Below are 143870 nucleotides of genomic sequence, written 5' to 3' on the forward strand. Positions count from 1 at the left end.
GGATCTATCTTGTAACACCGAGAGAGTGGTGAGCCTCAATCAAATAAATAGCAAAACACTTCTTGACGTCATCACAAACCAAGAGAGAGCAAGATATTACAGGGAAAAGGTGAACGTTTCAGCACACGCTTGGCATTTTCGTCTCTGTGAGAAAAAATGCTCTCGTTGTGGCACTTCCTGCCTGCCCTCATAAAAGACGTTCCCCATGGAATTCTACACGTGTGAGGCATGATGCTTAGCTAACAATAACGGCCATGGGTTCAAAGGAGGGCACAACAGGCGTGCCCTCAAAAAGAGCACGTCACATGTTCCAGCAAAACCTCCCAGATGCACTTGTCAATGGATAACTTCCACAAGGAGTGGTGCGTGACTTCCAAATGCCAGTTTTCCATGAGTGTGCATTTTCATGAACTCAGAGCCCAACCTCCCCTGTTTCCTTGCTTAAGATAAACAGCTGAAAGAGGAGTAGAAAAGGGAAGAGAAAAATTCTAATAAATAGAGTATTTAAACAGTAAAATAGTACCTCTTTTTAATCCCTATGGCTATGTCTACACTAGAAGCATCTGTCGACAGTAGCGTCCGTCAGCAGAAACAACAAGAAGCCCTGTGGCAGCTTATAAACTAACAGATATTTTGCATCTGACGAAACAGGTCTTTGCCCACAAAAGCTTATGCTCCAGAATATCCGTTAGTCTATAAGGTGGCCCAGGACTTCTTGTTGTTTTTGAAGATACAGACTAACCCGGCTGCCTCTCTGATATCTGTCAACAGAGTTGTGTTGACAGAAATTCTCTTGATAGACCACATCTACACACAAAAGCAGATCAACAGAGCAATCTGCTCTGTCAACAGAGAGCAGCCAGGCTGCCTGGCCCTCTCTTGACAGAACAGCTGCCTGGAAGCTCTGCAAACAGGGCTGCCCGATGAACTGGGAGCCCTTTCTGTCGACAGAAGTGTCTATGCTGCAATTCTGTCGACGGAAGCATTATTCCTCACGTTTTCGAGGGATAACACTGTTGAGACAAATGCAGAGTTCTGTCGCGACTCTGCCAACAGGAGGCTTTGAGTGTGTAGACGCTCCCTGAGTTATGTTGACAGAAGGCCCCTCCTGTCTACAAAACTCTCTAGTGTAGATGCAGCCTGTGAAAAAACTTAGAGCTGTCAAATATGCAATTAAAATGATACATGGTATACATTATAGAAGAATTTCCCCAAATTAGAATATTCCCAGCACATAACGCACCCAAATTGAATTTTCCTCCAAAGATAATATGGTTTTAAGTTACAGGAGGAGAAAGGGAACTTGAACTAGTTTTCAAGGCCTAAGAATTTAAAAAGCAGTTTGATAAGTTTACAGTTTCCCAAACTTCATGACATTCCCTGCTGTCCAATTCCAGTATTCAGGGTCAGGTGTTTTTTGATCACCTAGCGCAAATCAAGGGAGAGTCAGACACTTCCTTCTATGTTACACTGTCAATAGAGCAGCAGAGCCAATCAGAGCTCAAAGGACACAGAGCCGACCGGAGGCAGAAATCATACCCCAGTGGTCACAGTGCCAGGATTCATGTTTGGTGGGCCCACAAGCCACCGGGGGGGTGGCACTGCCTGTGTTACTGCTGCCCCGGAAGGAATAGTTACTCTCCAAAGTGAAAAGTGCAGAATTTATGTGCGTGGAGCAGGGCCGGGCGGGCGTGGAACCCAGCTACAGAAGATGGATTGCCTGGGGAGGAGGCTGTTAAGTGTGGCGTGCATAATTTGGTTGAGTGGCAAAAGAAGCAGGGCATGGGAATGGTGCACTTCCGAGCTGTGCATATGCCTGCATTCACTTTGGAAGCCTTCTGAATATTGCTATATCCCTGGAGCAACTTTGTCTTATTTGCTTATCTTATCTACACAGCAAATTAGTGCACCGGAGGCCAAGTTGTGAGCTTACAGTACAAGAGCCTAAAGCAGCGAGACAAGCCAGGCTCTGGAGCTTTCGCGGTGTAGTAGTAGTGTTGGCAGGGTGAAACAGCCCATGGTAAGCTGGTGCGCTGTAGATTCACACCCTGGCTTGCTGCACTGGAACTTGCGGTGTATCAAATCTTCGAACAGTGTTTCCCAATTGTATTTGGCCACAGAACCCTTTTAAACTGGAAAGGAATTTGCGGAACCCCATTTCCCAGGCTCTATCACCCTCAGCCCCCAAACCTGCCCCCCCATCTCCAGGTGTTAGCCACCTCAGCCCCAAATCTGCTCACCTATGCCCAAGCTTTGCCCCCGCATCCATCTCCCCATCCACAGGCTTAGTCCTGCTCAGCCAAACCCACCTCTCCATCCCCAGGTTTAACCCATCTCCACCCCAAACCGGCTCCCCAGGACTAACCCATCCGTGGCTCAGGCTGGGGAGCCTACACCCAGTGGCCACGTGCTGCCAGAGGAAGAAAGGCTGGCATGGATGTGTTCTGCTGGTCGGGGGTGAGCTGAGCCACATCCACCAGAAGGGTGTGGCCACTCACGTAGCAGGGTGAGGGGCTCTCTGCAGTTCCCTGCCCTGCTGCCACTGAAATAATGGAACTAAATTCAGCTGGTTCAATGGCTGGCTCCCTCCCGTTGCCCTGCCATTAAACCAATTAAATTTATTTCTACTGTTTCAGCGGCACCCAGGCAGAGGAATTTTCTCGCAGAACCCTTGGGTTCCGCTGAACACCATCTGGGAAACACAGTCTTAGAAAGTAGGGACTTTGGAGGTGAAAAGGTCTGTGGCAGCTGGCAAAGGGGTCATGAATTGTGCTCCTGGAGAGAGTCGGCCCAATGCAGAATTTTGCAGAAATGAACTCTGTGCATGTGTAACTCACACACGTAGGCGTGGGTCACGGTCCCATGTGATGGCATCTGGACCACTTACACAGAGCAAGAGTGAGTCCCCTCTACAGCCTTAGCTGCAAATCAGCTGGATTTTAGCTCAAAACCGTAGAGACTCATGCACTAAGCTCCAGAAGTCCCACGTTCAAGTGTGCTCATGGGCAATTACACATGCAGAATTTCCTCTCCCACACGGAAACGGTGCTGATCACAACTAGGGTTTGCTGGTCCAGGATTGCCGAGCTCACAGGTAGAAACACTGCCAGCGGGAGAGAGCTAGCAGGTTCCACTCCTGGCAGCTGCAATTCCCAGCACTCACTCCCCCAGGAACGCAGATGAGAGCAAGCAGGAAACCCTATGCAAGCCTGGGACCAAGCATCAGGCTGCTTCTCCCTCTGGAGTCTGGGGGTGGGTGTCTGGGCTGGAGGCATCATGGCTGAGCTGTGGAGGAGGTAGGTGTGGAGCTCAGAGAGGAGGGGGAGCAGTGTTCAGGCTGGGCTCCGTGGAGGAGGAGTCGGGGGTGGCTGGCCCCCTAGCGAGGCTATGGAGGGAGGAGGGCACAGAGAAACAAGACCTGGGTTGTCACAGGGGTTTCCTTAACTCTCTGCTCCTGTGGGAATTGGGGGGGGGTGTCTGGATCATTGCAGAAATACTTTTAAATAATTGAAACCGGAGCGATTATATAGTGTGATTTGCTAGCAGCAGCATGTCCTCTTCACAGCCACGTCATGCTCAAGTTCTCCACAATCCTGGGGTATCACAAGCCCCTTGAAGCAAACTGTGGCAGGCAGTCTGCTCCTGACTCCCTGGCCTCTGCCAGCCCCCCAGTGGCTATCAAAGAAACCCCACATTCTCTCTGCATTTCTCCTCTGCCAGGACCCTCAGCCCAGAAGCCCTAGGTCTTTATTCTCCCAGCCGGTGCTGCTCCTTCCCTGGATTACTTTCTACTCCCCCCCCTTAAGGCTTCCTGCTTTTCCCCCTTGAATCGGAGTGCAACTGCAGAGCTCTTTCCCAGCCTGCCAACTTCCTCTCTTGCCCCGCTTCCCCCTCCTGCCCAAGCTGGACTTTGCCTGTAATTAGCCCAGAGCATGTCCTAGGTTTCCTCCAGGGGCGGCCTAAGGTTAACTGGCCCTAATTTACCACTTCAGGCCTTGGGTGGGGCAGACAACCCACTACAAGAGGCTAATAATTAGCCATGCCTTTTCCTTACTGCCTGCAGGGAGGGGATCTGAAAACAATGACTCTAGATAGCACCAGGAGAGTTTGCTTTTACCTTAGCTTTCAGGTCTCAGCCGTCTCCTCCAGCCTGGAGTTCAATGCACTCCAACAAGCACTCTGTGTTTGTCAACCCTAGGTTTAACTGAAGCTTAGAAAAATCTCCAGCTTGTCATTTGAAGAGTAGGTACGAATATTAACCCTTCCTGAGAACTGACCGTTGGCTTTCTAAGCATTTCAGAAGCCAGTACAAAAATCTCTCCTCCAGTCGCCCCATGGACTTCCACCACCCCAACCCCAAAATTGCTTCCTTTCTGCAACCCACTTAACACAAAGACCTTCTCTTGTTGCCTCTCAGTGAAAGGTAGAACATTCTCTGCACCTAATGGCTTCTCTTTTTCGCTCCTGTCCCAAGACTTCACTTCTCTTTGACCTGTAACTCCAAGCTGTCTCCAACACAACAACCAAACCCTGCTCTTTGAGCTTCCGGTCTTCCTGGGCTCATCCCCAACCCGTCAGCCATCATCCCTGAACCTTGGCCTCTGCGCTCTTGAAAACTGCCTTTTATTATCCCCGTCATATCTTCCTGCACCTACCACAGCAGGTATTTGCATAGAGGTGTAACACCAACAGACCTGTGTTGCTGCCCCCAGGCATAAAACCTGTAAGCATAGGATCTAAAGCCCTGCATTCTACCACGTGAGCTAAAGGCCAGCTGGCTCTCAGCTGAGGCTGTAGAGCAGAGACTTCACTCACCCCAGATGAGGTCTCAGTGCCTCTGGATACTACATAGGAATTATAATTAGCTATGTATCATGCAGTGGTCCTCCTGAATGAGGTACACCGAAGACATGGTGTTTTATAAACGCTCTGGATCATCTGCCTGACAGTTCTACTTTGTGTGGTATAGAAACACCTTTCATTCAGAAAATGCTGTACTTCTCTCACAGTTGCGTGCATGCTGCTTATCAGTTGTACTAATTCTGTGATTACTACCTGTATGTGCTCTAATCAGCCTGGCCAGAAGCCTGGCAAGTGTAACTGACTTGAAAAGAAAGAAATATTTACCTGGGAAGTGAGACAGTGACTGTTGGAGACGTAAATGTGTCTATAAGCATCTCAGTCTCCTCCAAGAGCTTCATTTTCTTCCTCTTTGAAACTGTTCCAGGTTGACTCATCAAGCACAGGGCAGCAGAAGCCAGGAGTTAAAAAGAAAGTGTGCCAGCCTGGAGATCTTACTCCAAAATGCTGCTCCTGAGTATTGGGCCTGGAGAATCTGGCTCAGCAGAGGCTGCGAAGGGTTTCTCTAGTAAAGATACTTCTGTGCTTAAGGCACTGGACTGGAACCTACAGAACCAGGGGGCAATTGCTGGCGCCGTGACGGACTTGCTGTGACATGGGCAAGTCACTTTGCCCTGGCTTACTGGGAAGCTTGAGCAGAGGTCGAAGTAAGGAGGCTGGCTCCAGGGTGCTGCTCTGGTAAGTTGCTGGGGCTGTCCTGCAGGCTGCTGCGCTGAGCTGCAGGCAGGTGAAAGGCTGGCTTGGGGCACTGCCCATGTAGGCCCGGGCAGCCGCATTCCCAAGTCCTGCCCAGGCGCCATTCCTGCCGACCCTGCTTGCTGCCTCCCCTCTGCCAGGGTCAGGGAGGGGGAGGAAAGCACACCGCTGGCTGCAGGCCTGTCCCCTCAGCTGGCATGTGGAGGGGCGGGGGAGCGAGTGAGATGTGTTGCACTTTCTTCTCACTCCTTCAGGCTACTATCAGGTGGGTACATAACTGGCTGGATAACCGTACCCAGGGAGTAGTTCTTAATGGTTCTCAATCCTGCTGGAAAAGTGTAACAAGTGGGGTTCTGCAGGGGTCTGTGTTAGGACCGGTTCTGTTCAATGTCTTCATCAATGATTTAGATAGTGGCATGGAAAGTACGCTTCCTATGTTTGCAGATGATACCAAGCTGGGAGGGGTTGCAACTGCTTTCGAGCATAGGGTCATAATTCAAAAGGATCTGGACAAATTGGAGAAATGGTCTGAGGTAAACAGGATGAAGTTTAATCAAGACAAATGCAAAGTGCTCCACTTGGGAAGGAACAATCAGTGTCACACATACAGAATGGGGAGAGACTGTCTAGGAATGAGTACAGCAGAAAGGGATCTAGGGGTTATAGTGGACCACAAGCTAAATATGAGTCAACAGTGTGATGCTTTTGCAAAAAAAGCAAACGTGGTTCTGGGACACATTAACAGGTGTGTTGTGAACAAGACACAAGAAGTCATTCTACCGCTCTACTCTGTGCTGGTTAGGCCTCAGCTGGAGTATTGTGTCCAGTTCTGGGCACCGCAGTTCAAGAAAGATGTGGAGAAATTAGAGAGGGTCCAGAAAAGAGCGACAAGAATGATTAAAGGTCTAGAGAATGTGACCTATGAAGAAAGGCTGAAAGAATTGGGCTTGTTTAGTTTGGAAAAGAGAAGACTGAGGGGAGACATGATAGCGGTTTTCAAGTATCTACAAGGGTTTCATAAGGAGGAGGAAGAAAATTTGTTCTTCTTGGCCTCTGAGGATAGAACAAGAGGCAATGGACTTAAACTGCAGCAAGGGAGGTTTAGGTTGGACATTAGGAAAAAGTTTCTAACTGTCAGGGTGGTCAAACAGTGGAATAAATTGCCTAGGGAGGTTGTGGAATCTCCATCGCTGGAGATATTTAAGAACAAGTTAGATGTCTATCAGGGATGATCTAGACAGTACTTGGTCCTGCCATTGGGGCAGGGGGCTGGACTCGATGGCCTCTCGAGGTCCCTTCCAGTCCTAATGTTCTAAGATTCTGTGATTCAGAGTGGCAAAAGGGGAGCAGCAAGCAACAGCCAGCGACAGTGGGAACACGGGCGGGGGCTTTAGCCCGTCCTCACTGGTGTGTGTCCTTGTCCCCTGGGGCTTCATCCCCATATGCTAGCCCCCTGCCCTGAGCCCTCTGCACCTCCAGCCCCAGTCCCTACACACACAGACACACACACCTCAACGCTCCACCGTGAGCCCTCCACGCCTCCAGCCCGTCCCTATACACACACACACACACACACACACACACACTCCCCAACCCTCCACTCTGAGCCCTCCATGCCTCCAGCCCGTCCCTACACACACACACACACCCTCCATCCTGAGCCCTCTGGGCCTCCAGCCCCAGTCCCTACACACACACACACACACACACACACCCCAACCCTCCACCATGAGCCCTCCACGCCTCCAGCCCCCCCCCACACACCAACCCTCCCCCATGAGCCCTCCACGCCTCCAGCCCGTCCCTACGCATACACACACACACACACCAACCCTCCACCCTGAGCCCTCCGCGCCTCCAGTCCCAGTCCCTACACACAAACACACACACCCCAACCCTCCACCCTGAGCCCTCCGTGCCTCCAGCCCATCCCTACACACACACACACACCCTCCATCCTGAGCCCTCTGCGCCTCCAGCCCCAGTCCCTACACACACACACGCCTCTGTGCCCTGAGCCCCTCCTACACCCCTGCCCTGGCTCCTGCACCCAGCACATCTCCAGGCCTTTACCTGAGCCCCTCACACCCACCCACCCAAACCTCCTGCCCTGAGTCCCACGTCCTCCACTCCACACCTACCCTACCTCCTCCCCAGCTCCTGGCTTCTCCCCCCAGCTCCCCTCCCCGACTCTGGAATATCAGTAGGAAATTTAAGTTACTTTCATATCTGGGCCTGAGTCTCCTCCCTGGCCTGCACAGCCCCAGAACGTGAGACCAGCTATAGCCGTCAGTCTGCTGATGAACTTCAAATGCTGAAAAATGGCCCAGTTGTAACCTGGTGACCCAGCATGCATTCCCATAAACTTCATACACCCCATGGCTTTAGCACACTGAGATGATTCAGCTGGCTGGGAAGAGGTGTGGGAGACCAGGTTTTGACCTTGCTGGCATGGTGATGTGCATGTATTTTGAGTTCTTCTCTTCCCAGCTGACCTACCCCAGAGTTCAGGGCCTGGAGACAGCACCCATAAGAACTACCAGCGTTGGATAAGACGTTCAACCTTGCGAAGGATCCACAGCCACACGACAAACAGTGAAGTAATTTTTTTTTGACTCCTTGGGCTGGAAGGGACCTCAGGAGGTCGTCTAGTCCAGCCTCCTGCTTCAAGCAGGGTCAACCTCATCTAAGTCATCCCAGCCAGGACTTTGTCAAGCCAGGACTTAAAGACCTCGAGAGATGGAGAATCCACCACCTCCCTAGTCAACACATTCCAATGCTTCACCACCCTCCTGGTGAAGTAGTTTTTCCTAATATCCAACCTACTCCTCTCCTTCTTCAACTTCAGACCATTGCTCCTTGTTCTGCCATCTGACACCACTGAGAACAGTTTCTCCCCCTCCTCTTTAGAGCTCCCCTTCAGGAAGTTGAAGGCTGCTATTAAATCACGCCTAAGTCTTCTCTTCTGTAAACTAAACAAGCCCAAATCCCTCCTCTTAGCCTCACAGGTCTTGTGCTCCAGTTTTCCCATTAGCATACTCACTTGCAACAACAAAAACCCTCATATTTAAGAGCAATAAAGATGAAATTTCTAGAAAATACTGAATCTCTGTTCCATAAAAACAAAAAGCAGTCAAGTAGCACTTTAAAGACTAGCAAAATAGTTTATTAGGTGAGCTTTCGTGGGACAGACCCACTTCTTCAGACCAGACTGAAGAAGTGGGTCTGTCCCACGAAAGCTCACCTAATAAACTATTTTGCTAGTCTTTAAAGTGCTACTTGACTGCTTTTTGTTTTGATAGTGTATAGACTAGCCCGGCTTCCTCTCTGTTCCATAAAAGATGCTGAAGATTTCCTTACCTTGGGGTGGCCAACCCATTGATAGCCAACAGCAGCTGAGCTTCAACAGGTAAAGATGCATAGGTGGCAAGTAATACAGGCAAGGAAAGGTGTTGCCTACCCACACATGCATGGTTCTGTCAACACCCCAGGTTAAGGACTCTCCTACCTTCATGCAGCAGGCTGATCTGGGCCCAGTGTTGGGGCTGGCACTTGAAGGGAGGGTGGGAGGGCTGAGGCCACATAGCCATTCAGTGGAGGGGGAAGCTGTGGGGGTGTTTTGCCCAACAACCCAGTGCTCCAGGATGAGGAGTGCCAGGGGCCAGCCAGTGGCCACAATGGGGGCAGGCTGGAGGTCCAGGACAGATTCCAGTGGCTATAAATGGGTCTGGGGGAACTTCAGTAGGCACTGACAGGGTAGAGTCTTGGGCAGAAGGGGCAGGGCTGGGCCTCCAAGCCAGCCATTTTCCCACCGCCCATGTAAATACGTTTGTGAGTACCTCAAACAACCACCACCCACAAACACACAAAGAAAACAAGACAGAGAAAAAAGATGAAAAATATTAACTGAAAAATATGAAAAAGTTATGAGGGTTACTTAGCGATTTCCCCCTTACTAGTTTCTCTTCGACTGACACTATGAAAAAAGGTTCTGCTTAAGAGTGGCTTGTATATTTCAAAGACTGATTAATGGTTTTAAGAATATGGCATTCTGCTGTGGAGGTTCATCAGCGACTTGGACACCCTGCTGGCTGGCTTGGAACGTCTCAGCTTCCCCAGTTGCTTGGGGGCGCTGGATGGGACTCACATCTCCACTCATGCCTCAGACCGCAGCGCCACACGCTACATAAATAAGAAGGGCTACCACTCTGTGCTCATGCAGACGCTGGTGGACCACTGAGGACAACTCCTCAACATCTACATTGAGTGGTCAGGCCTGAGCCACAATGCAAGGTTGTTCTGGAACTCCAGCCTGTTCCAGAAGGAAGCAGGCACCTACTTCCCCTGCCGGGAGCTGGCCATCAGCAATACGCTGATGCCCCTGCACGCAGTAGGCGATGAGGCCTATTTTCTCCTCCTGTGGCTACAGAGCCCCTACACCGGGCACCTGGAACCCACCCAGGACCTCTTTAATCCCCTGCTGACATGGGCATGAAAACCTGTGCAGCTCACCTTTGGGTGCTTAAAGGGAAGGTTATGGTGTCTCTTGAATCAGCTGGACGTGGGGGAGCAGAATGTCTGCCATGTCGTGGGAGCCTGCACCCTCCATAACCTGGTGGAACAGAAGGAGTAGGACTTCCTCCAAGAGTGGGGGCCAGAGGGCGGAGGCCCCTAGGCGCAGCCAGGTGCTGCACCCAGCCACCAAGTGCACGAAGAAGGGGTGCGCATCCAGAAGGCCCTGTAGGAGTACCCTGGCCACAGCTCCCGATAATCCTCCACAGGCCACCCCCAGGGCTTGCCCTGGGCGTGCAGCCCTTCCCACTCCCCCACCATCTGTCCCCTCCCACCACCCTCACCTCACACAGAGACGCACAGGTGGGGTCTTTCAAGAACTTTCTTTACTTTGGAAGTAAAAACATGCAGGTAACAAAACATAACTGTTTAACATCCCAAGATATAACTCAATGTAACAATAAACCTTTGCGTGTGAACTCTATACAAAAGTCCAACGCGCCTAACTTCTTTGGAAGGTGTTGGGGGGGCCTGTGAACTTGAAGTGGGCGTTACTTGAGGGAGGGGCTAGACGCACACGAGCCAGGCTGATCATGGGATCCCCCTCCACCCCGACTGTGGGGTCTCCCATGGGGCTGGGATGGGGCAAGGATCACAGGGAGGTATGGACGGGGGGTGCTGCTGTGAGGTTGGGCTTGGTGAGGGGCATAGGGTGGGTGACGGGGCCTAGAGGGCAGGGGCAAAGGCCATGTCCACTACCCACTGCAGGGCCTCCAGAAGCACCTGGGGCATGAGCTCAGGGGGAGCAGGGGGGACATTGTCGGTGGGTGGACTGGGTGGGGCAGGGGCAGTGGGTGGAGCATCCTGGGCCAGCCAGGCATCCATGAGGTCAAGGGTACGATCCACCCTGGCCAGCCACTGGTCTGAGGCCTGCACCCAGTCCCGGTGCCACTCCTCTTCCTTCTGCAGCTGCTGCAGAGCAAACTCGGTCTGCTCCCGGATGGCAGCTGCCACTGCTCGATTGCCATCCTCGTCCGGGAGGCACTGGATCATCGGGCCATGGGCCTGCGTCGGTGGTGGTGGGGTGCCCTCCCTCTGTGGCGCCGGTCCTGGTTGTGCCGGCTCCAGCTCCTCCCTGGGGCTGTCCGTCTGGGTGGCAATGCTGGCCTGGTCCTTGAAGGGCGCAGCTACAGGGAGGGAAAGGGGGACTGTGAGAGCTTCCTGCAGCACAGCCCAAGGCCCCACTCCCCACCCACTGCAAATGGCAGCCCCAATCCCCAGGATGTGGGATGGGTCCATCCAGGGTGTGTGTGCCCATGCCCCCTGAATGGCAGGCCCTGCCGTGTCATGGGCACCAGCCTGAGTGCAGCCCCCCCATCAGGCCAGCCTGACGGGCTAGTATCCAAGAGGTGGAGACTGACCATGGAGAGGTCGCTGCTCAGGTGATGGGTGAGCTGGGTGTAGCCAGGGCGCTGTCCAAGGGGGTGGGTTCTGCTTGCACCTGCGTGATGCTGGGTAGTGGAGGGCCACACTCCTTGGTGGGGTGTGTGGGCTGGGCCTGTCACCCGTGTGCCTGGCACACTCCCAGGTGTGATAGGAGGAGGCAGACTCCCTAAGCGGGGCCCTAGGGGTCATGCAGCTTGTCATGGGGCAGTGAGCGGGCTGGCAGCCATGGCCAGGGGCTGCCCGCAGGGTCCAGTTGCGTCGACCCAGCAGGGACACGGCGCACATGCCTGGCCCAGGGCGTGGGTTCCTTTCTGGGCCGCCCCATCAGGGCCCGTGGCATGCGGCACCACGCCCCCCGCCAGCTGGTTTTTTCTGATTATGTCACCCAGGTTACAGCTTCAGTGGTGCGTGACTGGGAGCAATGTAATTTTCCACAGGAATATTTTCGAGATAGTTCTTTAGATATTATGTCAGTGCCCAGGAACTGCCAGACTGGATCAGTCCTCAGGTCCATCTAGTCTGATATATTCTTTCTGCCAGTGGCCTGGAGCAGATGTTTCAGAGAGAAAGGTAAGAATGCTACATTAGGGAAGTGGGTACTAATCTGGCCCCAGTTTTGGTTTCATCCTAATAGCTAGAGATTGGCTTAAACCCAGAAGCATGAACTGTGCTAGTCTGTCCAACGTTTGTTAACATTAACTATTACAACTTCAGATATTCTTGTTACCCACATAAAGGTCTGATTTCTATTTGATTTTTATGAAATCCAAGGCCTCAAAATCTTTCACGGCAATGAATTCCACCATTTAATTAGGTGGTGTATGAAAAAGCATTTATCAGTTTTGAAATTCCTACCTTTTCTTTCCACTGAAATTACATTCTTGTATTATGAGACAGGAAGAACCCAATACATCTTCTTTAGGCCATTTTTCAGTTTACAAAGTTTTAATATACTCCCTCTGATTAACTTCTTGGCCAAGCTATACAATCCCATATCTTTTCCATTTTTCGTCTTTGGCAATTTTCCAAGCCACTAATCATTCTCACCACCCTTTTCTGAACCTTCAGAGAATAGGTACCAACTCTTGCCAAAGTTTCCATGTGTCCATTGAACATGGACAACCACATAGCTGGAAACATTGCTGGTGTATTAAGTATTTGTTAAAACAGATACTAGAATCCTACACTTATGTTTAGACTTTACTGAATGCTTGTGAGTTGCTGCATGCATTAATTTGACTTACAACATCAGTATTCCATAATGAAAGGTAATGTTCAATTGGTTGCATTGCAAGAGTCTCTGTCTGTGTAAGTCACCAGACAAGACAGAGACATAAATGAGTCTGAAGTGCAGATCTTCAACAGAAGGTGCTATGTCCTTCACAGCTGGGAAAGTCAATTGACACCAGATAGGAGAGGGATAGAAATATCAGAACAAGTAGGAACTGGATCGCTGAAGAGCTTTGGCTCACGGGTGGAAGAATAAGGTTTTTTAGGCATAAGTAAGAGATCTTCAGCTGCCTAGCCCGAGTTAGTCCTAATGGACAAGTACAACTTGCTTATTATTGAAGCTTCTATTACCTTCTGAAATGTAAGACTGTAACACATTTGTGTGTATATGTTCTCCTGCTTTAACCTTAGAAATAACTTGTGTTCTTTTCCTAGTTAAGAAATCTTTATATATTTTATTATAGGAGTGGCTACAAGCGTTATCTTGGGTGTGAGATCTCAGGTGCTGAGAGCTACTGAACCAAACTATAAACCCTGCATATAATGGAAACCATTTCAAGAGAGGTGGTTCTGCAGCACCCCCTGATCTCCTATGGGAATAACTGGTTCTTTGAGACTGAGGGTAATCAGAATATTCCTCTGAATTCTTGGTGTAAAGGACCATCTATCACAAAGGCGCATTTACCTGGGTGGCAAGATCCTTTTGGGTATATTGAACTGTGAGTATGTTTAGGCTGCTTAGTGCCTAAGGAGCTTGCAATTGATGGTTGGTTGGTGAAATCAGTGCGGGGCTTATGCTCTGATTCTTAACAGTATGTCCTGAGTTGGTACTCAGGCTCTTTAGTCCCTGTAAGCAGCATTACGTCCCCTCCAATTGTACAATATCCTTTTCAGAGATGGGGTGAGTTGTAGTGCACACAGTACTCCCAAAGAGGCCAAGCTATTGATTTCCTATGACGTCAATATACTAGTCTCATCCCCTTGGGTTTGCAATCTAACATCTTATTTGCCCTTTTTTAAAGGCATAGTTGAATACTAAGCAGAGGTCCTCACTGAGCTCTGAACAAGGATGCCTATGTTCCTTTCCTGAGCTGATACGTTCATTTAAAACAGAGGTGTTCGAGTAGTTTAATTTTTTCTTCCAATGTATGTTAATTTGTATTTGTTAGCAATGAACTCTGAACAAATCTAAGCTCCAAATTCCTAATACTTTTTCTTCTTAGAAACAATAGGCAAAAGTTCCTCCACAGTTCCTCCACACAGGGGTATTTCATTGCAGTGTAACTGAGCACAGAATAGGTTCCCCATTAGGTCTTTAGGTTTGTATACTACTCACCTGTATTGTAGGGACCCATGTTCTCAGTTCTGGAAGTCTCCGGTTCAAACCCTGACATCAGCTTCTCCCTGTGTAGAGAAATAGAAGACGAATCTCGTGATATATCATAGTATCTGTTGTAGGTATCTTTGGAAGGCAGAGGTGTACCTCAGTGAAAGATATGGTGTAAGAACCACAAGAGAATAAAATAGTGTGATTTAAGGGGCTCATGGGCCTCAGGCTGATTTCTACATGAGTATATGATCTAGAGCAGCATTTCCCAAATTAATTTGGTCATGGAATACTTTTGGGCTTGGAAGATACTGACAGAACCCATACATGCTGATTGGGGGGGAAGAAGGCATGGACAGTTTCATAAAAAAATTGCAGCACATAATGCTTAAAAATTGATTTAAAAGAGTTAGTGTTTTCGGATATCTTATTTTATAAAGAAAAAAATAACAAGAGAAACTCATATGAACGAACAACTAACATCCTTCTTATAGATGGCTAGTAACCTTATAATTAAATATAAAAATTAAAAATTAAGTACAAACCCAAAACAAAACATCAATATAACATCCAAAAAAGGATGGTTAGTGTGGTTCTTTTGTATAAAAACAGAGAGCAAGAATGTGCACAGCTTAGCGATAATGCATCTCACCTTACCCTAAATAATCCATCACTGCTATTCCTCATATTCCTGACCCCTAGAGAAAGGCAGTCAATTTAAGCGTATGCAAGAGTCCAGTAGTTTTACAAATTCACAGTGTACTGGTTTTCGCTTCCTGCATGTTGACAACTGTGCCTGACAGTGTCAGATAGTGAAAACACAAGTAATCCAGCAAGAAAACTGCAGAAGCAAGATGCAAAAAATATACACATCATGAGAGAAAAAGTAGCCCCCGTGACAGGGGACATTCGCCTCTTGAGCACCCCCTGCTGCTGCATGCAGCACTACAGTCCTTTTCCTGCTCCTAGCACTCCTTTAGGTTGTGAATCACTTGGCAACTCTTCACTGGCTCAGCCCTCAAGACAAACAAAGCCCAAATGAACCCTTCCAAGGTATTATAGAGTTTATTCACTCTTAGCAGGGTTTTCAGGCCTAGCTGTGGGCCCCTTTACATGCAACCCTTTGTTTGGGCTCCCAATTCAATTTTGTCCCCTTCATGGGGTTTACACCACTTTTTGTGGACAGCAGGGAAGCCATGGCCACCCATGACCCTGGGTTACAATCTGGGGCCCCTATTAACAGCAGCTACCTACCACTCACTTCAATTCATTGATGCTTCTTCCCTGGGCCTCTTCCCACCTGCCCCTTTTGGCTTCACCAGTGTGTCGGTGTTAAGGTCTTAGGACCTCTCTCTGTACAAACTCAGCTAAACAAATTGCTTCAGAGGTCCCACATACGACTCAGCCTGTGGCTGGTTACACATAAATCAACAGCACAGAGAAAGGATGCTGAACATATACCGAAGCGTACAAGTTTGCTGGAGAACATTGTTGCATAATGATCATATATAACACCACAATCTAATCCTGTCCTAAAGCCTGTCAAAAAGACAAATACCATTCACACGCCAGTCTGGTCCTCAACACTGTGAAAACAGCAACAATCATCCCTAGACGTTTTTATGACCCCATCTTCACATATGTACCCACTGTACACTCTGGCTATTTCTGCACCACTTTCGTTTTCTAAAATTTGCAATATCTTGATACATGTCAACTCAATAAAGATTCTTATTTCCAACTGCATTCTTGAAACAGTTTATTAAGGTTCAGCTCTTCCTAATAACATCCACTCTAACTAAAAAACAATTATCAAATCACAGAATCACAGAAATGCAGCACGGAAAGGAACCTCAAGAGATCATCTAGGCCAGGGCTAGGCAAAATATGGCCCGTGGGCTGAATCTGTCCCACCAGGCTGTCAGATCTGGCCCATGGGTGCAGCAGGGAGTCATAATGAGGCTCTCTGCATGCCCCGCCCCCACCATGCCACTCAGAAAAATGGCTTCAGGGGTCTGTTGGCCTTTCATCAGCTGAGAGCCAGGGGAAAGAGGGGAAGGCTTCATGCGCTGCCCCAGCCCCAGCACAATCGCATTGGCTGGTTTCTGACCAATGGAAGCTGCCTGTTTGAAGCGCAGGCAGCACATGAAGCATCCCTCCCCTTCCCTTGTGGCTTACTGTTATTCACAGACACACATGGGCCCTGCCATAGATGGGCAGACAGAGAGCCAGTCTGAGAAATCTGCTGGACTGCTGGCCAGGAGTTGCCCAGCTAAGTCTCCTGGGTGGAGCCTGCCTCTGGTAAGCCAACCCCTCCCTCCACCCAACCTTCTGCCCCCTCCCGCTGCAGACCCCTACCTCACATAAGTGAGCTCCTCTCTCCCTCATCCTACACACACTCGCTCCCAGCCTGTGCACCAGTTCACAACCTCCTCTTGCCATATGTCACAACCCAAGCCCTTGCCCCCAGTCTGCACCTGTGCCCTACCCTCTACCCCAAAGGGCACAAGGGCCAGTGAATGGGAGCCTGGCCAGGGCGAGCAGCCCAAGCAAGGCTAGCTAGCCAAAGGGGGCAAGTGCCCGGTGGCACTGCCAGCTGGGGCTGGAAGTGGAACCAGTCCGGAGGGAGTGGGGGCAGGGGCCTAGCAGCCAGAACCAGAGGGGTGGTGTGGCTGGACTACCAGCTGCTGGGGATAGGAGAAGAGAGAGGGTAAGGGGGCTGAAATCGACCTCTCCTGGTCAGGCAAACCCCACCCTTTGGGACTGGTCAGCTCCCAAGGGTGCCAGAGCAGGGAGGTCCAACCTGTACTTAACTAACCTTATTGTTGAAACTTTCTTAATTTATAATGTAAATGTAAAACTCCCATGCTGCAAACTACTCCGTGGAGAGTGGGAACAATTCCTGAGGAAGTGAAAGTCCAAAATCCACATTTCCGTATTTCCGTGCACAAGAGAATTCACGTTCCCTGGATATTTCTTTGTCCCTCTACATTAAAGTTACTTTCCGAATGAAAGAAACAAAAGGGAAGCCACAAGAGCAATCTTGCGTGCCCCGCCTCCCCATCTATCTCCAGCCATGCAGGCACAGCAGAGAGTTAGATTGGTGTTGTTGAGGAGAACTTTATCAGTGATTTCTACTCTGCACGGGGCGGAGCAGCTATTTCTGCCTTGGCTGGGGTGGATGGGATTTGCTCTTCCCCCAGAAAAACAATGCGGTCCGGCCCAACCCTAGAAACCTCCCCTGAATGCATGAGGCTCCGCACACAAGCCCGGCCCCATTGCTCCCCAGCCATTGGGGAGGGAGTCACTGTACAGGGAACTGCTGCTCCCATCCACTCAGTTAGTATGCATCTTGATCTCTGCACAGGCTGACCATGTAGAAAGTGGGAAGAACTGGAATAGGGTGGGGGGATAAGAGGCACCTATATAAACCAAAGTCCCAAATATGGGGACTGTCCCAATAAAATCAGGATATCTGGTCACTCTACTTCTGTGTACCCAGAACCACTCCACATCCAAACCCTGATCCTGCCTCCTGTGGTCAGACCACCCGAATCACACCTGCTTGCACCCAGAGCACCCTCCAGGAACTGCTTGCATTCCAACCCTGACCTTGACAGCTCCACACACCCAGACGGTCACTCTTTACCTGCTCCCCCAGTACCAACCCCTCTGCTAAGCTCACCCAACATGACCCTATCCCCCTCACCCAATATTCCCTCTGAGCCCCAACCATCTTCATCCGGAATCCCGCTGCTCTTCTATGGAACTCCCCAAACAAGCCAGGATACTCAGATCCCCTCCCTGTACTCAAGCCCCCTCCTCATCCACTTGCACACAAGTTGTCCCACACAAAACCCTTTCACACCACACCTAGATTCCTCCCCCTGACCCCCCCCATTTGCATCCCAATGGACTGAGCCTGCCTGGTGCTACCTGGCATGGAGGAGTAGGGCCTGGGACATTTCTGTCTGAGTTGAGTGCGGCCTCACCTCCCTGTCCATGGCAGAGGTTGCAATGTGATCTCCCACCTCTAGGCAGCCAGTGGCCCGTCTTTCCCACGCCCATGCTGGTGCCTTCACGTTTATTGGCAGAAATAAGACTCGCATAATTTTACAATTTCACAATATTACAGGCAGACACATCCTAGGGCAGAGCTTTTGTTTGGCGCAGATCTCCCTTGGGATGTGACCACACTCGCGTCCCCCCCGTCTGCTTTTCTCTCCATTACACACATCCAGTTCTTCCCACCCTTTCTCATAGACCGGGAGCCCAACGTGCGGGGTTGGGGGGCAGCGCATTTGCTCTCTAGGTGGGCTGGCTTGGAATGGGGGGGTGACAGGCACCTACAGAGCGACGGATCGGCCACCCCAGCCCGGCCATTAGCGGATGGGGAGAGACCTCTCCCGCCCCCCAAGGAACACTCACGCCTTTCCCAGCGCCCAGCGGGCCACACTCCGGGAAGGCCACGCGGCTGGGCTCTGCCGCTCTCTGCAGCTGGCCCCACTCCCGAGGGTGCGAGCCGCTCCCTCCGCCCGCCCGCCCGGCCTGCCTCCCCCAGCGGCTTTGCAACGTGGTGGGTCACACGGGAGGCCGGCCCCACGCCCAGGCTGGGCGCAGCCAACGGGCCTGCAGAAGGGACACGGCGGCATTGTACGGCGTGGTGGATGGGCGCCTCTGGGCCCGGCCCGGCCCGGCCCGGCCCCACGGCCAGGGGAGCGGCGCGCGGAGAGCAAAGGCGCCAGCTCACTCACACGCTGCAGTCGGAGGCGAAGGCGAAGCGAAGGCGAAGGCGAAGGCGAAGGCGGAGGCACGTGCCTGCGGCAGGAGGCGGGGCTGGGCGTGTCCCCCGCGGGGCTGCGCGCGCCGACGCCAGCGGCGGTTGGCGCTGCCCCCGCCCAGTGGGGCGGCTGGGAAGCGCGGGCGCAGGCGCTCGCTCCCTCGCGGTTGCCATGGTCCCGCTTGACGTCACGGGCAGTGTGGTGCCCGTGCGTTGCGGCGCACTGATTGGCGGAGACCCCGTGTGCGGCGCTGGGAGAGAGGCTGCAGCTGAGCGAGCAGCAGGGCTAGAGGCACAGTCCGCGCCGGCTACCCGCCCAGAGACACTCGCGCCGCCGCTTCCTCCGGACGCAGGTAACGGGGCCAGGGCGGCGCCAGCCTGGCGGGGCGGCCGCGAGGGGGAAGGAGCTGGCGGGGCAGCGGCGCCCTCCCCCCACCGGCCCTTCCGCAGGCAGCAGGGCGGCTCCCCTCGCCGAGCCGGGCTGCGCGGACGGGCGGGCGGGGCGCTGGGCAGCCGGCCCCAGGTAACCATGTCGCCGCTGCACAGGTGAGGCCGAGCCGGCCCCTCCCTCCCCCGGCTGCTGCCTCGGGGGCAGCAGCGTGTGACCCGGGCAGGAGGCAGTGGGGGCTGTTCCGCTCGCCGGCTCTGGCAGGTGAGGCTGCTGGGCAGCGGGGCCGGGCCGGGCGCGGCGCAGTCCCTCCGCCCCCGGGGCGCCCCTGCCCACCTGGGCGCGCGGGGCCCCGCGGGCGGGAGGAAGGCGGCTCGCTGGCTGGGTGTGGTCTCCCGCCGGCGGCGGCAGCAGCAGCAGCGCCGCCGCCGGCAGCTGGGTGCGCGGGGTTCCGGGGGCGCCTGGCAGCGGCGGGGCTGCCGCTGGGGGAGCTCGGCCGCGGGCGCTTTGCCGGGCTCCGGAGCGGCTGCAGTAGCTCCTGCAGGGCGGTGACCGCGCTGGCGTCGCGGGGCGGGGTCCTCGTCCTCCCTCGCCGGGCTGCGGCTTTCCCCTGCGCCGCGCTGTGCCGAGGCGGGGGCGCGGCGGCCTCCCCCCCCCCCGCTCTGGGCTGAGGTGAGCGGGGTTAGCGCGCCCAGTGGGCTGGGCTCTGGCACGGAGCCGCCATGACAAAGAGCCCGGCGGAGGCGCTGCCTGTCTCGGAGCCGGGCGGATGCGGCGGCCGCAGCGCGGGAGGGGCGGCGGGAGGAGTCTGGCCCGGTTGGCCCCTCCTCGCCCACGCCGTGTCGATTTCGTGGTGTAGCCGCCTCGTTCCCCGCCGCCCGCACGCGCGCCCCTGCGCTGCCGAGAGCTCCGGCAGCCCCATTTTATACGCGATCTGGTGCGCCGAGTAATCCGCTGGCGTCTCCCCCCCGCGCCTGCCGCGCTGCGGGAAAGGAGCCGCTTCTCCGGTAGAGCGCGGCGCTGCTGGCGGGGGTCCTGCAGTGCCAGTCTGCTGGCGTTGGCGTGCCAGTAACCACAGCTTGTTCAACAGCTTTCCAGCTCAGCTTTTACCTATCTCTGCCTTGTCTACTCTACGCTGGGTGGCAACGGAGCTGTAGCTGAAGCCATCCTGTAAAATGGCTTCTTGGGAGAGTTTGCAGTGTGGTCAAAGGCCCTCACCCGCGGTGGTGCTTGAAACGCCTACTGAAATGTCCCCTCACCCTTGTGATCTCTGGACAAATACTCTGAATTTCTTTCCTTGAGTTTAAGTGCAAGACGTTCAGTTCCCACGAGTCTTGTATGAAGTAGCAGTAGTAGGCATCCTTCAGTCTGCATAGACTATAGATCTTGCATGAAGTATTACACTTACATAAGACAAAACCAAAACTTTTGGGGATCAGTGGGTTGGCCAGTAGAATAGGTGATAAGAAAACACAGTTTGTCTGAAGTGAGTTGTCACATTTTAGCCTCAAATCTTAAGATAGCAAGGAATCTTACAGCAAATGCAAGTTGAGGGCTCAAAATAATTACCAGATATCAGGAACTGAAGATTTGTGAAATTAATGTTGGGGCCGTGGATTCTGACATACAAATGTTTTAATCACATGTGATCTGTTGGATTGAAAAGGCTTGTTAAGATGAAGCCCTAATGGAATACCAGACACCTAGCTACACCCTGTCTCAAACAGCTTCACCCCCGCCACTTGCATCTCAGTGAGGGTTTTCACTCAGATTGGGAAATTTCTCTATCAAGCTATAACTAATGAGTTGGAGGAGGAATACCCAGGTGAGACACTCAGTCCCTCTCGTTCTAGGGCATGGGTGTACCTGATAAGGGCCTAAGCTGTGATACCAACCTTTGGGTAGTAGGTATCTGAAAGTTTTAAAAACTCCTGACTGCTGCAGAGTTTTTCTTCAGCCTTAAGCGTGAACTTCTTCAGGTAGTTTCTTGCTGCTACTGTAGTCTGGGCTTTTGTGGTTTGTTTTTTTTTATTTGATTTTTGGTCTGCTGTCTGACTTGCTCAAGGGTCAGCTACTAATGCTTCCACTTTATTCTGATGATTAGAGAACAAGCAATAGGCAAACGATGTTGCTGATGCTGCTAGGAAGCTCTCTGAAGAGAAATCTGAGCAGTGGCAAGAGGCACTTATTTGTCTACACAGTTGCAACATCACAAAAATGTTGCACCTTAACCTTCCAAATTTGGTGATTTTTAGAAACCAATTATTAGAAGTACAAATTAAAGATTTTAATTTGTAGAAATGTCATGGCTTGAACACTTCCAAGTCACTGATTTTACACATGTCCCAGAATTCAGAGCATCTCTGCCTTAATTGCATAGCTGACAAGCTAGACTGTTGCATTTTTTTTAAAAAAAGACTCATGTTCTACATTTGAGGCTAATTCTTTCTTGATGCATATTGTTTTAATAATGTCTTCCTATTTTCCCTCTTTAGAAAAATCAGCATGGATAAAAATGAGCTGGTGCAAAAGGCCAAACTGGCTGAGCAGGCTGAGAGATATGATGACATGGCAGGCTGCATGAAGTCTGTGACTGAGCAAGGAGCTGAGTTGTCCAATGAGGAGAGGAATCTTCTCTCTGTTGCTTACAAAAATGTCGTAGGAGCCCGTAGGTCATCTTGGAGAGTCGTCTCAAGTATTGAACAAAAGACGGAAGGTGCTGAGAAAAAACAGCAGATGGCCCGAGAATACAGAGAGAAAATTGAGACAGAGCTAAGGGACATCTGCAATGATGTGCTGGTGAGAGATGATAAAACTGTATTTCATCCATGTTTGCTTAATACTGCAGGATAAATAGTTTTGACCCTATTAAACTATTTTTGGTCCCTTGCTAAAAACTGAGGCATTTCATGCAAAGTGTCCAAATCTCCCCCAATCAAATGTCTGGAAAAGAAACTGGATACATGGGTGACTTCTTGTCTTTGAATACATAATTCAAAAAGAGTTCTCAGAGGCATCAACTCTAGCATATTTGCAAACTTATTGAAACTCTTTATTGTACATAGACTTTATGGTCCATTGATCTCTTGATTATACAAATTTGTACATAAGCAGAAAATATTGGCATACTTAGCTATGAATGAGCTAAGTCTTTGGGGAAAAAAATAAGATTCAAAGATATGTTTTTTTTCACATAACCCAGATGACTTTTGTATCTGGAATCTTCAGTGTACTGTGCTGCTTATATGAGGTGGTAATTCTCACTGTGGAAATTATGCCCCTCCTTGGGCAAGATGATGTAATGTTAGTTATGACTCAGCCATGCAGAAAGCTATCTGCAAGAGAAGACAGTAGCAAAGCACTGATGGTCCTCTTTGAGTTACGGCTTTCAGTGGTAAAAAGCTACAACAAAGAAAGTGGTCTCTAAGAGTTAGGCTACTTTTATGGTTTGCAGTATAGAGTAAGACTTGTTAACATGAGAGCTGAATGTTTGTTTCTCATTATCATTTAGGTGTGCAAAACACACTTTTTAAAAATCTATTAACCTTATTTTTTTTAACTTTACAGTAACATACGTGGAGTAGTATACAGTGAATTCATTGTTAGTGGGTGTCTTCCTTTTTGCATGTATGCTAAGGTAGAAATTCTATTGCTTGTGATAATAGCTGCAGTAAATCAAGGACTTCACTGAAATTTTGTGATATAAAGATTATTTATACATGCGTTTATAAAATTACTTGAGAAACATGCAGGTATTAATTAAAATGTTGCACTCGCTTTAGCTGTACCCTTATTTCAGACTTCTGTGTAAGGTCTCTGATTCATTTTAAATCTTCCCTTGTGGATAGTTACAAGATGAAATGTGATGTGATCATCCCTTAGAATGAACTGAAATGTGTGGAATACAACTCCTCCAAAGATACAGAAAAGAATATGGCATTTTCAGCATCATCCTGAGTGTCTAGTTGTTTCTAGGTCTTATGTTTCTTGGGGACCAGCACACTAAAAGTACCCATACAGACAAGTTTTAATGTGTCTTAATAGCAGTAATTGTAAAGTGTTTGTGGAACTGGTAGTGCTTAGTTTAGGCAGATGGAACACTATTAAAATAACTTTCTCAGTGTGAAGTGCTTCATTCTGATTAAGCAATGGAAGCCAAGGACTAATACATAAAACTGCTAATTCCAAACTTTATTTCAGTAGTGCTCATGCTGGTGGGAGATGACAACATTTTTGAAAGGACACTGCTATGGCAGTTTTAACATGCAAAGATATGAATTTAGTTTACAAGGTTGTGTTAAAGCCAGCAGCTTAATCAAATACATCTTAATTTCTGATTGCAATCAAACACTGCAGTCCTTTTTTAAAAATACAGATTTTAAAACTACGTGTTCATTGTTCCTGCTTAAAAATAGAGCAGGAAGCTAAAATATTTCAGCAAGGTTTTCCACATAGATACCTTAGAGTAAGACAAGCAAAAAAAAAATACAGTATTCTTCCGGTTTCATAAAGAAATTTAAATTTTTTGCTGTATTTGATCAGAAATATAAATTATCTGTGGAGATCACTACTACTTAGCATACTTAATTGACTTTAGCCAGCTGAAAACTTACTCATTTGGGTGTGGCCAGTCCAGTCATTTTTAATCAAAACTAAACCTGTTTGGGCTAAGCTACCATGAAGATGATAAAACAAGGCCTTAGGCATTGACGTTTGTTTATTTAAAATTGCTCTTCTAATTGCTAGGTTCGTAAGAAAATATTACTATTTCATGTATCCAAGCAACTCATTTTATAAATGCTTTCAAGGGCACAGCCTAATTATTAAGGTTAAAATCGTGGTTGAAGAATTAACATTTGTAGTTAAACTCATTCTTGTGCCTTCATGAAGGTGTCCCACACACACTCATGAAACTATGTATGGAGAAGTTTGTGCCAGACTGTGTGACTAGTGATGAGCAAACAGCATAGAATCCATGTTCATTTTACCCCATGTTACTAGGTAAGAGAATCACATACAATAGCATACTTCTAACTGCATATTTTAAACAGGGATCTGCATGATGTTATTACCTGAGTGAAAATTAAGAGACTTACTTTAATTACAAGTTTTTGTAGTTAGACTCCGTAGACTAGACTGACCTTACAGCAAACTTAGTAACTTCAGAGGGAAATGAGGCTGATTAGAGATCATAGATAGTAACTCTGCTTTTATATAGACAACTGGATCTTGAGTGTGGGTAACAAAGTTTTAGACATACTTCAAGGCCTTTATGAAGTTACATGCAAAAATTATGCAGACTTCATATGCTTCTCTAACGAGATCCATTCAAATGAATGTACCTGCATTTTTCCCCATGCTACTTAGTCATTAAACAAATAGTAGTTTTTAAAAACTGCTGGTTTTCCTCAGTATTTTCAACACCATTCAGATAACACTGCAAGATATACAGTAGTGCACCACAATTAACTTTGGAAGCAAATTATGTCCTTCTGACTAAATGGGAGAGAAACCCTTTGGTCAAATGAGAGATTACCAGAATGTGGTGGTGGTTGGTTCTGCGGGAGCTTTCACATTTGTAATTTGCTCAGAACAAAAGTGTAGTTTAAAAAAAAACAAAACAAAACAACACAGTCTGTCTATTGGGGCACTGGATTGGAATTTGGGATACCTGGGTTCGGTACCCAGCTCTGCTGTTGACCTGCTGTGACCATGACATTAGCAGTGTTCCATTTAAACCGGAATTTTTCTGAAATGGGAATGTGAGAAATTGATTAAAAATACTTGATGAAGGACCTGGCACTTCATAGTAAATATACAGGTACATGCATTTTTTGGGACAGTTAACAGCTTTAGACAAGCATTGATCTATGCCAGTTGCTAAGTGGTCACTTAAACATGAGCAATAGCTGACAACTTACAATAAAACGTCATATGGGCATTGCACAGTTCTTTAGATTCTGTAGGCCTAGGATTGTGTGTACACCACAGGCTCTTTGCATCTGTCCATTGCTCTGTTAAACTCCTTGGCTGGGTCTGCGCTTACCTTGCATATGGACGCCTGCTATGCAATATTTGGTACGCCAGTAGCGTACCAAAATTGATTTTGTAGCCATCTGTATTCATCCCTGTCCTCACTGCAGAATGCTGATGGGAACACTTCTCCCATTGGCATTCCTTAATCCTTGCAGCTTGTGAGGAGTTCTGGGGTCGACGCTGACCCTGGCATGCGCTGTTTTGTGTGCGCCAAAGTGGCGCCCCAGAAGATTGAACCCAAGCATTTGATCTTCCAAGACGAGTGTAGACCTAGCTCTTATGTGCTGCCTTTTCTGCCTTTCTCTTTCAGGAAGCCCTGCAACTATTACATGCTTAGGTCTGTATCATCTCTCCTCTGCCCCCTTACATGTACATCTCTCCCCAATCTCCATTTTCCCTTTCCCAGTTCGTCAGCTGATTGCAGGTCACTGTGTGTCCATATCCCCTACCTCTGGGTCCCTGACTTCCCTCCTCACTACTCCCACTTCTGTCCCCTTGTACGTCCCTTCATTTGTCCACGTGGTTTTCTCCTGCATATCCTCCCCATAAGACATTGTCAGGCCTCTGACAAAAATATCTTCTCCACACAGTAAGTTAAATTGCTGCCACTGATATGTGTAGGCAGTACCAGGAAGCCTGATTGTTTTCTGAATTTGGCGTCTGTGGTTTTCATCTAAATCTACAGTCATCTTTTTGTGCCTAGAACAGTTCCTGAAATCTTGAAAGTGATTAATGTGATGTTCCAAAATTACTGTTACAGATGGAAAAGTGCAGTTGAGTTTAGGGCCTTGTTTTGCTCAGACAAAAAGTTCCTGGGGCAATTATTTTGTCGAGGGACTCCTAGAATGAGGTGACCAGGCCTTTTTCATCAGCTTTTTTCTGTATAACTGCTTACTCATTTCAGGGTAATGGTTTACAGTGGCAGTTCCTAATGGAAGTGCATTTAATCATTGTAAACTGAAGCAGAGTAGTAGTGAAACTGAAGAGGAAGGGCAACATTTATTCATCCACCCATCTTTTTTGATATACAAGTCTCCTGAAGTGCTTATGTTAACAAAACAAACTGATTTTTGTTTTGAACAAAGGCTCAACCGATTGTTCTCAAAAATGTGCTGCAGCAAGATGTCTGTTGCTTTAGTTGTGGGAATTGGTTCTTCTGAAACACTTTGTATTTTATTGATAAATGTGCCATCACCTCTATGTACTCAGATTTACCACATTCCATCTGTACTTCATGTTTCTGTATCAGCCGTTAATGAGGAGTAGTAGGAAAATTAACTTCCCCTTGGCTTTTTGAGAGAATGAGTTGCCATTGAATGCTATTGTAGATGGATGTACTTCACTATATTCACTTTAAAAGTGGTGTCTAATGTGCAATGTTCTACTTCCAGCCTATGGAGCCTACTGATTTTTAGTGAGCACTACCATGATCTCTCTGCCAAGTAATTAGGTGGGCTGTAATGTATGATAACATTGGAGCAGTTGGTTAAGTGGCTTTTTCAACCCTACATTCCTTGACTTCCATAGTATAGTATAATTTGCTATACTGTGAAAGATTTTAATACAGTAAAACCGCTATTTATGTGGTTTTGACTTGTACGTTGTTTGGATTAACACAAGTCGAAATCATGAGTGCCAGCAAGCTGGGAATGAGGTGGCTCCTGGTACCCCTCTGCTTGCAGGAGCTGGGAAAACTGACTGGTGCTCCTGATTCCCCTACCCTTCTGGGAACCAGGAAACTGACTAGAGCAGCAGGGCTGGACAGTTTCCCATCTCCTTCAAGGAGGGGAGCCAGGCTGCCGCCTGGTTCGCAGCTCCCTTGTCTTGTGTGAAATTCAACTTACACATGGTTTCCTGGGAACGCAGCCTACGCCTAAGCTGAGGATTTACTGTAAACTGTTGCCAGAAAAGAGATTCAGTACTTCACTGCATGTAATTCTATGACATTAGCATCTTTTCTAAATGTAGACTTGATATTTACTCTCCATATAAGTTCAGATTTTTGTCTGTACTTAAACTTCATGAATTATTAGACTTTTGGGTTCAGAAGTGACTGGTGGTAATTGGCATAATACATAGATTACTAGTTCAGGTATTTTTTTTTGTTTTTGTTAGTTTAATCAAGATGAGAAAACATTTAGATGCTCAATGGAAAAACAACCTGCAACCAGTCTTTTTGCTAGCATTCAGTGTATAGTTGCCAAAGTATTGAATGGGAGGCAGGTGCAAACTCATTAACAGTAAGAAGGTTAGAAAGTTCAGTTTGAAAAGTTCCTTGTTGTACATAGATCTATATGAACTCTTCCAGAGGTGTAGGAGTTTCCTTTAATTCTCTAACCAAAGGTTTCTAGTCAAACTGTTACTACTGAGCATACTTGAAATTCCATGTCAGTCATTGATAGCTTGATTTTTGAAATGGACTGCTAAATACATATTTGTGATATAATTCAGGTGACTGTATGTGATTGTTAATTCATCTGCAGATATATGAAACTTTGGCTCACTAACATGCTAGCAAAGTTTGTGTTCTAGGAGTCAAGATACATGGCTCACTCCTAACAACAAAGCTGTATGGACAAAGGAAAGGACAACTGTCCATGTTGAATTTTCTGGTCCTGATCTAGCAAGATGTATTTGTACTAATCACCAAAGGGTTGGAAGTGAGAGAGCCCCTTAAATGCAAGAGGGATCATTACAAAAGCACAGTTTTAATGTAACAGTCAGTATTTGGAAGTGAAAACACGTTTTTCAGATAGCAATTTTTCTTGACTATAACGTCTAGCTTGACTAGCAAGAGCTACACCTGGTGCTTGATACTATACAAAGGCATCTAAACAAAGCTCTTCTTTTTTTCGAAAACTTAAAAATGAACTTTCCGGTAACAGATAGAAAACTGAATACTGACACCAGCAAAATAAAAATGACCAAGATTTGGTCAGTTGCCTAGCTAGTACTAACTCTTTGGGCAAAGGGAAAAAGAATATGGGAAGCAGGTGTTTGCTGTTGCTTATAGCTTTCTACAGCTTACTGATGAAATTATTCTAATCGAGTCACTGCCATGGATGCATACAGGAACAACATTGAAGTTGGCAAGATTAGCACACTTTTGCTTATGTTGGAAACTGCATATGACTTGGATAACCTCTGTACCGCACCCAGAAAGGAAACCATATTTCTGTTGTAACTTTCTACTTATTAAGCTTTGGGTTAATGCTGTCACTGCTTGCTGATTTGAGCAGATACTTTGAGAGGTTTCTGCATTGCCTCTCCAGGGCCAAAAGCTCCTGTCCATGCTTTGGATTTGATGGCTGTGATTTCTTTCCATAGTAACTTTTGGTTTGGAGGGCAGTGTGGTAGGATTTACCATCTCTTGGTGTGAATTTGGTATTCCATTTGTCAGGATGAATCATCAGAATAGCTTAATACATTGTGTGAAACTCTGTTCTGGAGAAGCAGTATACTAAAAACAATTGGAAACACCCTTTCTTGCCACAGACTCCGTTTAGAGAATGTCTTGTGATCAATGAAGGGACAAAGAGGCACATTCCTTAGTGTATACACAAAGTGCCTCAGGTGGCATGTTATCATGATTTGTTACTGAATTTGGTCCACTGGTTGGCTCCTTAGCTTCCTCAGTTTGGGCCAGATACTGCACTCCCCGTATGTGATGCTGACTGATTAAAAATGCTTGTGTTTTAACGCTGTGTGTTGAGAGCACTGTAGAAACTAGCTAATTTTCAGAGTAGGTATTACAATGTAAAGTGGGGCTAATCGAGACATTTGACAATTAGGATTACAATAAAGAATTGCCTTACAAACAATCTTTTATTTGTTCCTCCAGGCTGCAATACCTCTGGTAACCGGTTTTGATTAAGCTCATATAAATATTTGTTTGAACAACATATGTTAGATATGTCTCAGAACTAGATCCTTTTGCTTGGCACACATTTATGTATCTGGCTTACTATGGACTGAACCATATTACAGTAAACTCTCTCATATCCAGCATTCTATCATCTAGAACTCTCAAATAACCACCATTCTTTTAGTTGTATCTTCCATAAGTCCGGTATAGTGAAAGCAAATACAAATAAATATACAGCAAATACAGTATGGCTGTGTTTACACTAGCAAGTTCTTTGGAAAGATTTTTTTGAAAGGAGGGGCCTCTTGAAAGATCCCATGGAGCATCTACACACTGTTCTTTCAAAAGCAAATCGAAAGAATGTGGCACTCCTTTTGAAATTGCTCTTCCTTTCCTGTTTCAGGAAGAGTGCCTTGTCTTGAAAGAGAGTATGTGTAGATGCTCTGCAAGGCCCTTCTTTTGAAAGAGCAGGAGCTGTGTGGACACTCTCTTTTTTTGAAAAGCTCTTTCAGAAGAGATCTTCTGGAAGGGCTTCTTTCGAAAGATCTCTGTGGTGAGACATAGCCTGTAAGTTTACAGTATATAATATTACTCTTTGTAAGTAAAGTACTTTGAATACATTTTCGTTTAGTGCTGTGCATTGCTAGGTATACCTCTCTATTATCCAGCATATTTGAGTATCTGGCAATCTCCATCCCAGGGCTGTAGGATCCGACAGCGTTTACTGTAATTCATGTTGGTGTTACTCATTTAATGAGTCTTGATAATGTAGGTATTTTTTCTAACTTGCTAAAATTATTAGTGTGGAAAAGGTGAAAAGTGTTGTTTTTTAATATCCTACTAGTAAAGGATAAATTCTTGACAGAGCTCTTATAGTCAAGAGCACATGGAGAGTCTTTTCTCCTAGAAATTGCCTGCAAGAAGGGAATGCTACGTACACAGGATCCATGTGATGCTCAAACTAGGAAAAAAACTGACATCTTTAAAATCGTTTTTTATTAGCAACAATTTCAACTTTTAAGAGTTTGATTAATAAAATCTCTTAATGCTGCCAATTGTTTGGAATTTCTCAAACTACACCAAGTATGAGAATTGTTTTCTATCTCTGTTGCACAAGGAGAAAGCCAAATGTATAGAAGCAGCCAGAAAACTTCAAAAGATGGCTCTTAAACTTCTCAGAAACAACTGACATTTAATAGTTGCTGGATGGAAAACAGTCATAACTACAAATCCACTACATTTAATAATATGTATTGCAGAAGAAAATACCCAAGTTTGTCATAAAAATCTGATTGGGATGACACGTGTAAAAGTTGGTATACAGTCCTGAAATGGAATATCACTGGGGGAACTGTAGTCCTGTGCTGTTTGCATGCTTATTAGTTATGCTTTAATGTAAAAAATCCGTTTGGAACACTTTCTTCTTGTGCTGTATGCGCACTGAAAACTCAAATTGTCTAACTCACACTCTTACTCTACTTCATTGGTAGGGAGAAAAACATTTTAGAGAGCATTTGAAGCCTCACATTCAGATTGTGATGGAACAAGAAGGAATGCGCATAAATATCCTCAGAGGGTTAGGAGGAGGAGGGAGAAAACTTCTTCTCCTTGGCCTCTGAGGATAGGACAAGGAGAAATGGGCTTAAACTGCAGCAAGGGAGGTTTAGATTAGATGTTAGGAAAAACTTCACAACTGTCAGGGTGGTTAAATACTAGAATAAGTTACCTAGGGAGGTTGTGGAATCTCCATCGCTGGAGATATTTAAGAGCCGTTTAGACACACCTACTGGGGGTGATCCAGATGGCGTTTGGCCCTGCCAAGAGGGCAGGGAACTGGGCTCAATGACTTCTTAAGGTCCCTTCCAGTTCTAGCATTATATGAAATTTTAGTAAGAGAGGTTTAGGTTGGACATTAGGGGAAAAACACTTAACTGACAGGGTAGTTGATCATTGGAATTAAATGCCTAGGGAGTTGTAGAATCTAACTTGCTCTTAACAATCTTTAAACACTTATCAGGGATGGTCTAGATGGTACAGTAAACCCTTGAGATATGCGCAACCAAGTTGCATGTGTCTCGGGTTAATGCAGCTGCCACCCGTGAAAATTGTTTCCTTGTGGCTGCTGTTGATGACAAGAGGTTTCCTGGTCCCCAGAGTGGCGGGGAGTTGGGAACCAGGCAGCAGCCTGGCTTTCTGTTCCCTTCTACTTTCAGAGCTGGGAAATTCTGATTCCTGGCTCCAAGGAGTGGCATGGAGGGGAGCCATGAGCCAGGCTGCCCTGGGCTCCCAGCTCCACTCCACTGGTTGGAGCCAGGAAACTGACTAGCTAAGTGATAAGGAGCTTCAGGAGACAATCTGGTTCCTGTCTCCCTGCCACTTGTGGGACCCAGGAAACTGACCAGCCGTGTGTGGTCAGTTTGCCATTTCCTGCAAGCCCAGGGGAGCTGGGAATGAGGTGTCAGCCTGGTTCCCATCTCCCCTAGACTTGTACAAAAATGTGAAGTATGCAGGGGTTGTAGGAACGCAACCCTCGCATAACTCGAGGGTTTACTGTAGTTAGTCCTATTTGGAGGTAAATTAGAGCTAAATTACACCACAAAACACTGAGAGCTAGGAGTGGTGTCTGTATTTAAAAAAAAAAAAAAAAATGTGGGATCATGGGAAACTTGGCCACACTCATCCAGCTAACTAAAATCATGTCGGACCATTAATGTTACTGGACCAGAGTGCTGGATTGGAGACATTCAACCTGTATATGGTTTGATGGACTGTCACTGGCTTAGAGAGGCAAATGAAGAGGCACTGACCAGCTGGCCACCCTTATTTTTTCTGTCTGGTTTGTTTCTTGCTTTATTTTGTCTATTTCTTATTTCAGTCACTGCTATTCCTTCTTAAACGTTAAACTTCATAATGGATGATATCTTGCATATGAAATTAATTTGGTAAGGGCTTATCAAGTGTGCTAGTTTTACTTGTATCCTTTTTTAGACTGAGCATTTAGGGGCACGCGCTCTTCATGTTACAGTAACTAACACAAAAAAGCCCTGATCCTGATTTGGGCTGAAGTGCTATTGCAGTTTAGATAATACTGAAACAATCTTGGCAATTTCTGTGAAATATGTCAGACGGATAGTTGTTAGTCTGTGTCTCGAAAAACAATGAGAAGTTCTGGGGCACCTGATAGACAGGTATTTTGGAGCATAAGTTTTTGTGGGCAAAGACCAGCTTTGTCAGATGCAATGTCACGAAGCGGGTCTCTGCCCAGGAAGGCTTATGCTCCAAAATATCTGATAATCTATCAGGTGCCGCAGGACTTCATTGTTTCTATGAAATATAGTCAGACTTAAGTGCCAGTGTTTGATATGCAAGACAAAATGTGATTGCCTGTTTGCATGGGGTTTATAATGCAGGATAAAATAAGACTCCCAGAAGATGGTAATAGAGCATTTGTTCAACTGAAAATTTCCTCTATAATATAAAATGTGAAAATGTCTTTAGGCCTAATAGAAATGGGTTTTCCTGAGGAATTTAATTGACAGTGAGACTCGTGAACTGGGGTAGGGAGGTCCATTTCAGAAATGAGTTGCATTAAAAATCTGACCGATAAATTAGGTAAGGCTTAATCATTAAAATGCAATAAATTATCCTCCAGGACTTGATTCTCTAGTAAAACTAATTTTGAATGTAACATTATAAAATAAGCTTAGTATTAATGATAAAAATAGCATTAGTTTTAATAAAGCTATCATGATTTTGAGTTCTTAAACTACTTATTTGTTTTATCAATCCAAGACTTCTATAAATCTAGGCCTTCAAATTTGTGTGCCTTCTAAAGTTTGATGTCTTTTTTCCAATATAAGCGCTGAGTTTTATTGTAATAAAAGCTGTTTAAACTTGCATGCTAGTGGAACAGTGTGCCAGTAAATTGAAAATGATAGTTAACTAAGAAAGAGGGGCTTGGAGTGCACAGGAGGAGGGTGAGGGTGTGGGCAGGAGTAAGATTTGGGTGGGGGGTGAGGGCCACTCAAGTAGGTCCCTGTCCTGAGTGCTCCTGGCAGAGACGCAGACTCCATGAGTAGGTGCTGCTTCCCTGAAGCTCCCTTTTGTCACAGTTCATGGCCAATGAGCTGGGAGCTGTGGAGTCAGCACTCAGGGAGCAGGTACTTAGGTGGAGGCGTGCCTGCATAGTCACCTGGGTGTGTCTCCAGGGGTGGGGAGCTGTTTGTAGGGTGTGTGGGAGATGGATGGTGGAGGAAGTGTTCAATACTCCAAGCTGTCTCCCTGGCCCAAACTCTTCCAAAGCACACCTCAGAGCCACCTCCATGCTCCAGCTCCCTGCTGGCCCCACACCAATCCATGCTGTAAACTAGACTTTCATTGTAGCTGAGATGCTCATTTATTGAGCTTGCCAGTTGCAGTGCTATGGGCTTTTGCTGTAGTACTTGTACGCTTTTCACTCACTGGATATCTTCATAGTAATCAACAGCATTGTTTTAGGAAGGAAACCTTTCATAAAGTAAGGAAAAGCTCTGAGGTATTCTCTCTCTTAGATACATTGCTGTTAATGAGCAGTGGATATCTTTAGGATAAGTGAGTCCACTCCTTGTGACCCGCCCTTGTTTGTCAAGAGGGAAATAGTTTACATAGAACACTGTGCTGGAGAAACCTTCCTCAGGTACAATGTTAATTATTCAGAATCCAAGTGGCAACATTGATGCTTCCTGAAAGCTTCAGCAATAATTTCAACGTACACACTCTGAAATAAAAGCAACTTACCAAATAGGGTATTGGTTTAACATATTAGGTTGAATGAGGGAACAAGTTCCCACTAGATTAGTTTCACCCAAAGATGTGAATGAACATTCTCCACTAGAGAGGTACCTCAGACCCTGGATGCCAGCAAAGGACTACTCTGTGGATTGCAGTCCAATCTTCAGCTGAAGTTCAGACCACAACTTCATAACTCTAGTTTCTTCTTCGAGTGGTCCCCATGGGCGCTCCACAATAGGTGTCGGGCTCGCCTGGTGCCGCAGATCGGAATTCTTCCAGCAGTTTCTCCTGGATCACGCATGCGCCGGCCACATGCGCGATCCGGTCCCCGCCAGTTCCTTCTCAACCACCATCAGCTGCAGATGGAATCCGCTCAGGCTAAGGCCAGAGTCAGATAAGATAGCTGTTTTTCATGTAATTTGTTGTTTTTGTCACCAAAAAAAAAAAAAAGAAAAGAAAACAAGGACAAAGAATATCAGCAAAAAAAAAAGAGAGAGAGGAGCGGACGAGAAGGCCACTTAGGCCACCCGCTGCCCCGCAGGCCGGTGATCGCTATTTGGGGCAAAAAGGCACTGATTACGTGCTAAGTACCCTATTAACAGTAAAGGACTCACCGTGATGGCCTCCTCAGGTTTTAAAAAGTGTGAGTCATGCCATGAAGCTATGCCGGCCTCCGATGGGCATAGTGAATGCATCCGCTGCTTTGGGAATCGCACGTTACCCAGAAGTGTTCTCGCTGTGCTAAGCTCCCAGCCAGGGCCAGGAAAGACAGAGCAATGAGGCTTAAAATGCTCTTGTTTGATAAGGCTCTCCGGCCGGAGTTGCTGGAGAAGCCTCACCCAGAAGGGCCCTCTGGGTTGCATAAGAAGAAGGCAGCCTCTCTGAACCCCTCGGTGCAGAAAAGGAGGAAACTCTCCCCGGCTCAATCCTTGCCGGCGAGTTCAGCGAGCAGGACGAGCGGTGCACAGAGCCCCCAGCCACGAGCTCAGGGAAGCGGCGGCGCGGCAGCGCACATGGCAGAGTCTGAGCCTCCGATTACACAACAGCCGGCACGCAGGGCGCCGAGAGCGCCAGTGAGGCAAGCGCCGGAATCGGCGGCACCAATGGTGCAGGGACACCAGCCGGGAGGAAACTACCCATGCGGCACCGCAGCTGAGTGTGCAGAGTGCGGCGCCGACAGCGGGGCCAAGATCCTCGGCACGGGAGGGGGCGGTGCCGGCCCCGCAGGGGAGGGGCAAGGCTAAAGCAAAAACCTGGCACCGCAGCCCATCTCCGGACAGGGCTGCGCTGCCTTTAGCACCAAGCCCTCCCCCGTGATACACACGCCGCACCAAAGGCCTGTGACTCCACTGGCTTGTCCAGAACCTCCCTCTCTGTTCCTCCAACCAATGTCACCATGGCTTGGGCCACCTTCACCATTTCTGGGAATGGATCCCCTGGAGTACTATCACAAGCCAGTTTCGCCTCTGTCTGTGTCGTCGTGGAGGTCTCGCTCTCCCAGACATCAGGGGTACACTCTCGGTGCGTGGTCCAGGTCTCCATCCCCAGGCCCTTGCCCATGCTGCTATGGTCGTCCTCATGCTGAACACAGATACCGCAGGCCTACATTCAGGGGCAGGTCGCCCCCCTCCCCCCCCCCGCTGCTCAATACCCCCGTGTACACTCTCGATCTGGGACGGAAACACAGTTGTCTCAAGGGGAGTTAGTTTTAGAACCCCGGGACTTTCCTTCACAATCCTCCAGGGAGCAAGTGTATCATCGACCACAGGAGCCTGAGAGTTTGAGGGAGATTTACCCCAGTGGTTCCTCCTCATCCTCCCCAGATGGGGCCATGGTCCCCAGGGATGTCTCCCCCCTGGATGGCCTTAAACAATTTCAAGAACTATTCAGAAGAGTGGCTTTCACGCAAGATATTCAAACGGCAGAGGTGCAGGAGAAACATCGCAAACTCCTGAAAAATTTGAGACCCCCGGCTTCATCCAAAATTGCTATTCCTCTGGACGAAGCCATTATGGAGTCAGCCACTACCACATGGCAGACTCTGGCCTCTATCCCGCCTACGAACAAGAGAACGGATAAGAAGTATTTCGTCCCGGCAAAGAGCACGGAGTTCCTTTTTAGTCACCCACACCCGAATTCTTTGGTGGTCGAATCGTCCCAGCAGAGGTCGAAGGCCTCTCAGTACAAATCGGGGGGATCGGACAAAGATGCTAAGAAGCTAGAGCTGTTTGGTAGGAAGGTATATTTCTCTTCTACCCTGCTATTGAGAGTGGCAAATTACGCGGCACACCTAGCAAACCACAACTTTGATGATTACTCCAGGCTTACTCCCCTCATGGATTCACTCCCGGAAGACAAGAAGCCAGTGTTGAAGGCAATTGTTCAAGAGGTCTACGCAGCATCGCGGACAGGAATAAAGATTGCCCAGGACGTGGCGGACACGGCAGCACATTCAGCAGCTACAGTAGTGGTCATGCGTAGAGGATCCTGGCTCCAGACGTCTGGTATCCCCAGAGACCTATAGGCGAAGATCATCGATCTTCCCTTTGATACACAAAAGCTGTTTGCAGATTCCACCGACTCGGTCCTCCATTCCAGTAAGGACTCGAGAGCCACACTTAGAACCTTGGGCATTTATACTCCCCCATACAGGAAGAAAAAATTTTACTCTCAGCAAAGACGCTACGCTTATCAACCACAGCATGCTCAATATCAACGAGGCTACGACCAGGGGCGCCATCAACAGCAGCAGCAGTACAGAACTCCCAGGCGACGTTCTCAACAAAGCCGTACGCCTTCGGGGCAGGCCCAAAGGCAACAAGTTTGATGGGTATGTTAGGGGCTGCACTATCAATACCATCGCTCAATGCCACTCTCATCTCATGTTCCATCATCGCCTCAGACCGTTCCACTCCCAAGGGCAAAAGATCACCACAGACAAATGGGTGCTGGAGATCATAGCCACGGGTTACACGATCCCCTTCCAGTCACTCCCACCGACGAAGCCTCCTGCCAGGCCTCACCTCAGAGACACTGCCCACGAGGCAAGGCTCAAGCAGGAGGTGGATCACTTTGTTCATGGGGCGGTGGAAAGAGTGCCAGAAAAATTCCAGGGGAAAGGTTTTTATTCACGCTACTTCCTAACAGAGAAGAAAACAGGAGGCTGGAGGCCCATCTTAGATCTTCGGTGCCTCGACCGTTACTTGTGCAAGCAACGTTTTCGGATGATCACAGTTGCCTCTATACTCATGGCACTGGACGATGGAGACTGGTTTGCAGCCCTTGACTTACAAGATGCTTACTTTCATATAACAATCTGCCCGGCACACAGACACTTCCTCCGCTTCGTGGTTGGCAAGGAGCACTTCCAGTACAGGGTTCTTCCGTTCGGCCTTTCTTCGGCTCCCAGAGTCTTTACCAAAACCCTGGCAGTGGTGTCAGCCTACCTGCACAGACAGCGGGTGTTTATTTTCCCATATCTGGACAACTGCCTGCTGGAAGGGGGCCTCGAAGGCAGAGGTCTTATGCATGATACGTGTCACAGCAGACACGTTTTCTTTGCTGGGTCTAGTTAGCAACCTCGCGAAGTCAAAGACCGACCCCACACAACATATAGAGTTCATAGGGGCACGCATAAACTCTTTCACAGCAAGAGTATACCTGCCCGACGCCCGCTTCCATGCCGTCAGTGCGCTGGTGCAGGTCATCACGTACAGCCCCACGGTGCCAGTCTTAACGTGCCTCCAGCTGTTGGGCCACATGGCGGCAGCCACGTCTGTGGTACAGAATGCCAGGTTGCACATGTGAAGCCTGCAGCATTGGCTGGCGAGCGTTTACAAACCGGCATCCCATACTGTCCACAGGGTGGTGTTGCCCACGACAGAGGTGCGCAGATCCCTGGCGTGGTGGGAAAACCCCGAGAATCTGCTAGTGGGGATGCCCTTTCACCAACCACAAATTTCTATTTTTCTTACTACCGACGCCTCCCGGATAGGATGGGGAGCGCACATCGGCGACAAGGTGACGCAAGGGCTATGGTCACCTGCGGAACAGACGCTGCACATAAACATACTGGAGCTCAGAGCAGTGTTCAATGCCTGCAAGCATTTTCGAGATTACCTGCACGGCAAAGTAGTCGGGATCAATACCGACAATACCGCCACTATGTTTTACATCAATCGACAAGGAGGAGCACGATCCCGTGCTCTATGTGCGGAAGCAGTCCGATTGTGGAACTGGTGCATCACCAACAACATGATGTTGAAAGCCTCGTACTTGCCGGGCGCTCACAACGCGAAAGTAGATCAGCTGAGCAGGCGCTTCGCACTCACGCATGAATGGCAAATCCGCTCCAATCTGCTACGGTGCATTTTTCGTACATGGGGGTTTCCCCAGATCGATCTGTTTGCCACCCAGTACATCAAGAAGTGTCCCCAGTACTGCTCCAGGGCAGAAGTGAGACAGGGGTCCCTGGGGGACACATTCATGATTTCATGGAGGGGCCCTCTACTTTACGCGTTTCCACCCACAGTGCTTATCCACAAGGTTCTGCAGAAAGCCAGAAGGTACAGAGCTCGTATGATACTCATAGTCCCAACTTGGGATCGGCAGCAATGGTTTCCCTTGCTTCTGCGCATGTCGGACCGCCCACCGCTTCCTGTACCGGTGGCGCTGGACTTACTTACGCAGGCTCAGGGGTCCATAGTGCACCCGCAGGTTCAGCGTCTGCGTCTGCAAGCATGGTTAATCCATGGCTCAGCTCCTTAGAGAGCATGTGTAGAGCATGTGTACGGAGGGAGTACAACAAGTCCTGGAATGTAGCTGAAGGACCTCCACCAGGAGGACTTACAAGCAGAAATGGACTCGATTTACAGCCTGGTGTTCCACCAAGCAGTTAGCTCCCCTTGATGTGCCTATACCTGTAATACTAGAATATTTATTGGACCTCAAAAGAGGCGGGCTTTCTCTATCCTCGCTAAAGGTCCACCTCGCCGCTATATCAGCCTTTTGGCATACAGAGGAAGGGCCCACGGTGTTCGCCCATCCGATCGTCGCAAGGTTCTTGAAGGAGCTGGTAAACCTGTACCCCCCTCGGAAGCCACTTCCCCCATCGTGGAGTCTGGACTTGGTGCTCAGCACGCTATCGGGTCCACCTTTCGAACCATTAGCCACAGTTCCCCTCCGTCTCCTTACGATGAAAACAACCTTCCTCCTTGCAATTATGTCAGCCTGCAGGGTGAGCGAGCTCGCAGCAGTGATGGCAGCGCCGGCAGCGCCGCCCTGCACAGTATTCTCAAAGGAGGCGGTAACCTTAAGGTTGCACCCAGCCTTTGTTCCAAAAGTTTCTTCAGAGTTCCATCTTAACGAACCAATAGTTTTACCCTCGTTTTACCCGAAGCCTCACAGCTCCGGCAAGGAGGCACGCCTGCATCTCCTGGATGTGAGGAGGGCGTTGGCCTTCTACATAGACAGAACTAAGTCCTTCCGGAAAACGGACAGGCTTCTAGTCTCTCTCGCTCCCAGGTCAAAAGGAGAAGGTCTCTCTTCACAGAGAATCTCAAAGCACATTGTGTCCTGTATAAAAATGTGCTACGAGCTTCGAAAGACTCCTTTGCTGGCCCCGCCCAGGGCTCACTCCACCAGAGCGGTGGCGGCGTCAACAGCCTTCTTCAAGGGCATCGCGTTGAGACATCTGTAGAGCGGCGACCTGGTCATCCTACGACACCTTCGCCAAGCATTATGCCCTACGTCGGGTATTCGAAGAGGATACCCATCTGTCGACAGCAGTCCTCTCGGGGGCAAGCTGCACATGAACCGATTAGCCACCTCCTTACTTGAGTTACTGCTGGGTAGTCGCCTATTGTGGAGCACCCACGGGGACCACTCGAAGAAGAGAGAGAAGTTACCCACCTGTAGTAACGATGGTTCTTCGAGATGTGTCCCCGTGGGTGCTCCACAATAGGTGAAGAACCATGGTTACTACAGGTGAGTAACTTCTCTTTGTACACTGTGCTTACATGAAGGACAAACATACTGCATAATGTACTTATTAAAGAAAACTAACAGTAAGCATCTTTAGGATAAACTTCATTTAGCTGGACCACAGGAACAAACACGTTGAATGACTGTAGTCCCTCAGGGGAAGGTGTCTGCTACATACAAAACTAAAGCATCTGTACATGCTGAGTAATGCATTGTCCGATTTGCTAATTATATGGTGATTTCTTAATAATCATGGAAGACTAAGTTTCTTGCTTTGGTCACTTCTTAGAGTGGAACAGTGATGATCTTGGTTAACTAATATCACTAGTTCCAATGTAGCCTAAATTTATAAGCAAAAAAAAAAAATGCAGTGTCAGTATGTCACTGCAGATTACTGGATGTTTTTATTAGCCATAACAAGTGATTTTGGCTGTTGCATCATAGGCTTAAAAGGAGATCAGTGCTGAGATTCCTTTGCAGAATAGTGAAGTTTGTGCTGAAGATGTCTGGAAGATATCTTTAATCTCGAAGATTTTTTTTATAGTACTGAAATGTCCTATGATTGTGGTAGAAATGTGCCAGATTTCCTCTAAGTGCCAGTCTCTGTGTGTATTTTGCATGTGAGGTATCCACATGCACTACCTGCCTAAGTCAGAAGGTTTTTAGCAAGTGGTGTCCATTGGCCCACACAACCATGGTAGATCTCTTTGTGCTTCTAAGTATCTTAAGAGTCAGCCTGGGTTGATATCTTCTGAGTTTCTTCTTACCATTGGATGGCGTCACTGAAAATCCAATGTCCTCTCCTGCTCCAGTCTTTTCAGGAAACTCAGTAAATTAGATTATATAGTTATTCTTCTAGTGTAGCTTGCGTAATTTGCTTTCCCACAGTTAGGGACTATTCCTGATGTGGGAAGCAATGTCCAGAGCCCCAGGCTTCAAAAACTCTCATTTCTGATGTCCTCCTCCATCAGTGACAAATATGTCTCATGCATATTTTCACAAAATGTGGTGGTACTTGTTTCCACTGTGAACTCAGACGCCATGAGTTACATCCTAGAATACTTAATGGAGAAAACCATGAGGTGCGTCTCTGACTTGGACCAGAGAGACACTTTCCTGTACCCAAACAAATGAGCAACATCTCTCTGAGCACATGCTTAAGAGTGGAGCCCTCAAATTCGGAATTATGAAGATTCTTTCTCTGGGGATTCCCATGAGAGCGAGGGATATGCTTATGGAAGCAAGGACACCCTGTTGAAGACAAATCCATGAGAGGTGCTCCTTCCTGAGCCCACCAAGGTTGGGCAACTGCTTACTCACAGATGCTGAGGAATAGATTCCAAATATTTAAAAAACAAAACAAAAAAAAAAACCCCCTTGAGACTGGAGGATGAAGCAGGTACCAAAGCAAAATAACCAGCCTCTCCTGGTCCTGTCCATGAGTACAGCTCCATAATCTGCAATACCAACTCATCCATCCCAAAAATACACAACATGTAAAGATGCTCTTGTACCGTTGTTGCTGACCATTGAGATACCACCCCTGCCCTTCCACCCACCCACTAGAGTACACAGCTCTATGCAGCAGTGGGGGATATCTTACTCTCCCATCTGCAGTCTCCCCTTTTCTCTGTCCCAGCCTTCCTGAGGGACATTACTAAACCTGAAGATGCTACTTTAGTATCCAGGAACTGTGTCTCAACTGTCAGGCAGGACTACCCTGAAACTGACTGCTCTGCCATGCCAGCAGAATCCGATTTTGGTGAATCTGAAGTTGATTTCCCCCACAGGAAAACACAGACAGGTGATCCAGAATGACAGTCTCTATGGTTATGCGCACAACCTCCCTGGAGACCAGTGGTTTCCAATTCCGTGGGGTCCCTCTCAACCAGTTAGTCCTACTTTTTGGCCTGTGCGATCTTTGTACTAGATGTCCAGATGCTGAACTGGAACTGCTGGTACTGACAATATCTGATGGGAATCTCCTCTTCACCTCCAGATGAAGCAGTCTGACCTTTTACTTGTCCCCAGAAGACGGTCATAAGCTATAAGCTGTGCACTTGTGAAGCCACTCAGATTCCAGTGCCACGTAGCTGATAGCTTTTTGATTTCTACTAGTGGTGCACATGTTGCCTCAGTGCACATATTCCACACATGGATGGAAAAGATTAGGGGGATCATTGGCTAACAGTCTGGAGATCGCTCTAGAAGAAGTCCAAGACAAACATCACTAACTGTTTGACTGTTCTGTAGCGTCAAGCTGCAAGTGAAGCAGCCCTTCCAGTTAATAAGATGTTGGGCATACCTCAGTGTCCTGTGCTCCCATACCTAAGAGGCACTATTTCATCTCCACAAGGGGTTGCTAGATTTCCCAACTCCCTGTTGGTATAGGCTACAACAGACTGAAATAAATCAGAGTACACAAGGACCACCCCATTGGACAAGGAGCCCTAGAGAGAACCTTCTGCAGATAAAGCTCTTCACTGAGGACTTCCAATTCTGCATTGCTGATTACTGGCCCTGCTAGTCAGGTGTGACCTAATAACTATATTGGAAGCCTTTCTGAACAATCTTTTCTGTTAAGAGCCCAGTTTCACTCTTAGAGGAAGGCAGGCTGGTGGCGAAAACAGCCGTTCAGGATGCAGTTGATGTGGAGATACAGCATTCAGAAGTTTCACTACCAGTACTATGAAGAGAGTTTTTTGACTAGAATTCTCGGGCTTCCCCAAGGAGGTGCAAAATACCATCCAAGACCTTCCGTTTAGTGAGGCTAAAGCATGGGTGTCCAACCTTTTGGCTTGTTTGGGCCGCATTGAGTGAAGAGGAATTGTCTTGGGCCGCATATAAAATATATAATGTATATAAATAACACAATAATGTTAAAAGTTTACGATCTTGTGGGGCCGCATTACTAGCTGTCCAGGGCCGCATGCGGGCCGTGAGTTGGACACGCCTGGGCTAAAGGATTCATGATCCACCCTGTGCTGTCTGGAGACTTATACACCAGCCTCAAGGAGGAAGCATCAAAGGCAAAAGTACAAACCAGGACCACCATGCTTCTGTATGCACTCTACTACTAGTGTCCTGCTGAGCCTCCTCTGAAGTGACAGCAGGCACAAGTTGCACTTTTTCATCCCCCTCTGCCGCTGCAAACAACACTATGGTGACTCCTTTCAAAAAGCAAGCTTCTAAATATGACTCCCGCAACCAAAATTAAACACTGCTAGAAATGCAGGAAGTAAAATGGGGTATGGGAATGGAGGTTGACAGCTTGTGACCCCACCTTCCTGTTGTTGCCTCACAACCCCATTAGAGAGCCTCTGGTCAACATAACAAACGGGGAGGAACAAGATCACTCCTGCTTTGTCCAGAGACAGAATTTTAGACTAACAGATATTTTGGAGCAGAAGCTTTCTTGGGAAGGACTCGCTTCATCAGATGTGTGACTCATGCATGACTCAAAATATCTGTTAGTCTATAAGGTGCCACAGGACTTCTTGTTGGAATTTGAAATTAGTGCATCATACACATCACTACGGTTCTGGTGCTATTATGCCCAGGAGTTCACACTGAGGCCTTGTTAGAAAACCTCAGTAGGTCCTTCTCAGCAGATCATGAGTTGGAAATCCATGATGCCATTCTGCCAGATGTATTCATCCACCTTTTACAGAACCTTTTTGCGTCGCAAAAAGTCTTCATTTCAAATGAGCCATAAACCACAACTCCAATGGCCGTGTTCTGATAGCATAGAAAAGCAGTTTCCTATGCCTTTCATCCCATCCTCCTCCTTTGGTGTGTCTTTCAAAGCATGTGTAGAAGAGGCCAGTGGTTCAGTTTGCTAGAACTACAGGCCAGGAGCATTTGCTTCCAAGAACTGTTAATATTAGCCCATCTTCCAGTGAAAATGTGCATGTTCCCAGACTCTAGCCCTGTGCCTTTCTTGAGTCAAAACACCCAAATCTAGACTCTTAACCTCATATGGAAAGCATAGCACTTTAGATAGTGCTCTGTCCAGGTTATTTTTGCCCAGAATAAAAGTATATATAATCAGCCAATACCTGTTGGGCTAAGTGGACATACTACTTTGTGTGCATTCAACAGAATCATTCTCACCCAGTCTTACCGAGCATCCCTATAGTTTTAGATAAACTACTGTCTCTAAAGAACTCTTACTTTTTCAGTCAGGTTATTACCAGTCATTAGTGCCTTTATTTGCCCAACTGCAATGCAGGTCATGAAGGGCTTTAAGGCCTTTTCACGACTCATTAAATCAACACCACTGTGGGATCATAGCTTTGTACTGTCAAACTATTACTTTAGGAGCATGTTCCACGTCCCACTTGTCCACTACAAACTCCAGTGGCATGGCCTTTGCCTTGGCCAGGAAAGTCAGTGAAACCTGAGCCCTTGTGGCTGACTGTCCTTTTGTATTTCTGGAGAATGAAATATCCCTTTGCCTTCACTCTACACTTCTGCTCAAGGTGGCTTCTGAATTCCACCTTAATCAGGGGATTCATTTCCCCCTTCCTCCCCCACCCCCAAAAAAAAAAAGCCAGTACCCTTTATCTGATGATGAGGCTTTATTCCCTCAATGTTAGGCAAACACTGATCTTTTACCTGAAAAATATTAGTCTCGTGGCTAGTGAGTGGTCTGCATGAGTGACCCTCCATCTCAGTGGGCCATAAGATTGAAATCGGCCATGACCTGAAGAATAAGATTAAATACAGTACAAGGTGATCCATTATTAGGGGCAAATTAAATTGCTGACAAAGCATAAAGAAGCAGCGGAAGCACATGGCTCTCATACTGTTGTGGGCACTCAGCATGTGCCCCACATGTGCCCTGACATTAAATGTCATTTCTTATTTTGCTAGGGGCTGCTTGACTCGTCACTCTATTTGAGGCACTACCCACATTCCACTTCTTCCCTCCATCCCACCTGCCCATGTCTTTTCCTTCCTCATCCTCCCAGAACCATGAATTGGCTGATTCAAACCCAGTCCTCATTCCTCCTCCTTTCCAGAACTTGAATGCGGTGAGTCAGCTGATTCACAATGTTCTGGAATTGCTGAGCGGTAGAGGGAGGAGTAGGTAAGTGCAAGGCCTCCAGCACAAGAGGCCTGGAGTGAGTGGGCAGGGTATGTGCAAAAGCTGCATGTAGAATCCTGATGGTATGCAGATTGCCCACTGCCATTAGAGGATTTCTAAGTGGAGTTCTGGGTGCATTATCAAATGCTACAAACTGGCTCTCTTCTCTGGCAGTATAGCAGCCCACTCCACAGGCTGCCATGACAGCATCCCTGAGGAGGTCCTGATACAGGACCTGTGCAGAGCGGCCACCTGGAATTCCATATGCACGCTCAAGTTCAGGCTTCTGTTGTGGATTCCGTACTGCGTGTATTTTTATTTATGTACTATGTATTTCCTCATACTCTGACATCCCTGAGAGAGAGTGTATCTGTTACAGTATCTACTCAGTTGTATTAATGTGTTCTAGTGTATATGTATATATAGTACTTTAATACAAAGTGAGTTAGTACATACTGATACAGATGTATTCTCAGGGGGTGTCAAATATGGTAGCCCTCACCCAGGTGCATATAGGGGCCTGTGTTCAAAGAAGAAAGAAATTACGTGCTCTGACTGGAAGTTCAAGATATGTGATCCCCATATATATTTCACTGTCCTCACTTTCATTTTTATTTCAGTTGGGATTGGATTTGCAATAAGAGGAGCCGGTGACCTTCATTGCCTCTTACGCCCTCTCTCTGGAGCACAAGGATATCTATTTCACATATGTGGGCCAATAGATACTGCCTGCTAAAAATCTCTGTGCTCTAACCCATGTTGCACATGCATACCCCACATGTGCAATACGTAAGGCGGGGGAGCACATCTCAAGAACTACCAGTTAACATAAGCCTCAATTTCTTGAACTTTTTTTAATTTTATGTATTTTGCTATGGTATGTAGTGACACTGGTAATACATCTTTAGTCTGCCTACAGAAGACAGATGAGCGATTTACAAAGCTAGTGCCTGCACAGCAAGCAGTGACAGAACTAAATGTTGATACATAGACTTGAGGTTTGTACAGTGCTGAGCACGCTAACAGATGTTCATGTTAATGCATTGTGAAGGGAATAACTTGAACTAATAAGTTTGGGTGGCTTGTGAATTATAACCATTCCAGGAAGGACCAGTAATAACCATGAACAGCTTAATGTGTGGCATTGATCCCTAAAAGCTGCAGACAGTGGGTATGTGGAAAATGGAATGGGAAAGACTGGATTTGTTCCTTTAAAAAGGGAGACTTATAAGGATCATATGAGAGGTCTACAGAATGAACAGCAGTGGAGCTCCTGACTTTCCCCTCTGTAATAAAAGAACAAGGGGACATCAATGAAATTCAAAGGCAGGTGTAAGGAAGTACTGTTTGTGCTTAAATGTGGAACTTGCTGTCTCAAGATATTGAAGCCACCCAGAAATTTAGGATTCCGGGGGTTAGATGTTTACCCAGGATAAGCTCCCTGGCTACCCGTTTTAGATAGGATAACTTGTGAGGGATATAAACCTCCTTGTTTCAGTATGTGCTACTCCATTATCTGCCAGTAGTTGAACAGTAATGCATATCTCTTTCATTTAGGGTGTGTTGAGGGAGTTGTTACACCTTCTGAAGCATTTTTAGTGGCCACTGTACTGGAGCAGAACTAAAGAATTTCTATGCTAGATTAGCTTTATCCCTTTTAAGATCATCAGTGTGTTCAGTGGGCTGATGAGGGTATAATCTTGTATTGCTACCTGGCTGAACCTTGAAAACAGGAGTTTGTTTATTTAAAGATAGTCACCATGGACAAGCGATATTTTGCATCTTGTCAGGAGTAGATCTTGAGCCTGGGACTATAAACTTTCATGAGTTTGCAATGCTAACCTAAAGAATGGTGCAATGTCTTCAGTTCTTTGGCTACTAGACAAACTCTTCTGTAGCACTTACAATTACAGATGTATCTTGTGGCCAAAAGATGAGATTCTGAAGTGACAACCGTTCACAATATTGAACTGTAGATTGAGGCAATAAATATGAAAAACCTAGGTAAAACATATTGGTTTTGCAGCCTGGATGTTTATGAAAATGCTGTAACAGCCTCTTACATTGAGGAGACTGAAAAGAGCCAGCTCACTTGCATTGTATGCAACAGATTCTTGAATTGCAAATTTCCTCATTGGCATTTCTGATAGTCCTGGCAGAGCCTCTATCAGAGTATCAGTAGATTGGACTGTGTCTACTTCATGGTCGTAAAATGGTGGCATAGATCAACTGGCAAACTCAAAGCTTAAATCAGTTTAATAAAAGCTTTGGGTATCACATCTGTCCTGAGTCCTCTTGCTAACTTCTGTTTTTACCAAGACTTTATTTTAAATTATCCTCTCCCCTTGTTGCTGTGAAATATCCATGGAAACTGGATACATTTACTATACAGACTAAATATTGAAACTTCCAGGGCAGTTGGTTATATCTAAGGATTACTAAAATGGAGAATTGTTTTTTCTAACTTTAAATGTTACTTGTAACAAACATATGTTTTTAAAAACATCAACTTTAATGTTCCTCCCATGAGTATAGCTTTTCTAGAAGTGTTGCACAGTACTTTGCCCATTCTCTTATTGTTAAGAAAAGTACTCGTCCTCATAAGACTTTTTAGCCTTATGCTTTTCTCGAGCTCTGGTACCTAAGCAACTTTTCTCATTAGCAGAAGATTTTTTCTAAAAAAGATAGTTTGACAATATTCTCAAGTAATTTTTTCATAATAGAGGACTTTCATTTTCAAAGCAGTTGTGGCTACATTGCTAATATCTCAGACTGATATTACTGACTATATAAGAAGCTTTTTAATTAATAAGCGTTTCTACCTTCAGTTCAAATGCAGCCCTTCACTTGGCTGTCAGCAAACAAAACTATTAAGCAGTGGATAATTTAGAATTTCACCTGGAGCTGTGGCAGTGGGGAGTTAATCATAAAAGGGTATGAATGATACTGTTTGCCACTTGCCAGACTTCATGGGAGAAGCTAGTTATTCTTCTGCATAGCTGGGAGAATATTACCAAAAACTACTTCTAGGAGTAATTGCTATTTCTTGACATTTGTAACTGTGACTGTATAGATATGGTTTGTCTAGGGGTAGGAGGACTTTGCATACCAACGAACTATTTGCATACTGACTAATCTGGTGGACATTCATTTAGGGAATGTACTTAAGAATGAATGGACAGGCTCTTTTTCTTGAGTTTTTGATTGAAGCATCACCACTGAATTTAATGAAAACTGCAGAGTCTTTGCACTTAAGAAAAGCAAGTAGTATTAAATTTAAATTTTGAAGGATGCCTGGTTCAGACAAAAATTTGGGAGTTCTTGCTAGTTCTCTAACTTGCTTTTGGTTCAGATCTTTGCCCCCAGGATTTGCCCTGCTGCTACCATTCATCACACCAAAAAGAGCTCACCAGTGAGCTTGTGTCTTGTTAAACATCTGTAGGAGTTGATAACTACTTCATAGGGGCTGAGAAGATGCTGTGAGACTCGCTAATCATTTGGAAGATGCTAGAAATATGTAGTATGCAAACTACATCAGTGGACTTTCTCTGATCTTCTTCAAGAATAGACAATAGCCCTTCTTTCTTCCTCGAGTGTCCCCGTGGGTGCTCCACGATAAGTGTCGGGCTCGCCCCGGAGCCGCAGATCGGATCTTTCCAGCAGTTTCTGCCGGACCGCGCATGTGCCGGCGCACGCCGCTCCCTTGCGTGCTCCCGGCCACGTGCACGATCCGGTCACCGCCAGTTCCTCCTTAACCGCCATCGGCTGCAGACTGAATCCGCTCAGGCTGTGGCCAGAGTCAGCGTATTTAGTTTTCAGAGTTTTTTAGAGTTTCTTTTCAGAGTTCTTAGTTAGATTTTTTTTTTTTTTTTGCAATAAAGAAACATATATATGTTTCTTTATTGCAAAAAAAAAAAAAATCTAAGTAGAAAGCCTTAGTAAACGAGAAGGAGGAGCGGAGGCAACCCGGGGACGTGAAGGCCAGTAGGCTTCCTGCTGCGGCAGGCTGGGGTCTGTGAGAGGGGAACAGGCACAGAGAAGGTGCTAAGTACCCTATTAACAGCTCAAAGACTCACCGCAATGTCCTCTTCAGGATTCAAGAAGTGTGAGTCGTGCTGTGAAGCCATGCCGGCCTCTGATGGGCACAGTCAATGTATTAGGTGCCTGGGGGCATCACACGTCACCCAGAAATGCTCCTTTTGTGCAAAGCTCACGGCCAGAGCCAGAAAGGATAGAGAAATGCAGCTGAAAATGCTGCTGTTTGATAAGGCCCTCCAGCCAGACATGCCGGAGAGGCCTCAACTGGAGGGACCCACAGGGCTCCACAAAAGGAAGGCGGTGTCCCTCACCCCCCTCGGTGCAGAAACGGAGGAAGCTCTCTCCAGCCCGATCCCTGCCGGCAGCCACAGCGAGCGGGACGGGCGTAGCGCACAGCCCCGAGCCGCAGTCACAAACAAGTGGCAGCACGGCAGCGCACATGGCAGAGGCTGAGCCTCTGATTACTAAGCAGCTGGCCTGCGCAGTGTTCAGAGTGGCGGCCAGGCAAGCGCCGGAACCGGCGGCACTGCTGCAAGTGGCACAGACCCCCGCGGCGCCAACGGTGCAGGGCCAACAGGCACGCAGCCTGCAGGCACCGGAGGAGACCATCCGCACGGCACCGCAGATAAGCGTGCCGAGCGCAGCGCCGACAGCAGGGCCGAGATCCCCGGCACAGGAAGAGGCGGAGCCAGCCCCGCAGGGGAGGGGAAAGGCAGCAGCGAAAACCTGGCACCGCAGCCGTTCTCTGGACAGGGCTGCAGGGCTGCTCTCAATAAGTCCTCCCCTTATGCTGTGAACACCAACCAGGAGAACATGGGTCTCCCCCAGCCTACCCAGAGCCGCCTTCTCCGTTCCCCCAACCAGCGTCACCATGGCTCGGGCCACCCTCGCCCTTTCTGGGATTTGACCCCCTGGAGTACTATCACAAACCAGTTTCACCATTGTCTGTCATCCAGACGATCTCGCTCCCCCAGACATCGGGGGGTATGCACCTCGAGAGTGGTCCAGGTCTCCATCCCAGGAACCGTGCCCGTGCTGCCACGGTCATCCTTATCACGCTGGGCATAGACACCACAGGCATACACCCAGGGGCAGGTCCCCCTCGACCGCCCAGTACCCCCGTGGGCACTCACGGATGGGGACGAAAACACAGTTGTCTCAAGGGGAGTTGATTTTGGAACCCCGAGATTTTCCCTCGCAAGCCTCCAGTGAGAGGGTGTACCACCGACAGCAGAACCCCGAGAGTTCCAGGGAGGCTTACCCCAGTGGTTCCTCCTTGTCCTCCCCCGACGAGGCTACGGCCCCCGGGGATGTTGTGCCCCCCCCCCCCCCCCCCGGACGACCTCAGTTTTAGGAGCTGTTTAAAAGGGTGGCTTTCACGCAAGGCATCCAAACAGCAGAGGTGCAGGAGAAGCACCACAAGCTCCTCAAAACCTGAGGCCTCCGGCCTCGTCCAAAATTGCTGTCCCGCTCGATGAAGGAATCATGGAGTCTGCTACGACTATATGGCAGACCCTGGCTTCCACTCCACCTATAAACAAGAGGGCGGATAAGAAATACTTTGTCCCGGCGAAGGGCATGGAGTTCCTGTTTAGTCACCCACAACCAAATTCACTGGTGGTAGAATCGTCTCAGCAGAGAGCCAAGACTTCCCAGTACAAAGCGGGGGGAACGGACAGAGATGCCAAGAAGCTAGAGCTATTCAGCAGAAAGGTATACTCCTCCTCTACCCTGCTGTTGAGAGTGGCAAATTATGCAGCACATCTAGCGAACCACAATTTCGACAGTTACTCTAGGCTTACTTCTCTCATGGATTCACTTCCAGAAGATAAGAAGCCGGTGCTGAAGGCCATCGTGCAAGAGGGCTATGCAGCTTCGAGGACAGGAGTCCAGGTCGCCCTGGACGTAGCGGACACAGCGGCGCGCTCTACGGCTACGGCAGTATTCATGCGCAGGGAATCCTGGCTTCAGACATCGGGCATCCCGAGGGATCTGCAGGCAAAAATTGTCGATCTCCCCTTTGACACGCAGAAGTTGTTTGCAGAGACAATTGATTCAGTCCTTCATTCCAGTAGAGACTCAAGAGCTACACTCAGAACCCTGGGTATTTATACCCCTCCATACAGAAAGAAAAAGTATTACTCTCAACAAAGGCGATACCCGTACCCACCTCAGCGTGCTCAGTACCAATGGGGCTACGACCGAGGGCGGCATCAACAGCAACAACAGTATAGAACTCCTAGGCGACGTTCCCAACAGAGCCGTGCATACTTGGGGCAGGGCCAAAGGCAACAAGTTTGACGGACAGGTCGAGGGCTGCACTATGACTAGCATTGCGCAATGCCATCCACATTTAATGTTCCATCATCTCCTCCGACCGTTCCACTCACAGTGGCAGAAGATCACCACAGACAAATGGGTACTGGAGATCATAGCCACGGGTTACGTGATCCCCTTTCAGTCGCTCCCACCGTCAAGACCTCCGCCCAGGCCTCATCCCAGGGATGCCTCCCACGAAGCGAAACTCAAGCAGGAGGTGGACCATCTTATGCTCATAGGGGCGGTGGAAAGAGTGCCGGAGCGACTCCAGGGGAAAGGGTTTTATTCACGATACTTCCTCACAGAGAAGAAAACATGAGGCTGGAGGCCCATCTTAGATCTTCGAGGCCTCAACCGGTACTTGCGCAAACAACGCTTTCGGATGATCACAGTCGCCTCTATACTCACGGCACTGGACGATGGAGGTTGGTTTGCAGCCCTTGACTTACAAGATGCGTATTTTCATATAACAATCCACCCGGCTCACAGACGTTTTCTCTGGTTTATGGTCGGCAAAGAACATTTCCAAGACAAGGTTCTGCCGTTCGGCCTCTCCTCGGCCCCCAGAGTCTTTACCAAGACCCTGGCAGTGGTGTCAGCCTACCTGCACAGACGGGGTGTTTATATTCCCATATCTGGATGACTGCCTACTGAATGGGGCCTCGAAGGCAGAGGTGCTACGCATGATACGCGTAACAGCAAACATGTTTTCTTCGCTGGGCCTGGTCATCAACCTTGCGAAATCAAAGATCAACCCCACACAGGACAGAGTTCATAGGGGCACACACAAACTCTATCACAGCAAGGGTTTATCTACCCGACGCTCGCTTTCGCGCCATCGGTTCCATAGTACAAGTCATTACATACAGCCCCACGGTGCCGGTTTTAACGTGCTTGCAGCTGTTAGGCCACATGGCAGCGGCAACGTTCGTGGTACAGAACGCCAGATTGCATATGCGCAACCTGCAACATTGGCTCAACCTGGAACATTGGCTGGCGAGCGTCTACAAGCCGGCATCCCACACCATCCGCAGGGTGGTGTCACCCACGATAGAGGTGCACAGATCTGTGGAATGGTGGGTAAACCCCAAGAACATGCCAACAGGGGTACCCTTTCACCAACCACAAATCTCTATTTTTCTCACCACCGACGCCTCCCACATAGAGTGGGGAGCACACATTGGCAAAAAGGTGACGCAAGGACTGTGGTCCCCTACGGAACAGTCACTGCATATAAATATACTGGAGCTCAGAGCAGTGTTCAACGCCTGCAAACACTTTCAAGACCACATATAAGGCAAGGTAGTCGGGATCAATACAGACAATACCTCCACCATGTTTTATATAAATCGACAAGGCGGAGCTCGATCCCGTGCCTTATGTGCGGAAGCAGTCCAGCTGTGGAACTGGTGCATCGCCAACAATATAACGTTGAAAGACTCGTACTTACCAGGTGCTCACAACGTGAAGGCAGACCAGCTGAGCAGGCGCTTCACACTCACACATGAGTGGCAGATCCGCTCCGATCTGCTATGACCGATCTTTCATGCATGGGGATTTCCCCAGATAGACCTGTTTGCCCCTCAGCACGACAAGAAGTGCCCCCAATACTGCTCCAGGGCAGGACTGGGGCGGGGGTCCCTGGGGGAACGCGTTTGCGATTTCGTGGAAGGGCCCCCTGCTTTATGCGTTTTCCCCCCACAGTGTTCATCCACAAGGTCCTGCAGAAAGCCAGGAGGGAGAGAGCCCGCATGATCCTAGTGGTCCCAACATGGGATCGACAGCAATGGTTCCCCTTGCTTCTGCGCGTGTCGGATCGTCCACCACTTCCCCTTCCGGTGGCGCCAGACCTGCTCATGCAGGCCCAGGGGTCCGTAGTGCATCCACACCCCCGAGGCCTGCGCCTACAAGCATGGTTAATCCATGGCTCAGCTCCCTAGAAAGTACATGTACGGAGGGAGTACAACAAGTCCTGGAAAGTAGCCGAAGGATCTCCACCAGGAAGGCCTACAAGCAGAAATGGACTCGATTCACTGCATGGTGTTCCACCAAGCAGTTAGCTCCTCTTGAGGTGCCTATACCTGTCATACTAGAATACTTACTGGACCTCAAGAGAGGTGGGCTCTCCCTCTCCTCGTTGAAGGTCCATCTCGCTGCTATATCGGCTTTTTGGCATGAGGAGGAAGGGCCCGCGGTGTTTGCCCATCCTATTGTTACCAGGTTCCTGAAGGGGCCGGTAAACCTGTACCCCCCTCAGAAACCGCTTCCACCATTGTGGAGCTTGGACCTGGTACTCAGCGTGCTAACGGGACCACCGTTTGAACCCTTAGCCACAGTTTCCCTCCGTCTCCTTACTGTAAAGACAACCTTCCTTCTTGCAATCACGTCAGCTTGCAGGGTGAGTGAGCTCGCAGCAGTTATGGCAACGCTGCCCTGCACCGTATTCTCAAAGGAGGCGGTAACCTTACGGCTGCACCCAGCCTTCGTTCCAAAAGTTTCTTCAGAGTTCCATCTTAACAAACCTATAGTTTTACCCTCGTTTTACCCAAAGCCTCATAGCTCCAGCAAGGAGGCACACCTGCACCTCCTGGACGTGAGGAGGGCGTTGGCCTTCTACATAGACAGGACTAAGTCCTTCCGGAAAACGGACAGACTCCTAGTCTCTCCCTCTCCCAGGTCAAAAGGAGAGGGTCTCTCTTCACAGAGAATCTCGAAGCACATTGTGTCCTGCATAAAGATGTGCTACGAACTTCAAAAAACTCCTTTACTGGCCCCGCCTAGGGCTCACTCCACCGGGGCGGTGGCGGCATCAACAGTCTTTTTTCAAGGGCATCGCGCTAAAAGACATCTGCAGAGTGGCGACCTGGTCGTCCTACGACACCTTCGCCAAGCATTATGCCCTACACCGGGTATTCCAAGAGGATACCCGCCTCTCGACAGCGCTCCTTTCGGGGGCAAGCTGCACATAAACCGATTACCCACCTCCTTTCTTGGGTTACTGCTGGGTAGTCACCTATCGTGGAGCACCCACGGGGACACTCGAAGAAAGAGAAGTTACTCACCGTAGTAATGATGGTTCTTCGAGATGTGTCCCCGTGGGTGCTCCACCACCCGCCCATCCTCCCCACTTCGGATCTCTGTTTGGTGTTTTTCAGGAGCATCCGAGGCGGTTGGTCAAGGAACTGGCAGGGACTGGAGCGCGCACGTGGCCGGGAGCGCGCACGGGAGCAGCGCGCGCCGGTGCATGCGCGGTCCGGCAGAAACTGCTGGAAAGATCCGATCTGCGGCGCCGGGGCGAGCCCAACACCTAATCGTGGAGCACCCACGGGGACACATCTCGAAGAACCATCATTACTGTGGTGAGTAACTTCTCTTTCTGGTCCGATTCTTGCTTCCCACCCCACTAACATCCTGACTGCCGCAGTCTGCTGGATGACGAGGAGGAGAGACATTTGGCTTAAAGATGATTTCATAGTGAATTTGAGAGGTGTTAGTTTCAAGTCATACTAAATTCACAACTTATGAAAATTGATAGCAATACTTTTAAAAAGAGGGTTATTACATCCTTTAATTGGTTCAGTTCTCCCATCACTTGCCCAATGATAAGCATTTTTTCTTGCTACTTCACATGCTGTTTGACAAATCTGATACCACAGAAGCCAATATAAGAGTGCAGTATGAGTGTATTGTGAATATGGGGAAAATGTTTTCCCTAGAAGGATATATTTATGCTGCTTCTGTTCCAGCTAATCTCCCAGGTCAGTTGTGTAGTAGTAAGTGTTGCAGAACAGTCCTTAGTTCTGGAGTCTTGAATTTCATTTATATTGCCACCTCTCAATTCTATCATGAGTTTGAAAGAATAAACTAAGAACAGAGAGTAGGAAAGCAGAAATGTTCATTCAAAGCTGTTGCTAGTTAATAATCTCATGTCAGACTTTAACATTACGTGCCCAGGTATCCTTAGTTGATACCATTTGTAACTGCCTCTAAAATCTCAGTCAACTTTAGAGAAGTACTACGACTAATATTTTCAACTTGGGCATTAGACACCTAAAGAAGTAGCCTTCATTCTTGGAAGAAAACTGAGCCAATTACATAGGTGCCTAGTTTTAAGCACACGTGTTGAAGGAAGATACTGACTACAATGCTAAATCTGAAATGTACTGAAAAGTCAAGGAACAGGTAGCAGAGATGACAGTGGTGTAACATACAGAATAATGTCCCAATATACCATGCAGTTAATACTACTGGGCTTAAAATTATCAAGGTGAATAGTGGTGTTGAGACAAGTACTGCAGTGTTTTTAATAGTGCAGCTTACACTATTTCTGGTCAGAATCTAACTAATCTCCAAATTTGGGATTTTCAGTAGTGACTTCTGGAAGATCATTTGAGAACAAGTACTTGTAATGTTTATCTTTCTGTTCATATTTGAAGTAGTATGCAGGCATACTGTCCGCGGGTGGATTCCATCAATATAATCACTTAAATATCTGAATTGAATTGTATTCAGATTGAGAGGGGTTTAAAACCAAGCATTAACTACAATACTTTGTAATTAACGTCTTATGTGCAGCATGAATTGCTCTTTTTCGAGGTACCATTTCCTCCGTCAGAGAACCCATTTTAAATCAAAGGATTAAGGAAGAATATGGTAGAACAAGTCAAAAATTACTCATATTACACACAGGTTTTAGGTACTATGTAATAAGTGACTTGAAATGAATGTAAACTTGTTCTGTAGCCTGGGAGATAGACTTCACGTTGTAGCTATATAAGCACTAATGCAGATACACTTGAACCTCCGTAATCTGTATCTCTAATCCAGGAATTCCTGTTCAGACCATGGTTGAGGGGAGGAGGAAGCAGCTCTGTGGGCTTGGAGAACAGCAGTGCAGTAAAGTTCTTTTCCAGAGGTGTTTCTCTGCCACTCCTACAGTGGCATGGGGGTAGTGGCTGGGTGCAGAGCCATGTGTGTCCCTGGGAGCAAGGGCATCTCATGCCCAGACCTTGCATTTCCATGCCCTCAGACGCCTTCTCTTCCAGACCCTGCACCCTCCTTCTCTCCCTGACCTCGTATGTATTGCTGTATGTTACGTGTGAAGGAAAAATTAGTTGCTTTGCAAAATGATTTTATTTTCAACCTCATAACGAAAAGTATGCATGAAGACCCATGGTCCAGAAAATTCCATAATCAACACAACCTATTTTCCCAAGGTTCCTGTATTAGAAGTTCGTGTGCTGTCATAGTGGAAAAAAATCTCCCCGTTTTGTGAAGCTTACTCTGTCATGAAGTGGAGTTTCATGGGCAGTTCCCATCTTCAGTTATTTTGAATTGTTGAATCCTATGGACCTAAACCAGTTCCTTCTATGCATCAAAACACTGCATATTCAGCAAGAAGTGGATAAAAGCTAGGCAGACTAAAGCTTATCAATCAGATTTTCTTGACTTTTTGGAAAACCCCTCAATAGAAATAAGTTGATGGATCTATAATATTGTTGAGTGCTGTGGCTGTATTAAAGCATACTCTGTTTTCATTTTAGTCTCTGTTGGAAAAGTTCCTGATTCCTAATGCTTCTCAAGCAGAAAGTAAAGTATTCTATTTGAAAATGAAAGGAGACTACTACCGTTACTTGGCTGAGGTTGCTGCAGGGGATGACAAGAAAGGTACAGTATGACCACTTGTCTCTCTCTTTATTCCTGAAGATTATTAATATTAAGTAGCATTTTAAATGGTTTAGCTGTGTAATTATAGAAATTCTCCATTTACTTTCTAAATGAGTAGCTCTCAAAGGAGCGTCACCAGGGATTCTCCTTATGGTCAGGATTTACAAAGCATACTTGAGGAAAATGTGGATAGTTGTGGAACACTCCTGAAGCATTCAACCCTTTTAATTATGCATAGGTGAAGCCCTCATTTCAGAACTGAGATGTTTGCTTTGCCCCAGCCATCTAAGTTCATAGTTCTGCTATTGCAGAATTGTGGATGGGGACAGAACCTTATCTGTTCTCGACTAGGCTTAATGTTCAGGATGGAACCCACCTGGAAAGGGAGGGAGCTAATCACCCAGACTCATGAGGTACTGGAGTGAGAATTCTCTTAAGCTAAGGAAGATCTGACCTCCAATTTATCTGGCCACTTGTAATGTCTCAGCCACCTTGAGTCTTCATATGAAAACTGGTTTGTCTCCTTAAACTGCAGGTAGTTGGTTGCCTTAACCTGAAATTCAGTATTACCATTAAAAGGTAGTAAATATCTCTGAATGGTACCATGCTATTGCCTAAAAGCTTTAAAGGCTTGATGGAACAAGACCTGAGTTGCTTTGATTATACTGTCGGAAGGGGTAGCCATGTTAATCTGGATCTGCAAAAGCAAGGAGATGTCCTGTGGCACCTTATAGACTAAGGTTATATTTCTGTTAGTCTATAAGGTTCCACAGGACTCCTTGTTGCTTTTGATTATACTAGCATAGACTCCTTGGGGTGCTCAGATTGTACATTTAGCAGTCCACTTTTACCAGTTATACAAAAATGCTCAGATTCTGCTGTCCGTATCCTTCAGTCCATGAACCTACCAGCTTTATCTTCAGTGCTAAAACCTGTTGGACAGTTTTTCCATCTTTTCAGTTAAATTCACAACCTGAGCGTACACACCTCTGGAATAGACTCACCATATAATTTGTTGACTTGTGAGAACTAAGCTTGGGACATTTATCATGGTCAACTGCCATTGAGCACTTAGGCTATGGCCACATTTGGTCAAAATTTTGAAAGGGCCATGCTAATGGCCAAATTGGAGGATACTAATGAGACGCTGAAATGAATATTCAGCACCTCGTTAGCATGCTGCTGGCTGTGGCACTTTAAAAGTGCCATGTTTTGGCTACATGGGGGTCCTTTTCGAAAGGACCCTGCAGACTTCAAAATCCCCTTATTCCTGTCAGCTGGTAGGAATAAGGGGATTTCAAAGTCTGCGGGGTCCTTTCGAAAAGGACCCCCATGTAGCAAGCCTCATGCAATTGAAACATGGCACTTCCGAAGTGCCGCGGCCAGCAGCATGCTAACAAGGCGCTGAATATTCATTTCAGCGCCTCATTAGTATTCTCCAATTTGGCCATTAGCACGGCCCTTTCAAAATTTTGTCCAAATGTGGCCACAGCCTTAGTGTCAGAACTTTAAAGAATTCTTTGCACCACTGAATCCCAAGTAGCAGCAACAGTGTGAAATATCCAGATCTAGAAATTATTGCAGTCCCATAAATTGGACTGCTTATTGTTTCAGAAATTAATTCTATTTACTGTATCTGCATAGGTACAAACTTGTAGTAATTTAGCATATAGATTAGTAAGGGTGGATGGTGCCACTACAGCTTAGTTTTAGTTTTTGATGGTCCACACACTTAGGCTACGTCTACACGTGCCCCAAACTTCGAAATGGCCACGCAAATGGCCATTTTGAAGTTCACTAATGAAGCGCTGAACTGCATATTCAGCGCTTCATTAGCATGCGGGCGGCAGCGGCGCTTCGAAATTGACGCGCCTCCTTTTCGAAAGGACGCCGCCTACTTCGAAGTCCCCTTATCCCCATGAGCTCATGGGAATAAGGGGACTTCGAAGTAGGCGGCGTCCTTTCGCAAAGGAGCCCCATCTGGACGAGCCACGCGGCAGCAAGACGCGTCAATTTCGAAGCGCCGCTGCCGCCCACATGCTAAAGAAGTGCTGAATATGCATTTCAGCGTTTCATTAGTAAACTTCGAAATGGCCATTTGCGTGGCCATTTCGAAGTTTGGGGCACGTGTAGACATGGCCTTAGCTTGTCAGCAGTTGTGTTTTTTTTTTTTTGTTTAAGTATTGGATAAGTGCAGTAAGTCTATGGGCAGGGGGAGGTGGAGGCTAAGAGAAGCTGTCTTTCTAATCCTGGCCCCTAACACGTTGTGGTAAGTTTGGTCACAAACTGTTTAGAACCGATTTTGCATTGAGCCCTAACTGAATAACACATGGAGCCAGTACAAAGGCACCAAAACAGTACCTAGAGAATAGGTGTCTTCAAAAAATAAGATCTCCCCAAGTTACATATTAGCCCTTGGCTACTTATGTCAGGGGAAACGTTTCATAAAGCAGTTGCAAATGGGCTTATAATCCTAATTGTGAGAGCAACGTTAATCTGCACTGCTGCTGGCCCTGTCTATAATAAGAGGTGTATATGGAATATTTTGCATCATTAAAGTGGCCTTGTCCGCTGACCTTGTATGCTAAACTTTTTCTGCCTTGCCCTTCGAAGTACGGTTAGATCATCTCTAATGTGGCACTCTTCAGACCTGACCTTGGCCAAGCTAGAAAAGCTTCCAAATGAAGGGAGGTCCATGCAGAGTGCCAGCAGATATGGGAGGATGTTGCAGCCACCCCCAAGCTTTGTGTTTAGCATGGCCCCACACCCAGGGGCCCAAGTCACCAGACCTGTTGCTGCTGCCTTAAGTCCTAGCCACTGGTTCCTTGTCAGCTCCAGTGCCCCTGCTCCACCCCACCATCTCTCATCTCCACCCACACCCTCCTCTGAGTGTATCCTGTCTCCAGTTCCCACCTCCTTCCTGAGCTTGAACAGCTCTGCAGAGGCAGGAGAGAAGTTGCTGTGTACAGAGCCACCGATGTGGTGGGTGGGGGAAGCAGATGGAGGAGGTTGACACAGGTTTTTCCCTGTGAGCGTTCAGTCCCAGAGCAGCCACGGAGTCGCCATCGATGCTAGACCACAGATTTTGCTGGATGACAGAGTTGTGGGCAACGGAGTTTCAGAGTACAGTATCTGTACTATAAAAAGGCTGCAGTGCTTGGTGGCAAATACAGCTTTACATATTGACCAGTTATTTCCATCAAGACTTTAATGCTTGTTTTGCACCAAAGCTATTTGGCCATGTGTCTAACACTGAAAACTGGATAATTCTGTGAAAATATTTTTAAATATAAGACCTCCTTTTTAGTGAGGAAATCAAACCCTAACCCAGGTATGTCAAACTCAAGCCTACTGAGGGCCGCACAGACGAAAACTGATAGCGTCCATGGCCACCAAAGACAGTGTACTTATCGGAAAGCTCTACTTATTTATTAGAGGTTATATTTTAGTTAGAGTTTATAATCTTTTTCACACTTTGTTTGATTATAACACAATAATTTTAACTGAGAATGTAATGAATTTTATTTTATATTTGATATTTCATAAAATTTGTGTAAAATTGTTTATAATTTTTAATTTAAATATAAATGTAAGGCACTGGGGGCAGGGAGGGAAGAGATGGTGGGGAAAATAGTATCGATGAGAGTTAAACTGGCAGAATATGTTGGCGGACAGATAAAATGGAATAGTCAGTAGGGATATGGGGAAAATACACTGGTCTGGAGACGTGGTTGTTCAGATGGAGAGGGTGGGGGGAAGATGAGTGTTGTAGAATCAGCGGGGTGGGTAAGGTGGTGGTAGAAAGCAGAGGATAAAGTGTGAGTGCAGGTTTGAGCTAGAAAGTGAAGTGAGAGAAAAGGATTGTACAGTGAGTGGTTAGCGAGGCTGTGGAAGGACAGAGCTGGGAAAAGCTGAGAGAGGCTGGTGGGAAATGAGGTGAGTTTGTGGTGAGGTGGGTGGTTAGCCACTGAGACAACCTGCTATGAACAGGGGTCTGAGCCAGTTTGGAGCCCTCATAAAAATTGGTAGTTCTGTGACCAACCTGCTCTGTCTGCCTGGGAGTCCTGCCGGAGAGTGGGGCATGCCCCCATGTCCTGACCCCATCTCCATGGCAGCAGTAAAGGGAGGGATGGGGCATGTGCTCCAGCCCAGGGCCCTGTGACCCACTTATCCACCTCTGGCGGGGGGGCGGTGCGTGCAGGTGGCAGGCAAAGAGTGGTAGTGGAGAAAGGGCTGAGGGACTTCCTGCCTTACTGAAGAGGCTGTTGCTGAAACCATCCCTGAGGCAGTCGGCCTCACCCCAAGGCCAGCAGTGGCAGATGCTGACATTGAGCAGGAAGAGGTGGGTGGGAGTGCATAGGTGCTGCAAGCAGGTGTACAGTACCAGCAGGTTGTGGCGCAAGCCCGGGATGCTGATGATGGCAATGAGCAGCACCAAGACCTTGTAGGCGCTGGGGCTGAAGAGGGGCAGGTCCCTGCGCTGCTCCTGCTGCCCTGGGCCAGGTGTCAGGCTGCTGCATTCCTGCAGTACATGGCTTGGGGGCTGGTTGGCTGCCGTTCCTCACCCAGCAGCAGCTCCTGGCTGGCTCCTCAGCCTGCTGCTGCTCCTTGCCAGTCACTCACGGCTCCCCATGCAGGTGGGAGTAGGACAGCTGGGCTCCCCTTCCACGCACCCGAGGCTGGCGTGCGGTCTGCACTTGCGTACTTTGCAATATATTGTGGGCCTCAAAAAAACCTTCGATCGGGCTGCGTGTTTGGCGTGCTTGCCCTAACACATTTGTATTGGGTGCATAATAAAAACATAGAGCACAGTTCTGTAAGCGCATTTAAATAATTTACATGTTTTTCTTGAAGGGATAGTGGAGCAGTCACAACAGGCATACCAAGAAGCTTTTGAAATCAGTAAAAAGGAGATGCAACCAACACATCCGATTAGATTAGGTCTGGCTCTGAACTTCTCTGTGTTCTACTATGAGATTCTGAATTCCCCGGAGAAAGCCTGTTCCCTTGCAAAGACTGTAAGTTTTTAAAAAAAAAAAAAAAAAAAAAAATCGAAAGCTTTAATGTTGTGTATAATCCATTACATGGGCAGTAACGCTTTCTAAAAAACCTTCTAGGCTTTTGATGAAGCCATCGCTGAACTTGATACGTTAAGTGAAGAGTCATACAAAGACAGCACGCTAATAATGCAATTACTGAGAGACAATTTGACAGTAAGTACCATTAGAACTTGCTTGTTAAGCAAGGAATTTTATTACATGTCACTGTGAAGAGCGCACTTTGTTCATTGCCTGACTGACTAAAGCAATTAACTGGTGGCTACTATGTAATGTCTAACGTGTAGGTGAATCATGTTTGTTAGCAGCAAGTTGTTATATTCCTCAACTGAAATTTAGTTCACCTTTTTGGCCTCCAAAGGTCAGTTGACATCTTTGTTTTCTATGATGCTACAATTGACAATACCACTACATTAAAGGTCTAGAGAATGTGACCTATGAAAAAAGGTTGAAAGAACTGGGCTTGTTTAGTTTGGAAAAGAGAAGATTATGGGGAGACATGATAGCAGTTTTCAGGTATGTAAAAGGGAGTCATGAGGAGGAGGAAGAAAACTTGTTCTTCTTGGCCTCTGAGGATAGAACGAGAGGCAATGGGCTTCAACTGCAGCAAGGGAGGTTTAGGTTGGACATTAGGAAAAAGTTCCTAACTGTCAGGGCGATCAAACAGTGGAATAAATTGCTAAGGGAGGTTGTGGAATCTCTATCGCTGGATATATTTAAGAACAAGTTAGATAGATGTCTGTCAGGAATGGTTTAGATAGTACTTGGTCCTGCCATTGGGGCAGGGGGCTGGACTCAATGGCCTCTTGAGGTCCCTTCCAGTCCTAGTGTTCTATGATTGTATGATTATTGAATAACTGCGCTTTGTTACTCTTGTAAGGAATCTGGCCTTTTTGAAAACAAGCTGCAGTGGAGATCAACTTTGACTTATATCCCCTAAAATTGTATGAAAAGCTTTGATTGTAATCTTTACATCCTTTGCCAACTTTAGTTGTAGAGTTTTAGTTTTAGCTCTTCACCTTTGTTTATTGGGGTCTAGTCTGATCATATTCATAAGGCATAGACCCAAAAAGGGAGGGGGTCCCTATTGTAGTTCTAAATGGCTAATATCAAGATGAGGTGTCAGTTTCCTTTGTAAATTTTTTTAATCCACCAAATAATTTCTTGCTCATGCTGTAGAGGTGATTTTCTCCACACACACCTCTCCCGTGCCCCAGATCACTTGATATATAGGCATACAAATAAGAGGTACTTGAGCTTAGTACCCAAACCAATATAAACAAGCTTGTTTCCTTGTCTGGTCACTGGGTGTGTTTAATATGAAATGTGTCTAGAATCAGTGCTATCCCAAACATTGTGTAGGGCAGCCACAGAACAGAAGCTTTTATTGTTACTCTCTCTGACTGCTATCCACCACATTAATGTTTTCTGAAATTATTTCCTGGTGGAGATCATGGCTCAACATTTCTGTAATTTATTTTTTTGGCCAATTTTAGATATTTTCCTGTTGCTTAAAGTTTAAGAAAGGAGTATTCCCCATGTGGCATCTCCACTACGTTCAGGCCAAGAACAAGGCTACAGATCTTCCGCAGGATTCTCCACTGCCTTGCATCACACATGTGCAAAGACTGTAAACTTCTACTGTTCTGCATTTATAGCATTTTATGCTATCTCTTCACAAGAGTGATTGTTGATTTTAAGATGCATGCAAGGAAGTGAAGAATCAGACCCTTGAAGGTCTTGCAACTTGTCAGGACCTTGGCAACTAAGGGATCCAATTGCAGCTCAACCTTTTGAGGTGGAGAGGTGCTTCAGTTCATACTGAGCTAGCAGTGACTGTAAAGATGCCTGCAGAGAGGCCGAGGTGAGATAGTAACTCTCCTGGCATAAAATAGACACATTTAAACTACTTTGTGATTCGAGATATGTTGGTGATCTCTGTTCCTCACTAGAGAATAGGGAATTTTGAAATATGCCCTTTGTGTGACGTTTTCCTGTAGATTTGTGATGCTTACTCTTTATCCTGTAACTCAGATGAGAGCTTTCTGTACCTGGCACTTTCTTTCAGAGCAAGACCTGATCCTTTCTCCCTTAAAAAGGACAGTTTGTGCTCCGAATCTCACAAGGAGGCATATCCATACATAGTCTTGAATATGGGACTGGTGATAACTTAAGACTAATTTTCCTCTTGGCCTTCAGTAATAGGAAAGGCTTCAGAGGTCAAATTAAAGGTCTTAAGAGGAGGGCTAATTGTGCTGGGACTGAGTTTGAGAGGATGTTTGCTATAGGCTTAATGTTCCATGGTTTCAGAAGGCACGGGGTGGGGACGGGGCGAAGGCTGGCCTGTTAATGAGCTGATCACTGCTTCTCTGAGTAATGACAGACCCTTTGACAGCTTTCAAGGTAGACTAACTTACCCCTTGATGAAAGGCAGAAATATTGCTCATATCTTCTGAGTACTTAGCAAGAAATCAGAATGGAAGTTGGTTGTAAACATTTTTGCAAATGCAAACACTTTACTCCATTTTCTCTCAAACAGCTGTGGACATCGGATACCCAAGGAGATGAAGCTGAAGCAGGAGAAGGAGGGGAGAATTAACCAGCCTTCCAACTTTCGTCTGCCTCATTCTAAAATTTACACAGTAGACCATTTGTCACTCATGCTGTCCCACCAATAGTTTTTGTTTACGATTTATGACAGGTTTATGTTACTTCTATTTGGATTTCTATATTTCCCATGTGGTTTTATGTTTAATATTAGGGGAATAGAGCCAGTTAACATTTGGGGAATTTATCTCTTTTCATCTGAGGTGGCCAATATAGGGGTGTGAAATTTTTATACAAGTTTTACATGTTTGGCATAATACTTTGGTACATTGTGGCTTCCCACAAGGTAGCCAGGGTTTAACAGCTGCCGATGTTGAGCAAAGAAAAGTGCTTGCATATTGGTCTGTCGTGATGGAAAAAGGGATAATCAGTTGCAGCCACAAGTGTAGTTAGTGTGAGTACTTCAAAGCTGACGCATACGCTGGTTGTGGGGTAACAGATGTCCTATGGATGTTGCATGTCAAGCATGCGAAATCCTATGGAATATACAGTCAAGTGTACATCTTTGATTGCAGCTCAGAAGTGTTCCTTAAGACTGTTTTGATCACCCAGTCAACTTTCTCTAGGGAAGGGCAGAAATGGTTCACATTCCATTATTTGTAAAGTTACCTGCTGTTGCTTTCATTATTTTTGCTACACATTTTATTTGTATTTAAATGGTTTAGGCAACCTAAGAACAAATGTACAAGTAAAGATGCAGTAAAAATGAAATGCTTGATATCCATAACTACACTGTATATTGAGCACAGCAGTAAAACAAAAACCCATGTATTTAACTTTTTTAGGTTTTTTGCTTTTGTGATTTTTTGATACTTGCCTAACATGCATGTGCTGTAAAAATAGTTACCAGGGAAATAACTTGAGATGATGGCTAGCTTTGTTTAATGTCTGATGAAATTTTCATGAACTATCCAAGCATAACTGTTAAGAACATGTGTATTAAGTTGATGTAAGTGGAATAAAAGTTTTATGAATGGACTTTTCAACTACCTTCTCTGTAGCTTTCGTGTAAATCTGTATTTCTACTCGGTATTTTTTAGAGGATCTGTTAGGTATTCTTATGAAATGAGACCTGGTGAAATATATCTTAGTTATTCAAATACCAGTTTTCCCCCGACTAATAATTCTACATTCATATTTGGGTTTACTTTCCACAGGAAATGAAGTAGCAGGTTTAAGAGCTTACCTTAACTATTTTGAAAGCTGAAACTGAACTTTCTGCTCAAATATGTAATACACATTTGAAGAGGGTGTGGTTTTGGGCGGCTTGTGAATGTGCAGATGGTACCCCATAAAGGCATTTGCAAAGCCATGGAAAAGAATGTTACAGAAGTGCAACCAGTAGGGAAAAAGACCTGAGGGAGTGGGACCAGGGATTCCATGAGCAGCAGGTCGTGACCACAACAGATCGTTGGAACAGATCCAGAGTCTGACAACTGTGCTGAATCGGTCCATTTGCTTTTCTCTAGCTATTCAGTGGAAGCTTGGAGAGACTAGATAAGCATTTAGTCCTCAGAGCACTTTACAGCTTGATTCTGGGAAAGGCTCTGGAGTCTAATTCTCTCTCTCCCTTCCCTTAGCATATTGCTCCTCTGCCCTCCTCCCATAAAAGCAGCAACAACACCTGGGACAAGTATCTTTCATCATGTCAGTCAAAACTTCACATAATTGAGACAGGAGAAGCACCTCTTGATCCTCAGTTGCTGCTCCACTGAAGGCAGAGATTATATCAGTTTCTAACATTCTGTGGAATTACAGAGAAATATTTGAGTGAATCTGGGAAAAAATAAAATGGGGATGGAAACTACATAGGACTCAACAGTGCTGTATCTAGAAGCACAGCTTAGCTTGCCATGTACATCCACTTTCTATAGAAACATTCTTCACTCCAAAAAATGTATGCCTCACTGCAGTAGAAAAAGTGAGATCTGAGTTGCTAGAGGAGCAAATGGCCTGCCATGTGCAATTTGGTCTTTCCCTCCTCTTACAAATTATTCCTGTCTTACATCCTAGTTCATACTGAATAACAGATTCAGAGTGGCCTGAGACATCTCCACAAACAGCTGAGACCTGCAAATGCAACAGTGTAACAAACGAGACTGATGGAAGAGGGTGGAAGGAGAATCTCCATTTTTAAGTTATAAATGTCTGAGTATCTAGGTTGACAGGTTAACAATGAACTTTTTCTAATTTAGGGTTGAGAACAAAAATCACATGAGTCAATGAATTCAAAGGTGGGAGAATGCAAATGAGAGTGAAGAGACTGCAGGGGAAAGCAAGTGTGAACAAGTTACCTTATTAAAAGGAGAAGCTGGCAAGTCACCCAAGATTGCAGCCAAGAGAACTACTTTCAAATTCGTCCTTTTTTCCAACATTATGACTGGCTATAAAAACCAAAAACCTGTTTAAAAGAAGAAGGTGGTAACTGGTTAAGCGTCCTGCCTTGACTGACTAAAGGGTCTGATTTTATCCTAAAATCCAAGTTTAAACTGAGCTGTGAGGGAGAAGGTGGGTAGTGTGTTAAGAGGACTTTCAAAACCACTTAAGGACCCAAAAAGATCTGTAGTTTGATGGCTCTATTTTGAGCAGGAATCCACTTTTGATGAACGAGAAAGCAGTAGAATTTATCAGTTGCATGTTTTTCTGCCTACAAACAGAATTAACGTAGTTGTAGATGAAGTATTTTAATCTAACCTGGCATCAAACTTTCAAAGGAGAGTTGCTGCTTCCAGGTGAGTGTAAGTAGGAAGCTACACTAGTAAAGTCATGCTGTTGTTTGCTTTATGTACAAGGAGGCTACAATGAGAGTAATGTATTATCTAGGAACACAGTATAAACAACTCCAATTTTATAGTGTTTTTACCTGTAAACCTCCATTTTTAAAAGGTCATCCATAGGAAATTAGATTGGTATAAGTAGTACGTGGGATCTTTTTAAAGGGACAAGGCAAGAACACCGCGTTTGAGAATTCAGTACCATTATATGCATATAATATATATAGTTTACTCAAGGACATGCACACGTTTGTCTTGTGGTTGCTTGTAGTTACCAAAGGTTGCTCACTCCAGTCCATTGGCCAGGTGGATTAGAGGTGTGTGTGGAGCCAGGTTCTATCTTTTATAGCTTTTAGTCCATAGTTCTGATTCTATCCCACTGCTCCAGGCATGATGAGTCACCAGTCAATGGCAGCTGGGTTTGATCCTTTCCCACTGCCCAGGTTTCTGTGTGACTCATCACCTACAGATGAGGCTTAATCTTCCTTTCCAGGTGGGTCAGTGCTGTAGAGTCCAGTTCTTATTGTTCTTCAGCCTCCAAGTCTTTGTTGTCCAGACAAGCTGGCTCTAGAGGGTAACTCTTTAAGCATCCACACTCTCATTTCCAGGTGGCTCTCTCACATACCCATTCTCACAGACAGCACAAATGTTAAAGGTTCATACAAGAGTAAAGTGGAGTTTTAGGTACAATATGAAATCTGTACAAAGTGTCTTATGAATATAAAATAACTGACATCAAGGATAATATGAAGGTAGAAGATAGTGTATAAATTAACATCTAAAGAGTAATACAGAAGGCTGTGGCCTAGTAAAAAGATACAGGCTGATACCAAGATACAAGGAATCCACAGTTCTATTAAAATATACCTAGTCATTTAGGGTTGCTACAAGATGTGAAACTGCATTTCCTAAATAGCTTTAACTCAGATTGTTCATTCCTGAATCTTGATTCCCTGTCTCAATTTCTGGTTTGTTAGAGTGCTTCACAGTATTAGGTCAAAAATTTAATTGCTTCTATGCAGAGCCTGTCCGTGCAAGTCGATTCTACAGCAGTGCTCTGCAGAACTCCCGGGTCCTGCGAAGTGAAAATACGAGTTCCCTGAGAGAATTCTATTGCAATAGCTGACTCCTCTGCAGCTCCCTGCCCTGCCACTGCGGAAACAGAGCTAAATGTAATTAGTTCAACGGCTGCCAGGGCGGCAGGAGGGATCCAGGCATTAAACCAATCGAATTTAGTTCTGTTATTTCAGCTGCAGCAGGGCAGGGAGCCACAGAGAGCCCCTCACACTGCTACCTGAGTGGCCACACCCTTATGGTGGGTGTGGCTCGACTCACCCCCACCAGCAGAACAACTCCATGCCAGCTTTCCTTCTGGATGCATGTGGCCATCTGGCTTAGGCTCCCCAGCCGGCACCAGGGATGGGTTAGTCCCAGGAATCGGTTTGGGGCTGAGAGGAGTTAAGCCTGAGGATGTGGGGGCAGATCTGAGGGCTGAGGCAGGTAAAGCCTGGAGATGCGGGGGGGAGGCAGGTCTGGGGGCTGAGGGGTGTAGAACCTGGGAATGGGGTTCCACATAATTCTTAAGAGTTTAAGAGGGTTTCATGACCAAAAGAATTTGGGGAACACTGCTCTTGGGACAATGTAAGGCTCTTTTCTTAGCTAGCTATTTAATTTTATGTGCGCTGTATATTGCTGAATTAAACCAGCAATTTCAAGCAATTTTTGAAATTTTGTCACAAGCAAAACCAATGCAGCTGTGTTATGGGTCCAGGAATCCAGAATCCCAGCAGCCAAATGGTGGTGTGTGACCAGGAGAAAAAAAGTTCTATACATATTTTGGCAGGGAAGAGAATAGCAGGGGAGAATTTTTGACAAAAAGTGGGGCGTGAACTACATGTTATAGGGAGTGCTGTAAACCTAATAGGTGTCTACTACAGATGGGACAGCTCAATTTAAACTAAATTGGAACAAGATCCTTGAATGAAGTTGAGTCATTGCAGTGAGGATGGGCCAGTTCAGCCTCTTTCATCAACAGAGGGCTGGAGGATGATTCGTACAGTGGCAGTAGGGCTAGGCACATTAAAGCATGTTTCCCTTCCAGGAGAAGAATCTTAAGTCCCTTTCTGCATCAGCTCTGCATACCTGTGTCTCAGATGTGCATCTTTAAGCCAGCAATGGCATCTCCCCGTAGCTCCTCTTGCCTTGGATTTCACGTCCTCCCAGACTGCATCGCTGGGGCCTTTTTAGGTGCCTTACAGAAAGTGTAAGATTGGCAGGTGTGAAACCCAATGTGCAAAGAAGCTGATCACTAGGGCTATGACTACATTAAATTAGTTTTCCTAAAATCCCCCACTGTTGCAATCACTGGTTCAACTCCATCAGTACTAGAAGTGGTATAGATAAGACTTCTGCAGTCACTAGTGGTATAAGGACCACACACCTAATTTTCACAGAGAGACTGGGTACATCAGTTCTTAGTCTCTTGGGACGGTCCTCTTTCAGGTTAACATGACCAGCTTCTGAATAGTAGGGAAAGTGTTCTAGGTATGGCAAAGAATTAGAAACCAGGAGATCTGTCCTGTCTTCCCAACTCTTGCAAATTTTCTTTTTCCTGTGACCATAATTGGACAGATTTAACCCATATCAGTGGAAGATGTGAGTTCCTGACCCCTTTGAAAAGCTGGTCCCTTGATCTGTTCTCTCTCAAAAGATGTTTTCACCTACCTCATTCAATGGGAGATTGTTTGAAAAAAATACTTGGAAATTCTTGTATGGAAGTTGCTGGAAGTGTAAAATATTCTGAACAACAGTCGAAACAACAGAGCAATAGTGTATGAGAAAGTGTTCAAAGGCTTCAAATGTACATTCTGGTAGGTAAGATTGAGGATAAACTTTCCATTTGCCCCACCCTTTCTCCCTCTGCCAAGTTGGAAGGTGGTAAGAATCTCAGGTGCAGCTGCTGATTTTGGTGAGTAAACTTAAGTAGATACTCTACCAATCATGAAGCATGCAGTGAATAGGCCGAGTGCCAGTCACCTTAGCAACTAAGTGCTACTGAAGTATTTTAGGAGCGCAAATTACATATTGCTACATCACTAGAAAACAATCGTTCAGAAATCTAAACTAAATTGGATATGCTGTGCACTGTACTTGAAAGCCCCCAGTTCTGCTTCCATCAAAGGGGCAGAATCCGAAGGGTCGGAAGAATCTGCTGCCAACCTTGTCTAGTCTCACAGCTGAAAGTGAAAGCATCCTTCTCAGTTGGTGTCTTACAAGCGGATCTGTAGTGAGAGGTCTTCACGTCAGCTAAGCGAGACTCACTAACACTTTACACTGTCCGTGGTACTGTGAATTGCACCTGCTACTGCTGTATGCAAAGAGCAATCTAACTATCCTACTCCTTAGACTGGCTACTGAGTTTAGCATCAGATGTAGCCTGTTGGTCTTCAGAGTCTGTCCAAGTAGCAAACACTGTAGTTAGAGCCCAGCAAACCTGCAGATAGCCGCTTTGTACCCTCATTTGTATCTGTGCAGGACTCTACTACAGTAAGGTACACTGGAGCTGACAATACTGTGATGGACTATGAAAGTTTGCCCTGGCAGAACGGCCACGGCAGCTGTATGAGCTAGTGTCATCCCGACGATAATTAATGGGATGTGCTTCAGGTTAGACTCGGTGCTATTAGGTGCCTGTATAACTAATTTAAAACTGAAGGGAACTGGGCAGCATCACAGATTATGTTCCCAAGAGAAGCAGAATGAGTCTAAACTAAACAGTTGGAGAAAGAAAGCCGAGCGTTTCAGTCAAGACGCAACACACAAAGGCAGCTGCCTTTCTCGTCAAGGGATTCGGCTGTACAAAATCCTTCTCCGGACCTACGACAAACGGAGCTGCTTTTATGAAAATGTTTCATCGGCCTCTTCAGTAGAGCTGTTGGTTTTAAAAATATACGTAGAGTAACTGGGAATTCAGTTCCTCATGCAGCCGCTTACAGCAGGATTCTTGGCAGGGAAAGGCACAGTAAGTGCAGGCCCATAGTGCATGAAAGTAGCCTTTCCTGGAGAGAGCGGGAGCTGGGAGCCGGTGAGGCCCCATGCTGAAGGCCTGTTAGAAGTGATGGAGCCGTAGCCTGGCACAGAGCCCATTGCTTTGTGTGGTTCACAGAAGAATGGAAGGGAATTACAAGGATTCCGAGGGCAAAGTTGAATATACTACGTTCTGATTCCTATCAGACGAGAGGAGTCCCTTACAGCTCTCCCCAAAAAGGCTCAAAAACTAATCACCTGAGAAGCATAATCCTTTCCTCCCCTCTTCTAAGCAATGTCCTCTAACCCAACATAGCTCTAGAACACGGTCTCCCCAGCTGGGGGGCGTGAGGCGACCCAGCTCTTCATCATTCCCTCCACTTGAAGAAAGAGCCGGCCTTTGCTTCTAGCTCTCAGACCCTGCCCTTTTACATGGGTGACCCAACACAGCCGCTATAAAAAGCAGCAGCTGGCGAAGACACACGGGGAGCTGGCTGCCTCCTGGCAATGTGAGTGAGTGGTGGTGGGGCAGGTGGATGGGGCTAGATGGGGGGGGCTGGGAGTGCCTGGTTTGGGTGAGGGGGATGGGGATGGGTTAAGATTGAGGAGGCTGGTGGTACCTGGGTTTGTGGGAGGGGAGGGGCTCGGGCAGGTGGCTGGCTGGCTGTGGGACTCATAGGGCTCGGGTGGCTGGCCCTGGCATTGCAGGGCTCAAGCAGCTCAGGCTGACAGCTGGCCCTGCCAGCGTGGAGCTCGGGTGGCTCAGAATGGCAGGCAGGTGGCTGGCCCTGGCAGCATGGAGCTTTGGTGGGCAGCTCAGGTGGCTGGCCTGCAGCTGGGGTGGGTGGCTGGTGGGCGGGCAGCTTGTCCTGGCAGTGCGAGGCTTGGGTGAGTGGGCAGGCATGTGGCCAGCCCTGGTGACATGGGGCTTGTACAGGTGGCTCGGGCAGTGCAGGTCTCAGGAGGGCGCTGGCATGGGCAGCTCTGGGAGCTGGCCAGCTGGGGCTGCACCCAGCACCCAGAAGGGGCCAAGAAAAACTATTTGTGCTTATTTTTAATTTTAAATAAATTTTACAGCAAGTTTTTGTGCTTATTTTAAATTATGAATTGAATTTTTTATTACCAGGGGGTTGGATGACAGTAGAGAAGAGACAGGGGGCGGGGGCGTGAGGGTTTCTCAAAAATCAAAAGAGGGACGTCGTGCGGAAAAGCTCGGGAACCATTGCTCTAGAAGCTGCAGCATTTCACCCCAGAAGCGACTATGTTTCATTTGGGGTTAAGTGGTTTCAGCACATTTATTTTTGACATCTGTCCCCACAGCAGATCTCCCACTAGTTTCACAGGACTTCCCAGCTTTCTTGCACAGCAGCCCTGCTTGGCACAGCTGGCTGGGGTTGGCTTCCTACTTTGGGCAGCGATGGATGGGCCGATCCCAAGTAGGGCTGTGACCCCAGGTAACCCATTCAGCCAACCCCATTGGACAGGATGTGGACGAGCTGCCTCTGCAAGGAAAGTGTGAGGCAGGCTCACGCTACAACTTCCTCCCTAGACTTTCCCCCCATCATCCCAACCTGGCACACGGGCAGGACTTTCCTGCTTCAGCTGCGCTAGGTGTTGAGAGGCATCCTGTAGAGTCCGGCATCAGTTACGTCAGAGACCAAGCAAGCCCAGCTGGAACAGACCTCTTAGTCCGACCTACCCTTTAGGGGTAGGATTGCCCATGGAGTTCCAGCAACTCCTTCTTGTCAATGAGACTTCTCTGCAAAAGCTTTGATACACCACTGGCCCAGACTGCAGCTGTGCTGTACAATGTATCCTCCTCCTCCTCTCTGCCTTTCCCTTGTACTATTCCTCCCCCACCACCTAGCTCATCTTCTCTTGTACTCTCTTCTTTCTCTTTAGTGTCCATCTTCTGTTTCTCAATACATTTTGCTTCAAGTAAATATAAGTATTTGTGAGCGTAAGTATTTGTTCTCAATGGTGACAGATGGCAGAACATGGTCTGAAGTTACAGAAGGTGAGGAGAAGGTTAGATATTAGGAAAAACTATTTCACCAGCAGGGTGGTGAAGCGCTGGAATGAGTTGCCTAGAGAGGCGGTGGATTTTCCATCCTTAGAGGTTTTTAAGTCCCAGCTTGACAAGTCCTGGGATGACTTAGTTGGGGTTGATCCTGCTCAAAGCAGGGACCTGGACTAGATGACCTCCTGAGGTCCCTTCCAGCCCTAGGATTCTATGTACCAGATGCTGAGTCAGCTTTTCAAGCAACCATGACTCTCTTCGGTTTAGACTTCAGATTTCAAATACTGGAAGAGGCAGCAGTCAAGTAGCACTTTAAAGACTAGCAAAATAGTTTATTAGGTGAGCTGTCGTGGGACAGACCCACTTCTTCAGACTGTTACTAGAAGAGGCAGGTTTGTAAAATGACATTCACTGTAAGGGAGAAAACAGGTTTTCCTTCAATGGTAAAATGCAAGTGTGGCTGGTGAGGAAAAAGGAAAAGAGAATGGAAAATTCCAGGGTCAATATATTCTTTTCATAATTCCCCTGGATTTGTTATGGTATTATCCAAAGGTAGCTGAGTGTAAGTGTCATCCCTAAACCCACACATACCAGCCAGGAGAGATGGGGAGGAGAATTCAATCTTGAAAGAGGTTTATGGAAACTGCTTCAGACCCAACAGACCTCCTATAATTGTCAAATTGGGTTAAAATTCAGTTATGCAGTCTGTGATTGGCCTGTTCTGTTTCTGAATGAAAAGAAAACTGAATCCCTTAGGCTGTGCCTACACTAGCTCCCTACTTCGAAGGGAGCGTGGTAAGTAGGGTGTCGGGAGATTACTAATGAAGCACTGTGGTGTATACGCAGCACTTCATTAAGCTAATCGTCACCCGCGGCAACTCTGAAGTGTTAAAATTTTGAGGAGTAAAAGGACTTCGAAGTACCGGCGGGTGGGCTGTGGCTACAGGGGAGCCGGCACTTCGAAGTTTAATACTTTGGAGTTGCTGTGATTGAGAATTAGCTTCATGAAATGCTGCATATGCAGCACAGCACTTCGTTATAATATCCGGACACCCTACTTACCATCCTCCCTTTGAAGCAGGGAGCTAGTGTAGACACAGACTTAGTGTCTGGAGGTGCAACTTCACCAGCACTAAAAGATAAGGTAAAGTGCGTTTGTATTAACCTGAACACTTGAGCACTAAGGATTTGAGTCTCATTACAGCTTGAGCCTAGTGTATACACATAGCTGTTCAGCAACACATACATACGCACGATTTTGTGTAAGAGAGATGCAACTGAGCACATTCAAAAAGCCACAGAAAACCATATTAGAGCTCTATGTCCTCTAGGTTACAACCACTAGAGGGTGAAAGGATCACACATTTGAAAGAAAGACAGAGGTCCCCACATTCATTATAGGAGAACAAAAGGGTGTGCGTGCTGCGTACAGCAGCTAATATTGGCAAGAGGTGATCCAACCGCCCAGAAGAAGGCCTATAATTCTAGCATCTCTGGCACTTGAGTCCTAAATCCTGGCTGAAACGGTTTGGTGCGCCTACGGCCTCCGGTGACTTTCAAGCCAGAAGAACATTATTTTTGGGGTAATTGATTTTGCGTAAGATCAATTTTTGCTGAGCTAGCTTGACAGACTTGGAATTGCATGTTAAATCCCAGGGAGCCAGAAAGGCCGGTTTAGCAGTGGGTCAAGTGATTACAACGTGATTTAAGTTTGTATGGCGTGGAAACAAAATTTATGTGTAAGGGTTAGAGAATGAAAGCATAGACGTATGTGTGCTGGAAATGCATTCGTTGACCCTCAGCACACAAACCCATACTCTGTGAAATGGCTGAAGAGGTGAGCAACGCAAGGGTTACAACCAAGGCTCTAACCAGAAGGAAATAAGCAAACATGCAGACAATAATAGGGAAGTTAAGCAGCAAGAATGAAACCTCAAAGCACACAGCATATTACACCAGTCTCATTCTAAGACAACCATCTGGAACATTTTAATTAGCATAAACTGTAATAATAGATTAATCCAAGCCCCTGTTGTCTTTAAGGGCTCAAAAGTACTTCACAAATTATACCAAAGTGGGAACAGATTTCTGTGCCCCTGAAACGCATCTCTGAGGGGCCTACCAGCAGCCAAAAAGTGTATACCCAACACTATGTCATGGTGGGGATGTTAAAGGAAAAAATGAATGTATCTATTCGAAACTTCAAGGAAATGTTAATCAGGAAGAATGTAATGAAAAGGTGGAAAGTGACCAGGAACTGGGCAAAGAGTGGCATGGGGTCTTCAAAGGTGCCTGCAGAGAGAACTGAGTTAGGCTTGTGTTCTTTTGTCTGTTTATTTTTTAAAAAGAAAATAAGATCAGGCCTTCTTTATGGTGGTATGTGACACATTGCAACACAGCATTTGTGACATCTTCTTCTTCAAGGGTACTTCAGCTCCTCGTGCTGTAACTGCCAAGGTGTCCACACTGACAAGGCACTTAGTGTGCGCTAAAGCCACAGTTGCTGCACTCTCGGGCCTGGTCTACACTAGGGAACAAAGCCGATCCCAGCTACGCAATTGTAGCCATGGCATTAGTGTAGCTAGAATCGACGCATCAGAATCGACTCTCTGCCCTTGCGCAGAGCGGGACTCTTTCAGCTTGTGCTGACATCCCTTACTCCATGCTATAGCGTGGAGTGCCAGGGTCAATGGCCGAACCCAGAGAGATTGATTTTGGTGCATCTTCACGTGTGTGGCAAAATCAAACGCTGGAAGAAGCAGTCAGCAACCTGCAGCTTCGGAGCCGCATGCGGCTCTTTGAGGAGCCACTTGCGGCTCTGAGTGCTGCCACTGCTGACTCCACTTAAATAAAAAAAAACAAATGCAGTTGCCCACCATTAAACCAACTGAATTTAGGTTTTTTGTTTGTTTGTTTGTTTGTTTAAGTGGCAGCAGGCTCCAGAGCCACAAGAGGAGTCAGCAGCGGCAGGGCAGGGAGCCCTGGAAGAGAAAGCCAGCAGGGCAGGGAGCTGCCCCACTTCGGGGGAGGTGAAGCTGGCAGGAGAGCTGGCCATGCTGAGAAGGTGGAGGCAGCAGCAGGGAGCAGCAGGGGGAGGTGGCGGCTGCAGAGGAGCTGCACATACTGGGGCAAGGAAATCCTGGGGATGTGAGGAGTGGGTTTGGTGCTCGGAGGGGTTAATCTTGGGGGTAAGGGGATGGGCTTGAGGCTGAGAAGAGTTAAGCCTGGGGATGGGGGGAGGTTGGGGCTCGGGGTTAAGTCGGGTGATGGGGGATGGGCTTGAGGAATGGGGGTTAGATTTGGGGATGGGGACATATTTGGGGGCTGAGGCGGGCAAAGCCTGGAGATGTGGTAACAATTTTCTAACTGTATGTGTTCTGCTCTTCATATAGGGGTGACAAAAAGCACGGTTTGACGTTATTTAAGGACTGTCTCCTATTCACATGCAGTGCGGCTCTTGAAGGATTGATTTTGTAACTGTATCTGAAAAAAATGGTTCTTCTTGCTATTTCGGTTGCAGACCCCTGCCCTAGGTAAACCACCTCAACAAGAAACCTTGAGCTTGCTGTACTGTGGTTATCACAGGGGTTTCAGGATGGATGCTGTGGCATATGACAGTACTGTAAGTGGCCTCTGGTGCCTGTCCCACACTGCCTGTTCTTTGCTAATCAGTTTGAACTCTGCTGTTCTGCCCTCAAGTGACCCATCCTTTTCATTCCCTTGGGACCTGGAAAGTCCTCTTCCTGTTAGCCTGGGGATGCATGGACTGTTCTCAGTGCATCTTTCCAGGTGACTAGACCTGTGCACTAGAAGATCCCCTACTTGAAGCCATGCCAATGTGCTGGACCCCATCAACATTTGGGGAGAGAAGGCTGTACATTCCCAGCTGCACACCAGCCAGAGGAATTAGGAGATCTGTTGGCAAATGTTGACATGCGTGACTGAGAAGGTACATAACTAGGCCACACTGCTGTGCAGGATCAAAGTGATGGAGCAGTGAAACGCCTATTACACAGCACAAGAGGCAAACTGCAGTTCCACTGCTGCACACATGATCTGCTGGTTCTACAAAGAGCTTAATGACATACTTAGGAGTGACCCCACCTCTTCTCCAAAGACCTCCATGGGTACTTCGGGACTTCTGGGGCCATCCCAGAGTGGACCAAGCTAGGAGGAGGAAATTGTGGACAAGTTCTGAGGGGGAGGGAGACCCAGAGCCAGAGGATGGCTCAGTGTCCACAGATGCAGGTAGTCAGAAGCTATTTTTCACCTGGAGAAGACTAGCCAGTCTTGACAGCCAGGGGCCGGGGAAGCATAAACAGCAGAAGCACCTGTTAAGTGGCTTTGATTTCTGGAAGCACTGAAGCAAGTTGTTGGGGGTGAAGAGGCGGCAGAAAACAGGCTTGGGTCTGTGTGGTGCTAGTACCAACACAGGGCTAGTCAGATGTGGAGCAGGATGTTGATGGACTCTCTGACTTCATGGTAATTGAATTCATGGCTCTCATCAAAAGTGTCATGCAGCTTCTGGCCTATTCACCTCTGCAGGTTTCTTGCAATGGGACAGAGGGCCTGGGACAAGGAGAACATTTTCTCTGGGTCCCTCTTTTTCCTCCCCGGCTCTTTTAGGTATTGACTGGCTGCTATCCACCTGGACTAGGTCATTACCCACCAAATCTGCAGTATGTGGTTTTGTGGCTTTTCCAGGCCTCCAGGCACAGCCACAGGGAGGAAGCTCCAGCTTCATGGCCCACCAGCGAATTGTCCCTTCACTCTTATCCCCCAATCAGGGAGGCAGAGAAGCCCAGTCCCAAAAGGTTCCAAAACACAAAGTCAACTCATCTCAATAGGGGCTGTCCTCCAGCCTTCCAATGGGGTCCCCGTCCTTCTTCTCAAGCTTGGCTCCAAAATCGTCTCTTACTCATGCACTACTCACTCCTGGGTTTTATCTGCTCCTCCCCACTCAGTAGTGAGCCTTCCCATCCCTCCGCAACTTTGCACCCAGAGATCCCCTCAGGCAGACAAGCACAGCTTCATCTTCCTTCCTGGCTAGTCCCTGCGCAACTGCATCCGGCCTCTTCTTTTGTTCCACCTCCACGCTCGCCATTGTGGAGATGTAGCAGGACCCACATGCTCTTCTTACCTTCTTCTCTGCTGGTGTGGAGACCCTGCCTGCCTCACATCCCTATACTTTGTTTCTGTATGGGATTGTCGCGTGACCGAAAGCAAAAAGAGATGAAGAGGAATGGGGAGGACTTGGATGACTGGTGACCGTGGAGAGCCTTTCACTCCAAGGTTGCAGCATCATCTTCAGGTCAGGTTGGTAGTGCCTATGAATGTTTACCCTTTGATGGCTCATGCAAAAGGAGCTGGGTGGCCTCAGTTGAGCTCACACTGAGCTTGTGGCCACTCCTCCGGTAGCTGCCTTGTGACAATGTCCTGCAATACCCTGGAAAAAGAACGTTTGAATTACGGGTAAGGATCTGTGGAGTCCGCATTATTAAATGTGAAGGCGATGTGTTGCCACGGGCCTGGATGTCCAAAGGACTGTACCGAACAACGTGGCAGACAAGAAACCTAACTGCGGATGCCCTGGCTGACCCCCAGAGGGGAGTGCAGGATGGCCCCGAGTGGTGACCCAGCTGTATCTAGCTTTCTAACAGCAGGGTGATGCAGGGGGGGGGTGGGGAACCCCCCAGCCTGAGATCTGGATCCTGACTGCCGCTTGCCTGGATCTGGACCCCGAGGCTTGGGGCTCCCCTGCCTAGCACCAGCCTGCAATGGGGGAGGGGTGGGGAGCCCCGAACCTGATGGACTGGAGCCAGCGAAGCCAGGGCCTGATCCAGCCCATGGGCTCTCTCAGAGGGCGGGGTTGGGGAGGGCAGGAAGTGACTTCACATGACATCACTGCTGCTTCCTGCCAGCCCCCCCACCAGGCTTTATCTCATCACTCTGATTGGCCAGAATTCCAGCCAATCGGAACGAGGGTGGGCAAACCCTGGGAGTGATGTGGGGAAGGTGCAGAGCCGTGTGTGTCCAGGGGCGCCAGGCAGGTAAGCTGCACCCCCCCATACCCAGCCAGGTTCTGCATCCCCTCTAATCCAGCACCCACTCCCACTCCCTTCCTGCGCCCTCCCTCCCAGCCCAAATCCACCCCCATTCCTGCTCCTGCCTCTGACTCCCAGACCCCTCACTCCCACCCTGACACCCTCCCCCAGCCCACTTCTTCCTCCTCCCTCCCCCAACTCCCTCCCCCAGGCCACGTCTTCCTCCTCCCTCCCCCAACCCCCTCCCCCAGCCCACATCTTCCCCCTCCCTCCCCGACCCTCTCCCCCAGCCCACATCTTCGTCCTCCTTCCCCAACCCTCTCCCCCAGCCCACTTCTTCCTCCTCCCTCCCCCTGCCTCCTCCCACAGCCCACGTCTTCCTCCTCCCCGACCCCCCAGCCCACTTCTTCCTCCTCCCTCCCCCCAACGCCCTCCCCCAGCCCACTTCTTTCTCCTTCCTCCCCTCAACCCCCTCCCCCAGTTTCTAGGCTGCCTCTGCACCTTCCTTTCCACCCAGGCCTCCCACCTCAAGCCCACTTCCTGGCAACCCCCCCAACACACTGAACCCCTCATTTTTGTCCTGACCCCAGAGCTTAGAGGGCCCACAAAATGTATGAGCCCTGTTCCCCCTAGTCTCTGGGGCTGGTGTGCAAGGGGACTGAGGGGAGTGTCTCCTTGTTTGGTTTTGCAGCTGGGGACTAAGTCAGTGAGGGTTTCGTTTTGTTTTCCTTCCCGTGGCCCCTGAGATTTGTCTAGGGCTCGGTGGCCCCCAACCCAATAAAGGTTGCCCGCCCCTGATGCAGACTGAACTCTCTCCCCTCCAGGGCTGGTCCCTGCAGGCCAGGGCTAAGGAAGGTTGGCAGGGGAGTTGAGGAGCCATACCCATCTGCCCAGCCAGTGTTGTTCCTGTTGCGTGGTTCGAAGGAGGAGGGCTGCTGCCTTCCAGGACTGCCAAGCCCAAGTCCTTCGCAAGCACTAGATTGACATAAGCTTGGGGGGGTTGTAAAATGAAGCGTCTATTTGATGAAGACATTTACTCTAGAACAACTGTATGAGGAATGTCGAGGAGCTATTTTAAGTACAAAGGAAAGCCTGGCTGCTGCTGAGGAAATGAGAGCGGGTCATGCAGGGCGGACTTTGCCCCACACTGCAGACTCTGATTGAGACCCCCTGCGCACGTGCACCAGCAAGGTTCTTCAGGCACATGAGAGCCCCAGCTAGAGGCTTCCAAAAGGAAATGAGATGGACACAAGGAATGAGCCTCATGACCTTTCCCTGAAGCCAGCTATGTCTGTGGCACAAGGATGGTTCATTATTCTCTTAACTCGTTACCCCTGCAGCCTGACTCATAATATCACATTTGTATTGTTTTGGATTCTTTTTAATTATATCTCTCCTTTCATAGAATCATAGAATACTAGGACTGGAAGGGACCTCCAGAGGCCATCAAGTCCAGCCCCCTGCCCTCATGGCAGGACCAAGTACTGTCTAAACCAGCTAGACATTCAAGTAACTTGTTTTAGGGTGTTTATTGTGCCGTAGATTTTTGTATTTCTCTTGCTAATGCATACAAAGGAGGTGAAGTGTTTTATGAGGGATCAGAGCAAGAAAAATAAATATTTATCTTCTATTTAAACTATCCACTCTCTCAGAATGACTGGATCTTCTGCTAAAAATGACTTTATTAACAATGAAAAGAAAAAGCAGTCAAGTAGCAGTTTAAAGACTAGCAAAATAATTTATTAGGTGAGCTTCTGTGGGACAGACCCACTTCTTCAGACCATAGCCAGACCAGAAAATACTGAGTCTGTTCTGGTCTGGCTATGGGCTGAAGAAGTGGGTCTGTCCCACGAAAGCTCACCTAATAAACTATTTTGCTAGTCTTTAAAGTGCTACTTGACTGCTTTTTGTTTTGATAGTGTATAGACTAGCCCTGCTCCCTCTCTGTTATTAATTACTAATGGTGAGATTCCAATTTCTGTCATAAGGTTTCGGTGTCCCCCAGCTGACGTTTTGTTGGGGTTTTTTTGCAAGTTTATGTTTTGTGGAATATGATGGGGTTTCCAAATGACTTCTAGAATGGCATAATATCACAGGCTGGTTTGTCCTTCCTCAGGTGTAATGAGTATTTATTGTGATGAGAGAGGACGCTGACAATTCACTAGTGGCAAATGCTTAGCTACTGTAGGAGTCATAGTAGAGCTTATGTTCATGTACCCAACATGCTGCAACATTTAGCCAGGGGTATTCTGAGCGGGCTGGGCTCCGAATCCTTGTGAGATGTATCTGTAGTACCCAGAGGCACTGAGACTTCACCTGAGGTGACTGAAGTCTCTGCTCTACAGCCTTAGCTGAGAGCCAGCTGGTCTTTAGCTCATGCGGTAGAGTGCAGGGCTTTAGACCGTCTACTCGCAGGTTCTGTCCCTGGGGCTGGCAACCCAGGTCTGTCAGTGTTATATACCTATGGATGATATTTAAGGAAATGTGTACTATGTACTGAATATATGATTCAATGTCTGTCACCAACCAAAGAGAAAAACAGGGAAGGTGAGTTTCCCTCAGTTGCATATAAATAAAACATTTCAAGCCAATGTCATGGAATTTCCATTTCCCTACATAAATACAGAGTCGATAAGAAGAAGCATGCAGGAAAAAGCAAGCCCTGGGGTTAGCCTGGTCATCGTGGAAAGACAATAAACTAGTGCTACATCTACACTATCAGATAAACTCAACGTTATTCATACCAATTTTGTAATACTGGAAATAATAAGTTTGAATTTGGCCATCCTCACTCCCCACGTGCTCCTCATGAAGTCAACACTTTGCTGCCACGCTCAGCTGGCAAACCTGGACTGTTGTAGTTGTGCATTGTGGAACCTATTCCACAATTCCTTCATCCCCGTAGTGTTCTGGGTATTCTTGCTGGTCTTTGACATCATCTTCCCACATTGCATTTTCCTCATTCCTCTCCCATGCGAAGCAAACATCCATTTGTCCCATTGGAAGGAAGGAAAAGTAGGGCATCCACAGAGATAGCAAAAAAGATTACAGAAATGTCTTTTTTTCTGTAGCTGAATTCTCAACTGGCCATCCACTGAGTGTCCCTGCTCCTATGATTGCATCCGATCCCTGAAAATAATCCTGGGAGTCTGACTGTATTCTCAAAGTAAGAAGAAAGAGGCTAGAAAAGTCTAGGAAAAAAGATTTTTGACTTTTTTGAAAATAATCCAGGGACCCCAAAAAAGCATGAAGAAAACGAAGATAGGAAAGTTTTTCAGAAAAGATTGTTACTGATGGGAGGGTCTTTGGCTTTCCGGTGCACTATAAGGCTTCTGTGTAATGACTGTCTTCTCAACTGGCCATCCACCGAGTGTCCCCCCTCCCATCACTGCATGTGATCCCTGAAAATAATAGAGGGGCCCAGAGTGTATTCTCAGCATTAGAGGAAAGAGGATAGAAAGTTTAGGACAAAGTAATTTTTGACTTTCCCCTTCACTACACAGACATTGCGAACATGAGGGATGGCAGTGAAATATCATATGCTGAACTTATAATGCTAACAGGAATGTCAACTAGCTCCCCCTGCCACCTCCCGTGTTCCTGAGGGGGTCAAACCATGAAGACAAACAGGTGATGTTAACAAAAAGATTTTATAACTGAAATATCAAACCAGCAGGTGCCTACACTGGACAGTGAGCTCCAGAAATATTTTTGGTGGGGTGTGGGGAGTGCTGTGGTCTGCGGCTGAAGAGCTGCTAGGAACATTGAAGTTCCTGAAGTTGTCCCCCCGACTATCTTAGCCACTGGGGGGAGACTTTCCTCCCCCACCAGTGGCAGCAAATCCCTAAATCTCTTAGTTGCGGGTAGGAGGGGTGGAGACTTCTTCATAATGTCTGCAAACCCCCGAATATCTTTCCCACCCTTGGAGCCCTAAACTCATGGAAGCCAGGAGATGTGCTGCCTGGCAGCATGGTCAGCACTGAACAGCAGGCATGTCCTTTTACTGGGGCAGGGGCTACCCACGTGATGCGGCTGAGCACGGGAAAGACCCTGACTGGTCAGCACCTGTGGGGGAGGGAAGGGGGTTCATGCACAAATGTGAACCACTAAGACGTTTCCCAGTGTCGTATTCAAGCACAACCCGCAGCACAGCCTTGCTGCTACATGGTGCGGTGGGGCAGCGGCCGGCCCCAGGCTGTGCAGAAAAAGATGCCAAGTGTGGAGGCAGAGCCACGCACTCCCTGCAGGGGCGATTTATAACAGGTAGATGCGCTCATGGCGCTAACTGCAATGAAAGACAGACATTTCTCAGGCTCTCAGACCAACATGAGCCCCCAGCCACAAGCTTGCTGCTCCTGCTTGGAAATTCATGGTCTTCCTGTTGCCTAATTCCGACGCGCCTGGAGTGCGGTGGCCAGAGTGGAGCAGTGAGGGGGCATTGTGGGGTATATACGGGACACCTCTGGAGGCTGATTAATTCGATATTAAGATGTGGCGCTTCCACACCGGCCTTCAATCGAACTTCTGAATTCGAGCTTGATGCTACGCCCATCAGGTACTGATCCTATTGTAATATCCATATTAGTGCTCCCAAAATTGAGCGAATGGTATTTACAATGAAGACAGTCACCTGGTAATATTGCGCTAACTGCCTTCAATTTGAATTAATCTCGTAGTGTAGACACAGCCTTTGGGAGGTACATGTCGGGAGCAAAAAAAAAGACATCCATTTATCTTGCATAATCAGGCAGCAAAATAACAGTTGTGAGAACGGGATCTCAACCAGGTTTAGTTGAAGCACTTCAAAGAACGTTCGGAGGGAGATAACCTTAGCCAGATGGTCAACCTGTGAAGTCTCTACTTTTATTTTATATGTAATCCTTTTGTTTCCATTACTCCTTCGCAGTTTTCCTTACCCCAGAACATTTGTTAATAAACTTGTTGTTTTCTCTATGGCTATATCTCAGTACTATGGTATGACACAAAGAGCTGATCCTGAGTTGATTCATTCAAGATGGAGTGTGGACTGTTTCTGTGGGGACAGCACAAGTGGGCTATGTCTACACTGCAGAGATCTTTTGAAAGAAGCTTCTCCAGAAGATCTCTTCTGAAAGAACTTCCTTTGGACGAGTGCATCCACACACAAAAAAGCGAATCAAAAGAGCGATCTGCTCTTTCAAAAGAGAACAGCCACACAGCCCTTGCTCTTTCAAAAGAAGGGACCTGCACAGCGTCTACACGTTTTTCTTTCAAAAGCGGGTGCTCTTCCTAAAGTGGGAAAGGCATGTTTTGAAAGGAGAGCCACATTCTTTCAATTTACTTTTGAAAGAACCCATTTTGCGTGTAGATGCTCCATGGGCTCTTTCGAAAGAGCCCTCTTCTTTCAAAAAAATCTTTCAAAAGACCTTGCTAGTGTAGACACAGCCCTGGCATTTCTGTGAGTATCCAGTGACAGGGCTTGGACACTAGAGGGGAAGGTGTCAATGGGACCAGGGTACACCCATTGTTAACCTGCAAGAACATAAGAATGGTTATACGGGGTCAGACCAATGGTCTCCCTAGCCCAGTATCTTGTCTTCTGACATGGACAATGTGAGGTGCTTCAAAGGGAATGAAGAGAACAGGCAATCATCAAGTGATAAATCTACTGGTCCACTTCCAGCTCCTGACAAACAAAGGCTAGGGATACCCAGAGTAATGGGGTTGGAGTCCTACCATCTGGGCTAATAGCTATTCATGGACCTACCCTCCATAAAACTATCCAGTTCTTTTTTGAACCCCTTTATAATTTTGGACTTTACAATATCCCCTGCCAATGAGGTCCAGAAGTTGACAGCGTGTGAAGTGAAGAAGCACTCCCTAGTGCTTGTTATACACCTGCCTATAAACTTTGTTGCACGACTCCCAGTTCTTCTGCTAGGTGATGGTGTAAAAGGTATTTCCTCATTCACTTCCTCCGCAGCAGTCAAGATTTTATAAATTTCTATCATCTCCCCTTTGAATCATCTCTTTTCCAACGTGAAAAGTCCCAGCCTTTTTAATCCGTCCCCCAAAGGAAGATGTTTCACGCCACTGGACATTTCAGTTGCCCTTTTCTGTGCTTTCTCCAGTTCTGACGTATCTGTTTTGGGATGGGGCGATGCACATCTCCTGAAGTTAGGCTTCCTGGCTTGTCATTGCCGGGAGTCACCTCTGGAGCCTTTTTTAAAGGTGATTATGTACATTACACGCCACTCATTTGGTACAGAGCCTGATTTAAATGATACGTTGCATACCGCAATTGGTAGTTCTGCAATTTCCTATTTAATTTCCTTCAGAACTCTTGGGTGAATACCCTCTGGTCCTGGCTTTTTCTTACTGTTCAATTTATCAGTTAGTTCCAAACCTACCTCTAATGACAACTCAATCTGTGACTGCTTCTCAGTTTCGTCACCTAAAAATAATGGATCGAGTTTGGGACTCTCCATAATGAAAAGTGATGCAAAACATTCTTTTAGTTTCTCCACAGTGGCATTATCTTCCTCGAGTGGCCTTTTGGCACCTCGATCATCTAGGCTGCGGTTACCTGACAGGGTAATTTCGAAATAACAGCAGTTATTTCTGAATAACTTGGGCAGCATCTAAACGATGCACATGCTATCCGGAATAAAATCAAAACTGCGAGTCCCTTATTTCGATTCCAGTAAACCTCAAACTTGCAGGAATAGCGCCTATATCAAAATAGATATAAGTACCATTTAGACAGGGACGAAGGGTTATTTTGCTATAAATAGCCTCCAGCCCCTCCCCAGCATGGTCGCCTGGCCACTATAGCCCAGACCTGGAAGATTCTGTGTTCTGCCCCCAGCCTGGAGCCCTTAAAGGGATGGAGTGCTCAGAGGCCAGCGGTGATCCACAGCAGCCCACAGGCCATACAAGCCATATGCTGGGGGTTGCACATCTGGCCTGGCTGGCCATAGAACATGCAGCAACCAGTGCATGTGGGACCACGTACCACACCATTCCTGGGCATGAGGCCTGGGGGCTGCTGGAGGGGAGCACTGGGTTACGGGGCCTAGGGTGGTTGGAGAAGTCTGCCATGCCCCTGGCCCTTGGGTGAGTCATCCTCTCTCCATAAGCCCCATGGGAAAGCGGTGGGGAAAGCACTACATGTACTCCCAGCAGTCCCCACATGGCACTTGGGCATGACTATGGTCCTGTGGCAGCCCCTATGCCCGGGGCCTGGCTCCCAGCACAATGGCACTCTCGGCTTATGGGTGGGGGGCTTGGCCTTATGCACTGTCTCTTCCAGGATGACTAACCTTCCACCCTCGTTTCCCGCAGCTGGACCTTTGGCCAGAGTAGGGCAACTGGCAACCCCAGACTTGGACCACAGGTGCCGCTGCCACTGCATGACCGAGTACCAGCACCAGTGCCTGGTGGAGTTCTTTTAGGTACTTGAAAGCTGCTACCATGTCCCCTCTCAGCCTTCTCTTTTCCGAACTAAACAAACCCAATTCTTTCAATCTTCCCTCATGGGTTATATTTTTGAGACCTTTAATCATTTTAGTTACTCTTCTCTGGACCCTCTCCAGTTTCTCCACATCTTTCCTAAAACGTGGGGGCCAAAACTGGACACAGCCCTCCAGTTAAGAACTACTCAGCCCAGAGCAGAGCGGAAGAATTACTTCTCAGGTCTTGTTCGCAACTCTCCTGTTAACGCATCTCAGAATCACGTTTGCTCTTTTTCCGACAACGTCACACTGTTGACTCCTACTCACTATGACCTCCCAGATCCCCCTCTGCAGTACTGCTTTCTAGGGAGTCCCTTCCCATTTTTTTAACTGTGAAACTGAATGTTCCTCCCTAAGTGCAGTACTTTTCATTTGTTTTTAATTGAACTTCACCCTCTTTGCCTCAGACCATTTCTCCAGAGTGTCCGGATCTTTTTGAGTTCTGGCCCTACCCTCTCAAGGATTTGCAACCCCTTCCAGCTTGGTATCGTGCAGACTGGAGATGCATACTCTCTATGCCAGTATTTAAATCATGATAAAGATATTGAACAGAACAGGCCCCAAAACTGACCACTGCTGAACCATTTGTTATTCCCTGTTGGCCTGACTGTGACCCATTAATAACTACTTTCTGTGAACAGTTAGCCAAGCAGTTATGCATCCACCTGGTAGTAGCATCATCTAGGTTGCCTGGCCTTAGTTTACTGATAAGAAGGTCATGGGATACTGTATCAAATGCTTTACTAAAGTCTAGGTATACCATGTCCACTGCTCCCCCTTTATCCAGAAGGCTTCTTATCCTAGCAAAAAACCTATCAGGTTGGTTTGACATGATTTGTTCCTAAATCCGTGCTAACTTACCCATCACCTTATTATCTTCCAGATGCTTGCAGACAGATTCCTAAATTATCTGCTCCATTATCTTTCGTGGCACTGAAGTTAAGAAAACTGGTTTGTAATTTCTTGAGTTGTCCTAGTTACCCTTTTTGATAGATGGACACTATAAATGGCACTGCCTGATTCTGGGGCACTGCCTGACATCTTTACATTTATTTGATCCTTTATGCAGTCTGTGTTTGTGTTTGTTTTATGTGTGTACCATCATCATCAATAACCGAGGGCTCAGCGCCCGTTGGTGTCTGATGCTGCTCTCACTATTTCCTGCCATCTTTTCCTATCCAGTGCAGAGTGGCTTAGTTTCTGTAGATTAGCTCCACACCAATCTGCTACATCATCTATCCATTCTCTGTGGGTTCTGCCTCTCCTGTTCGAACCATCCATTATGCTGAATACTACGGTCTTGATTTTTCGTTCGTCGTTCATTCTGCAAATACGTCCGAATAGTTGTAGCTTCCGTTTTATAACCTTCTGCAGCAGGTTCTCTTTTGGCTGTATTTTCCTGTATAATTCCTCATTGGTGACTTTCTGCCCCCATCCTATTCTCAGAATCTTTCTATACCAACTCCTTTCGAACGCCATTCTTCTTTTCGAATCTTTCGTTATCACCCATGTCTCACATCCGTACAACATGCTGGTGAATACACGTTTTTCAAGCCACCCAGCTTCGTTCTTAAGCTAATTGCTTTGCTTTTCCAGATCTTACCCATCGCCTTCAAACTCGCTCTTGCTTTCGCTATTCTAGTCGCTATTTACAAACCCATTAATGGAATATATATACAAACCCACTAGTAATATGACATGTATCAGGTTTTAAAAGTCAGCTTCTGGCGTGGTACCTTTATTTGAATAAAATACACTTCTTTTTTTTTTAACAAATCAAAAGCAAACAGCCTCACTCTGTAGCAAAACAAAACAAAACAAAACTGTAGCAGCATAACATCACTACCTTCCTCTCCAATCAACGTTAAGATGCACAGATCAGTCTTGGTAAAGCCTACTGCGTTAGGGGAATCTTTTCAAAAACAGATTGTAATTGTGGGAGCTCAACTGGTAACAGCAAGGAGCAGATTTTCAGAAGCGCTGAGCATCCACAACTTCCACTGACGTAAACTAGAGTAGTATGTATGTGCTCAGCAATTCAGAAATGCAAGCCCGGTACATCTCAGGCTGCATATCCAACCAGCAGCCACATCTGAAAACAATGGCCCCCCACACACATACGACACACCCTGGCCGTGTCTACACTAGCCCAATGCATATTCAGCGCCTCATTAGCATGCCGCCAGCCACGGCTCTTCGAAATTGCCGCTTTTCGCTCCCGCGTGGCTTGTCCAGGTGGAGGTCCTTTTCGAAAGGACCCCACCAACTTCGAAATCCCCTTATTCCTATCAGCATGGCCAGTTCAAAGATTTGGGCTAGTATAGATGTAGCCTCTGTGTCTATGTATTTTCCTCACTCTACCATATTTCTTTCTCAAAGGCATGATTTATGTTGATCGCATAAACTAACGTTCTATGAAGCACTGAAAAGCCAATAAGACTATGCAAAAGAAGTGTGTCATGTATGGGTTGAACCTCTCTTGTCTGGCACCCTGGGACCTGACCTGCGCTAGATGAGAAAATTTGCCAGACCCTGGGAGGTCAATATTGTCTAGCATGTTACCAACACTTCCACTGCGTACTGGGTGCTTAAAAGACATTTGGGGTAAATTACAGTTAAGTTACAGCACAGAACACTGAGCCAGGACTAGTGGCTGTAAACAAAATTCACAGGACTACAGGAAACCCATGATAAGTGGTTGTCCAGCTAACTAAAGTCATGCCGGATTACGGATGTTGCCCAATAAGAGAATTCTGGATAAGAGAGGTTGAACCTGTGTTTGAAACCCTTATTAAACAACTACCATCTTCCAGTTCTTTCAAACCTGGATGCATTTTCAAGCTGTTCTATATTTGAAACTAAATCTAACAGGGCAGCATATGCCGGTGATGACTTAGACCACTGAAAAATAAAAAAGAATAGTTGAACTCCACTTAGCCTCACAGGCATTTTTTTAAAATTGTTGATAACTGAGTACCACATGCATGCATTTCACAAAGATTCTGGCTCCGAGCCAGTAGTTAATGATTATGATCCTTTAGCCTTTTTATAATATCAAGAAAGCTTTCAGATTTCTCAAGTGAATTAGCTTCTGTTTCTTTTATTCTGCAGCCTTTATGCCTGTTAATGCTTGCTGCGTGTAATTTTGACACCAAGAGCTTTCTCAGTCTCATCTATAGACTGAGTCTTCTGAATTATTATCAGCATTTTCATTCTCCACAAAACCTTTTCAGTTTTGCAAGTACTTTTTGTACTTCCTGCTTGGAAATCACTGCTAAATGATTGTGGTTGGAAGGGAATCTAACCCAGTGACTCAGGTTTGTCAATATTTCCCTTTCTGTCCATTGACAGGGTGACTCTGCCATCTATAACCCCTTCCCTGACTCTGAACTTCCCAGACAGTGCACAGAATTTGAGTCACATGACTCCCTGCTAAAAGAAGTCACTTGGAGTCATGGAACTAAAATTTCATGCCTTTCCCTGAAAATTCTCATCCTCACATGTGATGGAAAGTGGGACTTCCCCCTCCCCCTGGGGAAAGAGAGCTCAATGGCTGGTGCATTGGCCTGCTAAACCTGGGGTTGTGAGCTCTACCCTTGAGGGAGGTCATTTAGGGATCTGGGGCAAATAGGTCATTTAGGAAGGTCATTTAGGGATCTGGGGCAAATAAATAACGAGGTGATGCTTGGTCCTGCCCAGGAGACTAGACTCAAAGACCCTTCCAGCTCTGCGAAATGTGTATGTCCATGTATTTATTGACGTGTCATGTCTTACCTGTTAAAGGCTTCATATGAAAAGGAATCACAATTTTTTCACTGGCATTCAAGAAGTGGGCCTCTGTCAATATCGCTACCTCAAAGCTGCAAATGAGAGCCAGGCGCTCGCTGAAATAATTCTAGAGGAACTGTGCTCTGGGTGGCATTAAGGGCTGACTGCCCTTGGCTCCACCCCTTCTGCCCTTGGCCCCGCCTCTTCCAAGGGCACGGAGCAAGGCCCCTCCACACCTTGGCCTCAGGCCCACAGTGGCTGTTGGACCCACTGCATGTGGAGAACTATTAGAGCCATGGTCTGAGGCCCAAGTGTGCGCATTTTATGAGACGGTTGAGACTGTGTACACACAAGACTGTTGATTCTGTAAAACGATATTTTGGGATAGGTTGTAACTCAAGACCCACTGTTCAAACTACCACAGCTTTGGAGCAGTGCCACGGCCCATCTCCTTCATGAGGCACAGTTAATTTCAGCGCAATCGGAGTAAGCCTGTGGATTTTAGAGAAGGGATTTTAGAGAAACATGAAGGCCGCTCAACCAAAACTACAGTAGAGCTGACTCTCCTCTGTAATATACACTTCACCTTTGTATAAGGAGTCACCCCACAGCCATGTAGCGGTTCCAGGCTGTCTGTATTGCAGCCTACTGTTGAACATTTTACTGTGTAAGAAAAAAAGCAGTCAAGTAGCACTTTAAAGACTAACAGAGTAATTTATTAGGTGAGCTTTCGTGGGACAGACCCAGTGGGTCTGTCCCACGAAAGCTCACCTAATAAATTACTCCGTTAGTCTTTAAAGTGCTACTTGACTGCTTTTTTGTTTTGATAGTATATAGACTAGCACGGCTTCCTCTCTGTTACTATTTTACTGTGTAAGTTCCTGGAGGCAGAAACCCAGAGCCAGTTCACATTCTTTGCAACTCTCAGAACATTGGAATTCACCAAATAAATAATGGCTCTGTAAAGATGGCTGCAAGATATGCGGAAGAGTAGTTAGTCAGGCCAACATACTTACTGTGGGTTTCATACTCCAAAAACAGTTGTTTGCCGTTAATAAAGGGCCGCTGAGGTGTGTTGGCTTGCTATGCAGGGAGGCTAGATAAGTTGAAACTTTATCTACCTTCATTTTCCTGTCCAACCAAAAGGCAATCAAATCTCTCAGGAGCTTCCATTTCCATCTTGCCATCCAGGTTTTCAGAATAACTGTTGTGGGATGGTTTGTCACCTTGCCCAGCAGGACAGGCTCAGTGTAAAGTGTCTGAATGACTTCCAGCAGCAACCAGTGTAGCATAGCTCCTCTTGATCTACCTCTGCAGGTAGTTCTTTCTTCTGAAACGTTGTGGCCTTCGTAGCTCTGTTTAGGCTGCCCAGTGCTTCTGTCCTTGAAGCGTTGACATTGTTAGGAGATCGCATGACATGATTGTTCAGCAGACTTTGATGTTAATCATAGAGGAAAACCACAGGCAGAGTTTAGTGGCAGAGGCATTCAGTCAGGTTTATGGCTGTTTGTTTGCCATTCGAGTGCCCTCGCTCCAGGGTTACAGGTCCACTAACGTGAGCGCCCTGTGGCAAGGAACAACTCAGTCAGTTGTGGAACTTTCCGCTGCCCTCTCAGCCAAAGAATTAAGGCAAAGTCCCTGTACATTTATAGACTAACTCAGTGGTGTGCAAAACCAGCCCAGCACCCCACGCCCCACTCCCCCACAGGCACCGTCCCCTGAGCCAGGCACCCTACCCCTTACCCCTCCAGCCAGCTAGACACCTTCCCCACCAGCCAGGCATTGTCCCCTGAACCAGGCACCCTGCCCCTTACCCTTCAAGCCAGACACATCCCACCCAAGCCAGGCACCATCCCCTTAGCCAGGAACCCTGCCCCTTACCCCACCAGCCGGGCAGGCCCTGCCCAAGCCAGGCACCATCCCCTGAGCCAGGCACCCTGCCCCTTACCCCACCAGCCAGGCAGGCCCTGCCCAAGCCAGGCACCGTCCCCTGGGCCAGGCACTGTTCCCGGAGCCAGGCACCCTACCCCTTACCCTTCAAGCCAGGCACACCCCACCCAAGCCAGACACCATCCCCTGAGCCAGGAACTATCCCCTGAGCCAGGCACCCTGCCCCTTACCCCACCAGCCAGGCAGGCCCTGCCCAAGCCAGGCACCGTCCCCTGGGCCAGGCACTGTTCCCGGAGCCAGGCACCCTACCCCTTACCCTTCAAGCCAGGCACACCCCACCCAAGCCAGACACCATCCCCTGAGCCAGGAACTATCCCCTGAGCCAGGCACCCTGCCCCTTACCCCACCAGCCAGGCACACCCTGCCCAATCCAGACACCATCCCCTTAGCCAGGCACTATCCCCTGAGCCAGGCACCCTGCCCCTTATCCCACCAGCCAGGCACATCCCACGCAAGCCAGGCACCCTCCCCACAAGCCAGACACCATCCCACCCCAGCCAGGCACACCCCCCGCCCCCACAAACTACCAGTGACTCACTGGAGCTGCCACCAGAGGCTTACTGCCCTGCCCCACATAAGCCACCCCACCCCACGTGAGCTGTGCACGCTGGCTCAAGCTGCCCCACCCCACGCTGCACAAGCTGCCCCAGGGCCCCAAGCAAGCTGCAGGAGGAGCCGCCCCGCCGCTGCCACCGCACACTCGTCCCATAAAGTAGCGAGGTGCCGAGGGCCGGAGGGTGTTCTATGCGGGAGGCTCTAATGAGCCACATCACCGCCCGTGGCAAACAGCCAGCGTATGGGACACGGCAGGACTAGAGCAAACAGCTGAGCTGCACGCCTTACACACCACCTTCCGTATTTATCATAGACTCATAGAACAACAGAGCTGGAAGAGACCTAAAAAAAGCCATCGAGTCCAGCCCCCTGCTCTAAGCAGGACCAAACCCATCAGATCAGCCCAGCCAGGGCTTTGTCGAGGTGAGACTTAAACACCTCCAGGGATGGAGACTCCACTACTTGCCTGGGTAGACCATTCCAATGCTTCACCACCCTCCTGGTGAAGAAGTTTTTCCTAATGTTCAACCTGGACCTTCCCAACCGCAACCTGAGACCATCGTTCCGTGTTCTGCCATCCGTGACCACTGTGAACAGCCTCTCTCCAGCCTCTTTGCAACCTGAAGGCTGTTACAAAGTCCTGCCTCAGTCTTCTCTTCTGCAGCCTAAACAGTCCCAACTCCCTCAACCTTTCTTCATTAGTCATACGCTCCAGCCCCCTAATTATTTTGGTCGCCCTCTGCTGGACCCTCTCCAGTGTATCCACATCCTTCCTATAAATGGGGGCCCAGAACTGGACTCAGTACTCCAGATGTGGTCTCACCAGAGCCATATAAAGAGGGATAATCACTTCTCTGGATCTACTGGCAACGCTCCTCTTGCTGCAACCTAATGTGCCGTTAGCTTTCTTGGCTACAACGACACACTGTTGACTCATGTCCAGCTTCTCGTCCACTACAACTCCCAGGTCCTTTTCACCATATTTCACCATATCTGTTTGTTCCCACCCCCCGTTCTGGTGTCTGGCACAAAACTTCCTTAGTTATTGGTTTTATTACATCAGTATATCTTGTACTCGGTTGGGACAGAGCTTCACTGCCTGGAACACAGGTAGGTAAATATCTAATGCCCAATACACTTGTAACAGCTTTGCCAAGTTCATGCACGGAACAGTGAATGTGTAAGCAACTAGCTGGACTTGGCTTCACGGCCTCTGGTTCGGGCCTCAGACCTTGCAGCAGGGTCAGGGCTCCAGTTCTCCCTCCCTAATACACAGGGCACACTGCAAGTCATGACTGACACACAGGCTGGTTGGTGCCCATGGGCACAGGGTTCAGTGTGCATTACAAGCAGCTCCTGTCTCAGACCTGACAAACTCCCTACCCCCAGTACGCCACTTTCGTGGTGTTTTCCCAGAAAGGGTGGTCTGTATAGTCCGTCACGCATAAGCACAGTGAGGGTTGTGTACAGAAAGGTGCACTCCGGACCATGGAGGGCTCTGTCACCCCTGCCCTGCAACCTTGCATGCATTACAAGCTCTGCTGCAGTGGCTTCCACATGGGCTGCTCATAAGCAGCCTGCCAATGTACAAGCCACACCCAGGGTGTCTAGTATAGTCACAGCCTTCCAACCACGCTTTACCAGCCTTGGTTACCTCCACACGGCGATGTCGTCACACTTCCAGGCCCAGATTTTCCTCCAAAACCGTGTGTCTTGTACTGCCCAGCCCACTCCTGGACAGTTTCAAAAGTGTTAAATTTACCATTCCTTGAAGGAAGTAACTTACACCACCTCCTTGCCTTAAATGGAGTTAACCAGGCACTTCATCTTCAACGCACTGGGTTAGCTCCAAGCATAAACCAAGCTCCTTAACTACAAAGAGGGAGGTTTAAAATGAATACTAGCAGGGAGGCAGTAAAAATCAGAACTAGTTGCAGGAGAAATAAAGATCAAATTCCATGTGAGTTTGCAAGGGTACCTGACAGCTTGCTGAGCAGGCATAACACGCAAAAATGCCTCAGCAACGTTACGTGCGAACTGATGCACGTGAGCTGAAATCTGTCTAACCCTAACAAACTTGGTTAGATTCCAAACAGAGTTTCTCCCCACGTGCTTCCAGCAGTGTTAGTGCCCAAATGCTGCCTCCCCTAGAGTACAGCAGTTCCTTCTTTTGTCTTTTTGGGGCACAGAGTGAGGTGGACCAGCGAGCAGAGGGGGCTCTTGGAGCGTTCCTCCTTTTGGCAGTTTTTTGCTGCTTTGCAAAGCGTATCCAGCAGCGCTCCAAGCGACGCGGGGGGCTGATGGAGGAAGGAGAGACCCGTTTCTTTGCTAACATGCGGAGCTTTATCCGTGCCCCGCCTGGCCATTTATGCCGCTCTCAGCCCACATCACCCAGGCCTCTCCTACAGACAGGCACTCGCCCTCAGCAAATGCTCACTGGCAGCCACACCCCAGACCACAGAAACACTAACCTGGGACCTTGTCCCCTGCAACAAACCCCACTGCCAATGCCATCCATCCATCTATACAAGCAACACCATCGTAGGAACTAACCACGTCATCAGGGGCTTATGTACCTGCACATCCACTAATGTGACGTACGCCATCATGTGCCACCGACGGCCCTCTGCCAGGTAGATTGGATAAACCAGACTGTCTTTGCGCCAAAGGATGAATGGACACCAATCTGACATCGGGAATTGGAATACGCATAAAAGTACAGGGGCACATTTTAACCTCCCTGGACGTTGACTAATGGATGCTGCCGCGCTTTTACAGAAACGCCTGAAGCCCTGTTTCTTGTATAGATTCCTTTTGGGGTTCAGCCCTGTTCAGTTATAAGGCGTTTGCTTATGGATAACGGGTTTATTGCTGCACGGCTCCGAGCACTTTGGGCGCACCGGAGCAAAACAAGAACGTGCTTGGGTTTCAGCATGTGAGCAGTCCCACGGAAATCACAGTAGCACACTGAGAACCTTGCAAGATCAGCATGCTACAGAAATGCCTCAGAAAACAACTACTGTTTGTGAGCATTGGCGCTAGTCAAAGTTATTGATTATTACTGCTGCAACAGTGCCGTTCATTATAAACATAGCTCATTCTAACACCTGCCTCATTCTTTCCCCTTATTTGTACCAGAACGTGCAGCAGCTAAAAAAAAAGCAGCTTAGTTTCAAAGCAGGGCAATGATGTCAAAGTGAGAAAGATTTGTGGCAAAAAAATAAGGCTTGCCTAGCAAAACAGTGATCCTATTATCTCATCCACATGGCACAGGCTGAGGTGGAATTATAAATAGCAGCAGCGGTAATGCTGCTGGCTGCTTCTTTCTGGCTTTAGTTCAAGCTGACGTAAAAAGGACAGGAATCATCGCCGCCGAGATGGAAAATACCTACCAACTCACTGATCCCATTTGCCTGATCCAGCAGGACGTCCTCTTCCGACAGAGGGTGCGTCAGCTACGAAGCTGCCACTTGGGCCTAGTCAAAAGGCCACCAAGGAGCAGAAGAGTTTAGTTTAGCAGACGATTTTAGGACTAAAACAGAATTTAAGAAAGAGCTAGATAAATTCCTGGAGGCTAGGTCCATAAAAGGCTATTAGCCAGGGGTAGGAATGGTGCCCCTGGCTTCTGATTGTCAGAGGCTGGAGACGGATGGCAGGAGACAAAGCACTTGCTCATCGTCTTCGGTCCCCCTGCCCCCGGGGCACCTGGTAATGGCCACTGTCGGCAGACAGGCTACTGGGCTGGATGGACCTTTGGTCTGACCCAGTATGACCGTTCTTATGCTCTTATGCTTGCAAACACAATTTTAATGCTGAAAATAACTGCAAGAGGGCAGAGCTGGCAGATTGAGAAGGTTAGTTGTTTGTAAAGAGCTGTACTGATAATGAAAGGTGTGGCTATGTTTCACCCAGCTTGGTTGGATTCATACATGGGTGACTGGTCCTTCCCATTGCTTGCTGTGACATGGTTAGGCTCCATTTTTAGCATGCTGGCGCTGTCTGAGCTACGGCAGTTCTGTCTACTTGGGCTGAGAATCACGTCACTAGCCTGAAGTGTAGCCATACCCTAAGAATACTGGGTATAATTATGTGGGCTCTTGGCCTTTCCATACCATGACCTCATGTGTTACAGTAGGAAACAATTTTTTCCTCACCTCCCCACCTGTCATCTAACTAGAAAGAACAGGAAAGGGGTTCACAGCCTCTCCAGAGTGCTTATGACTCTCCAGTTGAAAATTTATCGTAGCTGTTGCTACCCTAGCCAGTTCTTTCGAAAGAGCAGGCCCCAGTTCGAAGTGGCGAGTGTGGTCTACACACACCGCATGCTCTTTTGAAGGAGAAATCGACGTTCGGTGCTGCAGGAATCGAGATCGCTCTTCCAAACAGAAAATAGGAAGAGGCTGCTCCTTCAATGTCTTTTTTCGAACTAGGACGTGCGCAGCTGCTCCATGTCCCGCTTCTTTGAAAGAGTGGGGTCTGCAATGGTGGCGATCAGCTGTTTGGAGGAGCCGCACAGACCTGGAAACCCCATTGCAGGAAGCTGAGAACATGCAGGCAGCAGCCATCTCATGTGCACACCTCAATCATGACTTGAGCAGCTGCCAGAAGGCCATGGCCAGCACCTGGGCAGGTCAGGAGCTCCAAGGCCCCCCACCTCTGAGCTCACCCAGGGCTCCCAAGGGTCCAGCCAGGCCTCCCCCTTACTCTGATTGATGTTGTGGAGCACGCAACAGGCACCCACCACCTGGGGGCCATTGAGGACGCCCACCTCCAAGAGGCCCAGAGACAGCACCACCACCCCCTCAAGGGGCTGAAGGTGTGCTCAACCACCTGACAGGTATAGTTGAGCTGACCATTGAAGTGCTCCAGGCCGGGGGTGGGGTGACCTGTATCAGGCCGCATGAGCCAGGGCTGAAGTGGGTAGGCTGCATTGGCCTCCAGGCAGAGGGGCAGGGTGGTGGCAGAGGATGGCAGAGGGAGATCCCTCTGGGGGATGTAGGTCCCCATCTCCAGCTGGTGGTACAGGCCCAAGTTCCAAAACACCCACATGTGCTGAGTGTGGCCGGGCCAGACCATGTAGGTGTCCTGGAACTGACCCCAGCTGTCCGCCATGGCCTGCAGGACCACTGAATGGTAGCCTTTCCCGTTTATGAACTGTCCTCTGCTGTGCTCTGGGAGCAGATAGGTAGGTGGGTCCCGTTGAGAACCCCAGTATGGTGAAGCCCACAATGGCTACGTCCAGGTCACCAATGTGGATGACCCTCTGGAGGAGCATGGCATTTAGAGCATGTAGCACCTGTGGCCAGGGGGGGACGGGGGGGGGGACATAGGCATCTGTGAGGGTGGGCAGGGAGTGCCCAGGCCACCCAGTCCCCTGGGCCCCACCCCCATGGGTGCGTGCCCAGGCCTCCTCACTTCCATCATGATGGCCCCAAATGTGGCCTTCCCCACACCAAATTAGTGTCCCACAGAGTGGTCGCTGTCTGGAGTGGCCAGCTTCCAGACAGCTACCATGAGCCTCTTCTCCATGGGGAGAGAGCACCACATCCAGGTATCCTGGTGTCTCAGGGCCGGGAGACAGCCACTGGCACAGATCCAGGAAGTTCTGCTGCCACATCTGGAAATTCTGAAGCCACCAGTTGTCATCCCACTCCCCCATGAACAGTTGCTACCACCACTTGGAGCTGGCAGGGTAGCTCCAGAGCTGGTGGAGCGCAGTGGGTGGGGGGGGGCGTGTCCAGAGGACCCCAGGGTCTGGGGTGTCCCCTTCTGTCCTGGGGGGAGGGTTCCAGCTGCTGGGGGTTCATGGTCTTTCCTGCGGGCACTGCATCGGCCAGGCGTGTGGCAGCTCCGCAGACCTTGTCCTGTGCAGGCCGAGGGTGTTGGGGAGGTGCCCTTTAAAGGGAGCGACTTGCTGCGGCCCCAGAAGGGCTTGGCCGCCCTGCGACCCCTGTCTGCGGCGTTTTCCACCCCATTCTTGTAAAAAAGGGCAGGGGTGGGTGTGGACACTCTCTTTTGACATCCCAGACGGCCCCTTCCCACGTGGCGTGTGGCCCCTTCAACAGCACTTGCCAATGGCACCAGCCCCAGCCAGTGCAGGAGACTGGACTCCATGACCTCCTGAGGTCCCTTCCAGCTCTGTGAGATGTGTGTGTGTGTGGAATAATCTGAGGAAGTGGGGCAGACACCATGAGCGTATATTGCACCTTGTGTCAGAGAGGTAGCTGTGTTCGTCAGTAGCTTGAAAACTAACAAGAAGTCCTGTGGCACCTTATAGGCTAACAGATATTTTGGAGCATAAGATTTCATGGGCAAAGACCCGAAGCGGTCTGTTAGCCTATACGGTGCCACAGGACTTCTTGTTGTTTATGTAGTGCCTTGACTGTTCTGGCCCTTCTCCAAAAGGCCTGGGGACACTCACTGCATTTAGCCATTTTCCTTAAATGCAGGAATACCAAAGCTTGTCTATGTAAACTGCCTTTCTGTAAGTTCACTGTCTCCCACTGGCTTCAATGCGTTATGGATCAGGTGCTGCGAGAAGAGTGCTGACCGGTGTCTTTAGTTCCCACCACTTACTTGTTCCTAACGTGCCATCTTCTTGTCTACAAATGAATTAATGAAATTTAGTCAGCATCCTGGGCTGTTCATCTGAGCAGAGCTTAATCTAGATTTCAGGACAATGGAAGATGACTGAAAAAAAACCCACAGTACAAAGCTTATTTTTAATGGAGTGAACATCTGGAAGTTTTAATGGTGCTGCAAAGTCATGCACAGCATAAAATCATGTTTTTGTATCCTGTATATGAGCCTTTTCATGACTTTTGCTGAAACAGAAAACAAAGCGTATGCTATATTGACCTGATATGGGACATTCTGCACCAAACAATGGACAACTGGTCACCTTAACTGGGAGCAAGACACTTATTAGATCTAATTTTGGCTTCACTGCTAATTCCTCTTGTGGCCTAATATGTCACTTAGGTTACAGCCCCACAGCAAAGTTATTTTGAGATAACAGCCGTTATTGCGAAATAACTTTGCAGGCGTCTACATTATGCACATGCTATTCTGAAATACCTTTGAAATAGTCATTGTGTTATTTTGAATTTCATAAACTTCATTGCAGGAGGAATAACGCCTGTTTCAAAAGAGCTATTTCAAAATAGGCACTGTTAAGACACGGAATAGCATTACAGTCTTCCCCCGCCTTACAAGCGTAATTCGTTCCCGAAAAACCCCTCTTAGGGCAAATTCTCATAAGTTGAAAATGTAATTACCATTAATTTCAATGGGAAAAAATGTTATTTGTTCCTGAGCCCCAAAATGTATACCCATTCATGCTAAAACAACACCAAATCCCATTAAATCTGGCGCAAGGGGGTGGGAAGGGCAGAGCAGGGCATGGGGAGGCAGCCCTGAGTGAGCACAGCTTAGGTTAAGTGGGGAGGGGACGCTGCCAGGGGCTGGCCGCAGGGGGAGCTAGGCAGGCACGGGGGCTCCCGGCTGGTGAAGGGCGATGCCTCTCTCACGCAGGGCTGCACAGCAGAGAGGCCCCGCTGGTGGCAGCCAAGGTGGCAGTGGCGGGTGAGCCAGGCGCTAAATGGGAGGGAGCGGCACAGATGGCGAGCGGCACCCAAGGCACAGCTGCGTAGGGCGGGCAGTGGCGGGCCCCTAGCCGCCCAGGGAGTGAGCTGGGATGGGCTGTGCACCCAGCATCCACATCTCACAGAGCGGCATGATCTACTGCCGGGACTAGGACGAGTCTACCAACCCGCACCAGACTGCTGCCCTCTCGCAGGGCGCCGCCATCCCCCTGCACGGCCTCTTCGTCAAGACCAATGCAGCCGACTCCATACCCTTGGTGCTCATCTACCAGAGCCGCCAGCCTCCAAAAAGGTCCTCATAAATGTGAAGAAATCCTCATAAGCTGAAGTAGGGGTATTAAATGAAACTCCTCGTAAAGTCGAATTCTCGTAACTCAAATGGGCGTATCTCGGGGTATGACTGTATTTTGAAATAAGCCATAAAGATGTTCAATGGCGCTATTTCAAAATAGGCCCTATGGCCGTGTCTACATTACCGTCCCTTTTGGAAGGGGCATTTAAAGGACACAGCTCAGAACTGGTTAATGAGGGGTTGATATGAATATTTAGCGCCTCATTAGCATAATGGCAGCCAGTCACACTTTGAATGTGCCGCTTTGAAAATGCATACTGGCCGTGCAGATGCAGACACTTTGAAATAAACACCACACTTGAAATATTTTGAATAGCTGCTTCAGAATGGATTATTTCAAACCAACGCTGCTGTGTAGACAGCCTTACTAACTCTGCCTTGGTTTACCCATCATCACAAAGAGGATAACAACGCTCTATGTCTCAGAAGGGCTGGGAAGATTAGTTAGTCAATGTTCAAAAAAGCTCTTTTGAGATGAAAAATGTTGTGTATGACTTTAGTTGTCCTGCACATAGGGCAGATTAGGTGAGACCATATAAAAGAGCTCAAAATTAATGTTTTATTTTATACCCCAGCTCAGGTACATAGATGTCTGCTGAGGCCCAGGCAAACGGGGAAGCCATCACAATAACAAAAAAGCTCTAAATGACCTTCTGACCAAGAGGTGATAGCTCTGGCAAGAAGTCAAGGAAAATATAATTGAGGCAGTCTCTCTATAAAGTATTTTTGAATGTAATGCCCTGAAGGGGAAAGCCCCTTTTTCGGAGCCTCTTCCAAATTGAAAAATGATAGTGCTTGAGGTGATGTAATTTCCAGATGCCCACAAGACCTCAGAAAAATATTGGACAGAGGATAGGTGCAAGTTAATAAAGCAAAGCTTGTAGGAAACATCATCCTTGTCTGTAAGTTGAAAGAAAAGAGGCTTTCCTCTCTTAGAGCCGAACGTATTTGGAATTAACAGTCAGTCAGCCGTTGGATAGCATTTAACATATGCAAAACGCTATACAATCAAGCGGTCTTTACCGCAACCATGTGGAACTCTTAGCAAGAAAATAGACTGAGAATTCTAGAAATGGGAACATTGCAGTCTGTTCCCTGCACTGAAGCTCCAAATTCTGTGCCTGCTCTCTGGTGGCAGAGAAGACGCTGTACACTCGCACTAGTACGGCTCCTTCCAGATGTGTGGCATTACCATGCAGCCGTGGGGCTTGGCTGTCTCTTTTTGAAAAGTATTTCATCGTATTTGGAATGGAGTGCATTGGCAGCATGTGGATGACAAATACCAAAGCTTCGCAGACAGGATGCTGCGGCAATTAAATTTATAGCTCTTTTATATATCCAGAATGGATAATATTTCAGAATAAAATGGGCAACTGAAAGCAATGGTAGTCCTGGAGTGTCTGTTTGGGTTGGCTGGCTTGTTTCCCACTAGCTAACTTGTCCTTAGTGAGCAGAACCGGCCACATAACGGAAACATGTCTTTGAAAAATAGGTATTTGAGAAAAGTATCAGAGAGGTATTTTCAAAAACAACAAGAAGTCCTGAGGCACCTTATAGACTAACGGATATCTTGGAGCAGAAGCTTTCCTGGGTCTTTGTCCGTGAAAGCTCATACTCCAAAATATCTGTCAGTCTATAAGGTGCCACAGGACTTCTCGTTGTATTTGAGAAAAGGACATTTGCTGTAAATTCTTCTTTGTCACTCCCAAGGCCCACAGTGTTGATGGTGAGTGACAAAGCTGGAATATCATTCAGGGGTCTCGATTCAACTTGCCACACGAGAGATACAGCAACAGCAGCCTCACAGTCTTCCTGCTAGGGATTAGTTTTTGCCTGTCGTTGCATGTCAGTCAATGTGTGGTTGTTAATGTCCCCTGGGATGTGCCCTCAGCCTTCCTCATGCCATTGGTCTGTCCCCAACTACACCCACCAGTAAGAAGGGGAAATAGGACTCGGCTGCAGGGAACTGGCTACAGGAACCTTACCCCACCCGCATATTCCACCTCTTTGGGAAATTCCCCGGCAAGGCAGCTCTCCTTCCCCCTTTGAGCTGCTGGAGAAGTGCAAAGGGGATGGAGACAGGACCTGGTCTTTCATCTTTTTAAATCACTGTATTTAGGATGACCATAAATATTTTTGGCAGGGAGGGAGGGAACTGAGAGGAAAGAGGGAGGAAAACACAAGTAATAAGGGAAGAGAATGCGGGAATTGCAATATACTGACTCAGATGTGTGGTTCATGTAGTCTAGTATCCTGACACAGCCACTTCCGAAGAAGCTGCAAGAGACGTTGCAACAGCCAGATGCAGGATATCCGGTGGTCTGCAGTCCCCAGGGGATCTGCAAACTGTGTCTAAGGTGTCTGTGAAAGATAACTTTTAAAACAAAACAAAAAAGCAGTCAAGTAGCACTTTAAAGACTAGCAAAATAATTCATTAGGTGGTGAGCCTTTGTGGGACAGACCCACTTCTTCAGACTGTAGCCAGACCAGACCAGACTCAATATTTAATGCACAGAGAACCAAAAACAAAGTTTCAGATTCCGGAAAAAGCATTCTACTCTTCCTGTAAGTCAAAAGTATGTGAATACTCCCGCCTACAGGTCAAACCCCAGAAGCGCTGCTTTTATCTTAGAGCCCACAGTTTAACACCCTTTCTCTTACTGCAGGAAATGCCCGGCAGACCACATGTAACAATTAAAGTTTAATTCTGTTCAGCCAGTCTTCACTCTAAGACTTCTGTCGTAGGGAGGTTGCAAACTAGGGAGGAGAGGTAGCTTGGTAGTTTGAGCATTGACTTGCTATATCCAGGCTCATGAGCTCAAGCCTTGAGGAGGCCATTTAGGGGCCTGGAGCAAATAGGTTTAAAAAAAAAAAAAAGAAAACTCTGTCTGGGATAGCACTTGGTGGTAGGGAACTCGACTCAATGACCTCCCAAGGTCCTTTGCAGTTGTATGAGATGTGTATCTCCAGACATGCATCTCAAATTCTTTAGGGGTCCACAAATGAATAAAAGATTGAAAACCATTGCCCTCGCATTACCTACAAAAAGCTAATGTGCTTTTAAACTTGAGTGTCCTTGTCTGTGCTAAAGGCAAAATTGTGTTTAACAGTGTGCGAGTTAAAATGTCTAGTTGTGATGGTTTGCAGGCTTTGGCTACGCACAGAAGTTGAGCCACCTACCTTACTACCCTCATAATGCAGACACAGTTTTGTCAGTATAAAAGTTCTTTCGCCAATGTAGCTTATTTCCATATGGAAAGGGTGAATAACTGTACACAGGGGTAAGTCACCATTACACTAGTATAACTGCATCCACATTAGGGGTTTTACTGGTATACTTATTTCACTAAAAATAATCACATCCATAACTTAAATAGTTATAGTATAAAACTTTTAAATACAGACCAGGCCAATTATGAGGCATTTTATCAGCACGGGGCCAAGGCGATGTCTTGCAAAACTACCAAATGCATTTCTTAAGATTAGGGGAACACCCCCGCAAAAGTCACCAAAGGTCTGAGCAGAATTCTTGCAAACTTCTCTGGTTTTAGCTCCTGGTGACGGATAAGGGGATAGAATATGAGCTACATGGGTTCCAAAAGCTATTGATTCTAATGTCCTACTTAGATTAAGTGGTGCAAAAATCAAAGAAGCAAATGAGACAACTGAATAAAAAACAATGCTGTGTTTTAACCCGAAAGAAACCATCCCAGTAGGAACATGGTTGTCTTAGAGCATTACACATCTACAGAAAATGTCTGTTGTAGGACGTCTGTATGCTGTCTTGTACATTCATGCGTGTTGTCATCACTCTTCTCTTTGTGTTCTGATTGACAGAACCTCATGTCATCCAGTAGCCGGAGCAATTTTAACCAATGAAACATTTTCTAATCTGTATTTGTGTATCACCTGAAGTAGTCTCTCTAGCTCACGTACCAGACTTCTATCTCCTTTGCCTGCCACCCATCTCAGCACCCTTCTGGTTTTCCTGCCTATGGTCTTCAATATTTTTTTTGCCCACTGAGTCATATGAAGCCCAGACTTTTTGCATCCTCAATATGCCTCAATCTCAGCTTCTGTGGCATGGCCAAGGGCCCTGAATGTATCTTTTGCTGGTTTTTTTCCTGAAGGCAAGGATATCTGGAGAGCAACCTTGCACGGTGGGAATACACAACTACCTAGTACATGTATAACCCCTGCCCCCATAAAATACCAGAGAAAACATGTCAGAGGACATGAAAGGATGCAGGGAAGCATGAAAGCCATTGAGCAAAGGGGCCCTCCTGAGTTTGATATGATGCCATAAAACCACAGGCTTGATGGTGAGTCTGTAATTTTTCACCTTGCAGGTTGGCAGTCCATTTCTTCCAATCTGCCCTTTCATTCCCTTGGCAAATTGCCAGTCCAGTCTCCAGTCCAAGTTTCCAGAGGGAGGAACACAACAGAATCACTGAATCAAACTGGAAGGAACATTGAGAGGTTGTCTAGTCCCATGCCCTGCACTCATGGCTGGACTAAGCTCTATCTAGACCAGCAGTCTCAAAGTCATGGCCCAAGGGCCATCTGCAGTCTAAGCGTTTTCTCAATCCACCTCAAAAAACCCTGCAAACTGTGGGGTGGGGTGTCCATCCCCCAAAGCTGCACCGCTTCTCATTACCACCCCCATTGGACCCCTTCGTCCAAGGCACATGGCCTCAAGGATTTCCAGGGGAGGGGAGCAAGGGGTGGGTCTGCTGCATTCAGCATGGTGACCAGAGCTATAAGGAAGCAGAGAGCACTTGGTGAGCACACTCTGTCTGCTTTGTGTACCTCCTTCTCTCCCCACCCCTGAGGTGAACATGTATATGGAGACACACATTTCATACAGCTCAAAGGAACCTTGGGAGGTCATTGAATCCAGTCTACTGCCCTCTTGACAGGGCCAAGCCCCATCCCTTTTTTTAATCTATTTGCCCCAGATCTCTAAATGGGCCCTTCAAGGGCTGAACTCACAACTCTGGGTTTAGCAGGCTAATGCACCAACCAATGAGCTACCCCCTCCCTGCAACTCCTGTAGCTGGCCCCTGTCAGAGCCCATGTAATCTCCAAGGTGCAGCCCCTGGGGGAAGGGTGAAGTCGGGGGAAGAGGCTGGGGTGGTGGTGGGAAGAGACAGCGCTTGGGGGATGGGGCTGGACACACACACTCCCTGGGCCACAGGGACTCCTGGGCTGGATTGCAAAAATGAGATTGAGATCCCTTATGTAAACCATTCCTGATGGACGTTTGTATAGCCTGCTCTTAGAAATCTCCCAGGAAGGAGAGTCCACAACCTCCCTAGGCCATTTATTCCAGTGCTTAACCTCTCTGACAGAAAGTTTTTCCAAATATCCACCTTAAACGTCCCTTGCTGCAAGCTGATTGCTTCTTGTCCTATCATCAGAGATTAAGAAGAGCAATTTTTCTCTCTCCTCCCTGTAGGAACCTTTTAGGCACTTGAAAACTGTTACCCTGTCTCCTCTTGGTCTTCTCTTGACCAGACCAAACCAACCAAATTTTTTAAATCTTCCAACACAGGTCATAGTTTCTAGATATTTAATCTTTTTTTGCTCTTCTAGGGTCAACTTCTTGCCTGAAACGGGACACAATACTCCAGCACAGGCCTAGTCAGTCTGGAGAAAGTAGAATTACCTTTCATGTCTTGCTTACAGCACTCCTGTTAATACATCCCAAAATTATGCTAGCTTTTTTGCAACAGTATTAGACTGTTCACTCCAATTTAGGATTATGCTGCTCAAATCCCTTTCCACCGCACTCCTTTCTTGGCAGCCATTCCCCATTTTGCATGTCTGCAGCTGACTGCTCCTTCCTAATTGGAGTACTCTGGAGGAGAAGAATAAAATTCAAAATGATCGGGACAAACTGGAGAAAAGGTCTCAAGTAAATGGGAGGTAATTCGTTAAGGACATATGCAGAGTACCTGCACCCCTTCCCACCTTGGTATCATCTGCAAACTTTGTATGTGTACTCTTTCTATGCTATTATCTAAAACAGTGATGAAGACATTCAACAGAACCATTCCCAACACTGATCCCCATGAGACCCCAGCTTAATGGTAACCACTGATAACTACACTCTGGGAACAGTTTTCTAACCAGTTATGCACCTAAGTTGTGTAGTAGTTCCATCTAGGCTGCATTTCCCTAGCTTGAATAAGAGAAAATCATGTGAGACAATATCTAAAGCCTTACTGAAGTCAAGATATGCCAGATCTACTACTTACTCCCATCCACAAGGCTTGTTACACTGTTGAAAAAGCTACTAGGTTGGTTTGACTTGATTTTCTCTTTACACATCCATGCTGACTGTTACTTAGCACCTAATTATCTTCCAGGTGTTTGCAAATTACTTAATTATTTACTCCATTATCTTTCTGGGTAGAGAAATTGAGATGACTGGTTTGTAATTTCCAGGCATGTCCTTTTCCCCCTTTTTTATAGGCTGGCACTACACTTGCCATTTTGCAATCCTCTGGAAACTCTCCCATCTTCCATGAGTCTTAAAGATATGGTAATCCCTCGATTTACATGGAGGTTGCATCCTGGACAACCTCCATGTAAATTGAATTTCACGTAAATTGGGGGAGGGGGTTGAGGAGATCCTCAGAATTCCCCTGGCTGGAGGACTGGGCCGTTGGGGGTTATGGGAGGGCAGCCACATGGTCCCCAGCTTCTCCCAGCTGGGGAGCAGACAGATGCTTGGGGTGTGATTGCTCCCAGCTGGGAGAAACTGCATCACAAGCTACTATGTGCCCGCTGGGGTCTCCCAGCTGGGGGAGCCAGAGGCTGAAGGGGGTTGGTGGTTTTGATTTGCACTTAAGTGGAGTTAATGTGCGTTAAGTGCAAATCTTCTCCAGGATCTACTGTGAGCATTAATGGCTCAAATATCTGCTCTATCAGCTCCTTGAGTACTCTAAGATTTGTTTTGTCTGTCCCTGATGTCTGAAAGACATCTAACTTGTCTAATTCATTTTTAATTTGTTCTCTCCTCACTCAGTCTCTCATGTTATTCATTTCCACTGCTAGATGTCCAATCACCACTAAGCTTTTTGCTGAAAATTTAAACAAAAATCAGTCAGCATTTCTCACGCCTCCACATTGTCTATTCTTGTTCTTCTCCCTCCCCACCTCATAACCTCACTTTGAATCAGGCCTTTTTTCTGGAAAGCCGCACCAGCATGGAGTTCTGGCACTGTCTGGGGAAGCTCAGAGCTGCGCATGCAGGGGTCAGCAACCTGCGGCTCCCTGCGCTGCCACCGTGGACTCCCCTTGCGGCTCTGAAGGCTGCCACCGTGTAAACAATGCCCACCGTTAATCATAGAATCCTAGGGCTGGAAGGGACCTCAGGAGGTCATCTAGTCCAGCCCCCTGCTTCAAGCAGGATCAGCTCCAACTAAGTCATCCCAACCAGGACCTTGTCAAGCTGGGGCTTAAAAACCTCTAGGGATGGAGAATCCACCACCTGTCTAGGCAACATATTCCAGTGCTTCACCACCCTCCTGGTGAAGTAGTTTTCCCTAATATCTAACCTAGTCCTCTCCCTCTTCAACTCCTTGCTCTTCCATCTGACACCGCTGAGAATAGTTTCTCACCCTCCTCTTTAGAGCCCCTTTCAAGAAGTTGAAGGCTGCTATGAAATCACCCCTCAGTCTTCTCTTCTGTAAACTACACAAGCCCAAATCCCTCAGCCTATCCTCACAGGTCTTGTGCTCCAGCCCCTTAATCATTTTTGTTGCCCTTCACTGAACCTGCTCCAGCACATCCACATCCTTTTTATACTGGGGGGCCCAAAACTGGACACAATACTCCAGACGTGGCCTCGCCGGTGCCGAATAGAGGGGAACAACAACTTCTCTAGATCTGCTCATATGCCCTTAGCCTTCTTGGCTACAAGGGCACATTGTTTACTCATATCCAGCCTTTTAACCACCATAACCCCCAGATCCCTTTCTACTGTATGGCTTTTTAGCCAGTTGGTCCACAGCCTATAGCAATGCTTGGGATTCTTCCATCCCATGTGCAAGACTCTACAATTCTCCTTGTTGAACTGCATCAGATTGCTTTTGGCCCAGTCCTCCAATTTATCCAGGTCACTCTGGATCCTCTATCAGTTCCCCCAATGTATCTACCTCTCCCCCAGCTTAGTATCATCCACAAACTTGCTGAGGGTGCAATCCAGTCCCTCCTCCAGGTCATTCATAAAGACATTGAATACCAGAATTCAGTCTTTCTGTTTAAGCAGTGGCAGCCCCAGACAGCGGAAGCTGGGGGGAAGTCTAAGTCTGCAGGAGAGCTGGGAGGAGGGGCAGCCAAGCCTGCCCTGCTGCAGCCAGGCTGGGAGGAGGAGGCAGTGGCTGTGGAGAAGCAGAGCACACCCCTGGCTCGCCCCACCCCAGCCAGAGAGGTGGGGGAAGAAAACAGCCAGCTCATCCCCCTAGGCCAGGGCCACTTCCTCTGCTCCCAGCTGTTGTGCTCAGCAGCAGAAGCTTCCCTCGCCTGGCTCAGAAGTGCCCCTCTGCAGCACCAGCAGCACACTGCCTGGACTGCACAGTGTCAGGGGAAACACTCTCCAGGCTGCCTCTGCATAGCTCAGCAGCCCAGGAGGTGGGCAGCATGCAGAGCTGTCGTCTGAGGCAGGACAGATCAGTTTGGGGCTCTGAGGTGGGGGGTCCACTCCCTTGCCCTTACAGCAGGGCCATCCACAACAGATTCCCACCCCCATTTGCTCCAAATCCCTAAATGGCCTCCTGAAGGGTTGAACTCACAGTGCTGGGTTTAGCAGGCCAACACTCAAACCACTGAGTTATCCCTCCCCACAGGCTGAAGAAGAGTCTAGGGCAGACTAGTCCAGGCCCCAGGCGTGCTAATCTGAGCAGTAAGAATTTTGTCCAAGGTACCTCATTTATTCTTCCTTCCCCACATTGGTTCTAAAGGGTGGGGAGTGATTCTGGAAGCCTCTGGCAGTGTCAGTGCAAGAGCTGACCTCCCAGCAAGGACCTGACTAGCCCAGCAGCAGTGGTACATGGTTGACTTCCTACCCCTGGCACCACAGAGCTGAACTTTACAGTGGGACCCAACCACAACTGGACAGATATGAGAGGACTTGGCCAGGAAGCAGATACACATCAGACCTTGTTGGCAAAGTCATCTCTAAACTCGAGCAGAAGAGAGAGACCCTCTGACTACACGGAGTCTAAATGGATCTGTGAGTGGGGACTTAGGCGAGTAGGGATTGCTGTGTGATTGAGCTCAGGACCTAGAAGAAGCAGATTGTTAACAGCCAGGACTATGGAGTTAGCTGTACTACTGGCTCACTGACTGGATTTGCTCAGTTTGCTGTACATATACTATATGTGGCTATTGTGTTTCCTGTGTCTTCCCCCCACCCCCAGATAAAGGCAGCAGGTTGTCCGTGTTCCTAAGAGCTCACAAGTGGAGAAGAATGACTTGTGTAACCCTTCTATTAATGCCTGGTGCCTGCCAGAAGGGCCGGGTTCAGCTCCTAGGGGGTTCCTGTCAAGGATACAACCAACCGGCTCAAGCCCCCACCAAGTGGCCTGGGACAATCTCACCCCACTTGCTGGGTGCCTGTAAGGCAGTTGTTCCCCCCCACCGCTTGCAAGCATAGAGTCTACAATAGAAACAGCTTATTTAATGACAGTAACCTACCCCAAGTTTAGGGGGACAGATGCAGTATATCTAAGCAAGGGAGAGACAAACCCCTTTAACAAGATACCATCCCCAGACGCTACAGAACCAAGTTTCTTGCTGGGGCTCTTTGCCCCTTCCCCACACACAGTTACAGGGCGTACCTCTTGCGGTGCAGTCCTGGACCCAGAGCCCACAGATACATCACCAGGGCAGTACTAGCTGTCCACTTGCCTGCAGCAGCCCCCTGGCTGCTACCTGCTGGCTACTCCTCCTACTGGCCGCTGTTGTCCGCCAGTCGCGTCGTCCACCGCTCCTCCTACCGGTCGCCCGCCGTCATCCCTCCCTTACCAGTCACACTGCTGGGGGGACTGCCCTGAGGCAGAACCCTGTGATTTCTGCATGGCCTCAGCTTTTGCTTTGTGATTTGAGCTCTGTGTGGCCTCAGCTGCCACTCTGTGACTTCAGCTCTTAATACCTCCAGTGTGGAGTTTCATGAAAACCCTAGCAGCCAGCTCTATCTTTCAACAGGTGAGGAGGGCTAGCCAAACCAGGCTTATAACTATACCTCCAAGGCATAGACAGGGCCAAGGCACTCACCAAGCTGGCTTAACTAGTACCCCTCCCCTCCTGCTTTACAACACTTTAAACCAGAGAGCCCTGTGTAATCAATGTCTTACACATCTGTGATGACTGCCCTGTCCCCCACAACAACCCAGAGCATTGGTGAGATCCCACAACTCCCACACTGAGTGTCAGCATAAATTGTGATTTTACAACGTGTTTACAATAGGCTAAATCTCATGACTTACTTGCTACCTATTAGGCTTTGCCTGAAGGGTATCACACATGCATCCCTTTGCATTCTCATGCAAGTGATCTCTGGGAGACACATCCCTCCCAGCCTTCAGCAGCGTTGCACTCCTGCTGCTAACACAAATGTGACACTGACAGACCTGGGTTGCTAACCCCAGGGATAGAACCTGCGAGCATAGGGTCTAAAGCCCTGGACTCTACCACATGAGCTAAAGGCCAGCTGAGGCATCACTCACCCCTCATGAGGGCTCAGTGCCTCTGGGTACTACATACTTCCCTAAGCTGAGGAGGCACATCTTGAGCTTCTGAGACCTTCCAACAGGTGCTATCCCTGGGGCCAGCAACCTAGGTCTGTTGGCGTTACACAAAGATGATCACAAGGATCTTTGTGTTTCATTTCCTAACACCAGAGTTAGGAGTAGAACTCTGCATGGGGGCTCAAGTCATTGATTGATTTTTTTGAAGGAAAGGATCACCAGAGTACCCTCATTCCCACCCCTTAGCACCTGGCACAGAGGCACCATGAATGGAATATGTACCCTTGGGAGAGGAAAGGGGACACAGAGGTCTTCCAAGGATTACATCATCAAGTCATTTAGGGTGTATCTGCACAGCAAAGTTATCACTGTTTCAAAACAACTTTGCTAGCATCTACCCAATACAACTGTTAGTTCAAAATAGCAGACACCTTGCCTTGAAATACATAAAGCTCATTGTGGGCAGGGCTACACTACCCCTTCCTTTCGGAAGGGGCATGTAAATTACAGCCATTCAAAAATGCAAATGAGGTGCTGGTATGAATATTCAGCTCTCATTTGCATAATGGCCACCACCCGGCCCTTCGAAAGCACTGATTTCAAAATAAAAATAGCCGTGTAGCTGGCATTCCTTTAAAAGGGTGCTCCAATTTTGAAATCACCCTTCTTCCCAAAAACATTTGCATCTTCGAATGGCTGTAATTTACATGCCCCTTCTGAAAGGAAGGAGTGATGTAGCCATGGACTCTACGAGGAACAGCACCTATTTCAAACTATGGGCTGTGTAGACTGGGAATAGAGCCTATTTTGAATTAAGCCAAAGTGCATTCAATGGCTCTGTTTCAAAATAGGTTCTATTGTGTGTAGACACACTATTTCACAAAGACTATGGCCCCTTTTTGTCTCGAGAGACGGTGGTTAGCAGTGGTGGTGAGGATCTATGGGCAGTGTTTGAGTTTGCAGCTTCTCTCGTGGCTTATCTGTCCAATATTGGATTTGCATGGTCAAGGTTTGCTTATTCAGGGCTTCCCTATAGCGTAGACACATTATTCTGGAATACCTTATTTTGGAATAATATTTCCAGAATAAAAACAAAAAAGCAGTCCAGTAGCACTTTAAAGACTAACAAAATAATTTATTAGGTGATGACCTTTCATGGGACAGACCCACTTCTTCAGATCATAGCCACACCAGAACAGATTAAGCTATTCTGGAATAACTTTGCTGTGTAGCCACACCACACATAATTGCCTAGTGTTACATTACACATCACACATAATCGCCTAGTGTTAACAACAGGCTACATAAAAAGCACTAGCGAAGACAGTACAAACCAAAGTTTCATACCAACGATGACTTGTAATGACTTTTCTATATACTATATACTGAAATGTTAAAACAATATTGGTACTCCAATTGATGTATTTTAAAATTAATGGTAAAAATGAGAGAGGATTTTTTCAATGAGTGTGCTCTGACACTTTCGTATTTTTATGTCTGATTTTATAAGCAAGTGGTTTTTTTAAGTGAGGTGAAACTTGGAGGCATTCAAGAGAAGTCAGACTCCCTAAAGAGGTACAGTAGTCTGGAAAAGTTGAGAGCCATTGATCTACATTAAGATTTTACAGAATTCTTGTTTGACCTAAATTGTTGCACTAGGCAGACTTCAAGTCCTCCCTTAGTTCTCTTTTCAGCTGCATTTACACTCATTCCTTGTTAAATGAGTACTTCACTTATGAGTACTTGTTAAAATGAGGGACACATATATCTACTTTTATTCACTAGACGAGTGAACTCCCCCCGCTAATACGAGCCTTACCCTGCCCCCTGCAGCTCCAACCTGCCGCAGCCTGATGCGCCCCCCTGCCGGCTCCACAGTCCCAACCCACCGCAGTCTGAACCCCCTGCCTGCCCCTCAGACCCAACTTGCTGCAGCCTGAAACCCTGCTGTCCTCACAGATCCAATCTGCAGAAGTTTTAACCCTCCTGCCTACCCCACGGACCCAACCCGACACAGCCTTAACGGACCCAATCCGCCACCAGGTTTTAACCCTCCCTCCCACTCATGGCCCCAGACTGCCCCCAGCCTTTTACCCTCTCCAACCCCCCAACCCAAGGTTCACTTACCTTTCCAAAGCAGCGTCACATGCTGCCGCTCCTTCCTTGAGTTAGGAGCCCCAGGAACCAATCAGAGACTTTAACATGTATTTAATGGTAATTTAGTGTCCCTCCTATGAGTTTTCACCTATGCGTAGAAAATTGGGAACCAACTGTGCTCATATAGCAAAGGGGTGAGTGTACATGCAGTATCTTGAAGGCTGGGTTTATGCTATACTTTTGTCCTTCTCTGGCATCTTTTACCCTGAATGTGGCTGATGCGGTTAGCAATCCTGGCTCTCTAGCTCACTGAGAAACACAGCACATATTGCACAATGTCAGAGTCCTGACCCCGATTAAGCAATCCTGATGAATTTGAAATAGATTGCTGATTGCAGTAGTTATTTACCTATGTCAGATTGCTTGTGACTTACTAGTTCATTATCTGTATGGCTGCAGTTACATTTACTTAGGCATTAGCTCCTGAGTAAGCTGCAGCAGGCAACAGAATGAGACCCACACTCCACTCCCATTAAGGGCCTAATTCTCCCCTCAGACGCCTATAAACTGAGATAAAGTACAGAAAGTCAGTGGCGGTTCGCTGCTGTTTGTCAGAGAGGAGAATCAGGGCCCAGAGGTTTTCCCTCTATGTGTAAAATACTGTCTGTAGTTGGGGGCAATTTGAGGGGCAAAGTGAGACAGAGAAATCTGGGCGAGGAGGCAGCAGGGGAGGAGAATACCAAAGCTGCTGGAAGGGGAATAAACCAGTTGCATGTCCCTCGTTCCTGAGGAACGTGACCAGCAATTCTCCTATTGTAAAGAACTACTGGGGGCCGGGGGGGAGGCGTTAGCTGGCCTTGTGCCAGAGATCCTTGGTGGGGATTTCTACAGGTTCATACAAGCATCCATTGCTGGTGAATGATTGGCTAACCCATTCACAAATATACACGTTTCCAAGACCTCTCCAACATTGTTTTTTGCATATATTGTGGCAATGTCAGTACATGCGTGACTTGTGATTTTACAGTGTTACTCTATTTTGATGAAACTTCACTTACTGATTGATGAAACCTATGGGGCAACTAGTGTAACGTGTGAGTTAGTTTGTTTTAGTCCTGTTGGTGTGCTCCAGGAGGTCTTTACTGGACAGAAAATTGTAGCAATTTTGAAGCCAGGATAAGGTATTTGTATCAAAAACATTGTAATTAAGCTGTGGCTACCTAGGGTTTCCCAGTTGTCAGTCACCATTAGGCTGCATCTACGCGACACATCCCTTTCAGAAGGGGTATGTAAATACTGTGCATTGAAAATGCTAATAAGGCACTAATATGAATATTCAGTGCCTCATTTGCATAATGGCAGACACCCAGAGTGTCAAAAGTGCTGCTTTTGAATTGAAAACTAGCTGTGTAGATGGGGTTCCTTCAAAAGGAAACTGATTACTAGGTAGAAGGGTGCTTTCAGAATCAGGGTTTCCTTTCGAAGGAACCCCATCTACACAGCTAGTTTTCAATTCGAAAGCAGCACTTTCGATGCTCTGGGTGGCTGTCATTATGCAAATGAGCTGCTGAATATTCACATTAGCATTTCCAAGCAGCAGCATTTATATACCCCTTCTGAAAGGGAGGGGCAGTGTAGATGCAGCGTATGAGTCCTATTATGCCTGCTGAAATCTTCCCCGGAAAACTAAGCATAGTACTCTGCTCTGAAACGCATGCTCTTCCAGCCTGAGCTTGAAGACACAATTCTTTAGCTCTGACAAGTATTGGGTGTAAGACACACAACTCAACCGTTCTAATTTTAGCTGGTACAGGGCTTTGGCAGACAGACACACTAGTATGAACTTAACAGTAATCTAAAATTCACCAGTATAGGTACTCTCACACACCCTTGACCTACTTTACTGGAATGTTCTTTGGGAAAAAAATGTTGCCAACTATTATTTGGAGACCCATAAAGTAACTTCACCGCTATCTTTCTCCTCTGCACCCTGGCTGCTTCAAGGACAGAGAAAGGACTTTTTGCTATCTGTTTCCAAAATTACTTCTTTCTATCTCTCCTGGCCTTTTCTAAGAAAACAGAAGTGCAACATTTTCAAAGGTTGAGAAATTCCCTGTTTTGAGGTCTGTTTTGAGTGACTGCTTTAGCCATTGGCCACAAGAATTTCCACAAATATACAGCTTTGTGGGTTTTGAATGATTTTTTCCTCCTAGATTCTTAGTTTCAAATAATTATTACTTCGAATTTGGAACTGCACTGCCCAAAAGGTTATCTGCTGCTGAAAAGCATGTCTGAACTAAACAGGCTACCAAAAGTACAAAGCATTATCAGCCATATAGTCAGCTGGCTGGTTTTTAAGGTAAGTGACACTCCCTTGTGAAAACCACAGTTCCTTCCTTATCTCTCTGACACAGTTCCCCAGCCTGTTAGCTTTCATAATAGTATTTTGCATATGGTATTGCACTTCAGCTTCTTGAGAGAGGAAAAACAAGACGAGGGCAAGAAAGAACTTGCTGTACCTTATATCCACAATGCAAAACATACAAATGTTATGACTTTATTTTCATTTCCATGTGTTCAAATGATTAGACTAAGAAACAAACAGGAAAAGAAACTGAAACACAAATTCAGAATTAGCACACTTTGGACAAATTTAAAACGAATGTTTTCCAAATCATATTCCAAAGTCTCATCTGTATTTATTGTTTCCAAGGATTACATAGTATTTACTAAGCTTCAGAATATAAACATTAATACTTACAGCCTCCCTTCCTACAGAGCAGGGAGGGAAATTTACATTAATAAAATGTTAACCAACTTCATTATTTCCATTGTAGTCTGAAATAATTGAGAAATAAGTTAGTTCACCAGTCATAACATTTATGATATGAGAAAAATCTTAATTGTTTGGAGATAATTGTTTGCTTAAAAAGACAGTTACCTGTTCTGCAACTGGTGTTCTTTGAGATGTGTTGCTCATGTCCATTCCAATTTGGGTGTGCGCTGGTGCATGCCCAGTTGCCGGGAGCTTTTTGCCTTAGCAGGTAGCCTTAGGGTTGGTGTGGCGCCCCCTGGAGTGGCGCCCGTATGGCTGCCCATATATGCACCGCCTGCCCCACACCCCCGCTCAGTTCCTTCTTGCCGGCTACTCCGACAGAGGGGAAGGCGGGAGGGTTTTGGAATGGACATCAGCAACACATCTTGAAGAACACCAGTTATGGAACAGGTAACTGTCTTTTCTTCTTCCAGTGATTGCTCATGTGCATTCCAATTTGGGTGAATGCAAGCCAATGCCTGGGAGGCGGGGTCAGAGCCTCGGAAGGAGTGAAGGACAGCCCTGCCCACCGCAGCGTCTTCCCGTGCGTGCTGCGTTAATGACTAATGTGCCGAGAACGTGTGAATGGAGGACCAAGTGGCCGCCCTGCAGATGTCCTGGATAGGGACCTTGGCCAAGTATGCCACATAGGATGCCTGTGCCCTGGTGGAGTGAGCCCTGACTGGGGGAGGGGGAACCCCTGCCAGTTTGCAGCACTCTCTGATACAGGCCACTATCCAGGAGGAGATCTGCTGAGAGGAGACTGGATGCCCCTTCGTCCTGTCTGCCGCTGCAACGAACAGCTGCTGCCACTTCCGGATGGGTTTGGTCTTGTCCATATAGAAGGCCAGCGCCCTCCGGACATCCAAAGTGTGTAAGCTCTGCTCCCTAGGGGAGGCAGGGGGCTTTGGATAGAACACTGGTAAGGTGATGTCTTGGTTAATGTGGAAGGGGGAGACCACTTTAGGCAGAAACACTGGGTGGGGTCTCAGCCTGACCTTATCTTTGTGGAACACCTTAAAAGGCGGGTCCACCATCAGGGCCCTGAGCTCTGACACCCTTCTGGCTGAGGTAATGGCCACCAGGAATGCTGTCTTGTAACTAAGGAATAACATGGAACCGGTGGTGAGGGGTTCAAATGGGGGAGCCATAAGCTTAGACAATACCAAATTAAGGTCCCACGTTGGCAGGGGGGCCCAAACCTGCGGTTCGACTCTTTCCATTCCCATCATGAACCTTTTCACCACCGGGTCTGAGAAGACCGATGACATCCTAGGCCCCGGGTAAAACACTGAAATAGCTGCCAAGTGCACTTTCAGGGAGAATAATGACAGCCCTGTCTGGCTTCGGGTCAGCAGGTAGTCTAGGATACAAGGTATTGGGGCCTCCCCTGGGGATAACCCCCTATGAGTGGCCCATATGGTAAACCTCTTCCATTTGGCTACATACGTTACCCTCGTAGAGGGCTTCCTGCTGTTTAACAATACTTCCCTGACAGGTTTGGAGCAGGCCAGCTCGACCAGTCTCAGCCATGGAGCCTCCATGCTGTGAGATTCAGTGCCTGGAGATTGGGGTGCCACAGTCTCCCCTCTTCCTGTGTCAGCAGATCTGGGTGTAACAGAAGCACCTCTGGGTTGTAAACAGACATCTCCAAGAGGGTTGACTACCAGTGTTGCTGAGCCCAAGCTGGGGCCACCAGGATAACTGATGCTCAGTCCAACCTAATTTTCAGCCATGTTCGGTGGATGAGCGGTATCAGTGGGAAGGCGTAAAGCAAGGGTCCCAACCAACAAATGCTGAAGGCGTGTGCCTAAGAGCCCGGGCTTTGGTTCTGGTAACAGCAGAACATCCTGCACTTTGCGTTGAGATGTGTGGCGAAGAGGTCTACCTGGGTACCTCCCCACCTCTGGAAAATTGAACTCAGTACTTCCGTGTGTAGTGACCACTCGTGGTCTGTGAAGGACCTGCTAAGACGGTCCAGTAGGGAGTTGTGAGCCCCAGGCAGGTAGAACACCCTCAGGAGAATCTGGTGCTGGATGCAGAAGTCCAAGAGCATGAGGGCCTCAAGACACAGGGGCGATGAGCGTGCACCCCCTTGTTTGTTTATATAGTACATTGCTGCAGTATTGTCTGTGCTGACTGCGACACAGTGCGTCTTCAATTTGCCCTGAAACACTTTGCATGCCAGCTGAACTGCTCTGATGTCCCGCATGTTTATGTGGAGCTGAGTGTTGGTCTTGGTCCACAGGGCCTGAGTCTGGCAGTCCCCCAGGTGTGCCCCCCAGCCCAGGTCCAAGGCATCTGTGACCAGGGAGAGGGAGGGTTGAGGGGGCCTGAAGGGCACTCTTATGCAGACTGACGGGACCTCTAGCCACCAGTGTAATGCTGTTAACACTCTTGAGGGGATTGTCACTAACTTGTCTACGTTGTCCCTGACAGGTCTGTATACTGAGGCGAGCCACAGCTGGAAGGGGCGCATTTGCAACCTGTCATGCTGGACTACGAACGTGCATGCTGCCATGTGGCCCAACAGTCTGAGGCATCCCCTGGCTGTTGTGGTTGGGAACCTGATCAGGCCTTGGATGCAAGATGCCATGGCTTGCACCCTGCCCTGGGGCAGAAAGGCCCTGGCTTGCTCTGCAACTAGTTGGGGGCCACAAACTCCATGACCTGAACTGGGGCTAGTAAGGACTTTGCCTTGTTCACAAGGAGGCCTCGTGTGTCGAATGTCTCTTGTATCAGCTGCACGTGTCGCGCCACCTGTCACTGTGAGCAACCTCGGAGCAGCCAGTCGTCTAGGTAGGGGAAAAGGTGCACCCTCTGCCTGCGTAGGAAGGCCGACACTACTGACATACGTTTGGTAAAGACTCTCGGGTCCCAGGGGAGGCCGAATGGAAGGACTCTGAACTGGTAATCATCCTTCCCTAGCACAAACCGGAGGAACCCCCTGTGAGGTGGATAGATTGCTATATGGAAATACGCGTCCTGTAAGTCGGGAGCGGCAAACCAGTCCCCTCGTTCCAGCACTGGGATAATTATGCCCAGAGATATCATACGAAACTTTATCTTTTTCACAAATTTGTTCAGGTTTCACAGGTCCAAGATTGGCCGTAGCCCCCCTTTCACTTTTGGGATTAGGAAATAACGGGAATAAAACCCTACCCCTCAAAGTCCTTGGGCACTTCCTCTATAGCCCCCTTTTGTAGGAGGGCCTTTACCTCCTGCCTGAGAACCACCTCTTGAGAGGGGTCCCCTGAAGAGGGACAGGGAGGGAGAGTGGGAAGAGGGGTAGGAAGAAAATTGGATAGCACATCCCTTTTCTACCCTGCGGAGGACCCACTGGTCTGACGTTATGCTGCACCATGCATGGTAGAATGGGGATAGGCAGGATGAAAATAAATATTGAGCTGGAACTGTGGGGGTGGCTGGTGTGTTGCTCCCGACCACCCCATCAAAATTGGTGTTAAGACCCCGGTGCGGGTTCCTGGTGGCTCTGCTCCTGTGTCTGGCAGCCCTGATGTCTCCTATTATGGGTGGCCCCTTCTCCTGTTCCCATCCCGTTGTTGTTGTGGGAACTGTCTGAAGTGGGGTCTTGGGGTAAAGTGTCTCCTCTGGGTCGACCGGTGCATAGAGACCCAGCGAGCGTAGGGTGGGTCTGTGAGTCCTTCGTACTATGAAGCCTCATCAGTTTTTTCTGAAAATAGGGAGGGGCCCTCAAAGGGGAGGTCCTGTATGGACTGCTGCACTTCCTGCGAGAGTCCCGAGACCTGAAGCCACATCCCCCTTCTCATGGCTATACCTGAGGCCATGACCCTGGTGGCTGCATCCGCTGCATCTAGCGTGGCCTGTCGTGCCGCTCTAGATATGCGTCTCTGCTCCTCCACCAGGGCCGTAAAGTCCAACTTGGTCTCTGGCAGGAGTAGCTCAGTGAAACAATCCATGGAGCTGGCCATATTATACACATATCTGCTAACCATGGCTTGCTGGTTAGCAATTCCCAACTGGAGGCCACCTGTAGAATAAACTTTCCTACCATATAGGTATAAGCGTTTGGCCTCTTTGTTTTTAGGGGAGGGCCCCTGGACCCCCTGTGTCTCCCTGTTGTTCACAGCATCCATGACCAGGGAGTCAGGGGGAGGGTGGGTGAACAGATGTTCATTGCCCTGGGCTGGGATGAAATACCAGCGCTTGTTTTTTCTGGCTGTAGGTAAGGCTGAGGCGGGGGTCTGCCACACCGTCTTTGCTGTATTGGCAATTGTCTTTATAATGTCTTTATAATGGGCAGTGCCACCCTAGTAGGTCCATATGTGGAGAGAATGTTTGTAACAGGGTCTATATCATCCCTGATCTCTTCCCCCTGCTCCCACAGACTCTGGGCCACCCTTCTCAATAACTGCCGATACGTTCCTCCATTACCGGGGATGCAGAGGATCCAGCCAACACCTCGTCTGGGGAGGACGAGGACGAGGGCATTGTGCCCTCCAAGCCCACCGGTGCGGGGGGTTCAGGCACCTCCATTTGAGTCCCCAGCAGCACGGCTTGTGGTGCTGTGCTCGGTGCCTGGGGTGAAGGCCCCCAGTGGCCTAGGATACGGTGCCGTGACGACAGGTCCACTTGGCACCTGGGACACCACCGGTTTTGTTGGTGCCAGTGTCCACTGCACCACAGGTCTGGGTGCCTGCAGGGGCTGTGCCCACACTTTGGTCAGTGCCGACTGTACCGGTGCCGGTGCCGACGACTCCACCTGCTCTCTCAGAGGGGCTCCCAATGACGTGGTCGGTGCTGATCACCCACTGAGTCCAGAAAGGCCCTTGTGGGGCAGCTTGGGCGGCATTTGCCACTCCCCCTCCGAGGGGCTTCAGGGGTGGTGTCGATACCCACTGCGTCGGGATGACCTTGGACTCCTGCTCCGAGCTGAGCTGGAGTAAAAAGAGATGCGGACTCTGACGCCGATGACCACGGCAGTGCCGAGGGTCCCGTGGTGCCTATCGGTTCCTGTGTGCCCTGCACCATCTGCTGTAAGGCACTGAGGGAGGCACCTGTTTGTGGGGGCCTCACCGGTGTCAGGAACCGTGCCAGGGCCCCTTGAGACTGTCCAGATGCCCGTATCTGGGGCAATGAAGGCTCCCGGTGCGGCGTCTGCAGTGGCATCGTGATTTGCAGGAGGCCTTGCGCCGTACTAGAGGCCTCCGGCGTGGAGGGCAGTCTGGGAGAGTGCGGGCTCCCACCTCGCACTGGAGTCAATGCCCACACTTCATGACCCCAGTCGCGGTGCGATCTGGCTGTGATGGAGTGGGGGATACCTGTGTGTATGTGTGTGGCTCACAGAGGGTGTGGGGCTCCTGCTGAGGGTAACCCTGATGACCAGGTGACACCTTTGTACTGCAGACAAAGGAGGAGGTGGAGCCTGAGGGGTTTGAATTGGAACTGGGAGTTGGAAGCAGTGAGTCTGGGCTGAGGGAGAGAGAGACAAAGGAGGGGGCAAGGCCCCAGCTCTGGGGGCCCCTCGGGGCCTCCTCTCCCCAACATGGATTGGACTGGCTGTCTCTGCCGGCTGCACTGACTCCTCTGTACGATGCTGTGTCCTGTCTGCTAATAAACCCGTTTTTCTCCTGCTAAGTGAGAGACTCTCCTGCCTGCGGACAGGGTGCAGAGCTTGGGGGACCCCAGAGCCCCATCACACTGGCGGACTCTCCCGAGGATTGCTGTCACCTCCTCCTCTCTTGGGATCGACCCCGGTCCCACCTCCTGCACTGACAATGCAGAGCTCTGAGCTCCCGTCGGGGAAATGTCCGGGCACAAGGCTGATTCCATTAATAGTACCTTCAGCCATTGAGCTCTGTCTTTCAAAGTCCTAGGCTTAAAGGGCTTGCAAATAGAGCAGTGTTCGCGGAGGTGGGCCTTACCCAGGTAACTCAGGCAAGCCTATGCGGGTCGCTTTTGGGCATTCGTTTGCCACATTTTGAGCAGGTTTTAAACCCCCGGGAGCCAGGCGTCGAGGGGGGTTATAGTCCCACCTCAGCTCACTAAGTGCTAAGTGGAACTATTTACAGATGAAAGACAACGATCTAAACTGTTTACAACTGGTTTGACTAACTATCAACTCATTTAACAATAAAGGCTACCAGCCAACGCTCAACAATGAGGGAGCTCCAGCAACCCACAGCGGGGTGAGAAGGAACTGAGCAGGGGGCAGGTCGGGCAGCGCATATATGGGCAGCCATACAGGTGCCATTCCACGGGGCACCGCACCCACCCTAGGATTACCGGCTAGGGCAAAAAGCTTCCAGCAACTGGGCATGCGCCAGCGCACACCCAAATTGGAATGCACATGAGCAATCACTCAAAGAAGTTAATGTGATCTTCATTAAATTTTGTGTTAGGCCTCTGCCTTGAGTAAAGAGCCTGACATGGCTGACCTAGCAGTATTCGTGAGACATATCAAACAAACCTGGCTTCGGGTCTCTTGCTCAAGGGTTTCATTCTTATTTAGCTGACAGTGGGCACTTTGTCTCTCAGCACTGGTAAGTCTTCAGAACTTCATCGGGATTGTGGAATGTTCCAAGGACACATAATGTGAGTATTATTGCTCCTTACCCTGTCAGGCTAGATTCATCCAGCTGACAGTCCTGGGGGAATACTGCAATTTTACTATGGCTCTGAATGCAACAACTTCAGAATTCCCCCAGGACTAAGTTGTAAAAAGATGTAAATGATCTTTGCCAGATGGACCAGTGTTCCCTGTAAGCAGTGTGTTTGTGTGGCTGCTCAGGAGAGATTCAGATGCTGCTCAGAAGAATAACATTTTGCCCACAGCTAAATTGTTTGTTTGTTTGTTTGTATTGGTAGTGCACATTTACACAGGCCTCTGTGCATGAAAAAGTGTTCCACACATGGATGGAAAAGATGAACGGGAACATTGTGCTGGGCCTCTTGTCTTCAAGAAGATTCCACTTGGAACGTAGCCACGTTTCTGCACGGGGGAAGAGCTTAAGATTGTACTCAGCTGTCCTTAGCATATATGATGACAGGGGAAGTGCCGAATATGGGCATTATGACCCTACCCGCTCTGTACAGGGGCTGCACTAGTCTCTTATTGTCTTCCTGGTGGAAAGCAAGTCATGGTGAGCTGCCACAACCTCCAACAGGCAGGTAAGCAACCATCATGCAGAAGCTGACAAGCACCAGGACAAAATAGACCCCAAAGATGTCCCACGTGACATCAGTCAAGATCAATAAGAATTTTCCAAATGAGATTTGTTAGGAATGTGCTATTCAAAGCCAAGCCCCACATCCTGTGGCACACATTATATTTAAATTACATAGGAGGGGTCTTTCCACTATATGGCCTTGAGTCAGCAAGGTACTTATGAACGTGTTTAAGCATATTAATAGTCTTAGTGAAGTCAAATGGGACGTAGGTTAGGCACATCCCTAACTAACTTGCTGAACTGGATCTATTATGAGCACATTCCCTGCCTCATTCTACTTCATCCTCACTATCTTCTCCCAGTCCAGTTAGTATAATCCAAGTGGACTCCAGTCACTGAGCAGTTCTGGGCATGGGGAGCTAAAGGAGGCTCCAAGAAAAAAATGTGTTAATGGGGAGAGTGTAAGGAGTGAACACCTCGTGGCTGTGGCCATGAATACGCAACACCTAATTAGCATATTCAGAAATGCCATATTACCATAGCCCCTCTCAAAGGAGGGGCTAGTGTGGCCACAGCCTTCGTGTTTGGCGGGTTGACAGAAGGAATAAACACTAGCTATTGCCTGAGCAGTTGCAGAATAGCAGTTGGGTACTCATTGGGCCACATGAAAGGCAAATGGCACTGTTCATCGAAAAGGTTGGAAATGGCAGAAAAAACCCTTCTGACCATTACAGCTGCATAGTCTTTGTGCATGGGAGGCAGAGGGGTGGAGACTTGCTTGGTGGTTCAAGCAGCCAGTGAGGTATCCCCCACAAAACACTTACACCAAGAATAGTGACTGGGACACACCTGTCATTTGTATTTGAAGTCTCATGCCTTACTGAGCACAGGAGTGTACCTGCCCTCAGGCAGGTTCAAACTAAGCCTTGGGGGCTTAGTGGAGGTGTTTCTACAGCTCGAACTAAAGGCCAGCTGACCTTCAACTTAGACTGCAGAGGACACTTATTCTCTGTGGTCTCAGTACCACTATATGGGACAGTTAACCACACATAGGTGTGTGTTACATTACTGTATGAAGAGGAGAGTTGGGATAGAAACACAGCAAGCACTGGGGTGCTGTGTACGGGTGCATCTATGCTAGGCACTACATTGAAGTAGCCAGCAGAGAGTCTACATGTATTTTCCCTTACTTGGCCATAGGGAGCCCAACGTCAAAGTCCTGTCCCTTCCTGGGAACGGAGTAGTGCCCTACTTCAAAGTTTAACTGCGAAGTACGGTGTGTGTAGACATTCAACTTCGAAGTTGCTTAATTCAGTTATTTTTGTAATGTAGACACAGCCATAGGAAGTGAAATGTTTCTTACCTACTCTTGTAAAACCCTATGAATTATTTCAGCTTTATTTGAATAAATTTCAGTTAAATGCCAACAAGACTCAAAATGGATGCTTTGCAAAGGACAATAAACCCAAAATAAAGGTTTTATGGAAACAGTGGAAGAATATATTATATATATTTTGCTAATAATTTTAAACAATCTACTAATGATCCAGTGATAAACCAACCTTTCATCAAACCAACAACCCAAACACAACTGAAAGTATTTGAACACATTTGCAGAAAATAAGAACACTGCACATAGGAAAAAAACCAGGGTAGGAGGGAATTAAGCTTACAGCCGTTGTTGACTTCCACCTGACTCTTCTTCTCCCAAGGGTTCTTTGACGTCGCGTTGTGGCTCAGAGGTTTCCAGGGCACTGCAGTGCTCGGAAGAACTGGGCTTTTATGTGTAAGAGTTGTTGGTGCCCAGACGTTGGTTCTGAGGGGAGAATGAAACCAGGAATATTGTGGGGATAGTTTGGTGGAAGGGTTTGCTCCTGATCCCTGTGCCCAGTATTATCCATAGGTGGATGGACTCAACTGGATTACAGGACTTACTTGCCAAGCACAAGCCTGTTCTGGCTCAAAATGGCATCCCTGAGTTACCGTTATAGCTCCCTTTATTTTTGCACATGGATTCACAAGTCACCAAGGAGAAGAGTCCACTTTCCTGTTGGTGAGTCTGCCCCCGAGTATAAAGGCAATCTACTAATGATCCAGTGATAAATAGGGTGGGCTGAGCACACAGGGCCAGTGAGCAGCTGGTGGGGGGCGCCTGCTGCCATCCATAAAGTGAATGGCCCCAGTAAATGAGAGTTAGTAGAGCAGAATCTGCCTCTGCTCGCCTCTCTCACAGATGGCAATGAGATCCAATGTCTCGCCGAGGCTCCAAGCAGCTGTGCGAGGCGTGCCATGGGGTTTCCGGTATGCTGCTGCAGTTGTATCTCAAAAATGCTGATAAAGTGGGATTAGCAGGAAGGGGCCCACAGCTGGTTCTTCTTTTAAACTTGGTGGAATGGTCCTGTCCTGGGAACTCGACACCAGAACAGGGAGAGCACACAGAAAAGGAGACAGTTGTATCGGTCACCCTGGAAAGCACTGAGAGAACTGTTTGAAGCACGCAAAAAGTGATGTGCAGCAGTTAAGTCTGCACAAACGACACAGCAAACTAATTCAATTTGAAGCAAATCAAGTCCACTTTGTAAAACTACTGTACACAAATGCAGAGTTAATGCACAGCGATAGACCGGGTCATTTGTATACAAACATTCTGAAATTAAATGAACTCAATTTGACCTGACCCTTAGTCGTCAAAGCAATTTTAATTTTTCACTTGTCTCAATACCCACCAGAAACTACACATTACAGGAGCCACAGAATCAAACACGGGGTCACTTTATTAGTATCCATTAACATTTCTGAGGGTCTCTTATTCGTAAGCCTGTGAGTGACTGAATATGACCATCCAGTGGAAAATGAATTACATGTCTTGTTGTCATAACTAGTCAACATGTCTCTTGGCTTCTATGACAAATCAAACTTCATCTGCCAACAAATTATACTAGATATCGAGAAGAATGAAGAGAAAATTATTAGAAAATAGAAACACTGTCCCTGTGTCTACATGATCCACTTCCTTTCGAAAGGGGCATGTCAATGAGAGGGTTCGAAAGATGCTAATGAGGCACGGCAATGAATATGCAGCGCCTAATTAGCATAATGGCAGCTGTGGAGATTCAAAAGTGCGGCTTTTCGAATCGCGCGCTGCCCGTGGAGATGGGACCTTCCGAGAGCACCCCCGCCCCAGTTTTCGAAAGCCCTTCTTCCGATCACCAGATAGCTGCACTTTCGAATCGCCGCGGCTGCCATTATGCTAATGAGGTGCTGAATATTCATTACAGTGCCTCATTAGCATCTTTCGCACCCGCTCATTAACATGCCCCTTTTGAAAAGGAAGGGCTCGTGTAGACCCAGCCTGTATCTTTAAGGGTGTGAGAAAACAAAATGCCATTTTCACCTCCCACCCCTTAGGCAGCTTCATCTCTCCTGGCTGAAAACTTGTTGGATATTGGTCAGGCTTCCATTGACTTGACTGAGGGTGTTGCATGACTATTTGCTTTTAATTAGTTTCAGCTGCAACAAGTATAAATTATGATCTTTATAGAGAGAATAAATGCAAACATTATTTTGCCTAAGCTATAAGGAACCACATTTTTTTCCGGTAAGGTAAGTGCACCTATGAACTCCAGCTTAATAGGATAAAGCAGATTCACAGCAACCTTCTAGCTATATGGGACATCTTCCTAAAACAAAGGGCATGGCTGCAGTTTAGCAGAGTGCCACTCAAGGGACTGACACAGATCCATAAAGCTGCAAGCAGATAATTTTCAGATTTATTTTTTTAACCCATCCATCGGACTCTGCTTAGATTTACTTTACTGCAGTAAGGCTACATAGACATTCATACCACTGTATTGCTTCCAATAAGTCATGTTTTAATACAATCCAGAAAATTAGCCTATACTGTACTTATTGGAAATGCAAAGTAAATGCACCTAACCACTTCATGAATCAAGCACACAGAGAACAATTGTTGTACGCCAGTCACCAAACATACACCTCCCTCTTAATCTGAAAGTATTACTAGCCACATCAATCACAACCATCTCGAGTACAGTATTTGCAGGCACTTCAATACTACATCATGAATTACATACACTACTTGGTGAGAGCGACGGGTAGTATAGTGGTGAAAAAAATCACAAGTAGGATTGAAGACACGTGTACATATAGAAACACGCTGTGCTTCACATTCATTGCAATCCGTACGCAAGCTTTACCAAACTAATTCCCTTTTTCAATTCTAAGATAGTCAACGATTTTTGAAAACCCATAGAACACAGTTTGAAAATTTAATTCCTCCTGTGTTTATTTACAGGCATTTATTTGGCACTCAGCATTGTAATATCTCAATACCTCACAAATGTGAATTAACTTTGCTTCCCTACAAGTGTAAGAAGCAAGGAATAATTCCTATTTTTCAGAGAAAATGATGAACAGAGGTTAAGTGACTTGTTCAAAGCCACAAAGGAAGCCCTATGACAGTAGGAATGGAACTCAGCTTTATCTTTTGCCTCAACTACAACTGGTGCTCTCCCCACCCCACCCTGCCCCACCTAGACCACATCTTACAAACTACCTTTAAAGATTTGCTGGACAGAATCTTTTAACCTAGTACTGGGATATGACTGATGTTGTTTGTGACCTTAACTGCCCATTTCTACACTTCCTAAAGGTTAGATTTTCCTTTCTAAAGAGGAAGCTGAAAGTTGACCATCTAGTTTAATATTTTGTGGTGGGGATGTGTGATAAAACAGTGTTACTACAAGTTCCCTTCTGCCCTTTTTTTTCATTTAACATTAGAGCAATCGTTCGGCTCTTTCTGTGAACTAGAGGAATATACATTATTTTGATGATGATGGTGATTAACATTCTTACAGTTATTAAACTGAGATGCTCTAGCATCTCCATGCTTTGGAGCAAGGTTTTGAAATGTGGAGGAGGAGCCAAATAGGTTCCTTTATACTCCGCCTGTGAACAGCACATCAAAATTCTGAACTGTAAACCTCTAAAAATCAGTTTGCATTTCCTCAGGAGAGGTTTGTTAAAGCTGGGCAGCCATGTGCTGTGAATATTCCATTTCTACTGAGCTCTGGGATGGAGCAGACTTCTACTGCAATTTTCTCTGACTGTCAGGTCACCATTGTGCTGGGTGATGAAACTAGGAACAGGAAAGATAAGTCTTAGGCCTGGTCTACACTAGGGAACAAAGTTGATCCCAGATACGCAATTCTGGCTATGTCATTAGCACGGCTAGAATCAATGTATTAGGATCAACTTTGTTCCCTGGTGTAGCTCAGGGCTCATTGGGCTCGCATTGATGTCCCTCACTCAATGCAATAGCATGGAGTACCAGGCTTGATGGCCAAGACCAGAGAGATCAGTTTTCCTGTGTCTTCACAAATGCGGCAAAATTGAACTCTGGAGGATTGACTGCAGTGTGTCAAACGCACAACAGGTATAGACATCCCCTTCCTCCACACGTGAAGTGGCACAGCTCCATGGTAGCGAGCACTCACGGTGCTGACAGAAGGGATTTTTCCCACCACTGTAGTAAATTCACTCCCTTGAGAGGTGGTGCCTAAAGCAACACAAAATTTACCCTCTATCCAGTGTTACTTAGGTTGGCTTCATTTTTTTATGCTAAATCGACCAGTTTCAGATGTTGATCAGGCCTCAGAGTTGGGCTCCTGTGTTCCCGGTACTCCCCTGCTGATGCCCGGGCAGTGTGGAGGAGGAGAAAGCAAGCTGACTCAGACTCAGGGTTACTAGAGGAGAAACTGTCTAGTGGGGATGGGCCAGAAGCAGGGAAACAGAGAAAAGGAGACAGTGGAGAACAGGGAAAGTCTTGTGGGGACAGAAATATGCCTATGCCTCTCCAAAACTTGGAATGAAATGCAAGATTCTTGAGTTACGTTATTTCTCTGCTATCAGCAAATATCTCTGAAAACCACTGGCAAAAACTGGCAGTCAGAAATATGGTTGCCCATGCAATATTAATTTGTATTCCTTAGAATAGCCTATAATTACATAACCACATTTTTTCCACAGGCTCCTTGCTTCAGAGGCAGGATGCATTGTACTCAGGGTAATCAGGTTTGTGCAGTACGGAAGGCTGTTGTCTGTAAGACCTAGGCTGGGTCTGCACTTGCTGCAGAAGATTGAATGCTTCGGTTTGATCTTCTGGGGTGCCGTTTGGCACATGCACAAAACAGTGCATTCTGGGGTCAATATCAACCCCGGAACGCCTTGGGAGCTGCAAGGATTAAGGAATGCCAATGGGAGGAGCGCTCCCATCAGCATTCTGCAGTAAGGACAGGGACAAATATTGAGAGCTGCAAAAGCAATTTTTGGTATGCAATTGGTGTACCTAAAATTGCATAGCACCCATCAATATGCAAGGTAAGCATAGGCCCAGCCCTAGTTTCATTTGTTGCAGAAGTCGGAAGGTGTGCAGTGAACGAAGCAGGGAAATGCAGCAAGTGAGAGGGTGGTCTGGTGGTTAAGGTAGAGAAAGCTATCATGAAGAATTAGATTCTACCCCTTCCTCTCTTGAGTCTCAGGCAACATTGGGTAAGTCACACAAACCAGCCACTGCATTCTTCACTTTCTGGGTGTCCAGTTTGAGAAACCTTGGGCCAGTTTTCCACAGACTGTGAACGCCTACAGTTGCAACTGGTGTCAGTAGGAGACATGCTTCAAATGCTATTAAATGCTAAGTACTCTGAAGACAAGCCACAGCTTTTCAAATTGGGTACCCAACATTTTTGCTTTCATATCTCATTGACTAAGTTTTTAATTTCTGAAATGGGGGTAACAATGCCATTTCAGTCTAGTAGTATGTTTAATGAATGTATTTTATGTTTATGAAGTGCTCATATTCCAATGATCACCAAGAAAGACTTGGTGAAATTACTAGGTCATGCCTATACTTACAAGATTACAGTGGCACAGCTGTATTGACACAGCTCTCATGCTGTAGAATTCATGTAGTCACATTATTCAGATGGGAGAGAGCTCTCCTGTCAACATAATGTAGCACCCAGAGGCACAGAGACCTCATCTGGGGTGAGTGAAGTCTCTGCTCTACAGCCACAGCTGAGAGCCAACTAACCTTTAGCTCCTGTGGTAGAGTGCAGGACTTCAAACCCTATGCTCACAGGTTCTATCCCTGGGGCTGGTAACCCAGGTCTATTGGCATTACAACTGGTGTGGCAGCTGGGAAGAATTGCTCAGAGGTCTCAGAAGCTCAAGATGTGCTTCCTCAGCTCAGGGAAGCATGTAGTACCCAGAGGCACTGAGCCCTCATCTGGGGTGAGTGGAGGTCACTGCTCTACAGCCTCAGCTGAAAGCCAGCTACCTTTTAGCTCATGTGGTAGAGTGCAGGGCTTTAGACCATGTGCTCACAGGTTCTATCCCTGGGGCCAGCAACCCAGGTCTGTGAGCATTATGACAACACCACCAGCTCAAAAAAGGACAGCAGCTACGTCTGCAACAGAGTATCTCCTGCTACCGTATCAATGTGTGCACATGGACTTAAACCAGCAAAATTTGTGTCACTCAAGGGGTATTTTTTTCACATCTCTGAGAAACAAGTTTTGCAGACATAAGTGTAAGCATTCACAGGGCGCACCACACTGCCTGGAGGGTATGTAATAAATCATGTTCAAAATAAAAAAATTAAAGTTACTAGAAGTGGCCAAATTCACAATTTTAGTTCAAAAGAACTGAAATCTGGAGCAAACCTACTTTTACCAAAATTTCCTCAATGAATCAAAAATTTTTTTCTGAAAACCACAAATCATGTCTCCTACATGAAGGTAAATGAATTAATTTTGCTGAATTACTTCCGACCAGCTGTAACAGCAATACATTCACTGAGCACAGTCCCGCCTCTGCACTGACTGAGGCAAGGGCTCTGTGGAAAAAAACACTCTCAAAGTACATAAAGACATGCTATGTCTACACTACAGGGTTTTGTCAACAAAACAGGCGTAAACTGACAGAACGCTGCACTTTTGTCGACAGTCTTATCCCACTTCCCACAAGGCACAGGGCCTCTGTTGACAGAGATCTGGTAACAGAAAGCTTGTCTGGATGTTCAGGGGGCCCTCTGTAGACAGAAAGGGCTTCTGCGACATCGGGCAGCCCTATCTACTGTGCTTCCAGTTAGCTGTTTTATCCACAGAGCGGCTGGGCAGTCAGGCTGCTCTTTGTTGACAGAGAGGACTGCTCTTGCAATCTCCTTGGCAGTTTGGCTGCAATCTACCAACAGAAGTTTTGTCAGAAGATATCAAAATCTTTTGACAAATCACTGTAATCTAGTCATAGCCTGAGACTACATGAACATCTCCCGACAAAGGTAAACATCTACCGATTAAGGTTGCATGAACAACAAACTAGGAAACACCAAATTTAAAGTGCTTGACTTTGCCACTTGGGCATGCTTTAGATTTATATATTTCACATGGATATATATATGTACTATGGCTATGTCTACACCAGCACACTACATCGAAGTAAGAACATCAAAACAGGCTACTTCGATGTGTATCGTCTACACGTCTTCCAGGGCTGGTGCCGCTGATGTTCAACGTCAAAGTAGCGATGGGAAACGTCGAAAGGAGCCGTCCCGGAAGGAAATGCGGAGCGTCCACACACACAAGCACTCTCCGTCGAAATAAGCGCCCAGCAAAGACTGCGGACAGGCTCACAGGCTGGACTAGCCCTTCTGGGGCAAGAGCAACCGCTCCCTTAAAGGGCCCCTCCCAGAAACACTCAGCCTGCACAGCACGAGGGCCACAGAGCTGACAACTGGTTGCAGACCCCATGCACACAGCATGGACCCCCAGCAGCAGCAGCAGCAGCAGCAGCCAGAAGCCCTGGGCTAAGGGCTGCTGCACATGGCAACCATAGAGACCTGCAGGGGCTGGACAGAGAACCTCTCAACCCCTCAGCTGATGGCCGCCATGGAGGACCCTGCTATTTCGATGTAGCAGAACACAGATTGTCTACACATGCCCTACTTCGATGTTGAACAAGGGTGCTATTCCCATCTTCAGATAGGAATAGCGATTTCAATGTCTCGCCGCCTAATGTCGATTTCAACGTCAAAATATCACACGGCGCGTGTAGACGTGATGTGTGCTATTTCGACGTTGTGCCAGCTACTTTGAAGTAGTTGGCTAGTGTAGATGCACCCTATATATTTAATGCTAGACCTTTAGTAGTAGTAGGCATTCTTCGGTCTACGTAGACTATGGATTGCGCCCTTCGTAGTTCCATTTGGGATTATCATTTGCAGCACTGACTGTGACTGTGATGGCCCACACAAGAGCGACCGTCCTTCCTGCATCTGTTGCATGTGCTAGACCTTTAATTTAGAATTAAAGCTTAAAAACAGCAAAACATCACTGCCATGTAAATTAGCATATAAATGTAACTGGATTTTATTTAAATACCATAAGGTCTCAGAGTACGTGAGGGTTCCATTCCACGCACCCTCACATAACCTGGATTTTGCATAATTGGGGTCCAGCTTTTTCCCTGGTGGAACACAGGTTCCACAGCCGGGGAAGCGGCAGAAAGGTAAGTCCTGGGGTGGTGGGGGCAGCTGGGGAGGGTTAAGCCTGGCAGTGGGTTGGGGCCGTGGGAGGCAGGTGGCGGGGGCTAAGCCTGGCGGTGGGTTAGGGCTGCAGGGGGGTGAGAGGTGGAGCTGTGCTCACGGGTGATGAGCCAGAGCCCTGCTCGGGTGGTGAGCTGGGCTGCGGGGGGGTTAAGCCAGAGCACCAAGGGGTGGGGTGGGGGGTGTTTGAGCCAGAGCCACGTGTGAGGGGTGGTGAGCCAGGTGTGGGGGTGAGTGGGAGCCGCGCGCGGGTGGTGAGCTGGCAGGAGGTTGAACCGGGGTGGGGGAGGTTGAGCTGGAGTTGGGCTGAGTTGTGGTGAGCTAGAGCCAGAGGCAGGAGTTATGCGCCAGCGGTGACTGGAGCTGGGGAGGGCTGAGCCGGTGCCATGAACCAGGGCTGCGGGGAGCGAGTTAAGCAAAACCAGAAATCGCACATTTCCAGGGTTTACTGTAGGAATTGGGGTCAGCCACATAAAAGTGGGGTCACGGACTCTGAGACCTTACTGCACAGCTGATGATCTTCTTTCTTCTGAATACATTTAATTGTACATTGCACTTAAGATGCCTGCTCTGCTGTGAAATAAAACCAGAAATCTTTATTTACGCTTAAATCTGGATTAAAATCATTTCATTGACAAATCATCACTATTAATATGCAAGAACTGGTTATCACATTTACAGTGTTTGAATACTGTGATGGGATGGGCTTTCTGGGCACAGCTAGAGAAATCAATCCAGGGCATCTGCTTAAAGTTCAGGCTACTTACAGCCCCAGGCTGGGATCTCCTTCTCAGTAAGACAAACTGAACCAGCTGCCACAGGACCTCTGCCAGCCACATGGCCAGCCACAAGCTACACAAGCAAACTCACAGACTTCTCAGCTGCTGTACCAGCCCAGACCAATAACCCCAAAATTCAGGCGAAAGGCTCTTCAGCCTGTTTCACCCAACATTGTACAGATTCTTCCAGGCCCCAAAGGGCCCAGCCCCAAGACCCTGGTCAATATATACTCAGATCCTACCCAAAACAACATGCTCACCAATTCTTTAGATCTAAGTATCTAAAGATTTATTAATAAAAAGAAAGAACTGGGTTAAAGAATTGTTAGAGCAATACTTTACATGCATCAGTCATAACTACTGATGCAGGCCAGCGATGTTATTTGCTGATTCTTAAAAGTCTCTGAAAGTTTATTTCAGGTTACAAAGATGCAATTATTGGAGCATTGTAGATCTGGCCTGCTGGGGTCCACATCCTGGCACCTGGACCCTTGGAAACCCAAAGACAAAGGATCCAAGAGGTACACTGCTAAGTCCACAGCATCTCTCTCTTGTGTTTGTTCAGGGACTAAGCTCCTTCTTCTTTCCATAATCCCTTGAGGGTCCACCCCCACCTGACTCCAGCGGGCTGTTGTTGCAGCAAACTGCCAGTGGAGGAAACCCAGGAGACAGTCTCAAATTTCTGAAATGGACCTATTCCTTTTGTCTCAGCCCCGGTTGCTTGACGAGTGGGCTGCATCCCATTGACAAGTCCCAAGCCTGTAGGATGTGGATTCAACATCTCAGCACTTGTTTATAGTCCATTCATCCTGGCTGGGGCTGAGTTCATGCTTCCTATTGTGAAGCTTAGCACACAAACATTTTCTAATACAGCGACATAGCTAAAACCTATAACTTTACCTACATACATTGTACAGACATATAAGTAGCATACATAGATTCAGGGCACCATTAGCTTTCATAGACACCTCACACTGCCCCTCTAGCACAGTATTTGGGGTCAATAACCACACTGGGCATTAAACTGGCTTCCAGAACCAATATAAAAATCTTCTCACGTGACAAATACCCAGTTGCCTAGATTATAATCTCTCCATTATAATACTCATTGTCTCCACAAGAGGACTAACTCCCTCCTTCCCATTTCCAGATACAATTTTTGGTGGGTTAAGGTTTCTCCTCCTAGCAAACTCACTCTTAACATGTGACAGCAAAGACCACAAATAATGACTCCTGTAGTCCTATTTAGGGCTCAATAAGTCAGATGTCAGTGAAAGGAAATGAAAACAAGATTTCAGATCCTGGGCTCTTACTCTTTTGCCTGAAATTATGTTAAGAAACCTCAGAAATGGGAGGGGACAAAGTAATCTAACAAAGATAAGAAACAAGTAACATGTCAAAGACTCCTGTGAAGCAAATGGTTCTTAGCCTAGTTATTTTAGGTATGTGTCCTATAAGGAACAGAACTGCCCATATAAGCAGTTTTTCTTTACAGCGGATTTGAAATTTTATTAACTTAAGAGAATACGAGAAACAAAACCATATAACTTTAAAAATGAGAAAATCAAAACTTCCCCCTTATAAATATCCTCCATTTTACATAAGTGGAGGACCCGGCTAAGCATGGCCAAGCGTACTACCAAACAGCCTTTGCTTGTAAACTGCATCCATAGAGTTTGCACAAGTTATTTCTTCCTGTAATTAATTTCTATCTGTTGAAGATCATGTCGTTGGTTGTAAGAGGTTCCTATAGTAAAAAATTTAGTGAAGAATGGAGCCGCTTATTACCCAAAAATACCCAGATGCAGTATTACGTCTTCAGTACCTATTTCAGAAACACAGCTAACTGTGATAACAGCAATTCCATGGAACAGTCTAACTTTACATAACCTATAAATTTTAATTTTGATCAGTTAACTCAATAGACTCAAATGATATAGGACAACGAGAGCAAAAACTGCTGTGCTGCCGACACTTGAAAGGGAGTGCCAGTACAGGCATAGTTATGCCAGGGTCAGGAAATCTTTTGGGCTGAGGGCCACAACTGAGTATTGAAATTGTATGGAGGGCTGTGAATGCTGATGTTACCAAGGTGGGGATGGGGGATACTCTACAAGGGCTGTACCAAGAGCACTCAAGTGGCCATGGCAGACGCTGCCATGGGCAGAGGCACCCTAACTGGGATGGGTGCAGGCCCTGGTAAGTTTTGAGGCTCCGTCTCAAGGGTGAGGGCATAGGAGACTGAGAGGATGTGACCCCAGTGACTGGTTGATGGGGTAGGAGACTGGTGCTCAAGAGACTGGGGTTGGTCCCACTGCACTGCCTGGGAGTTGGGCTTGCCACCATGGGTACAGGACAGGGAAGGGTGTGCCACCCCAAGCAGACAGTGTGGCCAGGCCCCCACCCTGACTGTGCCACTTGGAACACTGGGGCTGGCAGAACAGCCAGCTCACCTCTAGGCTCTGGGGGAGTGAGGCTGGGGGTGGGGGTGGGGCAGAATGGGAGGGGCTGGGCACTAGCTTGCCCAGATGGCAGGATCACCAGCACCCCTGCTTCCTGCACTGCCCAGGAGTTGGGCTGGCTCCTCCTGGCAAGGCTGTCCTGACCTGTCCTCCACCAGGAGCTTGGGTGCCAGACAGAAAGATAAGATGTGGATCACTGACTCCCTCCCCACCCCTTGATGATAATAATATACACATCTCAGAGAGCTGGAAGGGACCTGGCAAGGTCATGGAGTTCAATCCCCTACCAGATTTTTTTTTAAATCTATTTGCCCAAGACCCCTAAATGGCCTCCTTAAGGATAGAGCTCACAACTCTGGTTTAGCAGGCCAATGCACAAACCACTGAGCTATCCCTCCCTTACCTTATTCTGCCCTAGCTCTTTTACCGATATAACTTTTACCAGTCCTGTAAGGGAGTTTTTGACAGTATTACAGGGTCTACCTACAGATTTTAGTGGGACAGCTGCATAAAACAAAAGTGGAGCAGTGACAGAACAACTTAGGTGTTAACTAACGTTGAACATGATACAAGAGAATGACGAAGTGCAGGTCCAGCGGTAAAACTGAAATCCTCACTAAGAAGAAAGCCGGTCTGTCTTGAACACAACTTCTCACTAATAAAACTGATTTTTGAGTAATGAGATAAAGGCTTATAATTGAGGATTAAAACCCCATCTAACTTTAGCTTTTAAAAATAATAGCTACTGACACTATTAAAATATAACCCAAGGTAAAACACACTTTATTTTGAAAAGATATATTAGGTATCAGGATGGAGGCAAAATAGTGTGACAAATCCAGCGAGTACATATTCTCTGCTTTTAGGGTGAGGGAAGATATTAGCATTCAGCCAGCATTAGGACATCACGCAGATAGTTTTATTTTGATGTGTTGGCCAATGACACTCCTCCTTACGCAGGTATTTATGAACAAAAATGAGGTAGGCTTGTGGTATTATGGAAATCTTTGAGCTTGATGGCAGTGGAGAATTTATAATCCCGAGGGCAAAATGCTCTACACCTAGATCTAACTCCACAAAAGGACTTAGGCACCTAAAGTGACTGTTTGGTGCCTAAATCAACATCTAGTCACCACTACCTCAGAAATCCTTGCTTTACTGCTCTCTAGCTCAGTAGAGCCGTGTCTACACATGCACGCTACTTCGAAGTAGCGGCACTAACTTCGAAATAGCGCCCGTCACGGCTACACGCGTCGGGCGCTATTTCGAAGTTAACTTCGACATTAGGCGGCGAGACGTCGAAGTCACTAACCCCATGAGGGGACAGGAATAGCGCCCTACTTCGACGTTCAACGTTGAAGTAGGGACCGTGTAGTCATTGCGCGTCCCGCAACTTCGAAATAGCGGGGTCCGCCATGGCGGCCATCAGCTGAGGGGTTGAGAGACGCTCTCTCTCCAGCCCCTGCGGGGCTCTGTGGTCACCGTGGGCAGCAGCCCTTAGCCCAGGGCTTCTGGCTGCTGCTGCGGCAGCTGGGGATCCATGCTGCAGGCACAGGGTCTGCAACCAGTTGTCGGCTCTGTGGATCTTGTGTTTAGTGCAACTGTGTCTGGGAGGGGCCCTTTAAGGGAGCGGCTTGCTGTTGAGTCCGCCCTGTGACCCTGTCTGCAGCTGTGCCTGGCACCCTTATTTCGATGTGTGCTACTTTGGCGTGTAGACGTTCCCTCGCTGCGCCTACTTCGATGTTGGGCTGCGCAACGTCGAAGTTGAACATCGACGTTGCCAGCCCTGGAGGACGTGTAGACGTTATTCATCGAAATAAGCTATTTCAATGTAGGCTTCACGTGTAGACGTAGCCTAGGTGTCAAAGCTTCTGTCTGCAAATATACACAGCCACCTCAGCCCTAGGACCTAGCTCCAGGCTAAGACACAGTGGAATTCTCCAAATGGCCATTCCTATGTCTATGCCACCTGTAGAACCCAATCTGGCTGGCATTCAGAATATAGCCTAACCCCACAAAAAAGGCCAGAGCAGAACATGCTACTACTCTCTGTTTTAATGGGATGTGCTAAGATCCAGGTTCAAATTTCCCCTATACCAAATGTGGAGCATGGATTTGTAGTTGGAATTCTACCTTCTTTGAACTATTCCCTAACTGCTGGACTATGGGATACATCTCTCCATTGTTCTTGTTAACCTAGTTCATTGTGCATAAATAACTAAATATGCACTGGACCAGGGAGGAATACAGGTCTCCCATATCCTGTGAGAGTTCTAATCACAGGGTATTGCTTGAAAATTAATTTTTCAAAAAGCTAACTCCAGGAGAGGGCTCACGGCAAAGGCTGTGAGTCTGTCACAGAGATCAGATTCTGACTTTCCAAGATCTCCATGACTTCTGCAATGGCTGGTGCTGCTGGCTTCAGTGGCCTCTGGGCCAGCTGACATCTCCCCCTTCATTCTTCCGAGCAGCAGCATCAATCTTGGTCAGTGTTCTAATTTTTCCTATCAAAGAGCAGACTGCATTTAGTGACGTGTGACACATCACCTTCACACTGGTGCCCATCACAAACTTCATGTGGTGGGGTGGAGCCAAAGGGCTCTAAGTGCAGGAGGGGACTCAGGCCTGGGACAGGTGGTTGGGTTGCAGGAGTGAGAGCGCTCAAGCTTGAGCTGTAAACTCTGGGGCGGGCCTAGGGTTGAGAGCTTTGAGAGGATTGGGGTGCATGGGCTCTGTCAAGGGTGTGGGCTCTAGGGTGGGGCTTGGGCAGACAGGGGGGTGGAGAGCTGTGAGGGCAGTGCTCTGGGTCTAAGCTACTTTGACTATGGCAGCAGGACAGAGCCTGGGTCCAGGCCACTCCAGTTGTGGCTGTGGAGAGTCTGGGCTGCCTGAGCTGTTCCAGCCATGGCCAGGGAGGCTGCTCTGGCACTGGGCTGTCCAGGCCAGGTTGTGTTTGGGCCAGGGGAAGAGCACCTGGTTCAAGCTCTCCCTCCCCTAGAGGTTAGGCTGAGAGTGAGGCCCCTCCCCTCTGCCTTGCATGGATGTCTTGAGCACGTGCCTGGGGCTAAGTAGGCAGCTGTAGAGCCATGTAGCCTACAGTGAACTTAGATCATGGCCACATTCTACCACCACCTCCCTGACCATCAGTGGCAGTGCCAGGACACGTCTTCCCTCCCCTCTCTACGCAAGCACCAGCACTAGTCCTGGGCCAGGCTCTGTTGGCCTTCTCCCAGGCACGAGCTGTGCTCCCAGGCAGGCCATGCACTGCCACCACTCTCTCCTGCAAAAAGCACCAGCAGTGACCTTGGGTCATCCCCTGCCCTACAGCCCCAGCTTCCCCAGCAGAGAATCCAAGATTTAGTCACAGGTATGTAGTACAAGTCTTGGATGGGTCTTGAGCCATGAATTTTTAGCCTTATGACTATGAATTCAGTGGGAAAGAGGTACCTGCCATCCTGAGGAGCTGAGCTTATGTCCCTAGCCTTTCATCACCACTTCTTATTGGCTGTCTTAAGCAGCCCCTGCTCAGCTTGCTGAATTTTGTGGAACCCTTTTTAGAGGTCTCTCTCTCTGTGCATTATAGAAAGACCATGGGTGCCTAATTCAGACCTGTGAATTTCACTAGGTAGCAAGGTGTCACAATTTTGAGTTTTGCAATGCCTCAGTCACCAGCTCAGTCACCACCTCGGTGAATAAAGTCATACGCCTAAAGAAGAGGTCTACATTTTAGTGCTTGCAACTGCAGGTGCATTTAAGAAACTCAGGCCACCTAGTCAAAGAACCAATCTGAAACACTTAGATCTGAAGAAAAACCTGCCTCGGGCTGTATATGAACACAGGGTGCACAGGTGCTATAGAGGCACTGCAACTGTGAATTCTTACATTCACCTTACATTGTTTACACTTGGACTTAGATTATCTTAATTATACTGTAACACACAGCTAGATAGACCCACATGTTAGGTACAGCCCAAAGGGAAAACCTTGGGCTGTAGGCCACTTAGACCCTTTAAAAACTTGTAACATTGAGGTGTCTATTCTTAATTTAACTCCAGGTAAGTGAATTCAGTTGACTGTGCTAAGACCTTCTTGTTCCCCTTAAAAAATTGAAAGAACTGTTAGGTTCAGCTTTTCCATGTCTTTTCATGAACCCTTGCTTAACTGTTGAAGCTAAAGCTACACCTACACTACAAAAGAAAATTGACTTAAGCTACGCAACTCCATGAATAACCTAGCTGGAGTCGACGTACCCAATGTTGAATTACCGCGGGGAGTTGATGGGACATTTTTATCTAGGGTAGAGTAACAGGGTTGACAGAGGAACAATCTGTGCATTTGATGTGACTTAACTAGACAACTAATTCAACTACCTGTGTGTGGGGGGAGGGACGCAGTAATTTAGCACTTCCAAGACTAACAAAATAATTTATTAGGTGTTGATCATCTGTTGATCTGAAGAAGTGGGTCTGTCCCATAAAAGCTCATCACGTAATAAATTATTTTGTTAGTCTTGGAAGTGCTACATGACTGCTGTTTTGTTTTGATAGAACAGACTAACATGCTACTTCTCTGTCACAATCCAACTACCAGTGGATTATGCTCAGGGCTGCAATCTGGGCTGTAGGGTACATGTAGGGTTGGTCGACAGAGGAACAATCTGTGCATTTGATGTGACTTAACTAGACAACTAATTCAACTACCTGTGTGTGGGGGGAGGGACGCAGTAATTTAGCACTTCCAAGACTAACAAAATAATTTATTAGGTGTTGATCATCTGTTGATCTGAAGAAGTGGGTCTGTCCCATAAAAGCTCATCACGTAATAAATTATTTTGTTAGTCTTGGAAGTGCTACATGACTGCTGTTTTGTTTTGATAGAACAGACTAACATGCTACTTCTCTGTCACAATCCAACTACCAGTGGATTATGCTCAGGGCTGCAATCTGGGCTGTAGGGTACATGTAGGGTTGGTCGACAGCAGGAAGCCTGGTCAGTGTCAGTGTGTTGCTCCGTGGTGTGAAAGATCCACACATTTCTCTAAGCAATGCAGTACAATGGAGCTGACCCCGACTTCAGGCAGCATCAGCCGGAGGGAATCCTCCCCGGGAGGCGGCCTCCCATCGACTCAGGCTGCATCCCCCCCAGAAGCAGCGCTGCGGGGCTGCAGCGGGGTTGTGCGTGTAGCCCAGCCCCAGCCGCGCTCAGAGCTCCTGCCAAAGCCGCACTTCCCAAGCTAGCACCAGCAGCGGCTCCCGGCGCCGCCCTGGGCCCGGCCCTTCTCGCGCTTCCGCGGCTGCGGCCGGGAGCGACGCTGGGCTTGCGGGGCTAGCAATGGCGGCTGCCCCCAGGGCTGCTCAACTACCCACGCCCGGGAAGGCCGGGCTGGGCCAGGCAGCTGAGGGCCGCTGCTTGCGGGTGCGCGGCGGGCACTTCGCAGGCGGGCAGGAAGAGGAGGCGGGCCAAGGGTCTCTGCCCGCAGCTGGCGGGCGCCCCACGCGGGAAGGCGCAAGGCCGCGCCTCAGAGCCCGCCTGGCGCAGCACAGCTGCGGCCGAAGCCGGGACTCCAGGCGCTCCCACAGCAGCCGCCCGCAAAGCCCCTCCTCTCCCTCCCCTACAGGAAAGGGGGCGGGTGGGAAGCACGCAACGCCAGGGCAGGGCACGAGCTCCGCCGGAGCCTACCCACGCACGCGCCCCAGGCCTACCGCCTCACAGGCGTGACAGCGCACGAGCACTCACGCCAGTCACGGCCCGCGCGCTGTCACTATCCTGCAGACCGCCCCTGCAGAGGGTCGGAAAGACGGCGAGCGCTCTCGCGCATGCGCTCTCGGCTCTCTTTAGCACGGCACGCGCTCCCCAGATTCTCAGGCACCTTGACTTACAGCGGCGCACGCGCTTTGTGTCGCGTCTGACTGTTGCACATGCGCTCTGTAGGTAATTCGCTCTCTTCCTTTGCACGTGCGCGGGCGCCCACCCCGCGCTGTTACGTAGAACATGCGCTCTCGTCCGCGTCTCCATCCCCCTCCTTTTTTCCCCCTCCGGCGTTCCATCGCTCGTTTGCTTCCTCTTCGGCGCCTGCGCCTTCCCCTAAGTCTCTTTGCGCTGTGGTGCTGCGCGCGTCCCTTCGTTCCCCCTGAGCTGGCGCCTGCGCGCTGCGTCCGGTCGGTGCGTGGCGTGCAGAGCGGTGGGGGCGGACGGGGGCGGGGCGGCTATATATAGTGCGCGGCCGGGGCGGCGGCCTCCCCCTTGTCCCCCGGCCGCTGTCGGTGCTGTGTGCGCAGTGCGTGTGCTCCGGTCCCCCGGACACGCCGGCCCGGCCCCGCCGCACCATTTACTACTAAAAATCCTAAAAAAAAAAAAAAAAACCCAAAAAAATCTAAAAATCCTGAAAAATCCATAAAAATCCCCCCCGAAACCGGCCGGTTTGGTATAAAATAACCCGGTGAAGCGAAGCCCCGGACCCGGCACAGCCGAGAGGAGACACCGAGCCCGCCTGACCCCCGCCTAGAGCAGACGCAGCCGAGACCGCCGCCAGGGCCGGCCCCGAGCCCGCCGGGCCCTACGCGCCGAGAATCCGCCCCCCGGAGCCGTTACGTTTCGAATCCGCCACTCGCCCCTCACGGAGCCCGGGGCCGCCGCGGCCTCCTCGCCTCAGTCTCACCCCTTCCCCGGCTGGAGACGGCGGCAGCATGAACCCCAGCGCCCCCAGCTACCCCATGGCCTCCCTGTACGTGGGGGACCTGCATCCCGACGTCACCGAGGCCATGCTCTACGAGAAGTTCAGCCCCGCCGGGCCCATCCTCTCCATCCGCGTGTGCCGGGACATGATCACCCGCAGGTCCCTGGGCTACGCCTACGTCAACTTCCAGCAGCCCGCCGACGGTGAGCGCCCCGGGGGGGAAGGGAGGGTCGGACCCGGGGTAAGCGCGTCCCCG

At 47.9% G+C, this 143870-nt stretch overlaps 3 protein-coding genes across 4 annotated transcripts in view; 2 read left to right on the forward strand and 1 right to left on the reverse strand.

Annotated features, from left to right (window-relative positions):
• Window positions 1–10436: 10436 nt before the first annotated feature.
• LOC142009186 (uncharacterized) lies at window positions 10437–19040 on the reverse strand. The gene is made up of 3 exons (XM_074986842.1): window positions 18826–19040; window positions 14081–14148; window positions 10437–11255 (listed from the first exon to the last, which is right to left on the reverse strand). Exons 1-3 carry the CDS (start codon window positions 19023–19025, stop codon window positions 10795–10797), a joined length of 729 nt encoding a protein of 242 aa, XP_074842943.1. The 5' UTR covers window positions 19026–19040; the 3' UTR covers window positions 10437–10794.
• A 26-nt stretch (window positions 19041–19066) lies between these two features.
• YWHAZ (tyrosine 3-monooxygenase/tryptophan 5-monooxygenase activation protein zeta) lies at window positions 19067–65658 on the forward strand. The gene is made up of 6 exons (XM_074986841.1): window positions 19067–19204; window positions 21735–22038; window positions 56882–57005; window positions 61860–62023; window positions 62123–62218; window positions 64602–65658. The coding sequence occupies exons 2-6, from the start codon at window positions 21745–21747 to the stop codon at window positions 64659–64661; spliced, it is 738 nt and encodes a 245-aa protein (XP_074842942.1). The 5' UTR covers window positions 19067–19204; window positions 21735–21744; the 3' UTR covers window positions 64662–65658.
• Window positions 65659–143169: 77511 nt separating this feature from the next.
• PABPC1 (poly(A) binding protein cytoplasmic 1) overlaps window positions 143170–143870 on the forward strand; it is a 25998-nt gene continuing 25297 nt past the window's right edge. The window contains exon 1 of one of the 2 annotated variants that reach the window (XM_074986845.1): window positions 143170–143817. In XM_074986845.1, coding sequence (XP_074842946.1) covers window positions 143625–143817 — 193 coding nt within the window. In that variant the 5' untranslated portion in view covers window positions 143170–143624. The remainder of the gene's footprint in view (window positions 143818–143870) is intronic. The other variant, XM_074986844.1, reaches the window with a different exon arrangement.

Source organism: Carettochelys insculpta, chromosome 2 (genome assembly GCF_033958435.1).
Source record: "Carettochelys insculpta isolate YL-2023 chromosome 2, ASM3395843v1, whole genome shotgun sequence".
Classification (NCBI taxonomy): Eukaryota; Metazoa; Chordata; order Testudines; family Carettochelyidae; genus Carettochelys; species Carettochelys insculpta.

Bases quoted from the DNA above. Each gene is read 5' to 3' on its own strand.
- YWHAZ (XM_074986841.1), top strand. From the start codon at position 21,745: ATGGATAAAAATGAGCTGGTGCAAAAGGCCAAACTGGCTGAGCAGGCT. The intron at 57,006-61,859 runs GTACAGTATGAC...TTTTTCTTGAAG, and splicing joins TGCAGGGGATGACAAGAAAG to GGATAGTGGAGCAGTCACAA. The intron at 62,024-62,122 runs GTAAGTTTTTAA...AAAACCTTCTAG, and splicing joins CCTGTTCCCTTGCAAAGACT to GCTTTTGATGAAGCCATCGC.
- LOC142009186 (XM_074986842.1), bottom strand. From the start codon at position 19,025: ATGGCAACCGCGAGGGAGCGAGCGCCTGCGCCCGCGCTTCCCAGCCGC. The intron at 14,149-18,825 runs GTGAGTGAGCTG...TTCTCTACACAG, and splicing joins TTCGCCTCCGACTGCAGCGT to GGAGAAGCTGATGTCAGGGT. The intron at 11,256-14,080 runs GTGAGTAGTATA...CCCTCCCTGTAG, and splicing joins CATGGGTCCCTACAATACAG to CTGCGCCCTTCAAGGACCAG.